We start from the raw sequence: 144,179 nt of genomic DNA, 5'->3' as shown, positions 1-144,179 counted from the left end.
TCCAGTACGGATGACAGCGCTAGGTCAGGTGTAACATGAAAACAAAGTACAGAACTCCCATGATTGCTTTTAGGTGACCTCAAGACGCCACAATGTACTAAAGAAACAGCCCATGGAAAATAAAATGCAATAGTTTAGACAAAAACGCAGTCATGTAGCTAAGAACCGGAGTATGTGCAAAACAAGAGAGGTTCGGTATTAAATACACTCTTATCACTGCTAAACAATTCCCAAGCAGGCCTCTGCAACAGGTTATGAAATAACTGCATAACATTATGATGTGAATGCAGAGCCCGCACACTGCCCAGATGAACAGAAGGGCCCTGCACACATTTGTTTTCAGAAGTTGCTGTCACGGAGAGCTACAACATAGATACTGAGCACGTGAACTGAGCTGAATTAAGATCGCTAGAAGAAACCAAGAGAACCCGTTTACTAAATAGATTAATTCAGTCTAAAAACAACGCTACATTGGCACAACTTAGCTGAATAGCTTAACAATTGTGACAAATGAGGCCTCTGTCTTTACAACAATGGAATAAGACACCTACAATGTATTTGCATGTCTTGTAAAAAAAAAGCTCTGCCAGACACGCTAATTACATGATGAAAGAGAGCGCACGACGGGAACGTTGTACCACACATAAATCAAGGACAATTTGCAATTAAAGAAGTTTTTACTTTTTAAGGAACGCTACAAATTGAAGATATTTTCCATTCTTATTGAACGATGCCACTCCAGTAAGCGAAAACATATCCGGGACTGCATAGAAGAGGGTTTCGCTGTGAATAAGCAGCACAAACTTTTACTATTTAGTACAAACAACTCAGGTCACAAACTGGCAGTGAAAGCATTAGGACCGGCAGTACTGGCAGCGCGCTAGCGCTATTAATAAAATGTAAAGTACACTTTGAAGAAAACGGATACCTCTTGGGGAGCAGCAATTGTATGGGCCGGACCTCGCCGCAATGACTACCTCCGACAATCAACTCTCTCCCGCTGCTTTGCACCACATCAGGGTTTGCATTTCTCTGCTGCTTTCTTGTCCACCTCCCTCTTCAGGGGCTCACTCATAAAACAAGGAAAGAAGCAGGTTGTAGTCACAATAAAGTCATGAGACAGAACCATCAGGTGTGACCCACACATGGGTCTCTCACTCAGTGGAGGGGGTCTGAGGATGGAGGGGGTGTTTCACCCACACAGGGGTCTCTCACTCAGTGGAGGGTGTCTGAGGATGGAGGGGGTATTTCACCCACACAGGGGTCTCTCACTCAGTGGATGGGGTCTGAGGATGGAGGGGGTATTTAACGCACACAGGGGTCTCTCACTCAGTGGATGGGGTCTGAGGACCGAGGGGATATTTCACCCACACAGGGACGGTGGCGAGGGCGAGGGCAAGGTCAGCGGAGCAAAGCTGGCGGTTCGGGGTATAGACGATGAGTCGTCTGCAGAGGTACGCTGGTCCGGTTTTGTGGAGTGCCTTGTATGTTTGGGTGAGGCGCTCGAAGGTGATCCTCTTGTTGACGGGGAGCCAATACAGGTCTCTCAGGTGGGATGTGATGTGGCTGTGGCGGGGGATGTCGAGGCTGAGGCTTGCAGAGGCATTCTGTAGGCGTTGTAGTTGTTTCTGGAGTTTGGCCGAGGTTCCTGCATAGAGGGCGTTGGCGTAGTCCTGCCTGCTGGTGACGAGGGCCTGGGTGACTGTCCTTCTGGTTCCGGTGGGGTTCCATCTGTAGATCTTGCGGAGCATGCGGAGGGTGTTGAAGCAGGAGGAGGATACAGCGTTGACTTGCTGGGTCATTGACAGCGATGAGTCCAGGATGGACCCCAGATTGCTTGCGTGGTCAGTGGGAGTCGATGAAGCTCCCAGTGTGACGGGCCATCAGGAGTCGTCCCAGGTAGACGGGGTGCAGCCGACTTGTCCGAGTTCCGTTTCAGACGGCTGTTCTTCATTCATTCGGTGACTGCCTTCATTCCTTCGTGGAGGTTGGTTTGGGCGGTGGTGGGGGGCTTGGTGAGGGAGATGATCAGCTGGGTGTCGTTGGCGTATGAGATGATGTTGAGGTCATGCGATCGGGCTGTGGGGGTGAGAGGTGCCATGTAGATGTTGAAGAATGTCGTGCTGAGGGATGATCCTTGGGGTACACCGCAGATGATCTTGATGGCTTTAGATCGGAACGGAGGGAGGCGAACACTCTGGGTTCTGCCAGTGAGGGAGGAGATGGTCCAGTCCAGGGCTTTGTCGCGGATCCCTGCGTTGTGGAGGCGTGTGCGTATGGTGTGGTGGCAGACGGTGTTGAAGTCGGTCAAAAGGTCCAGGAGGATGAGGGCCGCAGTTTCTCCATTGTCCAGCAGGTTCCTGATGTCATCGGTGGCGGCGATGAAGGCAGTTTCGATGCTGTGGTTGCTGCGGAATCCGGATTGGGATGGGTCCAGGATGTTGTTCTCCTTGAGGAAGAGGGTCAGTTCCCTGTTGACAATCTTCACAATGACTTTTGCTGGGAACGGGAGTAGGGAGATGGGCCGGAAGTATTTGAGGTCCTTAGGGTTCGCCTTGGATTTCTTGAGTAGGGCATTGATCTCTGCGTGCTTCCAGCTCTCCGGTAAGGTGGCGGTCTCGAAGGAGTTGTTGATGATCTGGCGGAGATGGGGTGCAATGGTGGAGCTTGCTTTGTTGAAGATGTGGTGCGGGCAGGGGTCTGATGGTAAGCCGAAGTGGATGGTGTTCATGATTTTGATGGTGTTGTCGTCGTTGACATGGGTACAGGAGAGCAGGGGGTTGGTGTGGCTGGGGGGCGGTGAGTTGGAGAAGTCGGTGGCTGTTGGGGGGGCCTGGTTGTTGAAGCTGTTGTGGATGTCTGCGATCTTACAGTGGAAGAAGGTGGCTAGGGAGTCGCATAGGTCTTGCGATGGCACGATGTTGTTGGAGTTGGAGCTGGGGTTGGAGAGTTCCTTCATGATGTTGAAGAGCTCTTTGCTGTTCTGTGCGTTGTTGTAAAGCGTTCCTTGAAAGAAGTCCTTTTGGCAGTTCGAATGAGTTGGTGGTGTCTGCGGATGGCACTCTTTTGGGCTGCATTGCTGTCCGGTGTCTGTTCGAGGTGCCACTTCATCTCGACCCTTCAACAGGTCTGCTTGGATGCCTGGAGGTCGGCAGTGAACCAGATGGCTTTTCTGTTGGTGCATCAGTTTGAAGGTTTCTTAATCGGGGCGAGAGTGTTGGCACAGTCGTCGATCCATTGCCTGAGGATGCGGGTAGCAGTATTGGTGTCGGTTTAAACAACAAAAAAGCATCAAGGGTACAAGGCAATATGGCCGCACCTATCTACAATTTGGTCTCTTGTGTACAATGAGAATGGGTGCCAAGAACCTGAAGCCACATACCCCTAGGCTTCCCAGGGCAGTCAACCCAAATTTCACAACAAAACACAATGGTTCAGCACTCCACAGTGAATAATAATGAGCCAATACATTTTGAAGAATCCGTACAGTAGAGCTTAAAAAATTATTTTATTCTTATTTCTTCATGCAAAGCGTAGCCAACGCGTTTCGTCCAGAGGACTTCTTCAGGGCTACAAAATTAAATATACAGAGATATACATATTACAAACCACTATTTACAGATAAAAAACAGATATTTTAATACTTCAATACACCATAACTTCAAAATACATGATTACTTAGTACAAGTTAAAAAAATGAGACTTTTGCTTTGTAAGCGGACTACAGTCACCTACTAGACGGATTTCCTTACATGTTCATATTCGTTTTACAAAACACATCAGAGCACAGTGATATTTCAGAATTTAACAGAAGGAGAGAAAGAGAGCCTATTTACATATTTCTGTGACTTTACATTTCCAATGGGAAGGCGCTGATCATACATATGTATGTTATGTTTACTTATCAAGTAGATACTATGTTGATCCTAGAATTTTCTACGTTATTCTGATTTCTGATTCTGAAAGGTAGTGAATAGATGTCAACTGTTGATTTTAACGACCAATAGGTGCATTCACGGATGTAATGGTTCAGAGACGCAAAAGTGTGCCGGGATGGCCACCTAGTGTATAGAGAGGAATGTTCTTCTTACTCATACTGATATTTTATGGACATTATGATTGTCCCAGTATCCAACACTAAGGTTTCTACATACCTTGACAATATGTTATTTGTACGTCCTTCGATTATTTGCTTCAATATGTTTAGCAACAACAGGTTCCTTGGATTGTTCAAGGTTTCTCAACCAGTCATTGTGGCGCTTGTAATCCCCCTTTGTAAAAGGATAAATAAATAAAGTCATGTATAGACGTTGTTTGCATTATACGTCCTACACATATTTATGTTAAAAGCATAGAGAAGGACTGAGCCACCAAACATGTGTTGTTACCCATCACGTAATGATAAGGATCAGGAAATACCAGATGTAGGGTGCACTGCTCCTCCGAGCATCCACGGACAGTCTCAAGGGCCCAAGAAACCTGCGATCAAACAAGGATCCCACCAGCGGCCACAGAGCATATTACGTGCTCCACAGCCGCCGGCGGACCCGCATCAAAACACGGACAACCAAGCTCCAGGAGATCCCCCGGGTGCACCAATTCGCACCGCCCAAAACTAGTATTTCACCGGTCATGTTTTCAATTCCAGAATGGCCAGGACTTACAAAACGATCATAAAATATAAGAAGCCCGTGCTCAAACAACCACTTATAAAAGGATACTACTAGAGTCCAAATCAGTGGGAACACTCAGTGTTAACAGGGTTGTGTTCCAAGACATATCGCTTTGCTGTTAAGCAAGCTCCGTTCGTGGTGACATCGGTTCTAATTTGTAACCCCGAGCCTGCACATAAATGCACGTTAAAGACAATTCTAGATAAAACATAGAGTACCAAAGGAAGCAATTATTTAAACAGGACCGTTGGATTCCAAAGCAATAGAGACCCCCAACAATGAAACAAAGTGCTCCCAAGATTGGTTCTATTTCATAATATATAATGGTCATGGCAAAGGTAAAGACTAGTCTACTATAAGTAGAGCCTGTTTTAAGTCAAAATACATCCCCACCCTTAAGGTCTTCACTTACTTAAAAATAGTGTCATCATCCTTCACACATCACCGCTTTCAGGAAAAGTCGGTACACACTCATCTCAGAATTGCGGGTTTAAATATCCCGCAATTTGCACTCAGCTGTGATTGATCAACTTCAAAGTGGTAACGAGACCACTCGATTAGAGTCGCCATCTTGAAGTCAACATATATAAATGTAGTATGATTAAGGCACACACAATAGATGTCTTTTAAAGAGGTTAAAGGGAACGGTTCATCAAGATTAAGTACTTTTCTAAGTTAGGAATCAAGGCATGTCCATTGTATACAAAGGGAAATGATCGTGTAACTAAGTCTGATTTATAGACGCCATTTTGGAACGGTCAATCATTCTCTGTATTAGGAAAAATAAGGAATAAGGAAAAATTCTTCAAAATGTATTGGCTCATTATTATTCACTGTGGAGTGCTGAGCCATTGTGTTTTGTTTATTGTTGGTGTCGGTGGTGTCAGTTGGTGGGTTTCGGGCAAGGGTGGCGATTAGCTGGTCTTTGGTGACTTTTGCTCCAACTGCATCGTGGGATCCGTTGTGTGTGGTGGTGCATGGTGGGTTTCTTGAAGGTGAAGTGGATGCAGCGGTGGTCGGTACAGTGGAGTTTGGTGGTGTGGTTGAAGGTGACATAGTTGCTGGCGGAGAAGATGCTGTTGAGCATGTGTCCGGCGGAGTGGGTGGGAGTCATGACTAGCTGGTTGAGTCCGAGGTTGTCGAGGTTGACGAGCAGGGTGGTAGAGCTGCTGTTGAGGTGGAAGTTCAGGTCTTCGAGGCAGATATAGTCCGTGGATGCAAGGGCGTGCGTGCTGACGAAGTCGGGGATGGAGTCGCTGCACTGTGGCCGGGGGATCTGTAGACGAGGGTTCCTCTGATGGTGGTATTGGGGTCAATGTGGATCTGGAAGTGATAGTGTTCGGCGGCGCTGAGAGTGTCGTCGGTGCTGGTCAAGATTCTGAGGGTGTTCCTGTGGATGATGGTGATTCCTCCTCCTTCTCTGTTGGTAAGGTCCCTGCGGGTGATCTTGTAGCCGTTTTGATGGCTATGGCGATGTCGGGTGAAGGGAAGGGGTTCATCCAGGTCTCCGTCAGGAAGGTATTGTCCGGAGAGAATGAGTCGGGTAGGTCCCAGAGTTCAATGGCGTGCTTACGGCAGAGCGGGTGTTGAGTAGTATGCATCTGAGGTGGTGGCGTATTGAAGGCTGGTGAAGCTGCAATTCCGGCAGGAGAAGGATCCTTGGGTGCGCTTTGGGGTGGCCAGGAACCAGGTGTATAATCGCCCGGTGTTGAGTGCGTGGAGGGTGCTGGCGTTGTAGTGGCGATCGGGGTGGCCAGGTGGTCTTGCACTGGGTGCGGTCCAGGCGCGGACGAGCGCAGGCAGGGTTGCATTTGGCGTGCTTTCGGTACAGCCGCCATTAGAAGGGGAGGTGGGAGGGAGGAGCAGGGGACACATCGGCGGGAAGGGGATAGGAAGGCAGGAATGCTGGAGAGCTACAGAGCGAAAAATCGGGACAGAAGCAAAGAATACAAAGAAAAGGACTGTGGTGAAGGGTATTTTTCTTTCTTTGTCTGAAACATATTTTCATTGTCAATTTTGAACACTATGGGTATTTACATATTTTTCTCTACTTTGGTGATGGTTTACTTCACTTTGGTCCTTGTCATTTTTTCTTCACATGACTTGTAAGCTGCTATTTCAAAATCGACTCGACTAGTGCATGCTGTTGTCATGATATAAGCTGACTATGTCTTTGTGTTTTAAATGTATTCTAATTCTGCCTCACTTATGATTATGCCCTTATTTTCCCTTTATTGTACTGTATATCTCCTCATCATATCCCTTTCCGCCCACAGATATGCTTTGTCAGCCAAGACGGTCTTTAGGACACTCACCCATCATTGGTTCTTTCCGAGCTTGAGAGACTGTGCCTATATCATTAATTGTGTTCCGCGCCCTGATGAAGGAAGCTTGAATTGGCACTTTTCCGAAACACGCGTCGGCGCCTTCTGTGGATGTTTATGTTTGAATGTGGTTGTGTGCAGCAGTATGGGAATGTTTTTGGTCTGATTGAATGAGTGAGTGAAGTGTATGCCAATCTTTTATTGTTGCTTGTGTCCGAAGGCTGATGCTATATTTTTTATGTATGTTTCTTTGAGAAAAATGTATACAAAAATATGAGAAACAAATATATTTTGCACTAACTATTTTTGAGAACTCAGACTAAATAAATTGTGTTTTTTTATGTGAATAAAAAGAAATATTTGATATTACACAGCTGTTCTGTGGGCGTTTCTTAGATTATTGGAGAATTCTCCCTTCTGTATCATTGGGAACTCCACTTTCATGTTGTTTGACTTTTTCTCGCCCTGGCGGGTTGTTCCCTTTTTTTTTTTTTTTGTAAATTTTTTTATTGTTGCAGCAAGTAAACATATGTAGCAGTGTACGTAGCAAGAGACGTGGCGTCAACATTCCGCCAAAATCAGGTTGAAGCGCAACATTTTCATATTTTTTGTAATATTGAACCAAAAACAACAGTCAGGTGTACAGATTGGGCTTACAGAAGCATGTTAATTGTACAGTATCTATTCTAGTTATGTCAGGCCAGCTGGCCAGATTTCACCATCCACAGGTAGTCTTACCACCGGCTATGTCTGACGGGCAATGGAGGACCTAAGCAGTCCGCTCCCGCCCCATCCCATCCCACCCGCAGTCCCATTGCTATTCTACCTCATCCTCCCCCTCTGAACTGTCCACTTCTTCTTCTTCCGGTAGTGGTTCACAAAGTTCCCCCCTGTAAGTGTTCCATGGCAACCATAGTTTGTTCCATTTACGAGGATTGGCCCGCTGTTGATAGACCGCCCGCTCCACCATCATGAGCAAATCCATATTCCTGCACCACTGTGCCAAAGTCGGTAACTCTGATGCCCCCCACTTTTGCGCTATATCCCGTTTCGCTAGCATCATCCCAATAACCACCCATTTCCGCCCATGTGGTGTAAGGTCGGTTGGGCCCCATACATTTAACAAACAAATTCTAGGGTTGGGAGTGTAGGAGAGCTGTAGCGTTTGGGCGACTGTGCGTGCCACTCGCTTCCAGTAGTCGATTATGTTCGGACAGGACCAAAGGGTATGGAACAGCGTGCCCTCCTCCCCACAATTTCGCAAACAATACGGGTGATCTGCCCTTTGGAATTTGTGTAGGGTGGTGCGGGTGTAGTACACTCGGTGCAATATCTTGAATTGTACCAAACGGAATCTTGCTGAGATTCCCGCTTCTTTAGGCGATGCCATTGCGGCATTCCAATCTGCCTCATCCAGGTCTCCAACATCCTCCTCCCAGTTCCCTTTCAATTTCTGTAGTGGGTCAGGCAGGTTATTCACTAATTTGCGATACGTTAAGGATGTAGCGCTGGTTTCCATGTAATCAGTGAGCAGCCTATCTTCCAAAGGGGCCGAAGCCGGGACCTGAGTACCCGGTGTCAGTGCTCCCAGTAAAGCATGTCTAATCTGTATGTATCGATATGTCTCCGTGGTGTTCAGCTCGTACTGTTCTCGCAGCGTGTCAAACGGAACCACCCCCTCATTAGTCCAGAGATCACCCACCGTGGAAATCCCTATTGTGTCCCAGTGGTCAAATCCTTTACTACGTCTCAGGTTACCAAGCGATCTAGTGTCCCATAGTGGTGTGAGCTGTGTAATCACCCCCCCCCCCATTTCAGACGGGATTGAGCTCTGTGCCACAACGTGACGGTGTGTTTAGTCGGGCCGATCAGTCTTGTCATAAGTCCTTTGTTGTAAAGCGGGGCCAGAAGTGTATTAGTGCCAAGCTGCCGTCTATCCGCAAAGTATGCCGGGTCGTCCTGCGGTGCATGCAGCCACTGGTTGATCACCTTAAGGTGTGCCGCCCAGTAGTAAAGTTCCAGGTTTGGGAGCGCAATTCCCCCATTGTACCAATCTCTAATCAGTTTTACCTGTGCTACCCTCGCCGGTCTGCCTCCCCACAACAGTCCCGACAATTGCCCTGCTATCTGTTTGAAAAAGGAAGGCGGTACTATCACCGGCGAGTTTTCTAAAACATAGAGGAACCGGGGCAGCGCCATCATTTTGAAAAGCGCCGCTCTGCCCAACAGTGTCAGCGGGAGCGCCATCCAGTGGCGCACGTCCGCTTTCAATCTGTCGAGCAGCGGTCTCAGATTCAAGTCTTGAAAGGTCACAGGATCTCGCGCGATCCGAATCCCTAAATATCGAAAGGAAACAGCCTCTAACACCAAGGGGCAATCCTCCTCCAGACGCGGCGGGGTCCCATGCAGCATGAAGAGCACCGATTTCATCCAGTTAATCTTGTAGCCTGAGGCCACACCCTGCCGCTCACACAGTGCCAATAATATTGGAATCCCCTCTGCCGGGTTCGTTAGGTAAATTAGCATATCATCGGCATATAAGGACACTCTGTCCTCCCAGCCATCCCCCCAGTCAATGCCCCGGAGTAGTGGCGTAGTCCTAATGATAGTTGCCAACGGCTCTAATACCAGGGCAAACAGTAGCGGCGAGAGCGGGCAGCCTTGTCTCGTGCCCCTTGCTAATGAGATGACTCTCGAGACGTGTCCGTTCGCAGTCACTCGTGCCATAGGGGATGTGTACAGTAGCTTGATCCACCCTATGAATTTCGGGCCGAAGCCCAGATGGTGCAGGACTGCAAAGAGGTACCTCCACTCTACCAAATCGAACGCCATAGTGGCGTCCAATGAGAGGATGGCTGCATCGATTGTCAACAGCGGAGCTCTCGCCATAACACCATGCAGGCATCTGAGATTCAGCGCCGTGCTCCTGTGCGGCATGAATCCCGATTGGTCTGGATGAATGAGATGACTAAGGTGAGGCAACAGTCTGTTGGCTAGTAATTTCGCTACAATTTTGCTCTCGGCATTGAGGAGGGAAATCGGCCGATAAGAGCCGCAGTCCTCAGGGGGCTTACCAGGTTTCGGGATTGCCACAATGGTGGCCATGCATTGATCAGGAGGCAGGCGCCCTTGCTCTAAGCTGTCCAGGTACATATTGAGTAGCGGTGTTGCGAGCGTTTCCGACATGATCTTGTACCATTCAATCGGGATTCCGTTGGGGCCCATGGCTTTCCCCGGATGCAGTGCTGCGATAGCCGATTGTACCTCCTCAGACGTTAAGTCTGATTCTAGGTCGTCAACCCCGTCCTGCGTCAGGGTGCGGGTGGGCACTCCCGCGAGTGCCCCTTCCGCCATTTCCCGGGAAACCTCTATGGCAGGGGTATACACCGCCTGGAAGTGATCAGCTAAGAGTTCGACTATCTGGGCAGGGCGGGTGTGCATCGCCCCAGCAGAGTCCCTCAGTTGTAAGATGGTCCTCTGTCCCTCACGTTTTTTCGCCAGCCAGGCCAGGAGTTTACTCGCCTTATCTCCTACATCGTATACCCTAGTTGCTGAGGCAGTCATGCTTTCGACCACTCTACGGCGTAGAAGATCAATATGACTCTGTTGACACAGCCGTAGTGTGTGGAGTGTATCTCCGGTCGGGTCAGCCATGTGAGCCTCATGCGCCCTGGCGAGTCTGTCCTCTAGGTCTAGTAGTTCTGCTGTCTGAGAGCGCTTATAACTCGTAATAGCGGAGATGGCTTGGCCTCGGAGGACCGTTTTATAAGCCTCCCAGAGGACCGATGGGGAAGAGACCGAGCCACTATTCTCCGTGAGGTAACACCTTGTCGCTGTTTTAAGAGTTTTGGTCACCTGTGGGACCCTAAGGTATCCCGGGAATATCGGGTATATGCGCCCTCAGGACCGTTCTGGGTTGGAGAGGGTCAACATCAACGGGGAATGGTCCGAGACTCCCCTGGGTTTAATCTGAACGTCATCGACAGTGAACCTCCTGTGTCCCGGTGCAAGGAAGTAGTCGATCCGCGACAGGCTGTCGTGGACCGCCGAGTGGTAGGTGTAGTGTTGGTCAGTCGGGTGCAGGCGCCTCCAAAGGTCTATCAGGCCTTGCGCTTCTAGGAAGTCATTGAGCCGGGAGGGCCCTGCAGCCCGTGGTCGAATCGGGAACCTATCTAGTGTATTGTGCACCACTGCATTGAAGTCCCCCCCTACAAGAAGGTCTCCTTCCGGGAGTTCCAATAGGAATTTTCCCACATCTGGGAGAGCTATCGTGTGTAGCGCCGGTGGAATATACACCGAAACTATATTCAGCTGTCTCCCCTCCCACTGCCCGAGTGCTGCTGCGAAGCGCCCCTGCGTGTCTAGCTTCGTGGATTGAAGTATAAATCTGGAGGACCGGTGCATCAGTATGCCTGTCCCACGGGACCCCCTCGTGAATTCTGAATGGACGATCATACTGTAGCCTTTCCTGTCTAAGGCGCGTGTGGCTGTGCCTGTGAGGTGCGTCTCCTGCAATAGGACCAGGGCCGGGTTGAACCTCTTAATACTGTGTAGCACCAGACCTCGCTTGACCTTGTCCCCCAGCCCCCTCACATTCCAGGACATTATTTGCAGAGGTGTCATTCTCCCTGATCCCAGGTCCCCCCTTTCCACTTCATTTCGTGAATTGCAAGCCATTGCTTCTGTGGTTGAGAAAATCTGTGTAGCATAGTAAGCGCGAGCCAATCTCTCGACATGAGCCCATCATACTAAGTGTGTGTGCCTCGTGTTGCCAATCTACACCTGTAACACAAACCAAAACAAACAAACATCCCCCCTTCCCAACTTCCCCCCTCCCTGCCCCCCTGCTAGACGGACCCCGAACTGCCCGCCCCCCCAACTTAGCAGAGTGCCTGATCCAAACCCCAAACATAGTACTTGCTCGTCGGGGTGAGGGACTCTCCGGAGTCGGCGGCCTCCCTTCATGTCCACGGAGGACCTCCGCCCGGCGTCCTGGACGGCCCGCCCGGCCAGCGTTACCTTTAATCTAGTCTAGTGAGCCTGGGAAGTCATTGGTCGTCGTTGTTCTCAGGTTCTTGGGCTTCACTCAGCGGGGAATGTGGATCCACGTCCCCTCCGGGCACGTGGGGACCTGATCGGGATCCATTTGTACGGTGTTTATTCGGTCGCGTGGAGCGGCGGGGTGGACCTGCTTGCCTCCATCCCTCTAGCCAGTCGTGTGCAGCCTCTGGAGTGTCGAAGAACCACGTTCTGTTGTCAGCCACTACTCTCAACTTGGCTGGAAAGAGCATGGCATAGGGAAGTTCTCTCGCCCTTAGTTCCTTTTTGACTTCAAAGAATGTTCTCCTCCTGCGTGCGACCTCCGCCGTGTAGTCCGGGAAAAACGCAATGGTGGAATTTTGAACCCTGACTGGGGGAGAAGTCCTCGCCGCTTGTAAGATGGCATCGCGGTCCCTGAAATTGAAGAGTCGTGCAACGATTGGCCGCGGCGCTACTCCTTGTTTCGGACGTCCCCCCGGGACCCGATGCGCCCTCTCCACTGAAAAGAAGGCGGATAGTCCCTTGGGTTTGAGTTCCTGTTCGATCAGTTGTTCGACATAGAGGTCCATCGCTCTCGTGTCCTCCGACTCCGGAACCCCAATAATTCGGATGTTGTTTCGCCTCGAGCGTCCCTCCTGCTCGTCCAGCTTTGCACGGAGGTCCTTGTTTTTGTTGGAGATCCGTTGAACACTAATCTGGAGCTCCGAGACGTCCTCCACCAAGGATTTGGTCACCACCTCCATCGAGGAAACTTTTTCCGACATCTTGTGGAAGTCGGCTCTAATCAGCGTTATTTCCGTCGAGATCGAACCCACTGTAGCCTGCACTTGCGTCAGGGCCCGCATAACGTCATCAAGGGTTGCTTTTTTCCCTCCCGCTGGGTCTGCCGACTTGCTTGCCTGCGTTTTAGCGTCTGGTGGGGAGGTGGATGCTTTGTCGAATGCGTACCTCTCAAGTCGTGTCTGCGCATTGCCACCCTTCGGTCCTTTGCCCGCCATGACAGATGTGCTTGCGCCGCCGTGAGTGTTATGCGCAGGGTTGCGAGGGAGCCAAAACTCTTCAAAAGGAGCTCCGGTAGCAGCAGTCCCGGAAAGCGGGTGGATCGGGGGATCGATTGTCTTCGCCCTCGTCTCTTGGTCCGCCGACTAGATCAGTGGGTGAGGTCGGTTCGCTGCGTGATTCGGCGATCCAGGTGGCCCTCTGCACCGAAGGAGAAGAAATATCCAGTGGTCAGGGCGGCGTGTGAGTTCCAAGTCCCCAGGGGCGCACGAGCCAATCCACTCGCCGCCTGTGCAAGTGAGGTGCAGACTTCGATGTCCCCAGGCCTTCGCCTGGTATGGCGCGGCCACACCCCGGGGGGCGCCTGCTGGTTTGAAGGGCACAGGGTACACTACGGCGCCCGCAGTGGGTCAGGATCTGCCCCCGCAGCGGCGGGGGCTCAGCTGCGTCACACCCCAGCAGATGAAGCAAGGACCCAGAGCACTGTGGATGGGGTGTGTGCGTCCAGGCTGAACTGAGCCGAGAAGCAGGTTGCGCGGTTTCTTCAGGATGTGGTCGCGCTACCAGCGCGTCAGTGGCTGCCCCTGCGTCTCACCCCCAGAAGCCTCCCGTGACAATCCCGCCGCCGCTCGGGCGTCGGTCTCCGCTGATCTCGGCGTAGCAGGCTTTAGAGCAGTGCAAGGCCGGGCCCCGGTCCCTCTGGTTGCCAGGAGTCAAGATGGCGGTCGCGGGCCCGGAGCAGGTCCCGTCGCCGCAATACGGAGGTCCGGAGCGCTCCCAGCACTCACCGGGCAGCAGACGGTGGCGGCCGGACACTCTCTTGCAGGCCCCAAGGGCGCCGGTGGCCTCGCCGAGTCCCGAGCTCCTCACGTCTCCGGTGCTCCGGCGTCCGCTCCCACTTCCGGCTCCTTCACGCCCAGTCCGGAGCACTTCCCGTCAGCTCCGTCACGCCAGGCAGGTCCCCGGCTGCAATCTCCCTCCAAGGCCAGTGCGGGTGGCGCGGATAACTTCACTTCCCGCAATCGGATTTAAATTCTGGTTGCTGTCGGGCGCGCCGCCCGGCTCCGGGCCGCAGTCCCAGCCCGCAGGGCGAAATGTAGTAGCGGATTCGTGATCGGATAAGTCTGGAGGCCGCTTCAACCGCGGAGCTCGCCCTCTAAGCTGCCACCATCTTAGGCTGCTAGCCACGCCCCGGGTTGTTCCCTTTTTCATTATGTTTAGGATTCAGGGTCCCTCTTCCGTTTTTTGCATCATTACAAAGAAAAGGAATACAACAGTGGGCACAAAATAAAACAGCAACAGAATACAAAAAAGTAATACAACAGTGGGTAACAGATACCGCAAAAAGTAATACAACAGCATACAAATAACAGGGAAAAAGGAACAGAGCGAACACACAGATACTTACGGCTCACCACTGGGCCAACCGGGATGAGGCACAGGAGGGAGCCTGAGGGCGGAGGAGGATCTTGAACTCGCAGCAGCAGCGAGATCAGGGACATGGGCACAGACAGGTAGAGCTGTGCGGCGTGGGGAGCGACCTGCCTGGATCAGGGTGAAGGGTCGCTCCTTTATCTCACTCTTGATTCATTGGTCTTTAATCCACCACCAGCCACTCTCGGCTCCTTTATCTCACCCTTGATTCTACCTCGTGGCTCTTTAATCCACCCCCAGACACTCTCGGCTCCTTTATCTCACACTTGATTCCACCTCATGGCTCTTTAATTCACCACCAGCCACTCCCGGCTCCTTTATCTCATCTTGATTCCACCTCATGACTCTTTAATCCACCACCAGCCACTCCCGGCTCCTTTATCTGACTCTTGATTCCACCTCATGGCTCTTTAATCCACCACCAGCCACTCTCGGCTCCTTTATCTCACTCTTGATTCCACCTCGTGGCTCTTTAATCCACCCCCAAACACTCACGGCTCCTTTAACTCACTTTTGATTCCACCTCATGGCTCTTTAATCCACCCCCAGACACTCCCAGCTCCTTTATATCATCTTGATTCCACCTCATGACTCTTTAATCCACCACCCGACACTCTTTAATCCACCCCCAGACACTCTTGGCTCCTTTATCTGACTCTTGATTCCACCTCATGGCTCTTTAATCCACCCCAGACACTCTCAGCTCCTTTATCTGACTCTTGATTCCACCTCAGGGCTCTTTAATCCACCGCAAGACACTCTCGGCTCCTTTATTCCACTCTTGATTCCACCTCGAGGCTCTTTATCCACCCCCAGACACTCTTTAATACACCCCCAGACAATCTCGGCTCCTTTATCGCACTTTTGATTCCACCTCTTGGCTCTTTAGTCCACCCCAGACACTCTCTGCATCTTTATCTCACTCCTGTACATCCCTGCATTCTCGCTTTGGCACTTTTTTCATCTTTCTCTTCCTCTTTCTTCCTGCTCGTGTGTTTTTCACTCCCTCGTTATGGGTCAAAGTCTGATGAGGGAAAATAAGTGCCGGCCTCCAAAACGAGAGTGCAGATGGGCCCCACCTGCGACCACCGGCTGAAATTAAGCTCTAATCAACATTATACCCCTTGGTTGATAAATGAAAGAATTTAGGGCAATCGGGCGGGGTGAGGGGAAGAAGAAAAACAGACAGGAAGGGGAAGAAAGAAAGGAAAGAAAACACAAAAAAGAGAATTCTAGAGGAAGAGCATACACGCGAGTCACTCCATGACCACATCTCCTCGACCCGTCACTGTGGTCTTCAGATACAGCGAATGTCTGCGTCTTAGCTGTTGCTTCTTGCTCAAACGCTATGGAGGTCTCATGATCCTACGGGGGTAATCTGGTCTGGCTCATGGTGGTCTCATGATCCTACGGGTGGGGGTTAATCTGGCCTGGCTCATGGTCCAACGGGAGGAGGGGTAATCTGGTCTGGCTCATGGCGGTCTCATGATCCTACGGGTGGTCTGGCTCTTTCTTCCAAACATCTTGTGTTGGTGTAAATGTGGCCAAAGAATGTGATCTCTTCTTTTTCTAGTTCATTCTTGACTGGATTCAGTCGATCCAACGCTGTCCTGCTGCAGGTCTCTCCCCCTCAGTCGGGAAGCCCAGAGACTCTGGGCCTCATTTATGAGGTTTTGGGTAGGGCCGCACCACAAGGAATCCCGCTGCACTGCTCCACGTCAGAACAAAAGGGCAGGAATGCGCCGTATCTATGTGATACCTCGCATTCCTGTCCTTTTCCCCAGTGCAGGCGCACATTGGGCTGCCATGCGCCAATACAGGCTCCCTTTCTCCGGGTGCAATGCAAGGGTGCCTGCGTTGCAGGGTTGATTGATTTTGTGCAGGAAGGGAGACCTTCCTGCACAAAGTCAATCACTAGAGGCAATTTTCTTTTTCTATGTGAGCTGCAGAATGCAGCACTAATAGAAAAAGGAAAGCACAGGGAGAAATAAAAATAAATCTCCTTGTTGTGCCTCCCTAATGCCACCCCTGTGGTGGCGTTAGACTCTGACATATTCCCAGGTTCACAATGTATTGTAAATCTGAGAATGCGTCAGGTTCCATGAGTGTTGTGTGGGAGCACACACAGTAACACCCACGGAACACACGTTTCATGCAGTGTTCTGCGTGAAAGGGAGCACATATTTATAAGGCCATGAAAAGCTTTACGTGGCCTTATAAATATGCAGTGGCACATTGTGCCACTGGAAGATCAAAAAAGTGAAGTTCTTCCGGCACAAAAGTGCCAGTCTCTGGGTTCTACTTGCACCAGCTTGGGACCTGGCTAGGTGCCAACCATCTGGTCAGCTCTCAGCCTTTAGTTGGCTTCATCTTGCAAACCACCAGCGGCATCTCCTTTTGGATTATGGTGAAGAACATGTTAGCCCTGTGGGTCCCCCTCAGGTTGACCGATTTGTAACTTGTGATAACGCCCATCGTCCACAATTGAGTGTCCTCCAGTTTACACTGGGAAATGTTGGGGGACACATTTCGGTTGAGGTAGAGTTTTCCACTTCACTACACCTTTCTTCCTATATCCTTAATTCCTCCAGTTGACAGGAACATTCACCATGACTGGTGCAAAGCAATTCTTACCACCCATGACTTGTCAAAAGGCTGTTGCATGTGGACCATCTGCACCTCTCTTTGTGCCACCCTCTACAGCTGCCTCTCAGAGTGGACCTTCTTTCTCAAGGTCCACTCTGAGAGGCAGATTGGAAAGTCTTTTGAGATCGAGAAGGGCAGGATACGCACCTCACTCTCCAGAGCCTCCACCTTCATGTCTGGAGATTGAGAGGGGCGGGACCGGCACCTTCCCCTGCAGAACCTCCACCTTCATGTCTGCAGATTGAAAGGGGCATCAGAGCTCCTTCCAGCTCCCAATGGAGGTGGTCAATGTAATTTTATCAGCTTGTTACCCCTCCACCTAGTCAGTCTATTCTGGAAGGTAAAACTCATACATCGTCTGATGTGTTAATCATAACCTGGACCCTTCAAAGGCTCTCCTTTCAGAAGGTTTCCATTGTGCTATGTCGCTGGTCCATTCATTGCTGCCCTGTCTAGCATGCCTCATGCAATCTCCAATCATAGTCAGATTTTTGAAGGGACTGGCACATATCTTTGCACCTATTCCATTTCTTATGCGTCAATGGACTTGTCTTCACATTTCTGAGCCCTTCCACAAATACCAGCTATGGTTACTGATCCTATACACCATTTTTTATTGCTATTATTTTGAGGATATACAACAAACAACAATGCTTCACTGCTGACTTATTATAAACTAAGACAGTCTACAAACCTTAGAACGAAATGGAGTGTCTAAAGTGCCTGTAAGTCACTCGAGGAGTCAAGTCATATGTCTTCACTTTGTCTCGATGCAGCCCTCACTTCTTTATTCACAAGAGCAGCTGTTCACATCTTGAGCACTTTATTTCACTATTATAGCTGACTTCATTTGCTAAATTCCGTGAATAGATTGAATCAAGTGTGATTGTTCTATCGTTGTTTTTCAAATGTATTTTCCAAATTGTCGAAGTCATGTCAGCATATGTTAAAACTGTACATTTCTGGTTAATGGACCGCTCATGCAGAGCGGCGGCATCCACACAGTCATCGAGTTGGTATTTTTCAGAAATCAGTCTACAGTGAAGCATTGCTACTTGTTATCTGCTGTTCCCCCAGGTTCCTGCTCTAGCAGTTTGGGCATACCTTTGTTCTCTTTATAGCATCACTTCGTTGCGGCACATCAGTGAGTTACAGGCTCTGAGCGTGCGGCCGCCCTTCATATGCTTCTTCCTGGAGGAATTATTCCTCAGAACTGTATCGTCTCTCCTTCCCAAGGTGGTGACCTCTTTCCATCTGAGGTGATCTGTCACCCTTCCCACTTTGTACCTCCAAAGGAGGCGAGATCAGATCAGATCGGAATACGCTTTATTTGATTTAAGAAGATGTTAAACCATAAAAGCACAATACATAATAATAAAACATGCATTTCATGTATATATACAAAATAAAAATTCAAACGATATTTTAAGAAGGAGTGGGACCATCCATTGTCAGCCGTTGTCTAACACCCCTTTCAAGTATAAAGACGTATGGTAACTGTTTTGAATTGAGCGCACAGCTGAGTGCAGGGCAGTATCACAATATATAACAGTGGTGCTCCAAATGATAGCTAATCGGTTACCACGACTAGATAAACAAGCTTATATTAAGCTAAACTCGAAAGACATAAATCATTGAGCACTCTATAGTCCAACTTAAGTGTTCTGTTTATTCTTTTCTTGACTTGTTATTATTCTTTTCTTGACTTGTTACAATTTAAATCTTCATTGAAACAGTCTTCATAGTAAATTCCAACTGATATGCAGCCAACACGTGTTTCGTCTGGTCTGATCTGACCCACGACTTCCTCAGGGCTGCAACCCAAACAAATTATAATATTATATTATGGCTTTTAATACGAGCGTGGTGTGCCATAATTAGACATATTAGGATCATTTAGAGTAGGAAATACCATAAAGGCGTGATTGTGCTTAAAGTAGAAACTATGTACACACTTACAACTCACCACCCCTTTCAAGTATGTAACAATGTGATCAGTCACAGATCTGTCATTCAAATATTGCAGCTTTAGAAGCGCGGGCGGCATTGTCTCAAGCCATAACTCATTAAAATTGGTAAAATCTATTTTTTCCTGGGCATAGAGCAAAACTTGCAAAAAAACATAACATGAATTGTCGACTGAGCAGAGATGTTATCACACGGGCATAAACATAGGGTGCGGGACCAGTCATTAGTTTTTGGGAAGGTAACCCTAGTGGGAAGGCTGCCAAGGCGTAGGCGCATCAATAACAATCTATCATAGGCTCCTGCAGTGTTTAATAAGTATGGTTGTATTCCTGGTTGAGTCAAGAGTAGTTGGTGTGTACTCACTGACGGTTTTACAATTTTGGTAGATAGATTAATGGACTCCAAATAGTCCAGACATAGTGATTTTAAACTATTTCTAGTAACATTGTTCAAGCTGTCAGGGTTAGAGAAATATTCAGGATTGCCTAGACTCTCTAAAAAATGTTTGACATAGGTCAACCAGGAAATTCGATCAGCCCCATCAAGGGACAGACAACCATTGATCAGGTCCCTGTTCCAGCCAGTAGAAGTGCCAGTCCAAACTTTATGCCACAACAAGATGGGCTGCAGTTTAATTAAGTCTAGGAGATAAGGCAACTACAGCTCAGCGTGGCATACGAATGCAGCTGTATTACTGGGTACAGCTAAAAGATATCTCAGGAACCTATTTTCAACTATTTGCAGGCACTGCGCATTGGCATGACCCCAGATGTCTGCTCCATACATGGCAACAGGTATGCATTTGGCTTTATAGATTGTTATTAAATCTGCAACTGGGCACCTCCCCAAGTTCCTGGCAAAATTAATTATGGCACCAGTGGCTTTACAAAATAATAACTTCCTGGATTCAATAGCTTTAGACCACAGACCCCTTTTTTCAAATACATTGCCCAAGTAGGAAAAATGAGCCGTGAATTTGAGTTTCCTGTCTTCAATAAAGAATTCACAGGCACTTGGTACTGGGCTTACAGCATTTCATTGTAAATGTTTTATTTATATTGACACGAAGGTCAAGATCTAGCATATAGGCAGAAAAGCTGGTAATTACATTTTGTAGGCCAATGGGGGTACGAGCCAATAGGACGGCATCATCTGCATATAATAAAGCTCTTATTGGTCGTCCGTTTATGCATGGCAAGTCCTGACAATCATTACCTAATTTTGCTCCCAGGTTATTAATATAAAGAGTGAACAGGAGGGGTGCCAACACGCACCCCTGCCTCACCCACTTCTTTACCGATAGGTTCTTACTGAGTTCACCACCCCTTCCATAGTGCACCCGGGCCCTAGCATCTAAATAAGACTGTTTTAAAAAGTTAAGAATGGGTTGATCAACCCCCATGGCGCCTAAAATGCTCCATAGCTTCTGATGGTTAACACAGTCAAAGGCTGAACTCAAATCAACAAAGCATAAAAATAAATTCCCCCTTTTAGCCTTTAAATACTTTCCAACCAGTAAGTTCAGGTTTAAGCATTGTTTGATGGTTCCCACACCTTGGCAGGAAGGCATACTGTAATTCAGAAACTATACAGTTTTCCTCTGCCCATAACTGGAGGCAGTTTAAAACAACACGCCCAGCCACCTCTGCAAAAGAATCTAGTAATGAGATTGGTCTATTGCACGGTTGCGTCGACTTGCAAGATACGCCGCTTTCAGATGTAGATGGGGAACGGTGGGTTGATGGGTCCTGTTTGAAGTTGCCAGATGGTATGACTTCAGCTGCATATGCAATTACGACACTTCAGACAGTAGTGGAGACAGCTCGCATACCACAGAAGTCGGCTCAAGCAGCTGAGCTAATAGCTTTGACACGAGAGTGTGAACTTAGCACTGATTTGTGTGTGAACATTTATATGGATAGCCGCTATGCTTTTGGAGTGGCACATGATTTTGGCCTACTAAGGAGAGAGGCTTTCTTACGTCCCATGGGATGCAGATAATGCACGGAGAATTAGTGCGTAATGTTTTGACTGCACTGACATATCCAAAAAAGATAGCGATTGTGTAGTGCACACAAGAAGGTAACTGATAAAAACAGGACAAGGTAATGTTTTTGCTGACCGCGTAGCTCGTGAGACTGCAATGCAACGAAGCGCTACTTCCATGTACGTAGTGAGGTCTCAAGATGAGCGATAGCATGATGCTAGAGAGGAAGTACTAGATGTACAGAGATCTGCCTCTGTAGCAGAACTTGAGCAATGGGCCAAAGAAGAAATATTGTACGATGAGGTTGTTGGCGCAACAAAGACATGGATAGATGGAAACTGCCTGGAGCCTATTTACAACCTATGGTTCAAATGGCACATGGGCTGGCACATGTTGGAGCTCTAGCAATAACAAATTTGCTAATGAGAGTTTGGGAGTATCCTGGGATTGCCAGCACAGCTAAGAGAGTAGTACAGTCTTGTTTGATCTGTTGGCAGTATAATCCTGGTAAAGGGACACAAACTCCTAGATGAGGATTTGCTACACCGCCTGCACCTTTTGAAGTTTTGCAGATGGATTACATCCAACTTGAACGCTGCAATAATCTGAAATATGTTCTAGTGATGGTATGTGCCTTCAGTAAATGGATAGAGGCATACCCTACAAAGTATAATACAGCTCTTACCACAGCGAAGGTGCTTTTAGTCAAATACAAAAGCATTGAAACCCTTTCATGACGCTTTTGCATTTGACTTGTGAGGGACATCTAGTAATAACTAGTGGAACTGCAGCTTGGTGTAAGAATAATTTTAATGCATTTGTATTTGACTCGTGAGGGACATCCAGTAACGACTAGTTGATCTGCAGCTATTTGTAGAAATATTTTGATATTGGATACTATAATATTCACTGCCCACTGCTAATCTCGCCCCATAATGCTTTGCAGGGCCTTTGGTTGGGATTGTTTTTTGCCAATAACTGTGCTTGAGGTGGTCCTAAGAGGATGGGACCACCACCGAATCGTTCAATAAGATGTGCTTTTTGTTTTTAAGGCATCTGCTTGGGTCTCTCCCTAGAGTAGGGAGGATCCCAAAATCATCACCTCTCTCACTGCTTGTTAATTTTTCATTCACTTTTGTGAAAGTGCTATGTTATGTTATGTTATATTAATTTATTATGCGCAACAGCTACTCCAGCCAAGGAGCGTCCTGGCGCAGAGACAAGGAGAAACATAACACAACAGGAAAAGATAAAACCTAAAAGGGACAGCTAGAACAAGAATGTTTTAATTGCTCTCCGGAAAGACAACAGGTCTTCTAGCAAACGGATTTCAACTGGGAGGGTGTTCCAAATTAGTGCAGCTTTCACGCTGAAAGAACGACCCCCCATCCGGCTGAGTCTAAATCTAGGGACCACAGCAAGGGCTTGGCCCTGGGATCGAAGACTGCAGGTGGGGACATAGAAAGAGATGCAGTTGGACAAAATTTCGGGGCCGATACCTCTTAAGATTTTAAAGGTCAAACAAAGGACCTTAAAAAGAATACGCTTCCTTACAGGGAGCCAATGCAGGGAGCGGAGGACATTCGCCACCGGGCAAAATCTGGGTAGGCCAACAATGGCTCTAGCCGCAGCATTTTGAACCCGCTGCAGGCGAGTTAACTCAGCCTGGTTGGCCCCAGCCAGGAGAGAGCTAGCGTAGTCCAGACGAGAGATGATAGTTGCCTGGACTACAAGCTGTCTAGTTGGGGCGTCGAAGAATTTAAGAGCAGGTCTTAATCCTCTTAACAGACCGAAACAACAGGCTGCAGTTTTTTTGGTATGCCCTACAAAAGTAAGGCCAGCGTCCAACCAGACCCCCAGATTTTTCACCTCCGACACCGGGGTCGGAGTGGGGCCCAGCTCAGAAGGCCACCACTGATCGCCCCATAGCTCCACTCCCTTCCCGACAACCATTACCTCCGTTTTCGTGGCGTTAAGCTGGAGACAGTTTCCTGTCAACCAGTTAGCCACTGCCTTCAGTCCAGACTGAAACCTGGGGGCATCTTGTTCTGCATCCCCGCTGAGAGTAACCGCCAGCTGTGTGTCATCGGCATAGGAGTCCAAAGTTAGGCCCCACTGCCTCGCGACATCAGCCAGCGGTCTCACGTAAAGATTGAACAACGTGGGACTCAGCGAGGACCCTTGCGGGACCCCCATGGTCAGAGGCTGGTAACTGGACGTGAAGGGAGGGATGGCAACACAGAAGGAGCGGTTGTCCAGGAAGGAGCGGAACCATTGCAGCGCCAAACCACTGATACCAAACTCCTCGAGCCGATGCAGAAGGATGCTGTGAGATACCGTGTCGAAGGCGGCGCTGAGATCTAACAATATCAGCGCCGCCGTCTGACCAGCATCCAGCCTTGCACGCAGATGTTCCACCATCACAAGAAGAGCGGTCTCCGTGCTGTGACCAGCACGGAAGCCATTCTGTGTGGGTTCGAGGGCATTGGTCCGAGCTAGATGTTCTGACAGGGCCAGATTGACATGTGCCTCTGTCAACTTTGCCGGCCAGGGTAACAGCGAGATGGGACGGAAGCTTTCAGGCTTAGACGGGTCCAAGGAAGGTTTTTTGATAATCGGGGACACCACCGCCTGCTTCCATTTAGTTGGAACTACCCCCGACTCCAAGGAGAGGTTGACAAGGGAACGCACAACAGGGCGTTCCATAAAGGCCTGATCTCGAAAGAGAGCAGGTCTCACTGGATCGGATGGAGACCCAGATTTAACTTGCAAAGCAAGTTTATCAAACCCATCCGAGGTGAGAGGGGGAAATGAAAGCAGGGTGATCTGACGAGGTGTCCCATTGGAACTCCCCGACGAAACCCCAATGCTAGGGAACGTCCGATAGATAGCTTGGACTTTTCCCAAGAAATAGGAGGCAAGGGATTCGCAGTGGGAGACAGAACTCCCGGCTGTAGAGGGAGTCCGCTTGGCCATAAGATCTTTAACCGCCTTGAAGATGGCCCTTGACGGGTTTGTGCTGTTCCGGAATTCTTCGGCATAGAAGGCCGCTCGAGCACAACATATGGCCCGATGATAGAGCTTGACGGACACGGCATAAGCAGCTTTTAAATCTGCCCCATATGTCTTCCGCCAGGCCCTCTCCGCCCGTCTACAGGCTCCCTTCAAGGCGCGTAGGGCGCCATCGTACCAGGGACTCGACTCTCGAGGATTGATCTTAGTCGATACAATAGGTATCAGAGCGTCCAGAGCCCTAGTAAGCCAGGAGCAAAAGAGGTCATACCCCTCTTCTACGTTGTTCGATGGGCCCGGGGGCTCCACTGACAGAAGACGATGGAAGTCTTCCAGCCTGAGCTTATTCCAAGGTCTCCTAGGTACCCGTCTAGCTGAAGAAGTGGGAGTGATCGCTGACACGGGACACTGGATAGTCACCAGAAAATGGTCAGACCATTCTACTGGAGTGATCGCAGTGATTTTAGCCTCAGTCAAATTGGTGAAAAAAGGGTCAAGAATATGACCCCCGATGTGTGTAGGCTGGGAAACCAATTGGGAGAGTTGGAAAGCCTCTAAGTCCAAAGAAATGCTGCGAGCTGTCAGACTGGAAAGTGTGTCGAAATGCAGATTTAAATCGCCCAGGATGGAAAAATTGGCGCAATCAGTAATCAAGGTGCCGACAATATCCGAAAAAGTATTTCTGAACAGCACGTCGCTGCCCGGCGGACGATACACCACCATCCCAGAAAGTGTAAACTCTGGGCTGACAGAAACTTTAAAAGAGGCGCTTTCACAGCCAGCGATCTTAAGGCTGTTCCACACACAGGGAAAGCTAGACCTAACTATAAGCGCTATTCCCCCACCTCTAGATGATCTATTCAAGGTGTACATAGAATAGGTGTATGCTCTTTAGATAAAGATACTTATTTCATCATAACTGGTGCTGTGCAAGATGCCATTTTCAATTATTGCACAGTGCAGACGAGTACACAGTGCCATCAGCTATGCAAAAGTTCAATACTACACAAAGTTCAAAGTATACTACGTGAAGCTACGCGCAGTGTTACTACACCAACTACGCCCAGGGTTAGTAGAGACAAGATTTGCAACAATTTGCACGCAGCCCAGAGAAACCAGCAAATTCTTAAAATGTTTGGGATAGACCTGGTGGGATCCGACGCACATCCCTGAGATACACCATTATGTCATCTGTGTAAAGTGAGACTATGTGCATCCCATCTCTATTTTCAATTTCTATATACTTTTATAGCGTACTACTACCCGGAGGCGTCTAGGCGCTGACATCACAAGCTCCACTTAACCACAGGGAATCAAGAGAAGCGAGATGATTTCTGTGTAGCTCTAGGCCTGGAACAGCCAGGTCTATCAGCTTTTCCTAAACAATAATAGGTCTGGCGAGTTTTTCTGTGAAAATGGAAGTTGGTTCCATAGTCTAATAGTGATGTAGAAAAAGCCTTTCCCTCCCCAATTGGAGAGTCGTGCCTTAGGAACTTCCACCAACTGATGGGAGGCAGACCGCAGCATTCTTGGAGGACAGTACCAACAGAAGTGGTCCATTACATTTTATTACAATTTTTAAGATGAACCAGATGGCTGATGTCAACGCATTAACGTGGTGGGAAAATGATAACGTGGTATCAACGATGACCCCCAGGTTCCTGGCCTTTGAGACTGGCATGGGGAGAGGGCCAAGTTCGCTGGGCCACCCGTCCGATGACCAATGGGCGACATTCTTGCCAAAGAGAAGAACCTCCGTTTTATTATAGTTCAATTTAAGGCAATTTTCCAACATCCATTTACTCACCTGTCTCATACAGGCCTGGAAGTTATGGATGGTACCACGGGGGTTTTCTAAGATGGACACAATCATTTGCGTGTCATCCCTGAGGGTTCCCCCATTCCTCCCCGTTTCTGAAGCTCCGCTGCCAATTGCTCCACCGCAATCACGAAGAGGAGCGGAGACAGTTGGCAACCCTGCTGGGTGCCCAGACATAAAAGGACTAGAGACATGTCTACCCGTCTTTACTTGCTCTGTTGGTTCCGTATATAGCAGTCGGGTCAGACTGAGGAAGTGGCCGTGATACCATATTCGGCTAGTATCACAACAATTTATCCCCACTCCAAGGAATCAAAAGCCTTCTCCAAGTCTAACACCAATCATCCCGAGTGCAGTCATTGCTGAAGTGAGTAGGTGGATACTCTGAAGAAGCGCCGGAGGTTCAGTGAAGTGTTACGGGATGGGACCAAGTCATTCTGGTCATGATGGACTAGCGTTGGCACCAGTGGGGCCAGTCTTTCAGACAGTATTTTAGTTAAGAATTTGTAGGCAGTGTTTAGTTAGGCCAGCGGGCGGTATGAACCAGGGTCCATAAGGTCTTTGTCATGCTTGGGTAGTGGGACAAGCACGCCTCACGAAGAGTCGCAGGGAGAAGTCCGGCTTTGAGGGCTTTGGCATATAGCTCACATATGTGCAGTGCGATCAAAGGTGCGTACGTTTTTTTAATATTCAGATCGGAGGCCATTATTGCCAGGAGTTTTGCTCGTGGCGAGTGATGGAATGACCTCTTATTTCGTCTAGCGAGATGGGCGCTTCTAAATCTGCAAGTTGCATACTTTCCAGTACGGGAGGCCTTGTTTGAGAGAGGAGGGCGTCAAGTCGCCCACTCTCAGAAGCTGCTTATGATGCGTACAAGGTTAAAAAACAATCCCCTTTTCTTCATTTCTCACCAACAGATTTCACATTCCACCATGCAATGTTACAGGCAATTATTTTCAGATAGTTACATCAGGTCTGTATCCCCAGCCTTTAACGTTTCATCCCTGTAGTGTCAGAACTAACAACTTTCAATTTAAGAAACCATGTACATGCTACATATTCCTTATCCAGTTCATTTCCTGATGCACTACTATGCATTTTGGCCAAATAGGGCTTGATCTGTGTTTGTTCATTAATGAACGCAAACAAATATTATCAAACTTTACATCAGGTTTCCTTTAATTTATCTTTTTTTAGGACCACTCCGGTCAGTCCACACACTTTTTTCCATCCAACAAACAGTTCTTGCAACATAATCAATGCTTAATGACTAATAAGACACAAGATATTTGAATTGTTTGCATAATATAATAAATCACTTGCCATAGTGCATTTGTAGACACACACAATACTTTTTTAATACTGAATTATTAGAAATGTCTTTCCTTAGTGTACCATATTTCAACGTACAACTTAGTGGCAAGACCTTGCATGCTCAATCTTATGACATTAAGAGTTCAGTTAGTAATTTTTGCTTCCAATATATACGCCAATTGTGTAAACTATCAGCTAATAGAAGCCAAGTGAGTCCACACTTTTATGCATATGTACACGCTTTGAATGTAACATATACATGTAGTCCAAAAATGTGTAACAACCAGGAGAGTTTGGCTTTCTTGAAATAAACTAACACAAAGTAACCATTCTTTGCTGTCCACCAGGTATACAACTTCTTTTTGCTGCTCTTTCAATACCAGAAGAAACCACAGGAGTATAACTGTTGTGGGTGTCAAATAAATCACATGAAACTTCTGTTGAGTTGGTTGAAGTTTATTCGAAGAGCAACGAGCCACCGCACCATACATTGGCACAGGGAAACTCCAACTGGCAATTTACAGAACTTGAACAACATAAACTCCATGACAACAAGAGAGTTCCAGAGAAGGAACACAGTAAGCACAAGCAAATACAACATTATCTCTTTTTTTCCAAAGAAAAGTAAGCAATTACCACATTATAAAAGAACAGGAAGAACCAAAAAAAAAACAAGAAAAGAAAGAGAAGACAAGTAAAATAAACAAAATGAGAGACCAAAAGTCTAAAGAAGTTTCCACGGAAGACGGGTCACACGTGAAGACATCCTTACAGAACCACCACTCATGGGACACACTTCAGGGACACAAGTCGGTGCCGGTGGTAAAGACTTATCCACCAGATCAGAAAACTCAGGTTGAGAGTCACGATTGGAACATGCTCCACTGTCACCTACTTCCACCTTGATGACTTTGCAAAGATTCCACCAATGACCACCTTCCACCATGATTGCATTTCCACACACTTTCTCAACACAAACAGGTTCACCAAATGAGTCACAACCTTTCTTGACTGTCCTATAATTCTTCACACGCACCATATAACCAGGAAAAATATTAACAGTTTTAGTGGATTTCTTGTCATCATATCTATAGGCCATTTTGTCTTGGGCAGTTTTAACACGCATCTGCAACTCTTCCTGATTTACAAAAAGAGAAGGAACTTTTTGAGCAACTGTTCTCAAACGCCAGGCAGTATAAAGTGTTGATGTGGGTAATCTTCCTCTGAGGGAAACAAAAGGAGCAACCTTTGTTACAGAATGCGGGGTCGTGCGATAAAACCAAATCATGGATCTCACAGCATTCTCCACATCAAAATTGTTTCCTTTGGCCCACTTTATACACTCCACTAACACACGATTCATTCTCTCAACTTGACCATTCGTTTGAGGATGCCCCACTGAACTCCTCAAGTGCTTCACACCAGATTCCGACAAAAAGACACGCATTTCAGCATTAACAAATTGGACACCATTGTCAGAAACTAGCGTCTCAGGAAAACCTTCCCTCATAAAAATTTCTCTTAGAAAAAGAATAGCACAATTAGCAGTGGGATTGGCACAAAATTTAACCTCAGGCCATTTGCTATGAAAGTCCATTAGCACAAAAGCAAATCTTAAATGTGAAGGGAGAAATTTAAAAGGACCAACAAGATCAATACCAATTTTCAGCCAAAGTTTAGAAGGAAAAGGTATAGGCTGCAAAGGAGGAACAACAACTTTCAAGCCTTTCTCAGCAGAAGCACATACACAACACGCCTTGACTCTTTCGTGCACATCCCCATCCATTGAAGGCCACCAGTAGTGCAACCTCAATCGTCTCTTCGTCATTGTGACCCCAAGGTGACCATCATGAGCCCTATCTATCAAATTTGCTCGTAGATTCAGAGGAGGTATGCATCTGTCATCCCTCATGACAACCCCATCTTCTATTGAAAGCTCTTCAGAAACCTTCCAAAAAGGTTGAATATGGGAAGGTAGATTTCTTTCTTTAGGCCAACCAGCAACAATATAATCTTTGACTTTCAGCAAAGTTATGTCAGAATTCATAGCATCCATCCATTCATTTTCAGAACAACTAACATTTCCTACAGCATCTAAAGTAGCAATAAAACAATACTCTCTATCCTCATCCAAATCTGTACCTTCATTTTCTTGTAAAGGAAGTCTAGAGAGCATATCAGCTGTACAATTGTCCTTGCCGGGTATATGTTTTGCAACAAACTGATATTGCAACAAGTTGGTCGTAAGATGAGCTATGCGTGGTGTGGCATACTTAACACGATCACCAGACAAAATGTAAACCAAAGGCTTATGGTCAGTCTGAATTACAAACTTCCTTCCCCAAATAGAAGTCCGAAACTTTTCTCAGGCCCAATAACAAGCAAGCAGCTCTTTTTCGATCACTGAATAATTAATTTCAGGATCCCTTAAGACCCTTGAAGCATAACTAATAGTGACCTCTTTTCGGTCAATTACCTGAGTAAGCACTGCTCCCAGACCATAATTACTTGCGTCAACTGTAATGATACAACTAACACTGGGGTCATAAGCCTTCAAAATCTTAGCATTCACTAATTCAGATTTAACCAAATCAAAAGTTGACTGACAGAGCTCATCCCAAACAAAAGTAACACTGGATCTGAGCATATTAGACAGAGACTTCATTTTACAGGCATAATTCGGGATAAAACGTGAATAAAATTCACATAAACCCAAAAATGAACGTAACTCATCTTTATTCTTTGGTACAGGACAATCAACAACAGCTTTAACCAAACCGGGTCTAGGGGAAACACCCAAACCAGAGACCAAATGACCCAGAAACTCAACTTCTTTTTTCCAAAACTCACATTTGCTCTTTTTAACAACAATCCCTTTGTCATCAAACTTCCTGAGAACAGACCTGAGAGTATAATCATGTTGATCTAAAAAATTTTCAAAAATCAAAACATCGTCTTGAAAAATTACTACTCCCTTGACATCTTTGAGAACACTCTGCATGATTCTTTGAAAAACTGAGGCCGCAGAAGCAAGCCCGAACGGCATTCTACAAAATTGAAATGTCCCAAAGGGAGAATTAAAAGCAGTGTAATGTCTTGATTCATCCTCCAACACAATTTGGTGGCACGCGGAGGCTAAATCAATTTTTGAAAACCACTGCGCATCTCTCAGCTCTTCCAGCAAATCACCAATCTTTGGAAGTGGATGGGCATCCACCCAGATCTCCTTATTAAGACTCCTGAGATCACAACAAAGACGAATCTCTCCATTCCTTTTACGTGCCACCACCAAAGGACTAAGCCATAAACTAGACTCTATTGGCTCTATAATACCATTTTTCTCCAGTCTCTCAAGTTCAGTTTTAAGGTCAGCTCTCAAACTAAAAGGTACAGACCTTACTTTATGTTTCACTGGTACTGCATCACATTTAACTTTGATCCTATCTGTAAATCTTGCAATTTCACCAAGTGAATCAGAAAAAACTCTGGGAAACTCTTTCTCCAGACACGATGAAACAGGCATATCCAGCACGACAAGTACTTGTTCTTTAGCACCCGGTCTCAATAACATACCAAACAGACCCTGATGGTACCAACCCAAGATGTTCAAACCACGTACAGCCACGTAAATCTTCCCCTGTATCCTCCTATCCTTGAACTGCAAAACGTCTTCAATGTAGCCCTCCAAAACTATCTTGCGACCCTCATAGGAGACAGGTGCCCTGTCTGGAGGAAACAACTCTCTATCTGCCCAAGATTGCTTGAATAAATCCAAAGAGATCATGGTTATCCTCGCTCCAGAGTCTACAAGAAGCTTTAAACAAACATCACCTACCATAATATCCACATAGGGATCTACACATTCTGAAGGATCCCCAGTCACAATACCATCTTCAGTAACAGTGACAATCATGTCCTTAAATTCTTTCACCATTTCACATTCCGAGACTTGCTCATCCTCCATCACACAACTGACTTTCTCAGATTTACTCAAACTGGCTTGGCAAACTTTAGCCAAATGACCAAATTTCCCACACTTATAACACTTCGCATTTTTACCAGGACAAAAACTATTTTCTTTGGAATGTGGAGGATAACCACATCTATAACACATATTTTTCTTAAAAGAACTCTTTTCATTGAACCTCTCTTTCTTAATAAAACTGGACTTAGATGCTTGCGAAACAACTGCATTTACACTTTCTTTTTGGACATCAGTTTTGCTCAATTCTTTAATAGAAGTTTGTGCCAGCTCAAGACTTTTTGCTACCTTTATTATTTCTTCTAAAGTTGGATTTCCCATGTTAAGTAGTTTCTGTTGAATATGTTTGTCGGCACAGTGTGCGATGAACTGATCCCTCACCAATTGATCTCTGAAGTCACCAAACTGACATTCAGCACAAAGTTTAAGTAAGGCACTTAAATAGGAATCAACATCCTCACTCTGTAGTTGCGCTCTCTTAAAAAAACTTGTGTCTTAATACGACTAAACTTGGTTGCACATCAAATTTGATAACAAGCTTCTTTATCAATTCTTGATATTCATCAATGATCTCACCCTCAGCCAGAACCAAATCAGGCAAATGCTTGTACACCTCCCTCCCCTCAAATCCCAAACTGTTCAAGAGTAAGAATTTCTTTCCCTCAGACCTGTATCTTGAAGCACCAATGGCGCCAATATAGGTGTCGAAAGCATCAAACCACTGCCTCCATTGAATTTGTGGAGTACCAGGACTCTCTAAGAAGGGAGGAGGTTGATTGACAGATTGCATATTGAGCAAAATACGACAAAAAATCAAATAAAGAAGAAACACACAACCTTTTTGTCAAACCACAATTGATCTAAACATATGCCAAGTTAGCAATAAAATTAGAAACTATAAAGGTTATCATATAGAGCTATATGAGCAAGAATTGTCACGGAAATCGAGTTGTAGTACAAATAAAAATACTATCTTACTACAACTCAACGAACGCTGGATGTGAGTAAACACAGCTTAGCAGTTCTGAGAGACAATACCAGTCACGATGTCTATCTTCCTTCGGGAAATATGAGACAGTTAATTACACAGGCTGGTAAAAAAAAACGAATAGTTCATGACGCTCTGAAAATGTACTCAAGCACTCTGAAGAATGACGAGTAACACTCTGTGAATTCCCGGACTCCTTCTTATGACGCGCTATGCTTTCGCCAACTCCTGTTGTACGTTCGACAACGTCATCAGTCGGGAAAGGCGCTGAAGCAGAGATGATCTCTACGCTGAAGAATGACGAGTGACGCTCTGTGAATTCCCGGACTCCTTCTTATGACGCGCTGTGCCTTCGCTGATGAAGAACAAATGATGCTCCGTGCATTCCCGGACTCCCTTTTATGACGCGCTATGCTTTCGCCAACTCCTGTTGTACGTTCGACAACGTCATCAGTCGGGAAAGGCGCTGAAGCAGAGACGATCTCGCTGCTCTTTACAACGGTCACTGTGCCTCAAATCCAAACATGACGCGTGAATTGCAAGCTTCAACCAAATAGGTGAGATCTGCGATATTGAAATTTTCAACGATGAACTTTTTAATGGTAAATGTGAAAAGCAGCAAAATCGGATGTCCGCGGTCCCTCTTTTTTTTTAATATTTGAAATGACCCACCCTTGAACCTCCTCACCTTTTAAGATAGAGCCGGAAAAACTGCCGCTGGGGAAACTAAATTCCCTTTCAAACTTACTGCCGCTGGAGAAGGCGGTAGGGTCATAGGGTTAATCAGCAGTCCTGAAAATTCAACTTCTTCAGTAGATTGTAGCAGTCATGAAATTCAGCATAGAAATCACACAGCAGTGGCTCGTTTTATATTGACCCCAAGTCCTCGTCGCCAAAATTATGTTGTGGGTGTCAAATAAATCACTTGAAACTTCTGTTGAGTTGGTTGAAGTTTATTCGAAGAGCAACGAGCCACCGCACCATACATTGGCACAGGGAAACTCCAACTGGCAATTTACAGAACTTGAACAACAGAAACTCCATGACAACAAGAGAGTTCCAGAGAAGGAACACAGTAAGCACAAGCAAATACAACAATAACCCATAAACCTCTTGAGATCTGGGTGAATATACTATAAATGACAACAATATCTCAAAAGGTAACAATAGGGGAGTCAGTTATATTAGTATGTAAAATACATTACGCGGAAGGAGACAGCGGGAGACTCACGTAAAGTTTTGCAAAAGTGCACATGGCATAATATATATGGAAAAAGGTTTAGATATGGTACAGTTGTAACGGCACTGTAAGCATGAAATGCATAGGCAGCCCAACTTGGACTTGGTGCACAATTACACTCGTGACACATAGACGTGGCGACGCAAGTGACAAGGTGAGAACAGAGGAACTGCGCGTGGTGACAAGTGAATAATATATACAAGTGACTGTGAGGTTCAGCACGGATTGATTCACAAAGGTTGCGTGGGGATAGATGGAAGCGATTTAGTTAGAACCACACGAAGTTGAGGCACCTCCAATTGCGCTGTGGGGTCGATGACGTTTAGATCCTAGGAACTCAGGTTCATCATCAGGATGGGGCTGCTGTCTTAGGAAGTGCTGTACACGGGGGGGGGAAGTAAGACGTGTCAGGGTGTGGATTGGAAAACTGGAAGGAGCGCGTAGTGAAACTAATCTAGGCGCAGGGGGGCCTGCTTGTGGGTCAGGCTAACAGTGGTACCTGTTATAGCGTACCAAGGTGAAAGGAGCGCGTAGTGAAATTAATCTAGGCACAGGGGGGCCTGCTTGTGGGTCAGGCTAACAGTGGTACCTGTTGTAGCGCACCAAGGTGGCGCGAGATAGGAACGATGGGCGGGAGTCAGTGGGGGTGCAGGAGAGGCATGACTGGCAACTGGGAGGGTGGGCTCTGGACCTAAGGAGGACTATCTAGAGCAGAACAATCTGCTGAGGAGGAAATGGCCATATGAGCGCAGGGAGGGTCTCGAGAGACTGCAGGGGCTGGCATGCGAGGGCGGGGAAAGCAGTGATTATCCCAGGGCGGGTGAAAACTCAGGTCGGTATGTTGAGCCAGGGGAAGCCGAAAGCAGTGTTGACGGAGAGCAAGTACCTGCATGCTTGACTTCCAAGGTGGGATGTGGCCGATGTGCTCACAGGCTGTACGGCATTGAGTGGGTGGTCCAATGCCAATTGCATCTGAAAGGGAAAGGGCAACTGTTGAGGGGGAGCACTCTTACCTGGGCAAAGGCTAGCGGAAAAGTAGTACTGTCGGGCCGTTAGGGGAGCGGGTGGGGCACCACAGGAGCAAACGCGGCTATCCCGGTGGCCGGTGGGTGGAATTCTTCGTTCGTCAAGGGCAAACGTGCAATCCTTAAGGCTGGAAAGGAAGAGGACCGGCGGCATCAGGATCAGCGGGGGAATTATAATGAGGGGTGGGCAGGCTGGGCGCATGTGAGGTGACTTACCGGGGAGAAGAGCGGAGTAAATCCAGGCGGTGGGGAGCGGCACGTGTGTCAGCCGTAAACCGCCACAGTCGTGTCCGGTTACGCTGTACGTTCAAGGGGAGCCGTACAAGTATAGCGAAAGCGGTCATGTGACCGTGGAATCAGGGTGTGTCTGTTAGGTGGGTCTAGGTCTGTGTGGAAGGCGGGGCTAAGTGGTGGGTGGGTGTGTTGAGCATGGCCCGTCTAAGAGCAGAGGCTGACAGGGAGGGCTGTGGGGGCGTGACAGGGGGTGGAAATGAGGAAATGGAATGTGCGTCAGTCAAGAAATATGTGAAAAGCGAGGGGCCATGATTCTTCGAGGTGCAGAATGAATTTACATGATATTATGGTGCACACTCGAATCAACAATGGAGCAGACAACTTTATTGAGTGAACAACATGACTGGTGTCTGCATGGTGGTTATTAAGTGACTGTAATAAAGTGATACAAAGGTGTTACATGAGGGCATTGAAAATCAAGTAACTGCATAGAACAACCTCAAAATTATACAGTCAAAATACATTGGTATGGAACGGCTGGTCGGACAACATTCAAGTTTGGTCCACAGACTTGACAGAACAAGAAAGGAATAGGTGAATGGAAATTGTAGCATTCAAAGAGAGACCACGTTTGTCAATTTTCAGGGGGGTCGTACTGAAGTGGTGTTACAATAGGATGGTACTGTTCCATTCATCAATGGTGTTAAGGCCCTGGTTCACAGAGTTGCAAATAGTGATCCATTTGCATTCACTCTTGTTCAAGAGGGCTCTGAGGTTGACACCTCTGAGTGGTAGTGTGGGTTGATCAATCACCTGCCAGGTGTTGTCAGTTACATAGTGTACCTTCTCAATGTAGTGGGACACAAGTGGGGCAATCAAAACTTTGCAATGTATCCTGCTCTTGTGCTGGATTATTTTCTGTTTGATCATTTGTGTGGTTTGGCCAATGTATATGAGGTCACAGGGACAGCGGATGGCATAGATGACATTTTGTGATCTGCAATTGGTGAACGTGTTGAGTTTGTAGGTGGTATTATTGGTTTTGAACTCTTTAGTGTTACATGTAAGGTCACATACAATGCAAGACTGGCATTTGTAATGTCCCACGATTGGTGGTAGTCCCCAGGCTGCAGAGAGGGTGTTCTGTCGAGTGGGTTAAGTAGGCCATGTGATTGCATCTACTAGGTGGGTGAATAGATTGTCCCCTCGACTGTACGAAAAGAGAGGAGTTTCTCCCGAGTTCGCAGAAGGGACCAGTTGCGTTTGATGATCTTGCTCACTTGGTTGCAGGAGGGGCTACATTTGGAAACAAAAGGTATGCGACTCATGGCTTTCTTGGGTTGGGGGGTAAGGAGGTTCTCACGGTGACAATACCAAGCCCGTTTGCAGGCCCTGGAGATGAGGCGTTTGGGGTATCCCCTGTCAAGTAACTTTTGGATGAGGGAAATAGTGAGTCAGATGGTGGTGGAGTAAAGAAAATAGAGGGCAAAAAAATAAGTTGAAAACACGTGTCGGCTGTCTTTCTGTTTCTAAACCTGACTTGAAATAAAAGAAAAGAATACCAAGACGTATACTTATTTTCTCAGTATATATGACACAGAAGAACTGAATTTGGGGATTTAACTACCCCTGCAATTCTTATACAGAAGAGCACAAAACCAATCACACATTGCATTCATTTATTTAGGGTGGTATCTGGGTGAAACCACCATTTTGGTTTGTGCTACATCTATTTGGGTCATGACCTTTGTGTGTGAGCCCTGGTAACACCCATCAATTCTACACTCTAAATTCCCAAAGCAGTAGTTAGTTTCTTTAAAACAAACACACAAAAAACAATTACCTTACAAAAAAAGGAAACATACAAAAATACCTTCCCAGAACATTTAAACTGAATTACGAAAGTAGAAAAAAGCACCCAGTTGCTAACAAATCAATATTTTATCCATTTATTTACATAACATGACATTGTTTAAAGGCATATATTGGTAAGAATGACATCAATTCCACAAAAAACAGGTAAGTATTCGTATAAAAGAATGAAAAATGTCAGACATATATGTAGAAACAATTATATTGTGAAACACCAGTCCATAGAACTTCTAAAGGAATGGCAAAGCAGTTTTTGTAATTGCAGATTTCCCCATATGTTAGAGGTATGGCAAGGGAAGGGTACTGATGGGCCAAACAGGACAATACATAGATGTGGCAAAATCCTTTATGCCCCCAACTGTTTGCGTCTTGGGTGGCATCTCCTCTCGCAGATGTTATTGATGGATTTCAACTCTTCTTGTTTATGGGTCTCCTCAGGACATGGACAGCGACTGTTGGGTGGTATTTTCAAAAGAATTAAAGTGTGAGCACACCCAGGATCTTTCAGTTCAAGGAGTGGTAGAAATACCCTGTCTGTACGAAGATGAAAGTTTGAATTAAGTTTCAATGACGAATTCATACGTTGGTTGCAAACTCTTGCCACAATCGTGTTGGAACATACCTGTTTGTTGGAATAATTGGTGTAGATTCAGGTGCTTTGTTACAGCCGGGAGCAGACATGGGCCAATGCTGCCAGATATCAACATTTATAATCCTCCACCGGGCGGCGATAGCAAGGTCAGAATGTTTCTGGATCGCTGCTGTAGTGTAGTTCTTGATTACCAAAAATGGCATGTGCGCACATTGGTGTAAAGAGGCATGTTGTGTCATTACATCAGTGAAGGATCATGGGGATGTAGTCTACGTTCATTAGAAAGGATAATGCACGCAGAAGGAACGTAGGAGTTTACTTCAGTTAGGGGAAGTGCTAAGATAGAGCTTGAGCAGAGTAATCATTTATGAAAAAGGGGCCATGTGAATTCTAGATCCTATATTTGGCCGTGACTTGTATGAGAATGAATTAGCGGCGGCACACTGAATGAAAAAGAGTCATGAGAAGTGTGACCCCTTGGTAATGATTCCAAATGTAGGATGGCCAAATGGATTCAGAAGGAGCTTTTGCTCTACATGTAGGGGAGAGAATGTAGCCATACGGCTAGAGCGGTCGGCCCGGGTTCGAGTTTTGGCAACAACGCTTAACATCTTGTCATTCTGGGCATATCACTTAATCTCCCTGTGCCTAACAAACATGAATGTGTTCATCTGTAACGAAACTGGTGCCCATGTACGGCGCTCTGATACCCGAATTCTCGGGTCTAGTTTGTGCTATATAAAACTCTAAAAAAAGAATGTAGGGGTCACTGTGTGTATTACTACAATGCACTACAGTTCCTCCCCTGGCAATACTGGGTAGGCAACATAAGCAAAGGTCAGCCCTTCCTACTTAGTGCAAGATGAATGTCACTTTCACCCAATGGCCCTGTTGCGCACAAACCAGCAGGTGAAAAGATTACGACTGTGGTGCAGGAGAAGCTCTGTTTATGTAAACACAGTCTTTTCTCCGACTCTGAACTTGGTGAAAGAACCGCAACTTTGGCGAGTTGAGAGCACTGCCAAAATACGACAATGCTCACACTCCACTAAATGCAAAATGACATCACTTGCATCTTTGTGTGCATGTTATAGGGTGATAGGACTGAAATCCTAAGAATTATATCTATATTTATGAGTTTCTCCTTCATGGCCATGTCTGGTTTTCTGGTAAAAGGCTGTGAGTTGGAACTGATGTTTGATGGAATTGTAATCTCTTTTCGTTATACACTTCCGCCTGGATCATGATCCCAGTGTGTGTCGAATACTGCAACGCTCCGCAGCGTACGCTTTGCTGAAAAAAATACTTCTGATAGTACGGATTTCTTACCAAATTGAGCTGACTAGAGCCTTGATACTAAATAACTGCATTTGTCTCCAATGGCATACAGAATAACATTTTAAATCCTCTGCACCATCTTTAAAGTAAAGGATAGACACGGACCTAAATGTCACCACTCACAGAACCTGAACTATATTCCAAAGAACAACCAGAGATCTAGTGATATAAAGGGGAGAGGAGTTGCCCTAACGTCTAGGGCGGTCGACCTCAAATCTGAGGTACTGGGTTCAAGTCTCAGCAATGACGCTGAACATCATGTGATTCTGGGCAAATCACTTAATCTCCCCGTCCCTAAAAAAATTAATGTGTCCTACTGTAACGCAACTGGTGCTATGTAAAGCGCTCTGATACCCAATTCCGGGTCAAGTTCGTGCTATATAAAACTCAGTAAAAAATAAAAAAATAAAACAAATAAAAAAATCTGCTAGTTCATGCCAGGAATAACTAAAAAAACATACAGTAAAAAAACTGTTCTCATGATAGCCCTGTTCTGGAATTTTGTGTTGAAAGCAGAAGAGTAGAGCTAATCTTACAATACATGAGAAAGTGAAAACAAGCTTATTCAATAAAGCCTTCCCAAACACCCAGGAATCTTCTGAGATTACCTCCGCACAGGTCCACGAAGGAACGGGGACCCTTTGTACACATGTTTGACACCTGCAGAAGACTGGATTTTAACTTTTCCTGGCATGAACTAATCTTCTGAAGTTTGGATTCTACTTTGTCTAATGCAAGTTTATTGTAGGGATGACTGCCTTTTTTTGCCCTGCCTCTGAAAGATGGCCAGGGCAGGGGGAGCACTCTGTTACTACATACCTGAATGGCCCATGTCAAGTGTTAAATCTGCAGGGAGATTTTGGCTTATTAAGAAATAAGACTTTGCATGCTAAGATGTGGGGCCTACGTTTACAATGGAATAAAAGCAAAACTATAAGTCTCAGAGAGGAGGGTGTTGTTGGATAAAAGAATACCAAAGTGGCTGAAGGTGTAACACATGACATGGGGCAACTTGGCAGCCATGGAACTAACCGTCAGCTCACCTCTGAAAGAGGGAAGAAGTGGGCCAGAGTCGATCACATGCCAGCATTACAACCGACAGGCCTGAGATATAACTTTGCACATGTCAGGATCACCTGTCAGAGGCATGTAGGGCTGGGTATGAATAAGTCACCTTTGAACTTAGGTGTCGGATTCAGACACACATTAAACCAGTGTCAGAAAGAAAAGCAGTAGGGGGCATATTCGGTCACATGTTAAGATTAGCTCTGAGGAACAGGATTATCTCTGTCTTGAACCTGAAACAACAATATTTAACAAAGTCAGTAACATCCCGAGTTCCCTCATGAATGTCATTGACTCTGCCACAGTAGTGCTGCATCACATCATGCTAATTTTGGGAAACCGCCATTACAATGTGGCTGTTATCATGCATAGCCTTTACCACGCTTGCGTTACAACATGTGTACCGTTACCATGCATAGTATTTACCACACATTTTTTTACAACACATACGCTTTTACTCCGAATGCTTTTACAATGCATTATGTTGTAAAGGTATGAATGGTAAAGGTATATGCATGAGACTGCTAGTATGGGCATAAGTGTGGTTACTGTGGTGAAGGCATTTGTCTGCCAATAAATGTAGTCAGATGAAACAAAGAGACCCTTTCGCTTCCTCTTTATGATATGCATCGTGCCTCAGCCTTACAGAGCTGCCTTGTAGTGAGGTAAGGAGAATTGGGCATGAGGTGGGGGTACGGCTTTAGGGCTTTTGGCTAGAGGTTTTTTCTTTTAAGGACTGGGCGCGAGCGCGGGTCGCGTTGGGGTCTGGTTTTAGGGCTCAGGGCAGGGGCCAGGAATTGTGTGGGGGAGTCGTGCCAGGGTCTGGTTTTAGGGCTAAGGGCAGGGGCTGGGAGGTTTGTAAATGGGCGGGGGTTCTCGCCGGGGTCCAGTTTTAGTGCTCAGGGTGGGGGTCACGGAAAACCTTTACCACGCACATGCCTTTAACATTTATGCTTTTACAATGAAATTCGTTGTATAGGCATGCTCTGAAAAGGTTATGCGTGGTATTGGCTTTCACATTGTAATGTACGCATTGTAACGGCAAGCGTTGCAATTAAATGTGTTGTTCAGTCATATATCAGCTAATATACTAAGCAATGGCATGGCATGGGGTGAAAAAAGTAATGAGTTTGACTGTTATTCCGAACACCTGCCTGTGGGAGCCTATTTGCAAACATTGCTCGCATCACCTTCTCTGTGTTTTTTCTATTAACTATGTTACCAAACTGTGATTCTAGTTTCACTTTGTTAGATTTTCAGGCTAAGGCATTTCTCTACAAATGTTATGCGGCCCACTATGTAGGCAGTCTGTCTAATATATCCTGCATGCTTTTCTTAATTAATCCTGTTGCAACTACAATTATACATGTTTTCTTATACAGTCAGGTCCAGTTTATGTTAAAAGCTTTTCTGGAATTCAGAGGACAAACACATATTTTTCTGTGCGCTCTTTCTTCATGTTTAGTAAGATTAATTTTTTGACGGAATCTTTTCTTGCATTTAGAACACTGCTTTTCCCCGCTATGTCTTCTCTCAAGGTGAATGAGACCAGATTTCTGAATGAAACTTTCTGGCATTCAGGGCACTGATACAGCTTTTGTCCAGTTTGTATTCTTTCATGCTGATTGAGATTGGCTATGTGATTGAAGCTTTTCTGGCATTTCAAGCACTGACAAAGTTTTCTCCAGTGTGCGTTTTCTCATGTCGAATGAAACTGGATTTGAGATTGAAACATTTCTGGCACTCCGAGTACTGATAAGTCTTTTCTCCAGTGTGTGTTTTCCCATGTTGCGTGAGACTGAATTTATGGCTGAAACTTTTCTGGCACTCCGAGCACTAACATGGCTTTTGTCCAGTGTGTTTTCTTATGTCGAATGTGACTGACTTTGAGACTGAAGCTTGTTTGGCACTCCGAGCGAATATATGACGCTACTTCGCAATGACCATTACTTCGCAAGTTTATTCTGCAAAATCATTTACATTGCGAATGCATTGAAATGTACTTAAAATGCGTTTTCACTTTATTTAATTAATACTCATACCATGTAAACTCCTTTACTGCACGTATTAAGTGCAAAAAATCTCTAATACTAACCTATCCCCTGGGACAGGATGACAGTGAATTATGGTTTTTTGGTGGGGGAGTATAGCAAATGTAATTAAAAACCATTTTAAATTTAAAAATGAGTCAAGTAATCCTTAATGTATTTTAATGTTTTTAAAATGCTTTTAATAAATTAAATATGTCTTTTGGGTGGGTGATTCCTTCCACTTTTTAACACATTCACATTTACAAATAGGAACACTACATTACACAAATCCTCAAACACTATACTACCCTACGCTACTCAAACACCTCTACACTACCCTAAACCCTAAATCACTACCCCTAAACGCCCTTCCCCCTTCCGCACAGTCCTGTCCCTACACTCTTTCACTACACTGCAAGACCCCCCGACACTAGCCTAAACCCTAAAACTCTACCCTACACTACTCAAAGACCTCTACACTACCCCAAAGCCTAAATCACTACCCCCTAAACGTCCTTCCCCCTTCCCTCAGTCCTGTCCCTACACTCTTACACTACACAGTATGACCCAGACGCTACCCTAAACCCTAAAATTCTACCTACACTAGTCAAACACCTCTACACTACCGTAAACCCTAAATCACTACCCCTTACACATTCCTCCCCTGACTCCCTGTCCTGTCCTTTCTCTTAAACACTACCCTTCATGACCCCGACACTACTTTAAACCCAAAAACAAAAAAAACACTACACAAACAAAACACTACAACCTAAAAGACTACCCCTTGCACAGCCCTAAAAAATACACAACCCCCTTACCTCTCTCTCCTCGTGGTCTCTCTCTTCCCCTTCATCCGTGGTTCCTCTCTTATCCTGCTAAAAGCGTCATCATAATTGCATATTCTTGTTTGGAAACGGAAGCACCTCCTTTTCCAAACAACGATGTATATAGTTTGCAAAAGTAAAGTACTTTGTGAAGTAACGGTAAATGCGTACTAATGGTAATGCGTACTAGTGCCCACTAAGTAAAGGTAGATTACCCTCCGAGCACTAATGAGGCTTTTCTCCAGAGTGTGTTCTCTCATATTGATTGAGATTGGATTTGAGATTATGCTTTCTGGCATCCGGGCATTGATAAGGCTTTACTCCTGTGTGTGTTCTCTCGTGTTTAGTGAGACTGAATTTATGACTGAAAGATTTCTGGAACTCAGAGCACTCATAAGGGTTGTTTCCACTGTGTGTTCTTTCATTTCGAGTAAGTTTGGCTTTCCTGGCACGCAGAGCACTGATATGGCTTTTCTCCAGTGTGCATTCTCTCATGCTGATTGAGACAGGATCGGAGACTGAAAGTTTTCTGGCATTCCGAGCACTGATACGGTTTTTCTCCAGTGTGTATTTTTTCATGTTGAATGAGATGGACTTTTAGACTGAAATGTGTCTGGCACACCAAGCAGTGATAAGGCCTTTCTCCAGTGTGTGTTCTCTCATGCCGATTGAGATTGGATTTGTGACTGAAAGTTTTCTGGCACTCCGAGCATTGATAAGGCTTTTCTCCAGTGTGTGTTCTTTCATGTTTAGTGAGACTAAATATTTGACTGAAACTTTTCTGGCACTCCAAGCACTGATAAGGCTTTTGTTCAGTGTGTAGTTTTTCATGTTGAACGAGATGGACTTTTTGACTGAAATGTTTCTGGCACAGCAAGCATTGATAAGGCTTTTCTCCAGTGTGTGTTCTCTCATGCTGATTGAGACTGAATTTATGACTGAAACTTTTCTGGCACTCAGAGCACTGATAAGGGGTTTCTCCAGTGTGTGTTCTTTCATGTCGAATAAGATTGACTTTCCGACTGAAGCTTTTCTGGCACTCAGAGCACTTATATGGCTTTTCTCCAGTGTGTGTTCTTTCATGTCGAATGAGACTGACTTTGTGACTGAAGCTTTTCTGGCACTCAGAGCACTTATAAGGTTTTTGCCCAGTGTGTGTTCTCTCATGTGCAGTGAGAATGAATTTTTGACGGAAATGTTTCTGGCACTCCGAGCACTGATAAGGCTTTTGTCCAGTGTGTGTTCTTTCATGTTGAATGAGACTGGATTTGAGAGTGAAAGTTTTCTGACATTCCGAGCATTGATAAGGCTTTTCTCCAGTGTGTGTTCTCTCATGTTTAATGAGACTGGATTTTTGACTGAAACTTTTCTGGCACTCAGAGCACTGATAAGGCTTTTGTCCAGTGTGTATTCTTTCATGTTGAATGAGATTGACTTTGAGATTGAAGCTTTTCTGGCACACCAAGCACTGATAAGGCTTTTCTCCAGTGTGTGTTCTCTCATGTTGAGTGAGATTATTTTTTTGACTGAAACTTTTCTGGCACTCAGAGCACTGATAAGGCTTTTCTCCAGTGTGTGTTCTTTCATGTTGAATGAGATTGACTTTGAGATTGAAGCTTTTCTGGCACTCAGAGCACTGATAAGGCTTTTCTCCAGTGTGTATTCTTTCATGTTGAGTGAGATTATTTTTTTGACTGAAGCTTTTCTGGCACTCCGAGCACTGATAAGGCTTTTGCCCAGTGTGGATTCGCTCATGGCGAGTGAGACTAACTCTCTGGATAAAGTTTTTCTGGCATTCTGAGCACTGATAAGGTTTTTGTCCAGTGTGAGTTTGCATATGGGAAGTAAGACTGACTTTCTGACTGAAGCTTTTCTGGCATTCACAGCACTGATTAGGATTTTCCCCAGTGTTGATTCTCTCATGTTGAATGAGACTGGATTGATGACTAAAATTGTTCTCATATTTAATACACATACAAGATTTCGTTCTGGAATTGTCTTCACATTGGTTTTTATCTTGTGAATTTGCCATATTAAGTAAGAAATTGAGCCAGTGCCAGGACAGGTTTAGATAAAGTTCACAATTAACCTCTCACATAGACTGTACGCCCTGTTCTTAACACTTCTCTCCAGAGCTCATATGTTGTCATCTCAATAGGCAGCTTAGCTTAGTCATCCTACAAACCTTCCTTGAGCATTCCTATTGCACCTTGAATGACGTCTCTCACAGGTTACAGTCTCCTTATGGCCAGGTGGATTCTTATCTGCAGTTCTTTATTTTGTGAGTCAAGCGTTTTCTACATTCATTTTGGAGCTTTATTAAGCAGTGATACTTTACCACCCTGTAGAATTAAATGAAAGTAGTTAATAAAATTAAATTGGCAAAAAGAAATATTATAAGCTGATTCAATGCATTGAGCTGTCATTTTTTGAATGGAAGCAGAGAATGTTTGAGCTGTTTTGCAGGTAGTTTGTGGTGACACAGTGTGCAACAGACCACAAGGGCCAAGGGAGTGGACACAAGGCAGCCAGTAATGTACAGATTCTGGTGTTGTTTAAGCAACGTTAGATCATGCATTGGCCATTCCTGGGGACAGTGGCTTTGGGATGCAAAGGATACTTCTTTCATTCATCTCTATGGAAAAAGAAACATTTAGAGAAGAGGGAGATGGAAGCCGGGCCAGGGATGAGGAGCTACATCTGTGTGTGTGTGGCCTTTGCAGAGACGTCATTGATTAGCAATGTGCAGCAAGATATACGGTGTGAGTAGAAAGACAGGGAGTTCAGGAGACGAGGAGAGTGAAGGGGTGAGAGGGAAAGAGATGTGGTGATGAAAGAAGATTCCTTTTATCAAGCGAGAGCTAAGCTGTGTGCAGGAGGGAAGGGGAAATGCAAGTAGCAGAGGTACAGCAATCAGTGAGAGTGGAGGATAGAAGAAAGGGGTCAGATGCCTACAACGGTGCAGTGTTTGTAGGTAGTCAGGGGAAGGAACAGAGGGAAAGTGGGTAGGTGAGATGAGAGTAGTGAGGGAGAGAGGTGAGGAATTCATGCAGAAGAGGAAATTGGTGGCTTCAGGATCACACATGAAGGGGTAGAAACGAGAGCAGGCAGTGAAAGGGGTGACGGAAGGTATGGGAGCAGATTAGGAGATAGGTAAGGTAAACGTAGCAGGGCCCTGGAAGAGGCAGAAGGGAAAGAAGGAAGGAGGACTGTGTCAAGAGGAAGGAAAGAGTGGGAGCAGAATGCAGAGAACGGTGGACTGAGGAGAAGATGGGAGGAGAGTGAAGAGAGGCTCAGAAGGAGAGAGGAATGGACAAAAGTGAAAACTGAAAATGGAGTTGTACTTTTGAAGTAGTAAAAAAGAGAAAAGTGCTAGAAGAGGATGAAGAGTGGAGGCCCTGGGCAGAGGGGCTTGAGAGATGTAGAAGAGAGGAAAGAAAGAAAGAAAGAAAGAAAGAAAGAAAGAAAGAAAGAAAGAAAGAAAGAAAGAAAGAAAGAAAGAAAGAAAGAGAGAAAGAGAGAAAGAGAGAAAGAGAGAAAGAAAAAAAGAAAAGTAAACCGGATGTAGGGGAGAAGGTGGCTGCAACAGGTCAGAAGGGATAAAGGGGAGAGCTAGAGAGAGGTAAGGTTTAAAGGAGAACAAAGAGGGAGAAAGGGTATAATAAAGGTAAAGGGGGTGTCAGATAATATGGAAGAAAGAACGGGAGCTGTACATGATTAAGAGTGAGGAGAACAAGCATTGGCATAGCCAATAGGTCTCGCCTTTGGGACCTTGTAATTATTTTGCCATGTAGCACGCATATAGAATTAATATATGAATACTATATATAAATTAAAAATTATGGAGCAGAGTTTGGAACTCGAGCATGGAAACATAAATAAACATGTGTCCTAAGAAACCCACTGCTCCATTTGTGGTTGGAGGGGGGGACTTTTAACATGAAGTATCACACTTCAAATCCCTCCTCCATGTGTCACATACACCCGAGCAGCATAGAATGTAGCCTTTTAAAATTGCCACTACTTAATTGATGTGCGCCACCAATGCTAAATCCGGCCCTGGACAAGTGCAACACTTTCAGCCAGTCTGGGCTTTTTACCATGCAGCAGAATGCATTCTGGGACGTGTGGTTTAATTTGTCATCTATGTAGGTGCTCAAAAAAACATGTGGACAAAGCGCTGTTGTCTAAAAGGATGGAGGTCTCACATATGACAGACCTCCAGTTGGCAACTACGTAAGAGACTTCAAAGAAGAATGAGTTGCGCTGAGGTATCCAGATCATTCAACGGTGGACTCTCTTCACCCTACTTGTAGGCGGAACGGCACATTCCTGGCGCCCAAGTCATCCGGTTCGCAGTTGAGTGAAGCTGTGTTAAAATAGCTCCCCATAGCGTACAAATGCATGGAGAACATAAAAATCATCTGCCCCTCTCTTCCAACACCAACTGCATGCTGCGAGGTGGCCATGTGAGCGCGTGAACCCATAAGTGGCAGAATGGGGGATGGGCAGCATTCGGTAAAAGAAGAATCAGATTCCAACACGATCCCTGCCCCATGCCCCGGAGCAAAATAAAGAAAATCTGGTGCAGTAAGCAGGAATGTAGGGCTTCCTGTGCAACTCAACAGACTAAGGGAATCTGAGCAGGGAGCGGTGGGGTGAAGTGTGCTCATGTGCACCGATACAACATGTTTGTGTGAATTTGACGTATCCACTTAGGTGAACCTACGTCCCTACGTCCAAATGCAAAATGTGAACTCCGCTGCACGCTCACAAATAAAATGTACTGAGACGCGCATGCATATGGAGCAGCTGCACAGATTCGGGCCCCTCAAAAATACACAAGTGCACTTGATGCACACCCAGAACACACTAATCGAGTCAAAAACTGACACACACACACAAAGCACGCGGACGGGGTCTGACAGGCAGATATGTCACAGTGCGTCCCCAGTGGCACCTAATGATACACATGTGGAGCAAACACACTGTCGCTAATTAGAGCAGTAAGCATTTTCCGAGGAGCTTCTAACAGCCCTTAATGATGGAGCGGTGGCAGCACTCGTTGGACTCGATCGAGGAATATACAATATGTTCTACAGGTGGCATCCAAGCCAATCGATATAGTTACGTTATGCGAATTAAGAACCGATGGTGGTGCTTGTTAATACTGGGGTCTTCATTTTATGTGCATAAAGCTAAAACGGAGTTGTGAGTCAAACTGGCAGTATCAAGTTAACGAAACAGTTGTCCAGCATAATAGCTTTGTCTATGAAACTAGGCTGTATACATCCTCTTGATCAAAGCATTGCTACGCACCCACTCCTTCATTCTTCAAAAATATTTACTCCCCGTACATGAAATCTCATGAGATCTAAAACAATCAGTTTTGAAATTATCTGCCAAATGGGAGTCTCGTGAGGCTCTGAAGCCTACTTATTGTGTTCAGCATGAAGAAACTTAGTACCTTTCACACGGTCACTTTGTGCTTCTAGGCACTTAAAACACTACGATTGTTATTTAGGTTGCTTTAAGTGTCCTACAGCACACCAGAGAGGTGCCCTAAGGGCCTGCATCAAAGTGTGCTATAATGCATTTGCCAGTTAACAAAGACAGCGTTCCATCTAGTTATCCGCTATCATAACCTATTCCTAGGCCCACTTGTGCCAGTAGCAGTTCCTTTGAAATGCTGCTTCTTTGTCGTCGCCACAGATAATGCATAAAGGGCCTTCTCACCAGGAAATGAAGGTTTAGGCTCAAACAGTGGTCACTTGGGCAGCATACGGTCTATGAATTGGAGTGGAATGGGTCTTTTACATGTCTAGAGCCAGCAAGCATGAAGCATAAAAATCTTACGTGCATTTGGATAGTCAGCAGTGCTATTAGGACAGGTGAGAAGCGCGGCCTTCATGTATCATTGAAAGTGATGTTTCACAAAACGCATCACGTTTATATTAATGGCAAGAATTCAGTCTCAAAAACATCAGCAGAGAAATCGAGTGATACCAGATTTCTTATACCTGCATGTATTGTCCCCAGCACACGTCCCGACAGATACAGAAATATATTAATATTGAGGATCTTCATTTCTGTGAACGTTTGATCCAGTTCAGAGACTGCTTCAGCGCACAATGTTTTTCCTGTCAAACTGGAGGCGATTCGCAAACACTATTCACTTTTTCATTAGTGTGGGAACTGTAGAGGAACTCGATGCTCTAAAAGCGCACCGACTTCAAGGCAGGAAGGAAAGGCCAAGCGCTCAGATACATTATACAGTGTACTATGCCTTGATTAACTCAGAATAAACATCCATCTGGTGGTAAGACAAAGTTATGCTGAATGACTGCAGGAAGTGGGAAAAGGAAGGGCCACGCGGCTCACTGAGAACATCAAAGTGGCCGCAAAAGTGATTACAAAGGCTGAAGTCGGACAAATGGTGCGCGCGCCCGGCGCACAGGCACTGTACCTCATCCGCCTTTAGCCTTTGGGAGCACTTTTGAAAGCCCCTTATCTCGCCAAAGCATCGCTAACGCGATGGCTTAGACGAGACCTAAAAAGTGGGCTCAAAAGGGTGGAATGAAAGAAGGAGAGAAAGGATAAAAGGGTGACAGGAGAATACAAACACAGGCAGGAAGGAAGGTAAGGCAGCAGTCGGAGGCTAAGGGGCAGGAGTAAGGTCTTGTGGGGTGTTGTAATTTATAGTTTAGCAACCATTATATGCTATCACCTTTCCATTTATTCCTGTTCCTTTCTGCTTCACTCTGCTTCCCCGCTCTTGCTATGTCTTGGTACTTACCAAGTTTCCACTGACGGTTGGAATGTCAGTTGAGATTCAGGTGGGAGACACTGACTGAACAGCTGTTATTGTGAATACAGTACTCTTAATTTAAATACGGCTTTCTAGTACTTTATAAAATGGGGTTTAATCTGGGTGTCAATCTTGTCCAGTTTTTACCTGAAGCTCAACCCCACTTGCCTCCTGTGATCGTCAGCCTCGACGTGGAGCTTCTCGGGGCTATAATTAGTTATAACAGCATCAAGAGTCACCAATATGTCAATGATACTCAACTCTACTTGAAAGGCTCCTCTGCTCCAGCCACCCTACACCTCAAACACTGCCTGCAACTTATCTAGTCAGGCAGAGGAGGGTCTTGAGGAGAGACCAGAGGGAGGGTAGGAATATGACAAAGCCATTGTATCAAGAGACATGAATCTGAACTGATGTAAACCCCAACTTTCACTGAATGCCAGGTCACTTAGATGCACCCTAACCATCAATGTCACCCTCAAGGAACACACTGCTAAGAAAGCAAAAAAAGCCTGGTACCATCTCCCTCTACTAAAGAAAGATAAACCACTCTCCCTGAACACAATTTCAGGACAGCTGTTCAAACTGTCCGGATGGTGGTTGTGCACGCTGCAGTGCGCTCCTTGATGGCCTCCCAAACGCCATGCTAGTCCCGCATGAGGGTATCCTACTCATATCAGCAGGTCCTACCAAGGGTCTAAAGAAATATAACCTCATCACCTTCAACTTGATTGAAATCAATTTGCTCCCCTTAAACATCCAGTTGCATCGTTTAGGGTCATCACAACCAGAACACCTGAATGAATGAATGAATGAATGAATGGGAATTTATAGAGCACATGGCTACCCGGGAGCCTCCCAGCGCTAGGCTAACCTACTGGTCCAGAAGACAGAGCAAATGAATGCTTTAAGGGAATAGGAAGGTTTTTATCGGTTTCCTAAAGGAGTGGTGACTGCATTCGGTCCGGAGGTAGAGAGGCAGAGCGTTCCAGAGTCTGCCTGCATTCAGGGAAAAGCGTCTGCCACCACTTCTAGCACGTTTTATTCTAGGGGTTACGATGACATGAAGGGCACCCGAGCGCAGCTGTCTCGTAGCTTTGTAAGGCTGAACCATAGCTGAGATCAGAGGCGGGTCTAGCCCCTGAAGTGATTTATGAACAATACACGGGGATTTGAAACTGATTCGCTCTTTCACTGGCAGAGAGTGCAAGAGACGGAGAGCGGGTTTTGCGGAGGACAGTTTTGGCATTCCCGTCAATAGTCTGGCTGCGTAGTTCTGGATAACCTGCAGTCTGTGGATTACCGAGGTGGGGGATCCTAGGTAGAGCGCATTACCATAGTCCAGTCTGGAGAGCAGAATGGACTGGACCATGGTTTTCTTGGCTTGGGGAGGAAGCAGGGGGAGCACTTTCCTAGCCATTCTGATTAAGCCAAAGCAGGTTGCCACTATCTTGCTGGCTTGCATTTGGAATGTCAATTTATAATCCAGCCAGATGCCCAGGCACTTTATTTCAGGCTTGGGGGATTGGACTGAACCCATGCATGCTGGCCAGATGGTTCTAAGGGCAGAATTATCAAAGTTACCCAGGGTCATGATCTCGGTCTTACCTCCATTAAGTTTCAGATGGAAGGACCCCATCCAGTTTACCACTTCCGTGACACAGGCTTTCAACGTCGTGGAGTGAGGTGCGGATTGGATTAGGGCTACAACCAGTTGGGTGTCATCGGCGTAGGTAACCATATGGATCCCAAAAGGAGCTACAATAGATGCCATGGGGACCATAAACACGTTGAAAAGTGCCTGGCTCAGCGACGAACCCTGAGGGACGCCGCACTGGAGGAGCCAAGGTTTGGAACTCATGCCATCTTATAAGACCGGGGACGTACAGCTTTCCATGAAGGAGCGCAGCCAGCTCAGGGCGGTGCCAGATACTTCTAACTAGCCGGGGCGGTGAATCAAGACCTGGTGATTCACCTTGTCGAAGGCTGCGCTCAGATCTAATAGAATGATCGCTGCTGCTCCTCCGGCATCTAGCAGTTTCCTACTTTCCTCAACGACCGCCAGCAGAGCAGTTTCTGTGCTCTGTCTAGGCCGTTTGTAAGGGGTGGAGCAGGTTGGAGGTTTCTAGGAACTCAGAGAGGCTTCGGTATTTGCAAGCACGGTACTGGGAACTCAGTGATCAAGTCTGCCTTATGGCTGATAGACATCTTCTCCCCTATGAGCTGTGGCTTATTACGCGCACGCCAGATAAAAAGCTAATATCAGATTTATATAGGATGCTGCAGGCCAGACATGCTCACACTTATAGTTCCGGACGGGCGCACTGGGAAAGGGAACTGGGCAGGACACTCAGTCACAAAGCGTGGGAAGGGATATACTATAGGGCCCGTCACTCAGCCTATCACATGGGACTCACTGAAACCTTCACCAAGGTAGTGACCTATTGTTATTATACCCCAGAGCGCCTTCACTCAATAGACCACATTTGAGAAGCGACATGGCAGATGTGCCGTTCATTCTACCACAAGTGCATACAGCCTAGGGCACTTGTAATAGGACGGATGGGATATCTGCCACGACCATGGTAGATGTCCTGTTCATTCTACCACAAGTGCATACAGCCTATGGAACTTATAATACGACGGATGGGATATCTGTCACGACCATGGCAGATGTCCCGCTCATTTTACCACAAGTGCATACAGTCTACGGAACTTGTAATACGACGGATTGGATATCTATTATGACCATGGCAGAAGTCCCGTTCATTCCACCACAAGTTCATACAACCTACGGAACTTGTAATATGACGGATGGGATATCTGTCACGACCATGGCAGATGTCCCGTTCATTATACCACAAGTGCATACAGCCTATGGAACTTGTAATACGACGGATGGGATATGGCTTCTGCTGCCATCCTTGCTCTAACCTGAACGTGACTCTGAAACTTGGGAACCAGGTGCGACTCTCTGCAGCAGCTCAACATCCTGTGACTCTGGGCAAATACCTTATTTATTTATTTTGAAAGTTTCATAGAGCGCGAACAAGATCCTTGCGGATATCAGAGCGCTTTACAATTAGTGACGTTAATTATACAAAAGATAAATGCAGGTAAATCACGTATACATAACATCTCGTGCAACGTAAAGCAATAGGGTAGAAAACAGGAAAGACCCGTTGATTCAGGACAATGGCAAATATAATGACTAGGTTGTCTAGTTGGTCCCTGGTCATAATAAGGAATACTGGTGAAGGTACGAATGTTGTCAGAATTTCCTTGGTCTATTTCCAGGTGAATTTTGCCATGATCTTAATTTTACTGTGCCTAAAAAAATGAATGTGACCTTGTGTAATGTAAGTAGTGGTCCTGTACATAACTTTGGGTTGAGCATGTAATATGTAATAACTGCAGAAAAAGGTAAAAGCAAATCATTAACACTAAAAAGGAAAAACAAATAAATACCCACTTAGTGGCTGATCTTTACACAGTGAACCCAGAAATCCTGGATAAACAGCAGCTTCCCAGCGAAAACTGTGTGCTCTTAGGCACATATGTTATTTGACCGAAACTCCTTCTACTTCATAATTATGGATTAAAGTGTCTTCAAAGACGGAGTTCAGGATACCGGCTGGATAACAACCTGCCTTTGATTTCATGGGCCCCAATGTCGCCTGATATCGGCCTGGTCCATACACAGGGCTGACCTGGGAAGGGTCTGGCCTCTTAGTTCACTAATGTACACATGGCAGCGTTTTAAGAGGCAGGAGGGAGATTCTATAAAAAAAAAAAAGAATAATAATATGGATTAGGATGATGTATTGTCCCCCATTAACTTCTATTGAACAGATGCAATTTTAAGGCGGGAGAGAGTCAGAGAGAGGTTTATTTTGGCTCGAGGAGTCGAGCCAGGAACCGGGTTCGAGCCAGAGCCGAGCCAGGCAAAGAGCTCTGCTTTCCCTGCTGTCTCTCACGCTTCTCGCGGTCCGCCCCCCTCCAGGCCCCCCCCGCATGGAACCCCCTCCTCCTCACCCGCGTCTGCGGCGATCGTCGCCCGGCGGCCCGGCCTCCAGCCGCTCTCTCGGGGCTCAGACCGACCCCGGGGCTCCGGCTGCACCTGACTCTAGACACAGGGAAGAGGCCTGGAGGTGGAGGTCAGAGAGGGGCGCGAAGCGCATGCGCGGAGCGCAGACAGCGACTGCCAGGAGGAGCACGGTCATTGGAGCATTCGGCAGAAGAGGAACTCCGCGGGCACGGTCGGGGTGAGGTGCGCATGCGCGGAGCGCAGACACTGACCACCAGGAAGAGCCCCGCCATTGGAGCATCCCCGGAAAGGGAACTTCGCAGGCAGAGGTCGTGGTGACGTGGCATTTGCGTAACTTCCGCTCTGCCTCGACTCCCAGCTCTCTTGCTGCTACGGAAATAAGAAATGTCCTCGCTACAGAGAAGGAAACTTGTACTTCTGTTATGAACGCGGAGGCGAGGATTATGCACAACGTTATTCACTTTTTATTAACGGCAGTTTCAAAGTTAAAAACAGAAGTTTAAATGACACTGCCACAATACAACTCCCATGAGTCCGTGGGGCGTGTCCATGACAACCATCAGCCAATAGCAGCGCAGTCCGTCAATGCAGCCATCTCTCCTGCTGCTGCAGGCCTTGATTCTGCTTCACTCCACCCTAGAACCAGAGCCAAGGAATACACAAACCCTTTATTCATCCAGTGAAACAATCACAAATTTGCTAGCATTCGCGACAAGAATTTGCAATTCTATTAAGGACACGGAGGCGAGGATTATGGATTAAGGGTGGCTAACCCACCGAAACCCAAATACACTGGGTTGTGGGACGTGTCTTTGGTTTTAGAACTTTTTAACAAATGGCCGATTAACTCACTTTTATCCAGAAAGCAGTTGTCAGCTAAGTTGGCCATGTTACTCTGCCTATCGGCGTGCAGGAGGTCATCGGACGTGCGAGCGCTGGAGCTTACAGGTAGAGTATTTACTCCAGAAGGAGTTTCTTTTTCCATTTCAGGACGCACAAAGACATTATCTCGTCATATTTCTTATAATGCTTTTCAGGAGGAGCCATGGCATCTAAGTCATTTATGTTGGGGTCCAGCATACAAGATATCATGCGTAGTGCAGATTGGTCTTCAGAATCGACCTTCAAGACGTACTATTATAAGCCGGTGGGGGATATTACCTCTGTTGTTTTTAATAAGCGTTAAACAAGCATAATCTGAAGCCTCCGGTCCTGAAATAGAATCACAAATTTGCTAGCATTCGCGACAAGAATTTGCAATTCTATTAAGGACACGGAGGCGAGGATTATCCCACCCGGCATGTTATGTATAAATGCTTGCCCACCCAATGGTTATGGTGGTTACGGTCTCATATCCTTTATTGCAGGGTCAGATAAGAAGAGTGACTGAAAGTCGACGACTGCAAGGATAATACGCCCGAAAAAGTTATTTTCTTCCACGTTGGAGGAGTTACCAAGTTATCCAAGTGTTGTTGGAGCTGTTCGCCTTAAAGAAAGAGGAAGATGGCGGCAGGCAGAGGCCTCTTATGGACTGAGGGGGCGTGCCTTTGGGCTAGTCATGATGGGATGTGTAGTTGTTTAACGTTTTTACTATGAAAAGCAAGCATTTTCATTGGCTGCTGTGAGCTTCAATAAAGATGGATAACCAGACTCATAATCATGCATGAAAAAGACAAAGAGCTATCTAACCAAGCAACTATTTATCAGAGCAAGTGATAACTGCAATCAATACCATCTGAGTGCACATCAATGCATAACAGAATCCATACAAGAGCACAGAGGAACCCCTAATCAAAACCAGATACTTCCTGGTACTCAGAGTTGGTAATATCCCACCAATATTAGCCAGGAAAGAAAACATATACACCTACTGTAATCCAGGCCAGTGGGAGGGTAACATATCCCCAATATGATCCGGGTGGGATCATGTCAAAAAGAATACTTACCACCAGTTATGCTGCCTCATAAATATGTTTAAAGTGAAACCTTTTCAAAGGTGTATTCTGAGGTTTAATATTCCGCATTCATATTGTCCTCCAATCCAGGGGCGTAGGAGACACTAAAATTCTGGGGGGGACAGACACCGCCTTGTGGACTTCCCATTGACCCTATACAAAACACCGCCCGTTCAACAAATACAATCGCATACTTTCAAAGTGAAATATTAAGAAAAGCAGGTATGTTGTCACAGTTTGCATGTAGGCTTCTTTGTTATTTCATATAGTAATCAGGCCAAATGTTAAAAAAACATGTATATGAATCTGGTCTCCAGCAATTTTCAGGCAACAATAAAAATGTGAAGATAACTTTGGTGATCAATGTCCTTTATTGAGAGAGATCGGAGGTTTGTCTAGTGGAAGTTTTGACTCTTAGTAAGGTAGCCACAATGTGTTAATATGCCTGCTGCAAAGAACGTGTACCACGTAGATCACAAAATGTATATCATGTAAATAGGTCAGTGAGTTACTGCTTTTGTCTGAGAGATTCTTTTGGTATTTGCAGTTTATAAGTTAAAATCCTAACATAAAACAGTGAGCTATTAACCATCATCAAAGAACTGCATGAAAACTTCAAGGTATAGATTAGAACGTTATGATTTTCCCCCAGTCTTTCCTTATCCTAATGTTGGAAAATTGGTTCATTAGTATAGAAATCAATTCTGATTATTAAAGGGAACCCCACAGCCATGGTGTTATGTTTTAAATTCTGAGTTTGTGCTTCTTTAGTGTTGCAAAGCCATCCTCTGCCCTGGGCACTCCTGACCCTGACTGACCCTGGCCTCTGCCTGAACAGGCACAGGGCCAGTGCTATTCTGAAAGAGACACCTAAAGATACTGTGAAAACACCTACATACACTAGGGTGCACTATGGGTTAGGGTACTCCTATGATTGGCATGGCCTCTCCTATAAGGCCCTAGTACAAGGGCAGGGGATTCAAACTACCTTTAAGTCCCTAGAATATAATAGGGCATGGCAGATTTGAGGCCAGCAGCCCTTTCTGCATTTGCATGTGTGCACTGCTGAAGCCTGAGGTCAGTTTAAAAGTAGCCCTTTGTTGTAGGACTGCTTTTAAAATGCAAATTGTGCCCAAACTCGACTTTTGGGTTTGGGGAACTTGCAAATTGATTAACTACAATGCTGGGGCAAAATTAAGTTAAGTGGAAAAATGTTTTCACTTAACTATGGCTATATCATATTTGCCACATAATACATCATCTGCTGCTTAATCTAACGATTTGACCCAAAACAATTTTGTTGCTCAAACGGATCAAAAATTAATAAGATAAATGTGACTTATGTTGCTGTGAAGTGTAAGGCCCTTTGCAAAGGTTGACTGGTCACTTTTTCCACTGCTGCATTTGTATGTTACACAGGTACTAATGAGGCAAAAGCTTTGCAGAGGCTGTTAGTATGTATAAATATGTGAAAATAATAAATTATCATAAAATGCACTGCATTACGCTGCAGCCTTTTTATTGTTACATAATTTAGTCAACACTGCAACATCTTTTTGGCCTCCATTGCTGCATAACTCCAGTGGTTCGAAAGCAGGCTGCACATGTTAAAAGTGCTTGGGCATGAAGCAGAGACCATGAAGTTTGCAAACTTAGGGGCTGATTATGATGGCAAGCAGACTTCAGTCTGTCCGCCATTGAATCGAGGAATGGGACCGCTGGCCTTCAAGGTGGCGGCCCCACGATAGGCATTACAATGCGACCACCACTATGGCATTCGCAGTGCCTATCTTTTACATTGCAGCAGGTGCTGCTGGCTGTATCATCCGCCGCAATGTAAACAAGCATATACAATGCAAAGGTCTAGCCTTTGCAAAAGTTAGAGCTATTGGCATTGTAAATGACAATTTTTTTTATTAATGTGCTGGTTTTGAAAACAGATAAATAAATGGCATTGTCATTTACAATGCCAATAGCTTAATCTTTCGCAAATGCGAGACCTATTGCATTTGCACCCACACGCACAGAGCGACACACACAGAGCCACACGCACAGAGCCACACGCACAGAGCCTCACCCACAGAGCCACACACACACACACACATAGATGTGGTGGATGTGGGGGTGGTGGATCTGGTGGATGTGGTGGTGGATGTGGTGGTGGTGGATGTGGTGGTGGTGGATGTGGTTGTGGTGGTGGATGTGGTTGTGGTGGTGGATGTGGTGGTGGTAAATGTGGTGGTGGTAGATGTGGTGGTGGTGGTGGATGTGGTGGTGAATGTGGTGGTGGATGTGGAGGTGGATGTGAATGTTGTGGTGGTGGATGTTGTGGTGGTGGATGTCGTGGAAGTGGTGGATGTGGTGGTGGATGTGGTGGTGGTGGGTGTGGTGGTGGTGGTGGTGGTGGATGTGGTGGATTTGGTGGTGGATGTGGTGGTGGATGTTATGGTGGTGGATGTTGTGGTGGTGGATGTTGTGGTGGTGGATGTCGTGGAAGTGGTGGATGTGGTGGTGGTGGATGTGGTGGTGGTGGGTGTGGTGGATGTGGTGGTGGTGGATGTGGTGGTGGATGTGGTGGTGTTGGTGGATGTGGTGGTGTTGGTGGATGTGGTGGGGTAGTTTGTGAGCTACAGCATATAATGTTACGAATCCAGAACATCTGAAACATACAGAAAAAATGCAAAGTAAAGGCTTTGGTGAGCGCGGGCAAGTGACCTCCATTGTTTTAGTCGTGGATGGTGCATTTTTTTCAATATGCCAGTATAAGGGTGCCACTGAGACACGGCATCGTGTATTCAACGGCTTTACCAAGTAATGCAAACCACTGTTGTAGAGTCCGAGCGCTTCCATATTTACATAGGATCGTATGAGCCTAACGGGTAAAAAAAGGACACGCTGCCTTCAACGCCCCTTAAAAGAAATAAAGCTAGTACAAGCACAAATAACGACTTAGGTCATTTAGGACTGCTTTGATGTTTACATGTTTCTCCGACCTAACAAATCGAAACTATGCTTTATTATACTGACAGCACTTAGGCCAACAAACTCGACATGCGACGGCTCTCACTCTATGCTAAAATTCATCAAGTGTCTGTCCTATGCTTTTTCTGGTTACATGGAAATGCATTTATAAAGAGAGCACGTCACTTCCGTTCATATGTGTGATAGCGTGATACAGTCTAGTGGATAGGGTAGAGTTAAGGGGAGGAACAGGAACGGGAGGAGCCGGGGGACAGGAACTGACACACTTAGAGTAGGGACAGGGACCATAGAGGAAGCTTAATAAAGAGCTCTTATATATATACATGTGTAGCGTCATTATTGTAGTAGGATACTACAGCTGGCGACGAGGGTGGGATCGGGCACATCGTGCAATCAGTGATGATCCCGTGACGCTGCATGACCCTGTCCCCGGTGGCGCGAGTGAGAACTTTGCCCTCGCGACCACCGCGACGAAAGGAAGCACCGCGGCAAAGACTGAGCCACCAGGAACACTGCCTGCGTGTCCTGAAGCCTCGTGGCTGTGGAGGCTGCGTGGAGCGTGGCGCGCTGCAAGTGAGTGCCGTGAAGAATGCAGCTAGCGCGATCGCGCGCCAAAAGAAATTCAAAGCTCACCCCCGAAGCGTGAGTCTTAGAAGGGACAGAGGACGCGACGTTGGGAGCTCACCCCGGTCGTACCTGTGCCGTTCGCTGCTGCAGTGGAGGCAGCGACAGCCTCTGCATCCAAAAGGAAGCCCCTGCACCCGGTGAGTGTGGCGAGGGGCCGAGAGACTGAAACACTGGGGAGATAGCCAAGTCTCGTGAGAGCCAAGACTTCACATCTTTAGGTCAGGCAGCCACCGACATCTCCTATGTGAGGACTGTGAGCGGCCATTTTAAGGTCAGGCGGCAAGGAGAGAAACAAGCACATGCAACTGTAAGAGAGAAAGCAAGGAAACAAGCACTGGCGAATGGAAAGGGACAAACATTGATAAACATAAACAAACAAGCACTGGCAAAGGCAAATGCACGAACGTTGACAAGCGTGAAGGAACAAGCCCTGGCAAAGATACAAGAACACGCATTGGCAAATGTAAGAGGTGAAATAAGAAACACAAGCACAAGCTAATGCAAGAGGCTAAACGAGCAAACACAAGAGCCAACACAAGCAAGCACGCATAAATGCCAGAAGTGCAATATGTAAACAGGCGCAAACAAGGACAACAGTAAGCACGACAAGCATTGGTAAAGGCAAGAAATACAGATGAAGCAAGCACGAGCAAGCACAAGTAACCAACAAAGACGACCTTGAGCACCATCGAGCACTGATACAAGCACCAAGAAGTGTGATGAATCGAAGTGACTTTAGCAACAATCACACGCCAAGGCAACGATAAACATAACAAGCACAAGCCAGTACAAAGCTCGAATGCGACAAACTGAAGCAAATGCAGATCCAGAAGCAGGAGTAAACAAACACCAAAGAAGCCTCTCTCATCAACTAAGTGACTGGACAACCTGCACTAGTCTGGAACAAAACGCAAAAACAAGATGTCAACGTTGTCACGTATCATTGCGGAAGCGCCGACCACCACCTTCAGTTAGCACGCAACACAGAAGAAAGCGGGAGTTTGCGGCGCCACGAGTCACGCACAGTGCAGCTGAATGGTGGCCATTTTGAACTCAGGAAATCCAAGCTCAACTCACTGAAGCATACCGAGAAAGAAAACAGGAAACAAAGTGAACAGTCCTGTGACATTGTCATACTAGCACACTCCACTACCATGTCGGTAAGAAAAGAAACACACAAGTCCAATCCCTGCATTGAAGTACCACCCCCAGTGACACAGACTGACGTTCAGAGTTTGGGTCCCAAATGGAAACGGTGGCTGGAATCACTGGACGATTTTCTGGACGCAATCGGTGAACGAAGAGATGGAAAATGTCTGACACTACTCCTCCAGCTGGTGGGTCATGAGGGCCGACGTTTAATCAGAACATTCTCTGACAAGGACACAGACACCTATAAAAGACTCCAAGAGAAACTACGTGCCAATTTCAGCGCACAGGCAGACGTGGATCATGTTCGCATTGCCTTCAGCACAACACGGCAGGAACCAGGAGTAACATTACCAAACTTCATCATTCGGTTGCAGAGCCTGGTACAATGCTGCCATTTCAACACATTTACAAATGAGGAAGCAGTTCGACTCCAGATAATCGAAGGCTGTTCAAGTTCTAACACGAAGCGCAAGATCCTTCGAGGGCAGTGGTCACTAAAGGAAATCATCAAGAAGGCCGAAGTTGGAGTGCGGGTCAAAGCAGGAGAATTATCAAAAGAATTAGCCCCAGCAATAAACAAAACAAGAAACAGGGAGAGTGAAGGCGAACCAGAGATAAGACAGCGGGAGAGACAAAGTGACATGAAATATTCTGAGTCAACAATACGAAAGACCGGGAGGACCCAGGATTACGACAGCCGCAGTGATACAACCTCAAGGAGTTCTTTAACCTCAAGGGGTTCTTCAACTTCAAGGAGTTGGGCAACACCAAGGGGTCGTTCAAGGTATAGCGCAAACGTTTCTAAAGCAGATGAAGTGCCCAGTAGGACAGATCGCATTGATGAACCAGATGACAACTTGTCCAACAAAGGGGCAAGAAAGACAAAATATGGAAGACCGGACCAGACACGTCAACACTGGAAATCAGTACACGAACACGCCAGAACACCTCGCCACTCGCCACAGTCTGGAGATGAGTCGGAGAAAGCATCAAGCAGTGAGACACATCGCACCTGTAACCCAGGTGTCAGGACACCAAACAAGCGTGAGGAAGAAGCAAACCACACAAGACAGAATGAGTCACTCAGACACCGGAAAAGGGAAGACAGACACGCACACGACACCCGAGACAACGAGGCAAGTGAGAGGAGGTCATCATCACCATACGAGAGAGGCAGAGACAAAACACCCGGGGATCAACCGCAAGAAATAAACATGTGGTTATCAAACAACCTCTCAATCGAAATGACAATGAAGGCATGTCGGAAAAGGTACCCGGAGAACCATCCCAAAGATAACTCTGACTCGAGGAGCAGTTCGTCATGGCCTACCTGTTTTGGAAATCTACCATTCAAGACACCCTCAAAAGAATGTTCTCAAAGAGCATCAACAAAAGACTCCTCCGATTCAGAAAGCATGTCTGTCCGATCTCTGGGGTCGACCGAGTCATGGTCCCAATGATGGCCAAGGCATCAATCGCTCGAACACACCACAGAACCACTGGACACTCTTCCCATCCAGAGCGACGCAACTCATACCGATGTCTCTGGATACTCAATCACCCCGCAAGATAACATGTCATGTCAGTCACAGGTATATCAAGACATCAACGATATACCGTCACCTCTAAAGGGGTCAGCGAGACTGACTAAGAGGGCCTACAGAAGAAAAACAGACATAAAGGACATTACCAACTGGATGGAAAAAGGCTATCCAGTCACTCTGCAAGGAAGACCAGGTGAGGCGACAGCGACAGATCGTCATCGGATGAGGGAGAAACAGGTCCATACCCAGATAGCTGAAGGGCTCACCAGCCTCGGGGCAAGACAACCAGAGGCAGCAGATGAGTCCCCTAACAGCATTGGGAAGATCCTTTCAGATAGCGCCCCACCGGCTGGCATGCATGACGCTGAACAGGAGGACAGTGTTGCCCCCGACCGGACGAGACAAAAGGAAGTAGCCTTATATGCAAGTGCTCGGAAGAGAACCAGAACAACATCCACTCACAGAGGAGATCGAGCGTCAATTGAACAAGAGCCACCAAAGAAGACGGAGTGCTGCTATCGAGCGGAGCCCTTCACGGTCGCCTCCCGAGAGGCAATCATGGCCACCTCAGAAACTGAAGACGAGTGGATAACTCACATGCTCATAGGAAACCACCATGGCCCTAGGAACAATAAGATCACACGAGACATTCCGCAACTTCAAAGATGCACTCCTGTGTTCAAGGATGATCTTTGTCAAAGCAACGGAAAGCCACACCAAGGAAAGGAAGACGTGTCTCCAGAGCCTAAACAGGCGGCTTGCAGACCCGTGTGGTTGATTGAAGAACTATAAACATGTTGGACGCTAAGTATTCTTTTTTTTGTTAACAAAGGGGGAGATGTGATAGCGTGATACAGTCTAGTGGTTAGGGTGGAGTTAAGGGGAAGAACAGGAACGGGAGGAGCCGGGGCACAGGAACTGACACACTTAGAGTAGGGACAGGGACCATAGAGGAAGCTTAATAAAGAGCTCTTATATATATATATGTGTAGCGTCATTATTGTAGTAGGATACTACAATATGGTGCATCCATGGTACTTGGTGCACGTCCTGTTTTGTTAGTGTCAGCCATGTGCTGACCAATTGAGTGCTTCACAAAGAGACAAAGAGGGGATGGGCTGTTCCAAGACTGAACCTTATATTAAAAATACGAAACGCATTGTGAGGTATTGTACAGCGTTTTTCAATCTGTTTATGAAAGGCATTTTACATTTCAAAAGATATTTCTGCGTCAAAAATAAGGCTCAAAACAGTAAGGAACGTCAAGAGTAACGCAATGACTGCCTTCAGCACCGACGGATAGTGTGAGTGGGCGGCCCGACCATATAAACACCTGCCCGCTGTAGGAAGGTGGCTACCTGACTATGGTTACCCCAGATTTTTTGCCTGTGTTTAGCTGGTTTTTTGACTTAGTTGACCTGGTTCCCTGCTAATCAGGGCCCCAGGCCATCTGCTCTCTCTGTAAAATGGATTCCATGTACCCTAGGTACATACCACAATTGGAAATGGACTCCTTGTCAGCCCCTGTATAATGCACTATAGGTGCTCAGGGCATAGGAGCCACCAAGGCCTACCAGGGGCTGCAGCATATATTTTGCCACCCCTGGCTGGTTCTTAAATTGACACAACTGGCTGATCACTCAGCTGGGGTAAGGTGGTGTACACACCCCTTGCTTAGATATAGTATACCTATGTCTAAACCTATATCTGGACACATGTAAACCTGTGAGCCACTCCTATAGTCAGGCCTCACCAATCCTGGAGGCTGGGTGCATGGTTTTATGTGAGATGGAGCTCTAGCATGAGCTGAGCCTGTCTGCAGCCGTCGGGAACAAATCCCTAAGCTGTTTCAGGATAATGCCATACCATATACTATTAAGTGCCTTATAATCCTCGCGGTTATTTAGCAACTTTGGTTTGGCTTTATCAAAACATGTCGTGTAAGGTGTCATACGCTTTGGAATACCATCCCCTCGCCAGTTCTGGCGACGGGGATGGCATTCCACCCCTCTAGAGGGGTAAGACATGTTACTTCACTTAAATGCGGTTAATTTCTCCAAAGACCTTAAGATCCACAAAATGGATGCCTCTGCCACAGACAAATGTCTGGACCCCTGCAGTTGACCGAAACTCGACCAAATGGGTCCTGGACAAAGGGTTTCCTGTCACAGGAGGGTGTCACCGCCCTCCAGACAGGAGATAGTGTATTGTAGCAGGGAGGTTTGAAAGAAACCAGACACTGCCTGGGGCGCACAAGGCTGCCCCTTGCATAATCCGGCCAAACCGGTTCTGGGGCACTCCAGCCCTCGTGCCAGGGTGGCCTGGATCAAAGGAAGGGGGTGTATCCACCCACTTCCTGGGTCCCACCCATAGGAGGGGACCTAGCAGGTAATCACGCCCCCCAGATTGGAATAAGAGTGGGAGCAGTGCCAATGCACATCAGATTTCCTGGAAGAAACATTTGAAATGATATTCTGGACCCTTCGCCCTCCATTTCAACGTGGAAGCCCGAAGAATCTCACTTGTGGTCAAGGAGTGACCACCCTGCAGCAGCAGGCACCATCCAGCCCTCGACGTCTACTTAGTTGCAGTTCCCGCCGGAACTCGAGCGACTGAGATCGACGAGATCAAGCCTGCCCAGCTTCTAACAGCCCGATCCACAGTCCCTGCAAAGCTGAGACCCGTGGAGGCGACCGGAAGCGTGGGGCACGCCATCTTGAATTGACCACGAGATGCTGACCGTGCAGCCCACGAGTGATCCTCGAAGCTGTGCACCGGGGTTTGAGAAGCCCCCACCCTGAGATACTCCTGAGCCGAAGTTCAGCCCTCCACACTCGACGAGTGCTGCGTGGGGCCCTTTGGCACGATTTGGCTCAACGCGTTGGCCCGGTCACTTGCCAGCTGGCTTGTGGTCCCTGTGCCGACGAACTACCTAAGAAGACTCGTGAATCTGGTTGCTCCAGATCCACACCAGCTCCCCTGAAAAGGAGCCCCGACTCTGACCTTCCTGGTCCGAGTGAGAAGCAATCTTCCGATCCTGCGTGGATTGCTCTTACCAAGGCTTGTTTGCTCCAAACTTGAAGCTGACTGCACCGACGGTGAGAGCCTGCCTGGGACAGATCGTGACCTGCTCCTGGACGTCGCAGATGCCCCAGAGCCCACGTGACAGCGGAGAGAAGCTCCTCGACGACCACCTGATTGCGCCCGACATTGCCTGGTTCCGTCCTGGTTCCACCCTGGTCACTGCTGAGTGACCCAGACTCTGTCCCCTCTGCTTTCAGGTATTCTACAACTTGAGTCCACCCTTGGACTCCACCGGACACTTCATCTTTAACCAGCCTGCAGCCCTTTCAGCTCCAAGCACCAAGAGCCTGCGTGTCAAAACCCGACGCCACTTCGACCCTGTGCACCCACTTCCTGTGGGTGAGGTAACTTTGCTCCGCCGGTGTTCCCACACTGGTTATGTTAAGTTATGTTAAGGCCATATTTTTTGAGCGCACGGCTGCCCAAGGGGGCGTCCCGGCGCTTTTGCAAAGAGGCCTAAGATCTACAGACACATAGAGGAGCAGCACAGTTGTCAAAAGAATTACGCAGAAAAGAGGAGAGTCTTCAACTCTTTCCTAAACGCCAGGAGGTTCGTAGCTTTGCGTAGAGGGAGAGGGAGCTCATTCCAACATCGGGCTGCCACAAATTGAAAGGCTCGTTCTCCCATCCGAACACGCTTAGCCGGAGGCACCTCCAATTTAGCCAGACATTTGGTGCACACCTCTAGGGTCTGTGTGTTAAGTTTTGTTCCTCTAGGTTCTGCGGAAGTGTCCTTAAACTTTAACTCTATGACTTTTACGCACCATTGGTTAACATTGGTGCATGCGTGCGCTTTCCGCACATCTCCCGAATCCCGAGGGCCATTCCCGACTTCAGCATTGCTTGTCCTGACTGCTCCCAGCGATTCCCTAGGCCCTAGGCCTAACCACTGTTCGAGTGGCCTCTCTTATACCACTTGTTTAGTATATGGTTTGAGTGGCCACCCGCCCTCATCCATAATTGTGCAACTTGTATGTTTAAACAGTGCTTTTGATTTAACGCTTGTGCCCCTTTATTCATAAAGAATACTGGGGATTGTTTTTAGTAATAAACACATATATTTTTATAATATATACTTGTGTGGTGTCCTTTCATTTGGTATTACAGGATTGTATGTGGTAAAACAGCTCGCTTAACACGACCTCTTAAGTTAAGCCTTTAGGCTGCTTAGTCCATGCTACCCCTAGGATAGCTTGTCTAATAAGGTTGACTTACAACCAGACACCATAAGGGATTGTTTGGTCAGGTAGTAGGTGGTTCCAGAATTGGAAACATCCCCTACCAGGCCAACTTCTCACATTGGTGAGCAGCGGTGCGGATTTGAGCTTGCTGTTGTTTTACCATTGCAATCTTTATATCAAATTGAAAGATCACATCAAGTACCTCTAGGTACATATAAATCAAAAGCTTAGCATATTAAGTTCTACTGAACTTAGTAGTTGTAGATAAAAGGGATTAGCACACCCTGACTACAACTCACTAGCAAGGTACAGTAGGAAAACACTTAGTGTAGGTAAGTGCACCACTTACACCTCACTAGTAACCATGTCTGACACAGGAAAAGCCTCAGGGTCTAATCCTGTGACAGTTGACCCTACCCAGGCAACTTTTGGATATGACAAACTAACCCGAAGAGACTTGATTGCCTTGTGCAAAGCAAGAGGGTTAAAAAGGGGCAGAAGCCCCACCTGCCAAATCCTGGTAGAAATCCTAGAACAGGATGACTTAGAGAAGGCAAAGGCAGCTTCCCTAGACACAGGAAATGGAGGGAACCCCCCTGAAACTGATCCCCCTCAGGAGGAGGAGGATGATGATGACTTAGATGAGGACTCAGATGTTGAGGACTTAGAAGTTCAGGATCAGGGTAGCCAGGTTCCAGTTGCCAGGCTTAGCCAGGCCAACTTGGACCTACTGGGGAATGGAGAGGGCCAGCACCTCCCCAGAACCCACCATGGGATTCTCCCAGGCAACAGAAGAGTGAGATCTCCCTCAGGGGACTCTCATATTTCTAGTGCCTCCAGAGAATCAGAGAGAGGCATGACTGCTTCTCAGAAAGCTGAGCATAGGGCTAGGATGAGGGCTGTCAGACTCCAGATAGAGAGAGAGGAGGTAGCCCTGAGTCAAGCTAAACTTACCTTAGCTCAAGCTAAACTTGCCTTGGCAAGAGAGCAAAAATTGTGTGGCTTAGATGCCACTGGTGGCAGCAATATTCCTAAAGAGAAACCCAGGTCCTATGATAGTAGAAACCTGACAACGATTGTGCCCCCCTACAAGGAAGGGGATGACATCCACAAGTGGATAACTGCTCTTGAGAGAGCCTGCATGGTACAGCAGGTTCCTGAGGAACAGTGGGCAGCAATCTTATGGTACTCCTTTTCAGAGAAAGGGAGAGATAAGCTCCTCACTGTTAGACATGAGGATGCAAACAATTACAAAGTCCTGAAGAGTGTTCTGATAGATGGGTTTGGCTTAACCACTGAACAGTACAGGTTGAAGTTCAGAGATACCCAGAAGACACAGACTCAGGACTGGACTGATTTTGTAGATTGTGCTACTAAGGCTCTGGAGGGTTGGCTACATGGCAGCAAAGTACATGACTTTACAGGATTGTATAATTTGATTATGAGGGAGCAGATCCTAAGTAATTGTCAGAACCAGCTCTTACACCAGCACCTGGTGGACTCTGATCTGACCTCTCCCCAAGAATTGGGAAAGAAGGCAGACAAATGGGTCAGAACCAGGATTAGGCCTAAGAATCAGGACAGTAACCAGAAGAAGGAGTCTACCAAGCCTCAAGATAAGGGTGGGGATAAAAATAAAGAAAAGACTTCCTCAGGGCCCCAAAACTCCAAGAATGGGGGTGGGTCCCAAGACACTTCTTCAACTGAGAAAAAGCCTTATTGTTATGCCTGTAAACAGGTTGGGCATTACAAAACAGACGACTGTTGTCCCAAGAATAACAATAAAGAAAATATACCTCCAAAGCCAGCTTCAACACCTCCTGTTACTGTCAGCAGTAATCCCCCAGGAAGTGGAAGCACACCCAGGAATCTGGGTGGGTTTACTGTTGGAGCTCAGGTGGACCCTGGCCTATCCAGGTCCCCATCACCCAATGATCTTGTTTATGAGACTGGCATGGGGTTTGCCAACTTCTCTGCTTGCCCAAATACTTTGAGCAAGTATAGACAAGAACCCATCATCAATGGTTTGAAAGTTGAAGCTTTTAGAGACACAGGGGCTAGCATCACCATGGTGGCTGATGGCATAGTCCCCTCTAAGCAACTTTTACCTGGTGCCACATACCAGGTTACAAACATTGATGGAATCCAAACAAATCATCCCATGGCAGTAGTAAGTCTCAGCTGGGGAGGTGTCATTGGCCCAAAGAGAGTGGCAGTGTCACCAAACTTGCCTGTAGACTGCCTACTTGGTAATGATTTGGAGATCTCAGCCTGGGCTGAGGTTGAACAGGAAACCCATTCTAGAATGGTGAATTCCAATGGAAAGGTTAGTGGGGCTGTAATGGCTACAGCCCCAATGCAAGATGTCCTTCCTGAAAAGGTTGGTAGGGCTGAGAAACTCTCTGCCCCATCTTTAGCAAAAGCTCTTCCTGAACAGAATAGCAAAGCTGTTATGATAACAGCAGAAACCCAAACTGAGTCTCCGCCTGAAAAGGTTGGTGGGGCTGTGATGGCCACAGCCCAAACTCAAACTGATATGTGTGTTGTGAAGCCTGAAATGATGGATAACTCCACACAAACTGAGAGCATGGAGGAGGAAGAGAAATCTCCCCCTCACCAGACTTTAGGACAGGATCAGCCTCCTCAGGGAACTGATCTTACCCCTGATGAAGGAACTGCCCCAGAGGTTGTTAGGCCTGGCCTGACAGAGCCTCTGATGGCGGTGGACCCTTCTCAGGTGGGACCCAGTCTGGAGCAGGTAACCTGCCCCTCTCTACCTTGCCTTAGCCAGCCCAGGGCTGCAGAGGACAAGAAGGACAGTGAGACCCAGAGGGCCCCCTGTCACATAAAGCACCCCCATCAAAAGATTAGGTGCACCAAAACTAGTAGCCCTAGAAAGGTGAAAACTTTAAAAACTCCTGAGGGAGCCCCCTTAAAAACAGTTAGGGACCTCCCACAGATGGATTCTGTTGGGCACAGCCAAACCTGGGACCCAAGGGGCCCAAACCTGAACTGTCCCTCCAGCAAGCCAAACAGAGGGACCCAGCCTCCCGCTTTAGGTAGCCAGAGGTTGACCCTGAGAGCACAGTGCAACTCAGTTAAAGAAAGAAAGGCACACATGGTGGAAGATAATTGGAGGAAGCCAAGCCCTAACTTAGTAGAGCCTCACTTCAATACTCCATATCCAAACCAGCCTTTAACTTTGCATAAACACACCCAAGGTAGTGATTCCCTATGGTGGAGACCCTCTAATACCCAAAGGGTGAGGGACTGCTTAGTGGACCATGAGACAGGGGGTACCCATGCTAGTGCAGGTACTTCCTTATATGGCCACTCAGGCAATATAGGCTTACCTGGCCAAGGATAGCCTTATCTCCTTTCGTTTGGGGGGGGTTATGTAGGAAGGTGGCTACCTGACTATGGTTACCCCAGATTTTTTGCCTGTGTTTAGCTGGTTTTTTGACTTAGTTGACCTGGTTCCCTGCTAATCAGGGCCCCAGGCCATCTGCTCTCTCTGTAAAATGGATTCCATGTACCCTAGGTACATACCACAATTGGAAATGGACTCCTTGTCAGCCCCTGTATAATGCACTATAGGTGCTCAGGGCATAGGAGCCACCAAGGCCTACCAGGGGCTGCAGCATATATTTTGCCACCCCTGGCTGGTTCTTAAATTGACACAACTGGCTGATCACTCAGCTGGGGTAAGGTGGTGTACACACCCCTTGCTTAGATATAGTATACCTATGTCTAAACCTATATCTGGACACATGTAAACCTGTGAGCCACTCCTATAGTCAGGCCTCACCAATCCTGGAGGCTGGGTGCATGGTTTTATGTGAGATGGAGCTCTAGCATGAGCTGAGCCTGTCTGCAGCCGTCGGGAACAAATCCCTAAGCTGTTTCAGGATAATGCCATACCATATACTATTAAGTGCCTTATAATCCTCGCGGTTATTTAGCAACTTTGGTTTGGCTTTATCAAAACATGTCGTGTAAGGTGTCATACGCTTTGGAATACCATCCCCTCGCCAGTTCTGGCGACGGGGATGGCATTCCACCCCTCTAGAGGGGTAAGACATGTTACTTCACTTAAATGCGGTTAATTTCTCCAAAGACCTTAAGATCCACAAAATGGATGCCTCTGCCACAGACAAATGTCTGGACCCCTGCAGTTGACCGAAACTTGACCAAATGGGTCCTGGACAAAGGGTTTCCTGTCACAGGAGGGTGTCACCGCCCTCCAGACAGGAGATAGTGTATTGTAGCAGGGAGGTTTGAAAGAAACCAGACACTGCCTGGGGCGCACAAGGCTGCCCCTTGCATAATCCGGCCAAACCGGTTCTGGGGCACTCCAGCCCTCGTGCCAGGGCGGCCTGGATCAAAGGAAGGGGGTGTATCCACCCACTTCCTGGGTCCCACCCATAGGAGGGGACCTAGCAGGTAATCACGCCCCCCAGATTGGAATAAGAGTGGGAGCAGTGCCAATGCACATCAGATTTCCTGGAAGAAACATTTGAAACGATATTCTGGACCCTTCGCCCTCCATTTCAACGTGGAAGCCCGAAGAATCTCCCTTGTGGTCAAGGAGTGACCACCCTGCAGCAGCAGGCACCATCCAGCCCTCGACGTCTACTTAGTTGCAGTTCCCGCCAGAACTCGAGCGACTGAGATCGACGAGATCAAGCCTGCCCAGCTTCTAACAGCCCGATCCACAGTCCCTGCAAAGCTGAGACCCGTGGAGGCGACCGGAAGCGTGGGGCACGCCATCTTGAATTGACCACGAGACGCTGACCGTGCAGCCTACGAGTGATCCTCGAAGCTGTGCACCGGGGTTTGAGAAGCCCCCACCCTGAGCTACTCCTGAGCCGAAGTTCAGCCCTCCACACTCGACGAGTGCTGCGTGGGGCCCTTTGGCACGATTTGGCTCAACGCGTTGGCCCGGTCACTTGCCAGCTGGCTTGTGGTCCCTGTGCCGACGAACTACCTAAGAAGACTCGTGAATCTGGTTGCTCCAGATCCACACCAGCTCCCCTGAAAAGGAGCCCCGACTCTGACCTTCCTGGTCCGAGTGAGAAGCAATCTTCCGATCCTGCGTGGATTGCTCTTACCAAGGCTTGTTTGCTCCAAACTTGAAGCCGACTGCACCGACGGTGAGAGCCTGCGTGGGACAGATCGTGACCTGCTCCTGGACGTCGCAGATGCCCCAGAGCCCACGTGACAGCGGAGAGAAGCTCCTCGACGACCACCTGATTGCGCCCGACATTGCCTGGTTCCGTCCTGGTTCCACCCTGGTCACTGCTGAGTGACCCAGACTCTGTCCCCTCTGCTTTCAGGTATTCTACAACTTGAGTCCACCCTTGGACTCCACCGGACACTTCATCTTTAACCAGCCTGCAGCCCTTTCAGCTCCAAGCACCAAGAGCCTGCGTGTCAAAACCCGACGCCACTTCGACCCTGTGCACCCACTTCCTGTGGGTGAGGTAACTTTGCTCCGCCGGTGTTCCCACACTGGTGCACACCTCTAGGGTCTGTGTGTCTAGTTTTGTTCCTCTAGGTTCTGCGGAAGTGTCCTTAAACTTTAACTCTATGACTTTTACGCACCATTGGTTAACATTGGTGCATGCGTGCGCTTTCCGCACATCTCCCGAATCCCGAGGGCCATTCCCGACTTCAGCATTGCTTGTCCTGACTGCTCCCAGCGATTCCCTAGGCCCTAGGCCTAACCACTGTTCGAGTGGCCTCTCTTATACCACTTGTTTAGTATATGGTTTGAGTGGCCACCCGCCCTCATCCATAATTGTGCAACTTGTATGTTTAAACAGTGCTTTTGATTTAACGCTTGTGCCCCTTTATTCATAAAGAATACTGGGGATTGTTTTTAGTAATAAACACATATATTTTTATAATATATACTTGTGTGGTGTCCTTTCATTTGGTATTACAGGATTGTATGTGGTAAAACAGCTCGCTTAACACAACCTCTTAAGTTAAGCCTTTAGGCTGCTTAGTCCATGCTACCCCTAGGATAGCTTGTCTAATAAGGTTGACTTACAACCAGACACCATAAGGGATTGTTTGGTCAGGTAGTAGGTGGTTCCAGAATTGGAAACATCCCCTACCAGGCCAACTTCTCACACCCGCCAACACCGAGGGCAAACTGTGGGGCTAGCTCTGGGGTGGAGGTGGCCTTCCCCAAACGTTAGGTCTCCTTATCCCTATGCATCAAGGCGACCTCGTTCCATGTTATACACACAGGGGCTTGCGTCGCCGGTACCTCACTTTTTCCCATATTAAAAGTGACGCATCGGCGGCACAAGGGGCTTGTAAATAAGTCCCAAAATGTGCATTTAAAAACACAACGTGTAAAGACAGACCTATTGGCTTTGACATTCTACTTACATTGGGCCACTGAATCCCAAGCTAAACAGTTGGTCCATGTGCGGTCTGGACACGCAGGGCCCACAGAATCGCCTGGTCTGTTTATTTATTTATTTATTTATTTAATTTGTATAGCGCTACAGCTACCCACCAAGGGGTTTCCCGGCGCTAGTAATTCAGAAATGCGTATTTTGCCAGTCAATATCAGATGTTAAAAAGCCACGTTTTTAATGCTTTCCTAAACTTCACATGGCTGACTTCCGAACGTAAGGAATGAGGCATCTTGTTCCAGAGGGATGGGCCTAAGAAGGCAAAGGATCTTCCCCCCATCCGTGATAATTTGATTTTGGGAATAATGAAATTATTAGCGGTTGCTGATCTAAGAACTCTCGAAGGTAAGTAAGGATGCACAAGGTTCCGCAGATATTTAGGAGCAGTTCCAGTTGTAAATTTTGTGCATAAAGCATAGGGATTTAAACCTAATCCTATTTTCAATTTTCAACCAATGAAGGTCACGGATGTATTTAGTAGTGGGGCAGGACATAGGGATTTTGAAAAGAAGTCTCGCCGCTGCGTTTTGTACTAATTGCAGCCTTCTGATTGTAGCTTTCTTTGCCCCTAGGTACAGCACATTACTATAATCTAGCCTTGAAGTAATCAAGGCATTGATGACAGTTTTTTTGGTGCCATCAGGGAGCATCCAGCAGATCTTCTTTAGCCATTTTAAGACTGCAAAACATGTAGCAGAAGTCTTAACGGCTTGCTGGTGCATATCTAAAGATTCGTCAATGATGACTCCCAAGTTACGTGCCTGTGAAACAGGTATAGGAGGAGGGCCCATTTCAGATGGCCAATGTTGTGGTCCCCAGGCCTCTCTATTTTTTCCAAGAATAATTAGCTCCGTTTTCTCGCCGTTAAGCTTAAGAAAATTATCCTGCATCCATCCAGCGATCTTACCTAACCCTAATTTTAGCATGGAAGGATGGTTACTTTCGGCTGAAGAAAGAGAGAAAGGGAGCTGGTTCTGGTTTCTGGTTTCCTGTGTGAATTGAGAGGCCTGATTGCCTCCTCCCCTCTTCAATCTGTCCCTCCATCTGTCTTCCCCGGTGCGGATTATAATGGCAAGTGACAGGGCTTCCTGAAAGCAAAGATGGTGTGCCCGGAAAGAAATCCATGGGAAGTTGCTCTAAGAAAGATAGAAATGTTGTCCGTGTGTCTTGCCCTACTGGTTTCACAAGGTACATACCTCGGGCTAGCGTGGGTCTGAGGTCTGCCTCGCACAGTCTGCTGCCTTCCTTCCGCCGAAGAGCTCGTGCTCCTCTCTTCCTCCTTTCCTCCCGCCCTCCACGCCTCGGCGCCATCAGTTTTCTCCCTCGATCATTTCCGGTCTCAGGGGGTGGAGCCAGAGCACGAAGGGCCCCTTCTGCCCCCGGGAACTGACTGAGTAATAGAAGACAGTAATAATAGGGGTGCAGGGGACTTGATGCCCGGTTCCACTGCACCTGCTGCGCCATGTGTAGCTATGCCCCTGTCTGGTCCTTTATGTCTGAAGAACATAAAGCAGAAGAAGGGGCGAACCCAGGAAGAGCAGCAAATCCTGACAGATATGGCGAGGAAGAGTACAAAAGTAGATCGAAGATGGAGGGCAGGGAAAGAGAGGACATGACAGCCAGAGAAATGACGAAAAGGAACAGAATTGAAAAGAGAGGCAGGGGAGAGTAGTGTTTCTTGGAATGGAGTAGCTTCACAATGTGTTGATGTTCGGTCGAAACTCCTCTGCATGCCTTAGACGTCCTTTGCAACCCTGCCTGTCCGTTTTTCCGTCCGGTCCTATGTCATGGTTGCCAGTTCTAATTGGACTGAAGATAAAAAACGAGGGAACAGACAAACAACAAGGAGGGGGCGGAAAGCAGAGGCAACAGACACCCACCACTAGAAAAGGGGCGGGGCTTAAAAAACTAGAGAAAAACGCCCCCGAATCTGCTCAAGCCGGGGCTAGAACCGAGTGACGCCCCTCTCCTCCAATGGCTGGCCAGCATTTACGAGGCCAGCCAATGGAGAAGAGGGGCGGGTTCAAGCCCCCATACTAGACATCATTAAATCTTCGGCTCCGCCCACCACTGGTTACAGCGGTGCGTACGAGGCCTCGACCTAAAAAGGACATGTTACATATATCACTGCACTACGTGGCAGTCACAATGAGGTGCCTGCCACATGGTGCAATGTTATGTAGGGGGGCATCTTAGATACCCCCCGGGTGCCATGTCTGGGGGCTGCTACGGGCCCCCAATGTCGCTTTCACCAACTTTTCCATGGGGGGTGAACCGCCATGGATAGGCTGGCGGGTAAAGGGTATCGTAATCCCTACTGTGGTGGCTGGTAGGCCCCACCAGCATTGTAGGAACCACGAGCCCCTCCGCTGTACTGGCGGGCTCAAGGCGCCAGTTGGGTGTGTGGCAGTGGTCTTTCCGACCACCAGGGAACCACCCGCCATTGTAATATGGCTGGCGGTAATGCAGTCACCGATGGCGGTGAAACCGCCACTGACGGGGTGACGTGGCAGTCCCACCTCCATTATAATCACCACCTAAGTTTGGTGTGCATGCAAATCCTTCATTGCTGATCCCTGGTGAGTTGCACCACTACTGCTGACAAAGGCCAATGGAGGTACCAATGGGTGCAGTGGACTGGTCTCAAGGATCTTGTGACCTCAGTGACAGTCACTGTCGATGGTGTGTCTAGGGTGTGCTTCTTTGTATGCCTGCTCGAAAGACTGGATGTGATCTGCAGTATGGATTGTGATGGACAGGCCTTCAAGGTTAACGCACACTTGCCGCCATTAGGGTCCACGTGCGGGTGCTAAGACACCAGGGCTTCTAAGGTCTATCGGGCCTTCTAAGATGTAGCATCAGAATGAGCTCTGTCAGGAGTGTGGTCTGGTGGGCTGGCTATGAAGGCTGAAAATGGTGCTCAAGTTCCTAATTCAGCAGCTCTGGCCAGAGTGCCATATCCTCTCCCACACTGAACAACATACTGCCCCACTGAGAGAAACTTGCACTGCCTTCAGCTACAACTCAATTGTGCTGCGACTAAATTCAAATTATGCACTAGAGAACAGTAAAATGCTGCCTGGAAAAAACGAATAACACCCTGGAAAAAGCAAACAATCATAAGGAATACATGAATAAGCTAAGCATTTGAAATGCATTCAGGAACAACATGGTTACCTTAACAGTTTTAAACTCGTTATTCAGAAATCAGTAAGTGATTTTGCCTGTAAAATTCAGGACATGGCTACAGGACCAGGCAGGAAGGCACTCGTTTCAATGTCCATTGCTTATATCCTTTCAAAATGTAAGCAATTTGGTTTAAAGAAGGCCACATCCCCGAACACAGAGCCGCAGTACACATTTTATAAGCTAAAATAATTAAAACAGTTGAAAAAGATCATATTAAATGTTTCTACTTCACTCATCAACCAGGTATGCAGTCCCTTTAGGAATGGAGCACTTCCCCACCCTGGGAAAACAATGGTGTTCAAAGAAAGAAGAAAAAAAGAAAGCAGCGCTTTCCCAGGCAAACCCTGTAAAGTGGTGCAAATGTGTAAATGTATGTATGTAAATGTATTGCGACTTATATAGTGCACGTATCACCCGAAAGTATTAAGGCGCTTGCTTAGGGAACCCGTCCTGGTATTCCCCTGTGAGATACCCCGGCAGGGTATCCACAAGGTGAAAGCCAGGCATCCCACCGCGAGGGGCCGTAGTGGAGATTAAGCAAGCTATTGCCCAGAGTCGCAGAGTGTGATCCCGTGAGTTGAGTAGGCACCGGAGCGAGAATTGTCGAGTCCGTGGAATTTTTGGGCCCGAGACCCGCCGAGGCGGGGAATTGAACCCTGGTCCACGGCCGATCTCAGCTTCCGGGTCTGCCGCCTCTAACCACTGAGCCACGCTTCTCCACACAAATGTGTGTGGGTGTAAATAACAATCTGACCTGTCTGCTGACCACTCTGTATCGCTTTATTTAGGTATTTAATAATTTTTTCTCTCCGCCCGAGGTTTTTCTTTTGAATTATAGAACGGTCAGCAAATAAAACATTTCCAGACAAAGTGTTCTTCCTATTTTGGATCCATTTCACAAGGAAACAAATAAAGACTAGCAGAGGCAAGAGAGAGTTGAAAGTAAGAGCTGTCTCTTGAAATCAGAACTTAACGGAGACACAGACAGAAAGAGATAGAGGAAAAAGAAAGAGAGAGGGGGAGGAGGGCCACTGCCAGAGGCAGATCAGGAGAAGTTGACACTGTGCTTGCCTTCTCTGGGCATGAAGGAAAAGAGACAGAGTTGTTTTCCTTCTCTGCCCTTCCCAGCCTTCCTGTAGCATAACAAAGGGCAGAGGGCGGGTGGCCTCTTTGACTGCAGGCAGGTCAAGTGCAGGGCCATAAGGTAGCGCTTTCGCGCACTAATGGCCCTGTGAATAACAGAAGGGAGAGGGGACATTCTTTTGTCCCCTCGTCCCCTCCATGCTTGTCCCCCGTGTCCCCCCACTTTAAAATCTGGGGGGATATATCCCCACGTCCCCCACACTTCCTACGCCCATGCTCCAATCTACCGCCCGCTTGAACGCCTTTGGAGGTCATTGCTACCCTAGTCGAGTGAGCTCCAAAACGATGAATGTCTTTTCCGGCCTTTGCCATAATTCAACGTATCTATCGGGCAATGGAGGGGAAAGAGAACAATCAGTAGTTGTTTCTCCCCCAGAGGTCTCACCTCTGCCATCATTTAGGCCTTTATACATCTTACCACACAGATTTTAGGAGCAGCTTCAAAAGAAGGGTAAGTTACCAATCTGGTATTAGTCTTAGTCCTCCTAGAAATTGAGAGTGTCACCCCCTCTGGGGTAAAGACACATGCCATGATGTCAAGGGCTCTACTATCAGATAGTCTTTTGCATGAAATGAAACAGAGTAACATGACCAGTTTCACTGAAATCTCCTTCCTAGACAGATACTGGTTGTCCTTCCAAAAGATGCAGCACCAGGTTCACATCCTACAAGCCCGAATATCTAGGCTCTAGCAAATGAGACAGTCTGATACCCTTTAGTACTTTACACACCCATGGATGCTCCCCCACCACAGTGTTGTAAATGGGCATGTGCCCTGCTGAAATCGCTGAGTGAAAAGAATTTACTGTGAAATAGGCTGGGCCCAAGTCCACTAGTTCAGCAAGAAACTTCGAGATATCTGTAATTTGCACCCCCACAGGATCTAGGTGTCTCTCCACACACCAACTAACCCATCTTCTCAAAGCCAATCTGTACCACTTGGTGATCCCCGGGGCCCATGCCTGTCGGATGAATCTTTCAGCCTCATCTGAAAGTTTGCCACCTTACCAGCGTCGCCTGAAATCTTCCACACCATGAGCTGCAAGTGGCCTTGTAATACCATAGGATATAGAAGGCCATTGGGGTCCTGAAGGACCCCGGGAAATGACTGAACTTGCACTGGGTTCATCCATGAAAGTCCCAGAAGGCAGGAGAACCAAACTTGAGATTTCCAGACAGGGGTCACCAAAATCAAAGACGTCCTCTGATGTCGAACTTGAACCGCCACTCTGGGGATCGGAAGAAATGGCGGAAATGCATAAGCCTGCCACGTCGTCCAATCAAGCATGGAAGCATCCACCACCAAGGCTCCCGGATCTGGCCTCCAGCTGATATGCCAAGGGAGCTGTGCATTTAGTCTGGAAGCAAACAGATCTATGGAGCAGAGACCCTACTGCTCCATCAATGCCCGGAAGATCGCAGGATCCAACTGCAAATTGATGTATCTGTGAAATACCTGTGATGTACTGGACCGCTGTCGTGTTGTCCATCCTCAAAAGCACACAGCAGGAGACTCTGTCCCTTATCAATGAATGGTTCGCAAAGGATCCCACCAAGAATTCCAGGCAGTTGATGTGCATGCTCAGTTTATCCTCCACCCATCGTCCCCCCATGTACACAGCTCCAAATCTGGTTTCTCAGCCCTGATGGCTGCCATCTGACCCTATCACCAGGTCCGGGAGGGATCTTAAGAACGCACTCCCATTCCAAGTTACCATGTGGTCCATCCACCACTGCAGTTCCATCATGGCCTCATCCGTCAGAGAAATCAGTTCTGAGTTTGTGAGACAATTCTGAAGATGCACCGCCTTCAACCTCTGTAATGCTCAGTAGTGGAGCGGGCCCGGGAAGATGGTTTGGACTGAAGAAGTCAATAAGCCATCAATCCTGGCCAGTTGTCTGAGGGAGAGTCTGTCCCTTCACAAGACCTTGTTCAACTCCTTCTTGATCTTCAATATCTTCTCTTCCAGAAGGCTGAGAGTGGCTGAAGTGGAATCTATGAGAAATCCAGGAATAGCATGCTCTGTGACGGGGTCAGCTCTTATTTTTGGGCATTGATCACGAACCCCAACTCCTGCAGGAATGCAATGGTCATGTTCAGGTCAGTCACTAGATGGGTGTGTGATTGGTCCATCAGAGGGATATTGTGTAGATAGATGATCAGGGTACTAGTGCGTCTGAGCCTGGGTAGATCCTCAATAGTGATGGTTGTCAGTTTCTGAAGGTTATCCGTGAGGTGGCACAGATAGGTCGAGATCTCATCGAGGTGAGCATTCAAATCAGTGTGGTGACAGTTGGTTAAGGTTTGGGGTGAGAGTTCCGGTTGGGAGAAGAGTTCTCGTTGATCCGATGCAGTGTTATTATGGTCAGAGGGAGTGAGTGAGACATGGAGGTCTTGAGGGAGGCTAATCTGAGGGTGAGAAGGGAGTCAAGATGGGGGGAGGATAGAGGAATTCAAAATATGTGGGTAACCTGCACACCACTATCTATCATTTGTACTCAAATGTTTTAACTAAATGGTGAAGACCTGCTCCATGACTAACCCCTGTCAGGACTCTATAATAACTGAATTCACAGACACAACTGTGTCTAGTGCAGGAATGCACTGTTCAAATTTGCTTTACTGCACTGCGTTTTCTCAATATATCTAGAAACGTATACCAAAATTTTCAAAATTCCAACCAAACAAATTGACTCAACAATACTTGTACATTCTTGTACACATTTAAAATATCAGAACAACGACTTAATCATGTTGCCAAATTCATTATTTTTTATAGGTTCATAAATCTTTTTTAGACCTATTTAGCAATTCAATATCATTGCAAGTACATTTCAAGTGTTCAAAACAAACATCCATTCAAGACGAAAATACTGTTAGCTTCATCTGTATTTTCGTGAATTCCCAATGCATTTCGATGCCACTGCATCTTCGTCAGGGGAATGAACTGTATAAACAAATAACAATAGCCATATGTCCAAAATGCAAACAGTATCATTTTTTCAAAAAAACATTTCACAAAGGTTATCTTTTAGGCATTTTTCTCGAAGATAGAATACAACTCTATTTTATCCAAACACACTGCCCTCCCAAGCAAAAATATGTGAATCATCTGTGGTGTTCCCTATACATGCCATTAGATTCAAGCAAGTGCAATCAACGTGTATGTTATCTGAGTGCAAAAACATAATAAAGAGAAAAGAAAATTCATATACAACGTACCCTCTCAACAAGCCCTGATGTTTGTATCCTTATCTACAGATGAAATGTCTGACCTGCAAGCCAAAATGAAGCTTGTGTAAGCGAATAATAGTAATCAGCAATCTACCAAATCTAAATTTTCTTAAATCATTCTTTTACTCACTGCTTTCTGGACGATCAACTCACGCCTTCAAATTGCACTATTCTTGCATTCTGAAAAAACGTTAAACCCACGTTACTAGCGTAAATATATGTACCTATGCTAACCACAAATGTTATTGTGCGTGAGCTCGGTGTAACAAAAATTACCTTGCCGGTCTCTTTCACCCGCCTCAATGTCCTCGATCCTTCTCAAAGCTGAAAGCGCCGCGGTGCAACACGCCATGCCGGGCTACATTTAAGCTCGTCATCACTAATGGACTTTAGTCCCCGCCCCCTCCTTGTCACTCACGCGTATGAAAAGTCTGAGCGATTACGCAAATAACAACAATGTGTCAGGAACCGCGTTGCGGGTTCAAAAAATATTAGTCAGTGAACTGATAAAATACCATCATTTGCACACAATTAAATTGGAGCCTACGGTGTTCGTGTTTACTTAATATGCGCTAAGACCCGCCCATCCCTAATCATAAAAAGAGGACCCGTCTATCTCACTTTGCCCACCGGCCATTCACTATAAGTACCTATGTCCATCTCATATACCTCAACGTGCCTTCCTACTGTGCCTGACATGTAGCACTTATTTATGAACAGTATTATTTCAAAGAAATGTTACAAAAACAAAGACAAAAAAATATAACTTAAAAGAGAAATCAGCAAATGAAATTATCATGCATTCAGTGTACACTGCGTTGTTTACACTTGTTTGGAACCCAATCCTGTATTCACAACTTTCTTGTTTCCACAGTAATTCATGTAATCATTTATAGGTAACACGCAAATTCAATTTTATCATTGAGCCCACCCGGTTTCATGGTATTTAAATATCTCATCCAGAATGTCTCTCTCTGGGCTATTCTTATGTTGGGGTCCACATGGGGTTCGACCAACACCTGCTCTAGTACAGTAAATTTTAATTGTGGAATGGTATGTTGTCTTTCTTTCCAATGTTGAGCCAAACTTGACTTTTCCTGCCCTAGTCTTATGTTAGATTTATGTTCCGTGATCCTTATCTTAATTTTTCTTGATGTGCGTCCTACGTAAACTAAACCACAAGGGCACTTGATGGCGTATATCACAGAACTAGTGTTGCAATCTGAAGTATGTCTAAGTTTTATCTGTTTTCCTGTGTGTGGGTGTGCAAAAGTCTCTCCAGTCTGTACATTTCCACAATGACCGCAGTTGTAACATTTACGCATTCCTTTAGCCCTCTCTTGCAGAACTTTCACGTTTTTTTGTTTCAATAATTCTTTCAGGTTTTTTGATCTTGATAGTGCGAATATCGGTTTGTCAACAAAAACAGTCCTGAAGTCTTCTTCTTGTTCAATCAACTCCCACCTTTTCAATATGCTTTTCTTAATCTTCGATACGAGCGTAGATTGCTTCAGCACACATACTTCTCGTCTTGATGGGGTCTTTTGGACCTTCTGTAGTAAAGCTTGTCTCGTTTTTAATGTAGCTTTGTGTTTTGCTTCTCTCAGTACCTGTTCTGGGTACCCTCTCTTACTGTATTGTTGAGCCATTTCTTCTATGTCCTCCATCGCTTTTGACTCATCACTACTGATTCTCCTGATTCTGGTGAACTGTGAAAATGGCAGATGGTTTTTCAAACTGGTTGAGTGAAAGCTGGAATAATGTAGTGCATTGTTCCTATATGTTGGCTTTTTGAAAAGTGTGGTTCTAATTCTATCTCCTTCCTTGGTTAAGGTGATATCCAAAAAGTTCACAGTGTATTGATCAATATTGTTAGTGAATTTGATCATAGGATGACATCCATTCAGGACCTCAATGACTCCTTCCAGTTGTGCCTTTGTTCCTTGCCAAATTATCAAGATGTCATCTATGTAGCGAGCATACAATCTTAGATGTTCCATCCAATGCGATTTTTCCAAAATATGTGTCTGTTCAAATTTGGCCATGAAAATATTTGCGTATGCGGGCGCCCCCGTAAATCCCATTGACGTTCCCGTCTTCTGAAGATAGAACCTGGACTGCCACGAAAAGTATCCATGATACAAACAAAATTGTAGAATTTCCAATAGAAAAATGTTTAGTGATTCCTCATATTCACTTCTTAACAGCATCCATTCCACGGCTTCTATTCCCTCTCCGTGGGGGATTGATGTGTAAAGTGCTGTTACGTCAATGGTGGCTAACCATGTTTCACAATCATTTGGTAAAGTCACACTGCTGAGTTTGTTGAGGCAATCAGTGGTGTCCTGTATATACGATACCCAACTTTGTACCAAAGGTTGCAAATAATGATCTAAAAATCTACCTATTGGTTCGTGAAGTGAACCGCAGCCTGCCACAATGGGGCGGAAAGGAGGGTCACGTGCGTTCTTGTGCAGTTTGGGTAGCATGTAGATGTGGGGTCTCTTTGGATATTCTGTGATCAGATACCTATAGGTCTTATCATTGATCCATCCCAGGTCCTTTGCCTTTTGCAAAATGTCATGTAATGTAGTTTGAAAAATCATGGTTGGGTCTGTATCCAGAGCAATATAAGTGTCAGTGTCCTCCACATGGGATGAAACCTTTAGATTATAATAGACGGTATCCATCACCACTAAGGCTCCTCCCTTATCTGCTGCTTGAAATGTTAGTTCGTGGTTGTCCCTTAAGGTCTTTAAGGTTGTCAATTCTGAGTGTGTTAAGTTCATATATTTGGGTACACTCTTATGTATCTCCGTCAGGTCTTTTTTCACCAATAGCTCAAATAGGTGCAAAGTCTTGTGTGATGTCGGAGGAACAAATGTGCTTTTTGGTTTGAAAACCTTCCTAGTGGCATCAGTGTCGGGTACTTGAGGTAAGTTGTGAAAGAACCACCTTAGGCGAAGTTTCCTTGTGAATTTGTACAATGCTATTTCCGTCTCCAGTGGGTTGGTGTTGTACGTCGGTACAAAAGACATCCCTTTATTAAGGACCTTCAATTGGTTGTCTGTGAGTTCCGTACTTGAGATATTCACAACCAGATCTTCTATCGGTTTTTTCCTCTCGTTTTTGTCTTTTTTTGCTGTTGATCCTTGTCCCCTTCTGACTCGTTTCCTCTGCTTGCTTCTTGAGGAGGGTGGTTGCTCCTCCGGCCTGTCTCTAAAAAAGACTCCTTGCTTGACCCACTGGTGGATGCTCCATTACCAGTGTGAGGCGTGGTTCCTGTTGCTGGTGCTGGTGGTCTACTGGGCATTGTATCCTGTTCAGTTACCACACTTTCTTCAGAAGAGGCCTGAGTTTTCTTAAATGGATGTCTTTGGGCATACACCTCCGCCCACGTGTACACTTCATCCAACTTATAATCAATCGTATCTCTACGAAACTTCCTCAACTTCCTCTCGTGTACTTCTTTCTCATGCGCATCTATTATGTCATTGATTTCTTTAAGTGACGAATCCAATTCTTCCTTTGACATCCGTGTTTCTAGGTTGGTCTTCAAATCCTGGATCTCTGTCGTCAATTCCTTAAGAATCTCCGATAACTCTTCTATGATTAAGAGTATCAAATCGAGTGAGCACTTATTTAGAATTGAGTACCACTTGACCATGAACGGTTTATTAAATTTGAAGAGCATGGGTTTCAAAGCGATCCTTAACCCTCGTGGGATCCGTTTCACCCGGTGGTACTGAATGAGCGTGGAGGCATGAAGTCTCTGGTTAACCTCTTTTCTCAGTGTGTATTGTAGTTGCTTGAGAGTTTTGCTAGTTGTGCCTGGTGCAGCTTGGAAAGCCGTTGTTTCCTTAATCAAAGAGTAAATGTTTGTAGCTTCTGCCTCCGTGTAACCTTTTACCTCTGCTTGATTAGCTGTTAAATGTGATATTTCTTCGAAATTCATTTTTATGTACTTAGGGTGCTGGTTACTGAATGGGGTAACTTAATAAATTCAAAATATGTGGGTAACCTGCACACCACTATCTATCATTTGTACTCAAATGTTTTAACTAAATGGTGCAGACCTGCTCCCTGACTAACCCCTGTCAGGACTCTATAATAACTGAATTCACAGACACAACTGTGTCTAGTGCAGGAATGCACTGTTCAAATTTGCTTTAGTGCACTGCGTTTTCTCAATATATCTAAAAACGTATACCAAAATTTTCAAAATTCCAACCAAACAAATTGACTCAACAATACTTGTACATTCTTGTACACATTTAAAATATCAGAACAACGACTTAATCATGTTGCCAAATTCATTATTTTTTATAGGTTCATAAAGCTTGTTGAGAGGGTATGTTGTATATGAATTTTCTTTTCTCTTTATTATGTTTTTGCACTCAGATAACATACACGTTGATTGCACTTGCTTGAATCTAATGGCATGTATAGGGAACACCACAGATGATTCACATATTTTTGCTTGGGAGGGCAGTGTGTTTGGATAAAATAGAGTTGTATTCTATCTTCGAGAAAAATGCCTAAAAGATAACCTTTGTGAAATGTTTTTTTGAAAAAATGATACTGTTTGCATTTTGGACATATGGCTATTGTTATTTGTTTATACAGTTCATTCCCCTGACGAAGATGCAGTGGCATCGAAATGCATTGGGAATTCACGAAAATACAGATGAAGCTAACAGTATTTTCGTCTTGAATGGATGTTTGTTTTGAACACTTGAAATGTACTTGCAATGATATTGAATTGCTAAATAGGTCTAAAAAAGATTTATGAACCTATAAAAAATAATGAATTTGGCAACATGATTAAGTCGTTGTTCTGATATTTTAAATGTGTACAAGAATGTACAAGTATTGTTGAGTCAATTTGTTTGGTTGGAATTTTGAAAATTTTGGTATACGTTTCTATATATATTGAGAAAACGCAGTGCACTAAAGGGGAGGATAGAGGGGCATGAGGGATGAGAGGATACATGAGGTGTGTGGTATAGGATCCAAGGATGGTGGATTCTTGGACTTGGTATGTACTGATGGCCAGCTTGGATGAGACCTACAGGTTAGTAACATGGGATGGAGATGGTGCAGATGAGCGGGAGAAGTTACACCGGTGTTGGATCTGTGGTGTAACAGAACGTGGGCCGGGGAGGTGTGAGTGTAGGGCCTGTTGTGGGTGAAGGCTTTGGTGATGCTAGGTCAGGGGACTGGTTGGGGAGAGATTGTAAAAGGTCTGGGAGGGTTAGGTGGTGTTGGAGACACGCAGGACGTAAATTGAGGCGTGAGAGTAAGATCAAGGCGATTAAGGTGAAATGAGGGGGGATGAGAGCTTATTCACAGCATTCTTTTTTTAAAATATGTTTATTGACATTTTCTTAGTTGCATTACAAAAGCATTTTTCAGCAGCAAAACATAGTGGTATATTCAGTGCGACGTCAGTGGCATACAGGAACGACAGCGGTGGACAATCAAATAACTGTATCATATATTTGTACAATATTGTGTGACCCTTCTTGTCTCGCATCCCGCACACCCACCATAAGAAATCATTGTGAATCAGTGAGTATGAGTATGAGTAGTTTATTGTGTCAATTAATACAAATTGTTACAACATTTTCAAATAAAATATCACTTACTTCGTTCCAGTTAATACATACCTAGTGAGTTTTGATATATTGTATCTGCTAAAACTAAACAAGATGCTTTTTACGAACGGGGCTTAAAAACAGATAAAATCAATAAGGTACTGGTATAAAGCCAATAAATCAATTTCCATACATCCTGCCCCTTGTGTGCAAACTTTTCAAGTCTTGCAGGGGAGGGATGGAGTCACCAACTTATAAAATGCTTTCGTAATTATCTTCGGAATGTTCAAGCCATATTTTAAGTAAAAGTTTCGATGTTATGGTAAAATACATAAGTCCGACAGTGGCATAATTAAACTGAATACAAAATATACGTAGATGATTTAATTTCAATAAAGTAAAAGATGTACAATCCTAAATGAAGCAAGAGTTCTTCGCGCCAAGTTATTTCATTTCAAAGGTGCGATGCGCCGGCTTTACCTAAGAGTTCTTTAGCTTTATATGCAAACCTTGCCAATTCCATTGGAGTCTTCATATTAAAAAGAAGTTTCATAGCTTCAGTACAGGTCCGACATCCTGTTTTAGGAACAAGGGTTTCAATAGAGTGCATTGTGCGTATAACAAACAAGGACATGCAAGTTGATATTGCCATTAAGGCTTTCGAGCTGCTGTTGATGTCTTTGATCGGCAAGACCATAAGTCTCACCATAAAAATGTTTTTTAAAATCGTCTTGTTTAAAGCCGTGTCGAGGTATGGCTGCCGTAGGTGGTCTTCATAGGAACTTGCAAGTATCACAATATTACTACTGGATGAATTCAGTTCCTTCAAGTCCTCTTCCTTTGATAATAATCATACTTGTTTTTTCAGTATGGGCTTTAGGATGCCAGGCTGCTGAATAAAATCCTGCAGTTTGGTCATGCCGAGGTTCAATTTACTAAAGGCAGTAGGCAGGCCTTCACGCCAGGGGTTGATTCCTTTCATAAAAATTATCTTTAGAATAGACTTCATTGTGTGCGGGGGGCTCCGCAAACCCCTCGATGGAACTGCACCATTGAGGCCCAATGCCCATATCTCTGTTTATTCAGTCCAAATTCCAATCGCACCAGAGCATTGCGAGCGTGGGCAGGAATCTGAAAGATTTGTTTAAATGCGCAACAATTAGCATGTTCCATAGTGTTAATGAAAGCTGCTGGGAATGCTATCTGACCATATGTGATTGCCGGGAGGAATTTGGCATTTATAACCTTTCTAATTGCTTTGGTCGACGGGCTGCTTAGCTTGGAGTACAGTTTGCACAGAGCGAACGTTACTGCTTTGGCATTTGTTTCAACTGAAGCAATGTGTGCTTTTGGTTTCCCATTGCTCATCAGCCACACCCCCAGGTAGTTGTATTTGGTCGCTGTTACTATTTTTAAATTACCCAGTCTCCACTGTTGTCTGAGTTTGTTGGTATATTTCCCAAATATCACTACCTTTGTTTTTCCTGCGTTCACTCGTAATTCGTTGTCGTAAATGTTTAGTGCAGCTAGTAATCTTTGCATGCCTATTTGTGTGTGGTTCAGTAACACCATATCGTCTGCGTACTGCATTGAACATAATCTATTTAGGCCGATTTTGGGGGTTAAAAGGTTAGCGTTAGATATAGTGTCAATCGAACCCTTGATGATGAGGGGCCTTTGCGTGCCCAGTGATGGCGGGTTAGGGGTTGCAAAGTATAGTAAAGTTACATGATTTATCCATTTGTCACTGGCGACCACATTGCGCCGATCATGGCTGTGCCCTGAGAACCTGTTAATATACGACCAGAATTTCGCCTGTTTGCTTGGAGTCAGCAAAGTGAAGACGTGCAGCCATTCGATGTCTTGTTGTTTCCTTTTATGATCCCAGACATTTTTTCTGTGTGTTTTCCTTGCTAGAAGTAGGTTTTGATGTGTTTCGTTGTTTCCCTCTCGCTTGTGGTTGTGTAAGGCAGTTTTAAGTAGCCTCTTACTTTGCTCCGCTTTTTTGCACCGAGTTTGGAGTTGACAACAAGACCTTTCTCTGAATGTTGGGAGGTGCCTTCTTTGTTTACCTATTAAGAGAATATATCCCTTGGTTGAGAGTTTAATCCAGTTCTCAGGGAATTGTCACTTGTGAATTCTTCAGCTGTTTTTGGCCAATCGTTTTTCCACCTACTTAGGGCGGATGTGTCTATTTTGTTCCACTTTAGTCTCCTCGGTAAAACATGGATTTCTTCCCCATTTGTATTGCCTGCAAGACCAGTGGGCTGGAGCCTGCTGGGTTGTAGAGTGATAGCTATAGCCAGAGGGAGATGATCACTACTCTGGATGACAGGCTTTTGAAATTCCGCCAAAACAACAGTTGTTGGACAGAATGCAGAACAATGTCATACATTCACCCCAGTGCAGAGATCTGGGCCTAAATCAGTCGTTTTTTTGCACTCCACACCACCCCAGTTCAGACATGGCCATATGCAAATCAGCCTTGACCCTGTGCCTCATGGGAACAGTCCAGCCCGAACTGCCAAGCCATGTCTTTCCTGGACCGGAATCAAGCATTCTAGGACCGGTTTCTGGCTGTCAGCCATCAGCAGCCAGGATAGCTTGACTCCAGTGTCCATGTCTGAACTGGGGTGGGGGAGTGAGTTAAAGAATGGTGATGGATTAAACCCAGATCAGTTGACTGGGGATAAATGTTTGATTTGCTCAAATGCTCCGTCCATCATCCCCTTTTGTATCGCTTTGTTTGCCCTAAGTTGGCAGGGTATGCTCAGACGTGAGTCCCTTGCTCACTTTGCCACTGGATTCAAGCTAGCCTGACTGATGACGGCTGAAATGCCAGAAACCGGTCCAAGGATGCTTGTTTCTGGTCCAGGGAAGACATGGCTTTTGCAGTTTGGGCTGGACTGTTCCCATGAGGCACAGGGTCAGACTGATTTGCATATGGCCATGTCTGAACTGGGGTGGCGGAGTGAGCTAAAGAATGGTGATGGATTAAACCCAGATCAGTTCACTGGGTGTGATTTGCTCAAACGCTCCGTCCATCATCCCCTTTTGTATCATTTTGAGATTCCGCCACCTGTCCATACAAAAGATTGCACACAAAAATATAATCGATCGTTAATTTCATCATCCTCCGAGGAGCATTGTGAATCAGTAAGTGAGAGTCCATAATGTGTGAGCCATTGTTTCCATATTTTCCAAAACTTTTTTGGGGCAACCCTGTGCTTTATAAGTCATCTTTTCCCCCAACATATCCATATCCATGCATTTTTTCCATTCAATCAGAGATGGGTTCACCACTGCCCCATGCCTTAGCCAGGTCGCGTTTCGCCACCACTAATCCAAATTGAAGTAGGGTTAACTTTGGTTTGGGGAGGTCAATTTCAGTGGATATTCCCAACAGAACAAACTGGGGACTAAGCGGAATAGTCTCTCCCAGGACAGTTCCTAGCTCTTCCAACAGGGTAGTCCAATACAGTTGAATCTTAGAACAATCCCACACTGTGTGGAAGAATGTACCTGTGGATGCCCCACAGCGCAAGCAGTCAGGTGTTTCTGCCCTCCCTATATGGTGCAGTTGCTCTCTGTCATAGTATGCTCTGTGCAGATACTTAAACTGAATCAGTCGGAGCCTGAACCCAATGGCCACCTCTCGAGGATGCATCAATGCCATTTCCCAGTCTAAGTCCTCCATCTCCCCCAACTCTGACTCCCATTTCGCCTGTAGCGTCTGCAAAATTTCTGGCTTGTTACTTATTATCAATTCAATTCAATTCAATTCAAATTTCCTTTATTCGGCTGTATGTAATACAGTCATAAAAGTGCAAATAAAAAACATGTACAATCAAAACATTGTTAAGAGAACAATTCAGAACAGTGTTAAAAAAAGTTAAAATTAACCTTCCATACTTTTTCTAAATTTCAGGGCCGTTTTTAAAAAATTACATAAAAACATGGTACTTTCACAGTGTAGCATTTGAAGATAAAATAATGCAGGCCTTATTTGTACAAAATTCAGTTGTTTAAAAAGGGGTTTTAAAAACTGTTTTCTTGGTATAGTGTAGTAGGAGCATATAAATAAAAAGAGGGCCAGGTCTTGCAGAGACTTACTGTCGCAGTCGCAGCCGCAAGCCGGCAACACTTGTCCTCTATGGGCCCCACTAGGCACGGCTAGCAACAGATGGTACAGGTCAAAACGAAATCCGGACATCAGAAAACGATCATATCTAGAAATGGGCCAAGATAGGTAGTGTTCAATTTGCACGCATGATTTTATTAAGAAATGTTTCCTCACACTGCATTTTTTAAGCTCGGACTCTTCCCTAGCTACCTGCCGTTTCAACATGAAAATGTCTTTCACATGAGTTACTTCTTGTTTGGTTACTTGCTGAGGCGCTAGGAAGAGTTCAAGCCGACCCAGTTCATGAAGACTGTTTCTGATGTATTTTAACCAGGGTATCTTGTATTTCCCTTCCCAAGTAAGTGCTTCAAGAAGGATATTTTGGGTAAATGGTATAGCATCATTTGTCCAACAATTTAACCAACACAGCAGGGGGTTAACAGCTATTTTATCTCCTAGGTAGGACATACCAAGTTCTTCGTGCGTGGAGAAGTTAGCTGTACCTTTGGGTAGACTTAGTACTTGTTTTAGGAAATTGTTTTCAGTTGTAACGAGCTCACTCGCAGGAACAAATTCCCAAAGTTCACTTCCGTAGCAGGCCACAGCGGTGCTTTTAGCTTGATATAATTTTACCAGAGCAGCCACTGGCGTGTTTCCCATTTTACGTCCAAAGTCTATTATTGCAGCATTTGTCCTTGCTGTTTCTCCCTTTTTTTCCTTACCGCAGGTCCCCAAGTAAGTTTATGGTCAAACAATACGCCAAGATAAGAAAAGGTCTTTGTTATCGGTATTTTTTCCCCATTAACAAAAAAAGGATGAGACTTTTTTGTACCGGAACCAATCTTCATGGCAAATGATTTTGTATTGTTGATACTTAGACCCCGTGATTTCATAAAAGAAAAAAAAGAATCAAGTAATATTTGAAGGCCCAGTGCGGTTCTGGAGACAAGGACGGCGTCGTCTGCATAAAGCAGGACAGGCACGCCCTTTCTCGCTATGTATGGATAATCAGTTTTTGTGTTTAAAAGATGCTCCTCAAGGCCGTTAATGTATAAGTTAAAAAGAAACGGTGCTAAAATACAGCCCTGCCTAACGCCCCGATTTATCTTGAAATCTCTAGTAACGTTCAAGTCTTTTGTATAGCGGACATTTGCTCGAGTATCACTATGGAGGTCAGCCAAAAAGTTGATCAAATTCTTCTCGACTCCCATTTTAAGCAAAACGTCCCAAAGCATTCCTCTGTCGACACAATCAAAGGCCGATGATAAGTCCATAAAGGCCATATACATATTTCCTTTTCTGGCCATTGTATATTTACCGCAAATTAAATATAAGTTCAGGCATTGAGTTATTGTTGAGTGCCCTGGTCTGAACCCATATTAAACAGGGGACATTACATTATTGAGTTTAGCCCACGTGGTCAGCCTGTTTAAAATTATTCCTCCCACTACCTTTGCAACTGAATTTATCAGGGATATGGGCCTATAACAAGCTGCATTGTTTCTATCACCCTTCTTATAGACGGGAACTATGGTAGAGGCCCCCCAAGACTTTGGGCTCCCAGTTGCAACTCCTGCGTTTACAACCGCAGTAAGGATTGGGCCCCATAATGGGATATTTGATGTATATAAGTCTGGAGGAAGGCCGTCTGGGCCCGGGGCCTTATTACTGGTTAAACCACAAATCCCCTTTTCAACTTCTTCAACTGTGAACTGCAAAGGAGCTTTTTCTGTGATTTTAATTTCATTTAACACCTGTGGTTTATCGCTCTTAAAAATTGAACTGAAATGGGAGACCCACTCGTCCTCGGGTATAGTGGTTCCAAGACTGGAGGCATTTGGTTCATCAAACATAGGCTTATTTATTATGCTCCAAAACTTAGAGCTGTTGCCCAGGGTTGATGGGTCTAGCAAAGACTCCCAGACCTGTGCTTTTATGTCCTTTTTTCGAGTAGCCATAGTTGATTTATATACAGATCGCAACGTTTTTATATTTGCGGAATCCCTTGGTTTTTTCCTAAGGGCCATTTTCAAGTTCCGGCTAGCTACCGAACAAGCGTGGTCAAACCATCTTGGCTGGCAAGCTGTTGGGCCCTTTACTGGTACAGATAGCAATTGGCCGATTTTTTGCACCACATCAACAAAAGCAGATAAGATGATTTCAGGTGGAGTGGACTCAGAGACACACAGATTGAGTTCCTGGTTGCAACTCCTATTAACAGATTTGTACAGTGTGTCACTATTTATCATGGACCATTTCAAGCGACGATTTCCATTGATCAACTTTAGAGCACCCATATCTTCGTGATTTTTCCGTGAATCAAAGAGTCCCACTCCTAGTTCAATCGAAATTGGATTATGGTCACTAAAGATGCTTTCATGTATGTTGAAGTTTGGGGCTAAATTTGCCAGATCAACTGAGAGGAGAATATGATCAATGAAGGAGCCATGCTCGGAACCTTTAAAAGTTGGTGCTTTGAAGATAAAGGAATCATCTTTCAGGGACATGGCGACACTCAAGTTCAGGTCATCGATTAGATTATTTACATGAGTTCCTCGTGGACAGTGAGCAAAATGAAGACCTGCCCTGTTTTCACACCCCAAGGAGCCCATAGTTGTCACGACAGGATTTCCACAAATGTGCGCATTAAAGTCACCAGTGATTATTATGTTCCGTGGTAATTTTACCATTTCACCTTGCAGATAGTTGTGGAGTTTAACGATGTTACACTCTCCTGGTGGTGATACTGAGTTATAGAAATTGACCAAGGTTAGTGCCTTTCTGCCCTTCCTTAGCTCCATAACCTGTATATTCCTGTTTTCCAGTTGTTTGGTTTTTGCCTGACAGATAAGGGAGAGGCTGATGAATATTGCCAGGCCCCCCTTTGGTCTGCCACTGGGTGATGGAATTGCTGGCACAAAGAAACTCTGGAATCCCTCAATGAAGACGTTGTTATCTACATGCCATGTTTCTTGAAAGCATAGTATAGCAAAGTTCTTTATGAATTCCACCCATGTGTGATCCTTTACTTTTGCAGCCAGTCCTGCTATATTCCATGACAGGATTTTTGTGGTGTTAGCTACGTCAGGGTCAGACAATGACTCTTGGGTCATAGTGATTGGCAGATGCAGGTCTTGATTTGGTCGACTTGTAACAGCTGCTAATTGGTTTCCAATGCTAAGTGACAAGGTAGGAGCTATCAAAGGAGGGGGGCTGCATAATTCATAAGTAGAAAGAGTAGATGCAGCTTGTAGAGAACATTTATTTATTATCGTTCTATATGTCCAGGTAACAGACTTCTCCACTAGCTCCCCTATCAGGAGTCGCCTCTCCAAAGGTGCATACTCAGGAATGTCATTGGTGTCTATGTGTTGCACTCACCAAGCATGGGCCAGCTGCAGGTATTTGGAGTGTTGAGTCGTGTTCATGTCGTATTCAGCCTGAAGGTGTGTGAAAGTAACCAGCTCTTTACAGTGTAATATGTCCTCAAGTTGTGAAATGCCTAGCAAGTCCCACTGTTGGAAACCACGTAATTTTGTGATTTCCTGAAGTCGGTTCCCCACCCAGAGTCGGGTTTCCCTAGTGACACGCCATCCCATTTAATTGGTCTCTCAGTCTGTTTCCATGCTGTCACCACAATTTGTGTTGCTCTCAAGAGCTGTGCAACGCCACTCCACCCATATATAATGTGTGTGTGGGCGTTTGGTAAACTGTGTGCCTTCAAGTACATATGTGGGGTGATCTCTCTCTACGTGCTGCCATTCGTTCACAACAATTAGGTGACCTGCCCAATACTATGCCCGAAGATCAGGCAGGGAAATACCGCTGTTGTATTGATTACGCTGTAGCGTCACTAGTGTTATCCTCGGAGGTCTCTCGTCCCAGAGAAAAGTCCATAGTAGGACATCAATTTTAGTGAACATCTCCACCGGAATGAGCTGATAGGTGTTGTGCAGTACATAAAGAAATTTTGAGAGCACTATCATTTTGTATAGTGCTGCCCTGCCTTGCAACGTCAGTAGCAAAGTCTTCCACCTCTCCACTTCCACTCGGAAATCCCTGAGCACTCTGTATAGATTGTGATCCAGCGCCATTGTGTTTAGATCCCTAAATATGTTATGCCCTCCCATGCCAACTGGAGTTGGCTTGGGCCTACAGTATAGCCGCCACTCTTGTCTGCTGGATATAAGTATAATTTCCCCCAGTTAATTTTGTACCCGCATGTGCATCATATGTCTCACAGCTGTACATGATTCTAGGGAGTGTTGTTTCCGGGTTTGTGACATACATTAATATGTCCTCCGCATAAAGGGATATACGTTAGTCGGTCTCATCATTCTCTCCATTACTGAATCCCATTATGCCCGGGTGTAGTCGCATCACACAGGCAAGTGGTTCCAGCAACAGGACAAAAAGCAAGGGGGATAATGGGCAGCCCTGTCAATTGCCTCTACCTACTGGGAATTCCAGCGACAATACCCCATTAACTCTAACCCTGGCCACTGGTCTCTCATAAAGTACATCGAGGGAGAGGATAAGGTGTGGATCGTCTCTTTTACTAATCACTTTCAACCAGTTATGCAGTCTCCTCAAGTTGAGTCTTGTTGATCTTTTGGACATGAAGCCAGACTGGTCTCTATGAATGAGGCCAGTGACTACTGCAGTCAGCCTGAAGTCCACCTGTTTGCTTGGAGTCAGCAAAGTGAAGACGTGCAGCTATTCGATGTATTCTTGTTTCCTTTTATGATCCAAGACATTTTTTCTGTGTGTTTCATTTTTTCCCTCTCGCTTGTGGTTGCGCAAGGCAGTTCCAAGTAGCCTATTACTTTGCTCCGCTATTTTGCACCGAGGTTGGAGTTGACACAAGACCTTTCTCTGAATGTTGGGGGGTGCCTTCTTTGTTTACCTATTAAGAGATTATATACTTTGGTCGACAGTTTAATCCAGTTCTCAGGGAATTGTCACTTGTGAATTCTTCAGCTGTTCTCGGCCAATCGTTTTTCCACCTGCTTAGGGCGGACGTGTCTATTTTGTTCCACTTTAGTCTCCTCTGTAAAACATGGATTTCCTCCCCATTTGTATTGCCCGCAAGACCAGTGGGCTGGAGCCTGCTGGGTTGTAGAGAGATAGCTGTAGCCAGAAGGAGATGATCGCTATTCTGGATGAAAGGCTTTTGAGATTCCGCCACCTGTCCATACAAAAGATTGCACACAAAAATATGATTGATCGTTAATTTCATCATTCTCCGAGGATCATTGTGAATCAGTGAGCGAGAGTGCATAATGTGTGAGCCATGTTTTCCATATTTTCTAATACTTTTTGGGGCAACCCCGTGCTTTATAAGTCGTCTATTCCCCCAACATATACTTATCCATGCTTTTTTTCCATTCAATCAGAGATGGTTTCGCGACTACCCCCAATGCCTTAGCCAGGTCGCGTTTCGCCACCACTAATCCAAATTGAAGTAGGGTTAAATTTGGTTTGGGAGGTCAATTTCAGAGGATATTCCCAACAGAACAAACTGGGGACTAAGCGGAATAGTCTCTCCCAGGACAGTTTCTAGCTCTTCCAACAGGGTAGTCCAATACAGTTGAATCTTAGAACAATCCCACACTGTGTGGAAGAATGTACCTGTGGATGCCCCACAGCGCAAGCAGTCAGGTGTTTCTGCCCTCCCTATATGGTGCAGTCGCTCTCTGTCATAGTATGCTGTGTGCAGATACTTAAACTGAATCAGTCGGAGCCTGAACCTAATGGCCACCTCTCGAGGATGCATCAATGCCATTTCCCAGTCTAAGTCCTCCATCTCCCCCAACTCTGACTCCCATTTCGCCTGTAGCTTCTGCAAAATTTCTGGCTTGTTATTTATTATCAATTCAATTCAATTCAATTCAAAATTCCTTTATTCGGCTGTATGTAATACAGTCATAAAAGTGCAAATAAAAAACATGTACAATCAAAACATTGTTAAGAGAACAATTCAGAACAGTGTTTAAAAAAGTTAAAATTAACCTTCCATACTTTTTCTAAATTTCAGGGCCGTTTTTAAAAAATTACATAAAAACATGGTACTTTCACAGTGTAGCATTTGAAGATAAAATAATGCAGGCCTTATTTGTACAAAATTCAGTTGTTTAAAAAGGGGTTTTAAAAACTGTTTTCTTGGTATAGTGTAGTAGGAGCATATAAATAAAAAGTGGGCCAGGTCTTGCGGAGACTTACTGTCGCAGTCGCAGCCGCAAGCCGGCAACACTTGTCCTCTATGGGCCCCACTAGGCACGGCTAGCAACAGATGGTACAGGTCAAAACGAAATCTGGACATCAGAAAACGATCATATCTAGAAATGGGCCAAGATAGGTAGGGTTCAATTTGCACGCATGACTTTATTAAGAAATGTTTCCTCACACTGCATTTTTTAAGCTCGGACTCTTCCCTAGCTACCTGCCGTTTCAACATGAAAATGTCTTTCACATGAGTTACTTCTTGTTTGGTTACTTGCTGAGGCGCTAGGAAGAGTTCAAGCCGACCCAGTTCATGAAGACTGTTTCTGATGTATTTTAACCAGGGTATCTTGTATTTCCCTTCCCAAGTAAGTGCTTCAAGAAGGATATTTTGGGTAAATGGTATAGCATCATTTGTCCAACAATTTAACCAACACAGCAGGGGGTTAACAGCTATTTTATCTCCTAGGTAGGACATACCAAGTTCTTCGTGCGTGGAGAAGTTAGCTGTACCTTTGGGTAGACTTAGTACTTGTTTTAGGAAATTGTTTTCAGTTGTAACGAGCTCACTCGCAGGAACAAATTCCCAAAGTTCACTTTCGTAGCAGGCCACAGCGGTGCTTTTAGCTTGATATAATTTTACCAGAGCAGCCACTGGCGTGTTTCCCATTTTACGTCCAAAGTCTATTATTGCAGCATTTGTCCTTGCTGTTTCTCCCTTTTTTTCCTTACCGCAGGTCCCCAAGTAAGTTTATGGTCAAACAATACGCCAAGATAAGAAAAGGTCTTTGTTATCGGTATTTTTTCCCCATTAACAAAAAAAGGATGAGACTTTTTTGTACCGGAACCAATCTTCATGGCAAATGATTTTGTATTGTTGATACTTAGACCCCGTGATTTCATAAAAGAAAAAAAAGAATCAAGTAATATTTGAAGGCCCAGTGCGGTTCTGGAGACAAGGACGGCGTCGTCTGCATAAAGCAGGACAGGCACGCCCTTTCTCGCTATGTATGGATAATCAGTTTTTGTGTTTAAAAGATGCTCCTCAAGGCCGTTAATGTAGAAGTTAAAAAGAAACGGTGCTAAAATACAGCCCTGCCTAACGCCCCGATTTATCTTGAAATCTCTAGTACCTTTCAAGTCTTTTGTATAGCGGACATTTGCTCGAGTATCACTATGGAGGTCAGCCAAAAAGTTGATCAAATTCTTCTCGACTCCCATTTTAAGCAAAACGTCCCAAAGCATTCCTCTGTCGACACAATCAAAGGCCGATGATAAGTCCATAAAGGCCATATACATATTTCCTTTTCTGGCCATTGTATATTTACCGCAAATTAAATATAAGTTCAGGCATTGAGTTATTGTTGAGTGCCCTGGTCTGAACCCATATTGAACAGGGGACATTACATTATTGAGTTTAGCCCACGTGGTCAGCCTGTTTAAAATTATTCCTCCCACTACCTTTGCAACTGAATTTATCAGGGATATGGGCCTATAACAAGCTGCATTGTTTCTATCACCCTTCTTATAGACGGGAACTATGGTAGAGGCCCCCCAAGACTTTGGGCTCCCAGTTGCAACTCCTGCGTTTACAACCGCAGTAAGGATTGGGCCCCATAATGGGATATTTGATTTATATAAGTCTGGAGGAAGGCCGTCTGGGCCCGGGGCCTTATTACTGGTTAAACCACGAATCCCCTTTTCAACTTCTTCAACTGTGAACTGCAAAGGAGCTTTTTCTGTGATTTTAATTTCATTTAACACCTGTGGTTAATCGCTCTTAAAAATTTAACTGAAATGGGAGACCCACTCGTCCTCGGGTATAGTGGTTCCAAGACTGGAGGCATTTGGTTCATCAAACATAGGCTTATTTATTATGCTCCAAAACTTAGAGCTGTTGCCCAGGGTTGATGGGTCTAGCAAAGACTCCCAGACCTGTGCTTTTATGTCCTTTTTTCGAGTAGCCATAGTAGATTTATATACAGATCGCAGCGTTTTTATATTTGCGGAATCCCTTGGTTTTTTCCTAAGGGCCATTTTCAAGTTCCGGCTAGCTACCGAACAAGCGTGGTCAAACCATCTTGGCTGGCAAGCTGTTGGGCCCTTTACTGGTACAGATAGCAATTGGCCGATTTTTTGCACCACATCAGCAAAAGCAGATAAGATGATTTCAGGTGGAGTGGACTCAGAGACACACAGATTGAGTTCCTGGTTGCAACTCGTATTAACAGATTTGTAGAGTGTGTCACTATTTATCATGGACCATTTCAAGCGACGATTTCCATTGATCAACTTTAGAGCACCCATATCTTCGTGATTTTTCCGTGAATCAAAGAGTCCCACTCCTAGTTCAATCGAAATTGGATTATGGTCACTAAAGATGCTTTCATGTATGTTGAAGTTTGGGGCTAAATTTGCCAAATCAACTGAGAGGAGAATATGATCAATGAAGGAGCCATGCTCGGAACCTTTAAAAGTTGGTGCTTTGAAGATAAAGGAATCATCTTTCAGGGACATGGCGACACTCAAGTTCAGGTCATCGATTAGATTATTTACATGAGTTCCTCGTGGACAGTGAGCAAAATGAAGACCTGCCCTGTTTTCACACCCCAAGGAGCCCATAGTTGTCACGACAGGATTTCCACAAATGTGCGCATTAAAGTCACCAGTGATTATTATGTTCCATGGTAATTTTACCATTTCACCTTGCAGATAGTTGTGGAGTTTAACGATGTTACACTCTCCTGGTGGTGATACTGAGTTATAGAAATTGACCAAGGTTAGTGCCTTTCTGCCCTTCCTTAGCTCCATAACCTGTATATTCCTGTTTTCCAGTTGTTTGGTTTTTGCCTGACAGATAAGGGAGAGGCTGATGAATATTGCCAGGCCCCCCTTTGGTCTGCCACTGGGTGATGGAATTGCTGGCACAAAGGAACTCTGGAATCCCTCAATGAAGACGTTGTTATCTACATGCCATGTTTCTTGAAAGCATAGTATAGCAAAGTTCTTTATGAATTCCACCCATGTGTGATCCTTTACTTTTGCAGCCAGTCCTGCTATATTCCATGACAGGATTTTTGTGGTGTTAGCTACGTCAGGGTCAGACAATGACTCTTGGGTCATAGTGATTGGCAGATGCAGGTCTTGATTTGGTTGACTTGTAACAGCTGCTAATTGGTTTCCAATGCTAAGTGACAAGGTAGGAGCTATTAAAGGAGGGGGGCTGCATAATTCATAAGTAGAAAGAGTAGATGCCGCTTGTAGAGAACATTTATTTATTATCGTTCTATATGTCCAGGTAACAGACTTCTCCACTAGCTCCCCTATCAGGAGTCGCCTCTCCAAAGGTGCATACTCAGGAATGTCATTGGTGTCTATGTGTTGCACTCACCAAGCATGGGCCAGCTGCAAGGTATTTGGAGTGTTGAGTCGTGTTCATGTCGTATTCAGCCTGAAGGTGTGTGAAAGTAACCAGCTCTTTACAGTGTAATATGTCCTCAAGTTGTGAAATGCCTAGCAAGTCCCACTGTTGGAAACCACGTAATTTTGTGATTTCCTGAAGTCGGTTCCCCACCCAGAGTGGGGTTTCCCTAGTGACACGCCATCCCATTTAATTGGTCTCTCAGTCTGTTTCCATGCTGTCACCACAATTTGTGTTGCTCTCAAGAGCTGTGCAACGCCACTCCACCCATATATAATGTGTGTGTGGGTGTTTGGTAAACTGCGTGCCTTCAAGTACATATGTGGGGTGATCTCTCTCTACGTGCTGCCATTCGTTCACAACAATTAGGTGACCTGCCCAATACTATGCCCGAAGATCAGGCAGGGAAATACTGCTGTTGTATTGATTACGCTGTAGCGTCACTAGTGTTATCCTCGGAGGTCTCTCGTCCCAGAGAAAAGTCCATAGTAGGACATCAATTTTAGTGAACATCTCCACCGGAATGAGCTGATAGGTGTTGTGCAGTACATAAAGAAATTTTGAGAGCACTATCATTTTGTATAGTGCTGCCCTGCCTTGCAACGTCAGTAGCAAAGTCTTCCACCTCTCCACTTCCACTCGGAAATCCCTGAGCACTCTGTATAGATTGTGATCCAGCGCCATTGTGTTTAGATCCCTAAATATGTTATGCCCTCCCGTGCCAACTGGAGTTGGCTTGGGCCTACAGTATAGCCGCCACTCTTGTCTGCTGGATATAAGTATAATTTCCCCCAGTTAATTTTGTACCCGCATGTGCATCATATGTCTCACAGCTGTACATGATTCTAGGGAGTGTTGTTTCCGGGTTTGTGACATACATTAATATGTCCTCCGCATAAAGGGATATACGTTAGTCGGTCTCATCATTCTCTCCATTACTGAATCCCATTATGCCCGGGTGTAGTCGCATCACACAGGCAAGTGGTTCCAGCAACAGGACAAAAAGCAAGGGGGATAATGGGCAGCCCTGTCAATTGCCTCTACCTACTGGGAATTCCAGCGACAATACCCCATTAACTCTAACCCTGGCCACTGGTCTCTCATAAAGTACATCGAGGGAGAGGATAAGGTGTGGATCGTCTCTTTTGCTAATCACTTTCAACCAGTTATGCAGTCTCCTCAAGTTGAGTCTTGTTGATCTTTTGGACATGAAGCCAGACTGGTCTCTATGAATGAGGCCAGTGACTACTGCAGTCAGCCTGAAGTCCACCTGTTTGCTTGGAGTCAGCAAAGTGAAGACGTGCAGCTATTCGATGTATTCTTGTTTCCTTTTATGATCCAAGACATTTTTTCTGTGTGTTTCGTTTTTTCCCTCTCGCTTGTGGTTGCGCAAGGCAGTTCCAAGTAGCCTATTACTTTGCTCCGCTATTTTGCACCGAGGTTGGAGTTGACACAAGACCTTTCTCTGAATGTTGGGGGGTGCCTTCTTTGTTTACCTATTAAGAGATTATATACTTTGGTCGACAGTTTAATCCAGTTCTCAGGGAATTGTCACTTGTGAATTCTTCAGCTGTTCTCGGCCAATCGTTTTTCCACCTGCTTAGGGCGGACGTGTCTATTTTGTTCCACTTTAGTCTCCTCTGTAAAACATGGATTTCCTCCCCATTTGTATTGCCCGCAAGACCAGTGGGCTGGAGCCTGCTGGGTTGTAGAGTGATAGCTGTAGCCAGAAGGAGATGATCGCTATTCTGGATGAAAGGCTTTTGAGATTCCGCCACCTGTCCATACAAAAGATTGCACACAAAAATATGATCGATCGTTAATTTCATCATTCTCCGAGGATCATTGTGAATCAGTGAGCGAGAGTGCATAATGTGTGAGCCATGGTTTCCATATTTTCTAATACTTTTTGGGGCAACCCCGTGCTTTATAAGTCGTCTATTCCCCCAACATATACTTATCCATGCTTTTTTTCCATTCAATCAGAGATGGTTTCGCGACTACCCCCAATGCCTTAGCCAGGTCGCGTTTCGCCACCACTAATCCAAATTGGAGTAGGGTTAACTTTGGTTTGGGAGGTCAATTTCAGAGGATATTCCCAACAGAACAAACTGGGGAATACGCGGAATAGTCTCTCCCAGGACAGTTCCTAGCTCTTCCAACAGGGTAGCCCAATACAGTTGAATCTTAGAACAATCCCACACTGTGTGGAAGAATGTACCTGTGGATGCCCCACAGCGCAAGCAGTCAGGTGTTTCTACCCTCCCTATATGGTGCAGTCGCTCTTTGTCATACTATGCTCTGTGCAGATACTTAAACTGAATCAGTCGGAGCCTGAACCTAATGGCCACCTCTCGAGGATGCATCAATGCCATTTCCCAGTCTAAGTCCTCCATCTCCCCCAACTCTGACTCCCATTTCGCCTGTAGCTTCTGCAACATGTCTGGCTTGTTATTTATTATCATTCTATATGTCCAGGTAACAGACTTCTCCACTAGCTCCCCTATCAGGAGTCGCCTCTCCAAAGGTGCATACTCGGGAATGTCATTGGTGTCTATGTGTTGCGCTCGCCATGCATGGGCCAGCTGCTGGTAATTGGAGTTTTGGGTCGTGTTCATGATGTATTCAGCCTGAAGGTGTGTGAAAGTAACCAGCCCCTACCGGTGTAATATGTCCTATAGTTGTGAAATGCCTAGCAAGTCCCACTGTCGGAAACCACGCAATTTTGTGATTTCCTGAAGTCGGTTCCCCACCCAGAGTGGGCATTTCCTAGTGACAAGCCATCCCATTTTATTTGTCTCTCAGCCTGTTTCCATGCTGCCACCAAAATCTGTGTCGCTGTCAAGAGCTGTGCAGTGCCACTCCACCCATATATATAATGTGTGTGTGGGCGTTTGGTAAACTGTGTGCATTCAAGTACATATGTGGGGTGATCTCTCTCTACGTGCTGCCATTCATTCACGACAATTAGGTGACCTGCCCAATACTATGCCCGAAGATCAGGCAGGGAAATACCGCTGTTGTATTGATTACGCTGTAGCGTTACTAGTGTTATCCTCGGAGGTCTCTCGTCCCAGAGAAAAGTCCGTAGTAGGTCATCAATTTTAGGGAACATCTCCACCGGAATGAGCTGATAGGTGTAGTGCAGTACATAAAGAAATTTTGAGAGCACTATCATTTTGTATAGTGCTGCCCTGCCTTGCAACGTCAGTAGAAAAGTCTTCCACCTCTCCACTTCCACTCGGAAACCCCTGAGCACTCTGTATAGACTGTGATCCAGTGCCATTGTCGTGTTCGTTGTAACGTAGATCCCTAAATATTTTATGCCCTCCCGCGCCAACTGGAGTTGGCTTGGGCCTACAGTATAGCCGCCACTCTTGTCTGCTGGATATAAGTATAATTTCCCCCAGTTAATTTTTTACCCGCATGTGCACCATATGTCGCACAGCTGTCCATGATTCTAGGGAGTGTTGTTTACGGGTTTGTGACATACATTAATATCTCATCCGCATAAAGGGATATACGTTAGTCGGTCTCATCATTCTCTCCATTATTGAATCCCATTATGCCCGGGTGTAGTTGAATCACACCGGCAAGTGGTTCCAGCAACAGGACAAAAAGCAAGGGGGATAACGGGCAGCCCTGTCGATTGCCTCTACCTACTGGGAATTCCCGCGACACTACCCCATTAACTCTAACCCTGGCCACGGGTCTCTCATACAGACCAACCCTGAACTCTTCCAAAACAGACATAAGAAAAGGTCAGTGGACAGTTTCAAATGCCTTTTCGGCATAGAGGGAGAGGATAAGGTGTGGATCGTCTCTTTTGCTAACCACTTCCAACCAGTTATGCAGTCTCCTCAAGTTGAGTCTTGTTGATCTTTTGGGCATGAAGCCAAACTGGTCTCTATAAATTAGGCCAGTGACTACTGCGGTCAGCCTGTTTGCTAATACTCTGGCTAGTATCTTGGTCTCCATGTTTATGAGGGAGAAAGGGCGATATGAGCTACACGCCTGTGGTGGTCTGTCCTTTTTGGGGATGACTGCGATCGTAGCGCCCGCAAGTCTCTGGGGAGGCATCCTGTCTCATGCGCCTCTATGTATAGTTGGATGAGGTGCGGGCTAAAAAGCGTTGCATGTTGCTTAAAAAATTCAGGAGGCAGCCCATTAGGTCCTGGGTCCTTTCCAGTTTTCAGTTGGCCAATAGCTGTCCTAATTTCTTCTTTTGTAATCTTATCGTATAATGCCTTGGACACACTGTCCGCTAATTTGGGGAGCTGTATCTCCCAAAGATATACTTGTATTTGTGACAGCTCGGCTAGTTCGGGCTGCTTGTAAAAGGCCTCATAGTAGTCTGCAAAGGTGTTGGCTATCGCGACTGGGGTCAAATGAGTTCGACCATCCTCCGTTTGTATTAGCGAAACCCATCTACTGTCAAGCTCCTTCTTGCTAAGCCATGCCAACAGCCTACCTGTCTTGTCACATACGTCATACAGACGCCTGTGCATGGCTTGTATTGTATGTTGTACGTCTTTTTTGGCCAGCGAAAAGTATTCCTGCCGAAGGAGTTGTAGACTGCGTAGCATGGAGGGATCATTGCCCGAGCTCGCCTGTGATTCGAGCTGCAGTAATTGGGCTTCCAACCCCGTGATCACCTCTTCCTCTTTCAGTGTTTTGTGAGCTATAATGTTTTGTGCCCTATCCCGTAATACAGGTTTGTATGCCTCCCATAGTGTAATGGCCAAATCCACCGACCCCACATTCTCGTTAAAATACACTCCGTGTCTACCCTGAGCTCCTGAACAACCTGAGGGTCATTGAGTTCCCATGGATTCAATTTCCATTCCCCGTTCTGTCGTTGTGTACGTGTACCCACTGCGAGCCACAAGGGTGAGAGATCTGAGAGGCCCCTTGCCAAATATTCTATCTTGTGTACCTCCCCCAGTTCCCCACTGGTGCAAATATGTCATCTATCCTCGAAAAGGCTTTGTGCGCCCCTGAATAATAGGAATAGGCTCTGGTCTGAGGATGCTGCCTGCGCCATATGTCTGTGAGCGTTAATGTATCTGCAAACTGTTTGAGCAGCGTCTCTTTGGAGTTCCCCATTGGGACAGTCATACGGTCACTCGTGGGGTCTATTACGTCATTAAAATCACCCCCTATAATGTGCGTGCCTGAACCCGCCTCTAATAAAATTGCTGCAAGCTTATCCATTGTTTGCCATTGGAGCTTGGGCGGTGCGTATACACTAACAAACGTGATGTGTCCTCTATTCCACACACCTTTGATCGCTACATTTGTACCGTTGGGATCTGCCCAAGTGCAATCTATGTGGAAGGGTGGGTTTTTCCTGATGAGTATTGCCACACCCATCGCCTTGGAAAAGCCAGCGTGAGCCATCGTTTTATATGCACCTCGGCCTAGGAACCCACATTGAATGCCTTTTAAGTGTGTCTTTTGTGGGAGAATGACATCAGGTTTCAATCTTTTAAAATAGGCCACCACTAATCCTCTCTTAACCTTACTCCCCATCCTGTTCACATTCCAGGAGAGGATCGAATACATTCCTGTGTTAGATGTAGCCATCGTGGTGGTGCACTATATCCAACTCATCATGCTATATTATGTGCACATCCCTCACGTCAGCACATAGGTAGAGTTCAGCTCACTGACAGGATATGCACATGATAGGTAGACTGTGATCCTTCAAATGCCTTCATCTGGCCTGCATGAAGTCAGTCCATGGCAAGACGGGGATAATAGGGAAGGGGGGCTATTAGGATGTGAATGTGATAATTCTGTGTGCTCTGAAACAGCAGGACTAGCCAGTTGAATTTACAAAGCCAGTAGATCTGGGATTGGCTACCATCCTAGTGGCTTTGCCAATGCTTTTTTGTCGAGTTGGCAGACTCAGCTGAGAGGCCAACAACTGAATGGGTGCGTGCGAAGAATCAGTTAGCCTGTACTTCTGCCACTACACCAATTCAAAGTTTACATTTTTTTTGGGATGCAGCGCATTGTCATATACAATGCCAAAAACTCAAACTTTAATGCTGCGAAACCTATTGCATTGTAAATGCTTGTTTCTTCTTATAATCATGGTACATACGTTTTTGGACTAATCATGCATTTATTATGTACAGCCCGAGAAAGCCCTCGGCCAATTAGGCGCAACACGTGTCGGCTGTTTGCTTTTCTTCCTTTCCTCTGTCTATGACCGTGCACCAGATAAAAATATATATTTTTGACGACACCACGAATTTCCTTCGCAAAAAACCCTGGCAAACATGTTGAACCAGTTAATGGGTGCAGCTCCTTGAGGAGAAAGTGCCAAACACATATTGGGTCCTGCCTTTGATGTGGCCGCTCTTCGAACAGGAACCACCCATTTGCTTGCAACCGCCAAAGATACAGGCAAGTCACAGACACTTTTCCTATGGAAAACATAGTCCTAACTATAACTACCCACTGGTGTCCACCAGTAGGTAATGTGTATATATATATATATATATATATATATATATATATATATATATACACACACAACGCTCTCCCCCACCATCCGGTTGTAATGCCTTGCTGACGCTCGCATTCCTGACTTTCATTCAATATCCACCATGTCTGACGCGTTTCAAGGCTGTTCCGCCCCTTACTCATGGACTCAGCGCAGAGGGATATGAAAACTCACAGCTGCTTACTTTCTGACCCTTTCTTGAAGGAAAGAACGCCCACAGTGGGCGTGGCACATTTCAAGACAACCAGCAGCATGCTGGTGATTGCGGTCCAGAAGAGGTGTGCAGTGATCGCAATAAGTAGGCTCAGTCCCCCTGTTTGTTGCAGCTTCAATCAATCAATCAATCAATCACAGCATTTATAAAGCGCACTACTCACCCGGTGGGTCTCAAGGCGCTAGGGGAGGGGTGGTCCGCTACTGCTCGAACAGCCAGGTCTTGAGCTGTTTCCTGAAGGCGAGGTGGTCCTGGGTCAGGCGGAGGTGGTTCGGGAGGAAGTTCCAGGTCTTGGCGGCCAGGTAGGAGAAGGACCTTCCTCCTGTGGTGGCTCTTCGGATGCGGGGGACGGCGGCGAGGGCATGGCCGGTCGATCGAAGTTGGCGTGTGGGAGCGTGGAAGTTGAGGCGGCTGTTGAGGTATCCTGGACCTTGGTTGTGCAGGGCTTTGTGTGCATGGGTGAGGAGACGGAAGGTGATTCTCTTGTTGACCGGTAGCCAGTGCAGATCTTTCAGGTGTCCGGAGATGTGGCTGCGCCGGGGGATGTCCAGGATGAGTCCAGGATGAGTCGTGCTGAGGCGTTCTGGATCCGCTGGAGTCTCTTCTGGAGTTTGGCAGTGGTTCCGGCGTAGAGGGAGTTGCCGTAGTCCAGGCGGCTGGTGACGAGGGCCTGGGTGACCGTATTCCTGGTCTCGGTGGGGATCCACCGGAAGATCTTACGAAGCATGCGCAGGATGTTGAAGCATGACGAGGAGACGGCGTTGACTTGTCTGGTCATGGAGAGGGAGGAGTCCAAGATGAAGCCCAGGTTGCGTGCGTGGTCTGTTGGTTTGGGTGCGCTGCCTAGGGCGGGGGGCCACCAGGAGTCGTCCCAGGCGGAGGGTGAGGATCCCAGGATGAGAACTTCCGTCTTGTCTGAGTTCAGTTTCAGGCGGCTGGTCGTCATCCACTCGGCTACGTCTTTCATCCCTTCGTGAAGGTTGGCTCTGGCGGTGGCGGGGTCGTTGGTGAGGGAGAGGATCAGCTGGGTGTCGTCGGCGTAAGAGATGATGTTGAGGTTGTGTTGGCGTGCGATGGCTGTGAGGGGGCTCATGTAGACGTTGAAGAGGGTTTCAATTATCCTTAAGTAGGAAAGAAAGTCAGGTTTGCGTGCTGTTGTTCACCTTGGCAGAGCGTGCTTCAACGAAAGGAAAGCATTTCCCTTCAGAAGCCTTTCCAGTCCTTCAATAAAGGGTCGGAAAGTAAGCAGCAGTGAGTTTTCATTTCCCTCTGTGCTGAGTCCATGAGTAAAGGGCGGAACAGCCTTGAAACTCGTCGGACATGGTGGATATTGAATGAAAGTCAGGAATGCATTACAACATGGTGGGGGAGAGCGCTGTGTGCCCTTTCAGAGCCCAATTGTTGGAAAAAAAAATATATATATACACATATATAGATAGAGATGTATGTACATATATATTTATGTGTATATACATGTATATATGTACAGGGCTTGGATGGCACTATGTTAATCCTGTGCTAAAAATTTGAGGTGAACAGATTCAGAGTGTAGCCTTGCGGGATAGGGTCTACAGGTCCAAAATATGCTCAGGGAGGGGGCCCTCCCATTAAAAAAAAATGTCCCTTGGGGATGAGGTCTCCAGGGCCTAAAAAGGCTCAGGGTGGGGGGCCACACCCCTTCTGACTCAAAATATATAAGGCCTGGTGGAAGAGGTCTACAGGGCTATAATATGCTCGGGGAGGGGGCAGTGTGGCCCCTCTCCCCTTTTATTACACACACATATATATATATATTACCTACTGGCGATAGCCAGTAGGTATATATAGTTAGGATTGTTTTCCATAGGGAAATCGCAACATTCTATTGGGAATAACTTTGGCGCCGGTGGACGAATTTTCGCGAATTTCTCAAAGAAGATGGCCCGGCCCGCTCCGCTCCTTCCCTGAAAGTTTGGGGGGGATTCGTTAAGCGAGGGCCGAGATAAAAGGGGGGTCCCAAAACGTGTTTTCCCCATGTAAATTTCCATAGGGCGGTTGGACTCACTTTTAGCCCGAACGGCTGAATGGTTTTCCACCAAACTTGGCAAAATTGTAGGGACTGGTAGCCCGATGTGCCTTTGCTATGTCTCAAGATATGTGCTCCAGAGGATTTTGAGTAATTTAGGTTCAAAAAAATATATATCTATAGCAGCTTACCCGTGAGCTTACCCGTACGCTTACGGTACGCTTACCGTACGCGTACCTCTAGTGCGCGAGCTGCATTCTGATTGGCTGCCAATGTCTGTCAACACTCCAAAACAGAAACTGTTGGCAGCCATCTTGTGCCTCGGTAGACTGAGGCATAGGAAAGCAGAAAAACAAACGTGTAGAACACAAAAAGGGGGCAGGGTAGAAACACCCTGACCCCTTAGGGCTGCTCAGGTGGTCCCACTAGGATATTAATATATTTAAACGTTATCCGCTAATAGAATTAGCATTAAAAAAACCTTTGAAATTCACTGAAAAAACCATAGGTTTCAGGCCTTATATAGTTAGGATTTAGCATTTAAAAAACCTTTGAAATTGACTGAAAAACCATAGGTTTCAGGCCTTATATAGTTAAGAATTAGCATTTAAAAAACCTTGCGAATTCACTGAAAAAACCATAGGTTTCAGGTTTCAGGCCCTATATAGTTAGGAATTAGCATTTAAAAAACCTTTGAAATTCACTGAAAAAACCATAGGTTTCAGGCCTTATATAGTTAGGAATTAGCATTTAAAAAACCTTTGAAATTCACTGAAAAAACCATAGGTTTCAGGCCTTATATAGTTAGGAATTGGCATTTAAAAAACCTTGCAAATTCACTGAAAAAAAACATAGGTTTCAGGCCTTATATAGTTAGGAATTAGCATTTAAAAAACCTTTGAAATTCACTGAAAAAACCATAGGTTTCAGGAGTTATATAGTTAGGAATTAGCTTTTACAAAACCTTTGAAATTCACTCAAAAAACTATAAGTTTTAGTGGTGTTATAGTTAGCTGGACATTTTACTCATACAAAACCATTGAAATTGCTCCTATATAGTTAGTTGTACTAACTATATTTCGCGCACCCGCAATCCACTGCTGATGATGTCACATATTAGATCATTCATGACATGGTCAGTGACATCACTGATGACATCTCAAATGACATCACTGATGACATCACTGATGACATCATCCACGTGACAATCACATACACCTTTTCATACACTATTACAATTTTTCATCACTCTTTGTAAAATACAGAGTATCATATTTAAATCCATTGTCACAGCAATACAAGTATCTAAAAATCCACTCAGTGATTCATAGATGTATACACACATCTAATCACTAACCTATGGATTCACTCATACATGCTGTCAATGAACAATAGAACACTATCAAAAATACTTATACATCTATATCGACATTAAACAACAGCACGCATCCTATTCACATATGAAGTCATCCTACTCACTTATGCAAACAATGGATCATACTTACATATTTACTTAGCAAAACACTTATACAAACACCACTTCTTCTATTCATTTAGATAGCAAGTCATACTTAGTGAATTATAAAATCATTATTACAAGTATACAGTTATCCATACAGTCACTCACACAATCATTTTGTCTTATGTATACTTATTTATATACAACAACTGACACATACACTGCCTTTTATTTTTCTAGTTTGTTGGACCTGTACCTTTGAGAAATATATTTGCTCATCACCACACCCATAAAGAGATTCCCTCACCCAAACTGTTAGAACATGTAGTTTTAACTACATATATCTACTGAATCAACTATTCACACATCTTTGGACAGTCACACACCCCCCACCGAACCACACACACTTTCACACTCCCATACAAATACTCAGTTAACTAATCAATAACTAATATAGACTTTCACATAGCTAGTAACCAACTGTAGAATCAGTTTACACAACAACTGACAAAGTTGTGGTAAATAAATAAATTACCGGTACTATTTTTCTATGCATTAAATGATTATAAGAATAGCTCAATAAATGAGAGGCAGAGTCCGTGGTATCTGAGTCATACGGGCTTTAATTAAGTGGCTCGAGCCAATGGACATCGTGTTCCATCACCTACTAAGGTTCAGGAAGGGACATTCAACATTTCATTAACATCATACAATATATATAGTAGAACTGTACAGTTGCATTGAATACAGTAGGCGTAACAAGTGAAAAAGAAAGATAAGAACATATGGGCGTAAAAGAAGGCGTGCACAGGGCGTGCACGGAGGTGTGTGATGTAGACGTCACAGAAGTGTCATAGGTGGGTGGACACATGGAGGGGGTTTCATGGGCAGCTGGAACCTTTAACCTACTGGTGCGCGCAAAAACGAGTCATGACGTGTAACTGGGGAGGGCTGGGGGGCGCTGACTTCTAGCACTAGTAGAGGAGACTGAAGTCTGGGATGTCAGAACGACCTGTACCTATAGCGTATCTGATATCTTGTGTTTGGAGTACATGTTGCTTGATTCTAAAAGTCATCAGGGCAAAAGCTACTTGTCACTAAAGGCTAGTGCATGCATATATTTCTTTATGTATTGCGTGGGCTATGGATACTTCTATGGATACTAATTCAGTAAATCACTTGCATGGAGACAGAAAGACTAGACTGTAGATGGATATGTTTATCCTGTTCGTTAGCTAGGAATGTGAATCCGGGGAGCTGAACAGATAACTGTAGGCATAATATATTCTTGGCAGGCAGGCTAGGCCGAGCCAGGCACCGCATTGTCTTGGCAGGAAGTAAGGGAAGGGTCAGGGATGCGGGCGGGGCTGCATCTCTCGGAGTGTTTCAGGAGGCTTGAGGCCTGGATCTTGTGTCCGGGCCCTGTGGGGCCTTAGAAACGGGTGCATCTCTATGATTTAACGTGCACCATGTAAAGACGTTGGCAACATAGGCCTAAAAGCCTAATTCACGTTGCTTTCACGGAGGACTAGATAACTGACATACTAACGTTGGACGCAACTGCAAATGCGTCTTTATTATCGGCCATGGAGGGAACATGCATAGAAATCATGCATATATATATTACATGTTGGGGAACACGTAGGGACACATAGCAGGGCAAAATTCAATTTTCCTCAAAGTGATACAGATATTCACACAGTTTAGTCATTATCTACTATATTTAGTGAGACATTATAAATTGGTCAAGTAAACAGTCAATTACACTGCTACTAAATCCTCCATCCAAATATTTATTTATATATATCCACTCATTCTTCAATGCAAATTGCTATATATATATAATGCATATTTAAATAACGAAGCAAACCACATTCACTGGATGATGTCATCAGTGATGTCATTTGAGATGTCATCAGTGATGTCACTGACCATGTCATGAATGATCTAATATGTGACATCATCAGCAGTGGATTGCGAGTGCGCGAAATATAGTTAGTACAACTAACTATATAGGAGCAATTTCAATGGTTTTGTATGATTAAAATGTCCAGCTAACTAGAACACCACTAAAACTTATAGTTTTTGGAGTGAATTTCAAAGGTTTTGTAAAAGCTAATTCCTAACTATATAACTCCTGAAACCTATGGTTTTTTCAGTGAATATATATATATATATATATATATATATATATATAGACATACACATACATACACACACACACAGCCCTGGGGGATGAGGTCCCCAGGGGCGAACAAGGCTCAGGGAGACAGGCCATGCAGACCTACTCCCCTTTCAAATACAAGGGGTCCTGGGGGATGGGGTCCCCAAGGCCTACTGAGGCACAAACAGGGGTCCCCCTCCCCTTAAAGAAACACAGCCCTGGGTGTTGGGGTCTCCAGGGCCTTAATTGATTGATTGATTTGAAAAGCACAAAAATGCCCAGGGGCATCTAGGCGCTAAGTTGATGTAGAAAACCAGAACTGCGGATGATGTAAGGCTCTAACTTGGAGGTAAAAAGCCAGGTTTTTACAGCTTTCCTGAATGATAGTAGCGAGGGGCTATTTTTTATTGTAATAGGAAGAAGGTTCTAGGTCTTGGCAGTCTGCAACAGGAAGCTCCCCCCCCCCCCAACTGACCTGCTTGAATTTAGGGACCTGAATCAATGTTGCCTGACCAGATCTCATGCTCCTGGCCGGCTCATACCGTTTCAGATGAGATTTAAAAAGTGTGGTCCTAATAGGCTAGGCAAACTGAGTTAAACCTTATCCTTTTCTCCATTGGTAGCCAGTGGAGGGCTCTTAGTCTGTGGGCAACCGGCTCAGATCTGGGGATGTCCAGCACCAACCTAGCTGCTTCGTTCTGTAGACGCTAGAGTTTTGTCACATGTTTGTATCCCAGCATACAATGCATTGCTGTAATCCAACCTGGACAAGGCCAGTGCCGTTACTAGTGTTTTGCATGATTCGTGGGGAATGAAAGGTAGTAGTCTTCTTAAGGCTCAGGGAGAGGCCCCATGGCCCCGCTCCCCTTCTGTTCTACATTTTTGCCACAGGCTTGGTCTCGACAGGGCCTAGATTAGTTCGGGGAGGGGGCCCCATGGCCCCTTTCTCCTTTAAAAAAAAATGCCCTGGGTGATGGAGTCTTATGAGGCTCGGGGAGATTGGCCACTAGGGGGGGGCGGGGTTGGCTTTACATATGGTAATAAAATATTACTGTAAGTTATTTTAAAAACAACTAGAAATTCACTGGAAAGATCAAAGGTTATCTGAAATCTGGCACAGACAATCTTAATGTATGCCTTTCTGCAAGTACATCATTTTAAAACATATTACTAGTTGTACGACACTCTGGGGAAAATACCTAAATGGGGTGGAACCAGAAACGAGCACTGTCCCCGATGCCATTCATACAGCGCACATTTGATACACTGGTTGCAACCTGCCCAGCCCTAGGTGGCCTAATTGGGGACATTACTGAGTTCCTGGAGGGACGACTGGGACTAAGTATAGTACAGAGCCCGTAACTTATATTACTGGGAATTAGTAATGAATCAATCCCTAGCCAAGAACAGGCATCTGTGTTTATTGTAATGACGGATTTTCGGCTAAGCTTGGTTACGGCATGGCAAGATCTCTCTGCACCTTTGGTCCAACAATGGCTCGGTCGTATAATGGCTATTTATCATACGCAAGTGGCAGTATATGCAAAAAAAAGCGAGGGGGCTAGGAGGAAAGGGTCAAAGGTGTGGGCACCTCTGACAGGTGGGTGGCTACACTTGAAGAGGGATAGTAGAGCATCTTTCCATTCTCTATAAGATGTGGGAATGGGAATCAGTTGGGTACATTTTTCCGCAGGTGTCTTCTACGTGGGAAAGATAGGAATATATGTATAAATGTTTGATCAGTGTATAAGACGTGACATGAATTAATCTTAAGAACGGACTGTCTACTTGGAGAGGTACGTTAAAACGTAAGCTATAAAATGTGCAATAAAGATGTTTAAAAGAAAAAAAGGAAAACATCAAGTCATTCTCAAAGCTGTTGCAAAGGTAACCCATGAACCTGAGAAGAGGGGCTGTGAACTGTGCTTGGTAGAACCAAAAACCTACTTGAGGAATTATCAGCCTCAGCTTTTTGAGATTGGAAGTAAACCAGTTTTGCTCTTAGTATAAGTGGTTTACAACCACTGCAATGGATATGACAAGTGCTTCTGGCAAAGGGTATATTTTTAAGGTTTTTCACTCAGTGTGGGCTCTCTCATGTCGAAAGGCATCCATTCTACAACTCAAGTGTTTCTGACAGTCAGAACAGTTACAGGGATTTGGCACAGGACGCGTTCTTTCATTTTAATTGAAATTAATTTTATGAATAAAGCTTTTCTGGCATTCAGAACACTAATAAACACTTTTCCTTTATAACATGGATCTTCCAACTGAATCTTTACATACCTTCATAACACTCATACATTTATTTTAGCTAGTATTGGCTTTTACATGTGGAGTGAGAATTATTGTATAACTAAAGCTTCTCTGGAATTCAAAGAACTGAAGAGGTTCTTCCCCCATTGTGTGTTCTCTCATGAACAGTAAGGTGACGTTTCACACCGAAGCTTTTCTGGCATTCAAGGCACTGATAAGGTTTTTCCCCAGTGTGAGTTCTCTGATGTATAATAAGACTGGTTTTATAACTGAAAGTTTTTAGGCATTCAGAGCACTGATAAGGTTTTTGCCCAGTATGAGTTTGTTCATGGTGAGTGAGACTAGCTCTTTCCCTAAAGTTTTTGTGACATTCAGAGCACTGATATGGTTTCTCCCCAGTGTGAGTTCTCTCATGTAAAGTTAGACTGAGTTTATAACTGAAGCTTTCCCGGCATTCAGAGCAGTGATATGGTTTTTCTCCAGTGTGGGTTCTCTCATGTTGAGTGAGAAGGTATTTACGACTAAAGTTTTTTGGGCATTCAGAGCACTGATGGGATTTCTGCCCAGTATGGGTTAACTCATGCCGGGTGAGAACTTTTTTTCGACTGAAGGTTTTCTGGCATTCAGAGCACTTATGAGATTTTTGCCCAGTATGTGTTCTCTCATGTTGAGTGAGATCTGTTTTACATTGGTAACTATTTGGGCATTCAGAGCACTGATAGGGTTTCTGTCCAGTGTGAGATCTCTCATGGCGACTGAGATTGGTTTTTTGAGTGAACCTTTTGTGACATTCAGGGCACTGATAAGGTTTCTCTCCAGTGTGCGTTCTCTCATGTTCAGTAAGTCTGAATTTACACGGGAAACTTTTGTGGCATTCAGAGCACTTATGAGGTTTTTCCCCAGTGTGAGTTCTCACATGTCGAGTCAGATGGTGTTTGCGAGTGAAGCGTTTCTGGCATTCAGAGCACTGATGACGTTTTTCCCCAGTGTGAATTTTCTAATGCTGACTGAGACTGGATCGACAACTAAAGCTCTTCTCACATTCAGAGTATGTATGAGACTTCTTTTCGGTGCTAATATCTCCAAGTTCGGTTTTATCTTGTATACATTCCATTATCAGGTAAGATTTCTTTCTGAAGTTAATATCTCCAAGTTGAGATTTTTCTAGCAGACACACCAGAAGACAAGACTAAATCTTATTCAGCATGTGTTTAGCATCACCCACTCAAATGTGGTGCACTTGTTCAACTTAACACTTGGACACTTATTTAGCCAAAGATCACTTCTCTGTGGAGTTCACAGTTTATAACCTCTGTAGGCAACCTAATTCACCCTACAACCTTAATATCAGCAGCCCCTGGTACTTATGGGGAAGCCTCTCATGGGATTATTGCATCTTTATTACATCTATGTGGATTCTCTCACCCTTTTCTGATACATATTTGTTTATGAGTTAATGAAGCACTGATTAGTTCTTTGGTTGGTGTTCAGTATTTCAAAACTAGGTACATATTCACATAATGTATTGGCATGAATATTCAGAATACTTTTATGTATCGGTAGCAGCACATTGTTTCTTGTCACCCTTCTTACATATGTCTCCTATGTCTGTATATAAGACTACAATGAGGATGTTAAGGATTTTGCAGGTCTTGCCCGGTAAAAAGTACCTGAGGTCACATCTAATGGGCAAGGATGATAGTGGACATGTGGACCCGGACTACAAGCAATAGGTCATTGGTCACACAGGTGCTTTTATTTTCCCTCATTCTCCTTCCTTTGGTCCCACATCGCTAGTTCGTAACTAGCAGATATCTTAGTCCTAACCTGACCACCTGGTCTTTTAAGCAGCTTCATTAACACTGTATAATTGATGAACAGATATTTGTTTTTGATTTAAAGACTATTCACTGGATATGGTGCTCAAGTGTTCCATTTTGCTGAGGTCTGTTAAAAACTCTTCAAGTCCCCCTAGTTCTGTCTGTATGATCTTCTCTTGGATCGGATAGAGCTTTAGACTGATGCTTGTCCTCTCTGGTTGAGACAGATGGTCTTCCTGCCCTGGGTTAACATCTCCAGGGTATTCTTCATATACCATTAGAGCAGCAGGAAATCTATTTATAGAAACTGCTTTCACATTCTTTATTTTACTCTAATCCAAGTTCCTCACCACATCTTTTTCATAGATACTTTCCTCTTGTTGGAGCTCTGAAGCAACTTTATTTCTTTACCATCAGTCCTTTAATAGTTTTCAATTATACTGATCACCATTTTGTCTTCTACGCCCAGTCTTCAATAACCTGTGGATTTAAAACCAGAGATTGTTAAATAATGCAAACTTGAACAAAGGAATAACATTAATTAGCTAATCCAGAGTCTGAGTTCATTTTGGGCGAGGGATGAGAGGGCTCTAGGCATTCTCGAGATAGAAAGCTTGGGAACACTGGAACACTAGATTGAGGAGGTCTAAAGATGGAAATTCTGATTAACAGTTTTGTGCACATCAGTAATAATCAGTTAGCTATTCAAGTGTCTGATCAAAACTTCCTCCCACTCACTGTGCGGTATACCTCTTCGCACAACTCACCAAACCAGACAAGCAATATCTCAAAGAACAAGCACTCACACTCTCAAAAGAGTCTCCCCTTCCCAGCACCACAAACAATAGAAAAGATAAGACAAGAATTTTGGAATATCATTGCCAACCTTAAGCTGGCAGTTGACTTACTACGGCTCAGGAAACTAGGAGACCGCATAGAACTCCAACCCCCTACAAACACGTAGTAACAAGCACACCTAGATGGATCTCTATGCCTTTGCCAAAAAACTATACGCCTTAACAGGACAACAAACCAAATGTTAAAGGTGGACATTGATGACCTTTGCCAATCTTACATACCATACCCTCACCACACAGAAACAACTTATAAAATATACACAATAGCTATAAATACGTCTTTGGAGCAATGAATCATCATAGCTTCTACTATAAACCTCTCAAAAGTAAGACAGATCACATTCAACCCAGGTAATCAAGACAGAAAAAGAGAGCCTAAAAAGACACTGAAAAGCTTACCGCACAACAGCAATCAGCAGCTAAATATGCCAAAGACATAGCCGACCCCATCCTGTCACATAATCTAGACCAGGGGTGTGGAATTTAATAAAATATCTACATTTCCAAGGGGCAGGATGCTCCAGAAATCTACTTGTCCCTTTAGTGCCATGTAGTGTGGCGACAAATTATGGCCGCAAACTCCTTATATAGGAGCTCTGATATAGCCTCTCTGATTATGCCAGGGGCTCATACCATAGTAGTGTTTGAATATTTGCGGTCCGCTTATGTTGCCACGTTTCCGCAGATCTACATACTGGGGCTGAAGGTAGTAGTAAGCCATAGTTCTAGGGTTAGAATGACATTTTGAGCCCGTGCAAACCTACTAACTTACATACTTTAAGGGTTTTCAACAACTCTTCTCTGATCTTTTCCCATACTGAGAAATGTTGGAAATTTACTCATACTGAGAAATGTTGGAAATTTACTCCTTACTATGACAGCCGTAAACCTTCTTCCAGAGTTGGGAAAAAGAGTGGTTGGAGGGAAAGTTAACTTGCAAACACTCAGATGTTCACATGAGCAAGGATGCACATGCATATTTGCTCATGCCAAAATGCAGTTCATAAATATTTTTTAGGAGTACTATTTTTTGTCCTACATCTGTAAATTCTTGAGAATTCACGAAAGCGGTATAGCTGCACTTAATGCAAGGACATATACCCTGGGTGCACTTTTTAGACTTTCTTTATTAATTGGTTCTCTAATTTAGTCTGGCGTTGACCATGACGTATTGCGTTTATTAAAATGTTGTCTCTCTCTCTGTATCGGCTGGCTTTACTGTGAGTGACAGCATTCTGCTTTCACAAGGAGCATATGGACACACAGTAGTTTTGCTCAATGCCAGTAACTACTGTGCAGAATATGCTATTTGAGACCAAAAACACATGTTGCTTTTGCCAATGTTTGTTTAATGGTAAGGGCCTGGCAATTCTCTCACCAATAAGGTTTTACAAAAACCATGCCAAAACAATTCGCACATTGATAAAACTAAAAAGCTGACCACCAATTTCAGACCTACTGGCTTTGCCGATGCTCGTTTATTTTTGTTTCCCATAATCTTACGGAAACTGGTTACACTGATTTTCCATAATGAATAGTATTGGGAAATACTAGTGTGCATCAAGACGTTACGGAATGATGCTGCAGCTGCAAAGAAATGGTATGTGAAATGTTATAGTGGTTTAGCGATTTTTTTAAAGCAATTTTTTTTTGCTTTCATTCATTTATGAACATTTTATTTTGAAAACAGAATCATCAATCTTGCTTTCAATTTTCTGCAAATATTTGCATCAAATAAGAGCATTCTGGGAACATTATACATAGCCTCATATTGCCAAACTTTGAAAACGTGTGTAGATGTTTCTGTAGTGGAACCACGGTCAGTAGTGCAGTCGGAGCTTACAACATTTACTCTCAACCTAATAATAAATGCTTTCAATTAATAAACCATAAATACAAGCTTGAACAGCATTAATATATGGACAAAAATATTACCTTAACTGCAGACCGTACCCTTCCCTGATCTATAATGTGGTACTGCAAACTGGCAGCCAACAGGTTTGTGCTGCAGGGAGTTGGGCCTACTTGTCCCAAGGACAAAACACAAATGAAAACGTGTTGCCCTTGGCCTCAAACAATATGCCCTGGGCGTCGGCCTATAGGAATTCCACATCCCTGCTAGACACAACAATCCTACCAGTGACCCGATTAAATAACGCTTCCACACCACTATTAGATAACTTAGTTCCACCTAACTACAACATCATTAGACTAGACCACACAGTAAAACCAAGTTGGGGGCGTGCGGGTTGCATGCATTCACAGATCAGCCTTACAAATCAAACGATTCCAAATGGAGAAGATATCCTCCTGTGAGTTGAAGTCCTCCGGGGTTAGGGGGATTTATTCCCTGACCAAATTACACATTATCTACCACCCTCCTGGAGACAACCAGGCCCTCATGAGCAATTAACAATCACAGTACAGACCTTAAGTCACCCGAAAACAATCTTTCTAGGTGACTTCAACCTAAATTGAGGACTCACATGTGACTGCACTAAATCTTTTTTCAAAGACCATAATCTGGTGCAATCAGGGGAGAGAAGTTGGCCTACTGCTAGGGCGGTCGACCTTGAATCTGGGGAACTGGGTTCGAGTCTTGGCCATGCAGCTGAACATACTGTGATTCTAGGCAAATCACTTAATCTCCCGGTCCCTAATAAAAATTAAAAATAAAAAAATGGGTCCTCATGTAATGCAACTGGTGCTATGTAAAGCGCTCTGATACCCGATCTGGGTAAAGTTCGCGACATATAAAACTCTGTAAAAAAACAAACAAACATGCACAGGTCGAACACATGGCAAAGGAACATCACTAACCTTTATCTCCACAGCAGAAGCACTATGCATAACGGCATGCGATTGGTCAGATCATCCCAGCATCTCATTCCACATCTCAGCTCCTGAAGCAAAGGCAACGAGATAAGAGGTTAGACCTAGACGGTGGGCCAGGGATACTAGAAATAAGAATAGAGATGATCTGTATGATCTATGCCAAAGAAAACTTCAACCCCAGGGAAGCATTTCCGATGTTCAAAAACTCATGGAACACTACAACAGAACTATGAATGACAAAATGGAGACGGTAGCCCCCACCTCCCCAACAACAAAAAAGGACCAAAAACAAATTAACACAACCGTGGTAGAACGGTCACCAAAATGAAGAAAGAAGCAGACTCCGATTTGCAGAGAGACGATGGAGGCTAGCACCGTCACCATACCTAAAACAGCTCAGAACTCTGAGGAATTCATATAAAATGTATATTTATTTATGTTTATACTTTTGTATTACGCGAACATGACCCTAGTGCAGGGGTCTTCAAACTGTGGTGCGCGACCCCCGGGGGGGGGGGGCGTGGAGCGACACAAAGGGGGCCGCGCCTTCACAGTCATACTTCTGCCCAGGCCCAAGGGCTTTAGCTCCCCTCCTCCCTCGTCGTGTGTCTCAGCCCAGCTGCTGTAGAGCAACTCGAGTTGCTGGGGGCTCGGCTGGGCGGTGTCTGGAGTCATCTCCGGCACACCCAAGTTTTTCACATGTCTTTAAAGACCATTTGCATATTTAACATGACTTTGCAAACTGGTTACAGCTGTCTCTGACACACTGAGCCTCAGACGTGATCTCCCAGTTCCTCTGTCTCTGACACTCTGTACATCAGACTTTATCTCCCAGCCCCTCACTCTTCCCCAGTCTCTGACGCATGGCAACATATGAAAGATTATGGTACAGTAAATTCTGTCAAAAGAATATTTGCAAGATGTGCATGATTTTGGGGATTCAGTTTGTAAGCAAAACACACAGTAAGACTAAGAACGTGTCAACAAATATTTAACCCCTTGACCGTGGTGAAAATGTTGCCGCGGTGCGGGTGATTTATGGCGTGGGCGTGGTTCGGAGAGCCCCCGGCCGTCCTCCGCACACGCCCACCGTGACGTTGGACGGCCGGCGGCCATCCGAAGCACGCAAGTGGTTAAACAGATAAAAAAAATTCCTGTGCCGATCTACGCCCGATCCGTGTTGATGCCTACAGGAAAAACTGACATTAACTAAATGCTGCGCATGAGGAAATCCATGATAAAAAGAACCTTATTTCAAGTTACATATTTATTATTTTCAAAGAAGGTGCTCGAGCAAAAATAAATCATATACCCGGATCACATATTGTGCCTTTTGTAAATATTTTGTCGCATCATGCATTCTTGATATGTCACCGATTTAAATCCTAGAAAGTGTTACCACTGTCTTTTTTCTTTACATTGTAGTACTTGTTAATATCTGGATACCATTTTTGTGTCATGTTGGCCTTGTAGCCCTCCAAAGGCTATTTAAAGTTTGTAGATTTATACAGCGAGGCTTATTACACGCGAGGGTGGCCAGTCGCTGTCTAAGGGCACCGGTACATTAAGTGGTTTGCCCACAATCACAGGATGTTGCGCCAACGCCGAAAATCCCCAGCTCCCGAGTCGGCAGCTCTCTCCGCTGCACCACAACCTCTTCCTGCTGTGAAATACCGTGGTATTTGGATACAAAGAGACGCCATGCAGTGCCCTTCCTGGTCGCCAGCTTCAATCCTGGCGGCCCCACTTGATTGAAATTTAAGATTGCAGTGATACTTGTAAACAAGGGGGATTGAAAGAAGCACTACAAATTATTCACCGTGCCTTATAGCAAACAATTTCTTTTTGTCATGATTTACCCCTTGCTAATATAGACACGTGCTCTAAGCATCAATCGCCTAAATCAATGGAGCTATCCTGCCACAGTCTTGACCCTAGGCCAGGTGCCTTCACCTACCAGGCTATCTTACTGCAATCTGATTGTATACATCACATAAGCGCCAAGTACTATTTTTTAATTTTATTTTTTAAATCTTTTTATTTAAATGAAAACAAATACACACTTAAACAACGACCGGAGTGCATAGGGTAACCGCAGTTGCAATATATCGACACAGACTTCTATACATTACAATATGATTTAAGGAGAATGAAACAGGCCTAAGAGTCCTCCGAGTCCACACTGACTGGGTCTAATTCCGGAGGTTCACAAATGTTGCCTCGGTAAGCATTCCAAGCTCCCCATATCCTGACCCATTTGTGGGGCCGCCCTTCGGAGACATACACAGACTTCTCACGAAACATACACCAGTCAACATCTTCCATCCATTTTCCAACCCTGGGCGCCCGTGTTGCACCCCAGAGCTGTGCGATGTTACGTTTGGCGACTGCACAAGCGAGAGCCACCCAAACCTTACCATGGCTCGGCAGGTCCGTGGGCTCCCACACATTCAACAGACATCTCCTCGCCTCCGAGTCTACCCTCAGCTCCCACACTTCACTCATTTTGGAATGTATTCACTTCCAGAAAGCACGGACCCTCTCACACTCCCACAAAATATGCATGAACGACCCCGGCAACCCACACCCCCGCAGGCAATCAGCTGACCCAGCCAATCCCATACTCTGCAGTCCCAGGCCCGTGATGTAAGATCGATGCAAAATTCTAAGTTGAACCAAACGGAGCCTCATGGGGACTGCCACTTCCTTGGGGGATGCTACCGCCTCCCTCCAGTCCTCATAGTCCAGAACAAGGCCGTCAGCGACCCATTGGTCGCGTAGGCGCACGAAGGGGTCCTCTGAGTGATTGATCAATTTGCAATATGTAAGAGAGATCGCCTTGGTGGGCAGAAGGCAATCAAGAATGCGATCCTCCAGAGGGGATGCCACCGGTAGCACCTCGTCGCCAGAAATAGCTGCATTCAAGGCGTGGCGGATCTGGAGGTAATGGAACCGCTCGGTGTCATTCAATCGATACTTGGCCTGCAACTCCTCGAATGTCAGAACCCTATCTTTGCCCCACATGTCACGAATCTGCGATATTCCGATCAAGCCCCAGCGATCGAAGCCTTTCGATTTCCAAAGCATCCCTAACCTCTCAGAACTCCACAATGGCGTAGACAATGTCAAACGCCCAGCCCATCTAAGAGCACTATTGGCCTCATGCCACACTCTCGTGGAGCACAAAGTGGGCCCCTTCAATGAAAACCGGCCACGCTTCGCGTACAAGACACAGGTGTACTCTCCCCCCGGCACCTGACCACGGTCCATCACATAGCCCGGGTCAGCCGGGGATCCATAAATTACGTGGTTGATAGGAGCCAACTGAGACGCCCAGTAATATCTCCGGATGTTTGGCAAACCGATCCCACAGCGCCAAGTACTATTATTAATTATCCTAACACCTTTCTCTGTTTGCAAACATCTGATATGCACCATACGCACATTTCTTGCAGCTCTCAAGTGTGGTGGGCTTTGCTCCTGCTCAGCACCAATAGAAATTTAAAGTGGCATTACACATGTCCATAGCGGACTCACATTCGTGTCAAACTTTATCACTGAAAGGAAGATTTCTGTCGGCACAATGTGCTCAAGAACCCTTAAGGAATTCCAGATTGGCACTGGCATCACTGTGGACATTCTACTTGTTTAATTTCATGCCACTTGTGCATATTTTCCACGAGTATTCGTTTCCGTAGTTACTTTTCGAGCAACATCTGTCTTAATTCCGCACTGAGTTGCCACTCACCTCCTTGTGTCTGGGTGCATTCACTCTTTGGGTGGCTGTTCGTAACGGGCACATTTGAGATCTCTGTAGTTTAGGCTGAAGGTCGTGCAAGGGCCTTTTCAGTGGGCAATTTAACAATTCATGTGATTTGTTTGGTCCAATACAGAGATACTTAGGTTTATATCAAGTAATGAAATCTATTTACAAAGCGCGATGTTACCCCCAGTGAAAAGATGTCCAGGCGTAAAGCTAATTAAAATTCGGCGGCCTCATCACAGCTGTTCAAATTAACAATGTTTTAAGGAACTCTCTAAAAGAAAGATAATCTATTATCAGTCTCACGGTCAAGGTCTGCCTGTTCCTTACATTTGTATTTTACAATTAGAACTGTTGTGTGAGAATGCATTTAATGAAAAGGAATATAAAGTAGGGCTGCCAAAAGAAAAATGCCTGCCTGTTTTGTTTAAAGAGCCTGCAAAGACCTCCTCGACACTAAATAGACTTTTAAATACAAAAGTATGTATGTATTCGTTATGTGACTTTTCTGTCTTTTTTCTCTTTGTCAGTCATGGATCATTGAGGCAGCCCTAGAACACACTTAAAAGTGCTTTCTATTTATATTTGCTGTTCGAAGTATGCACAGATAAGTGCTGAAAATACAGCTTTAGGTGACTGCTTATTTTTGTTCCGACTGGGCCATCAAAATAATCTGCTGGTAACCCTAACCATAGGACTGTAAGTTTGTTGTAGGATCAGCACATTATTTATTTCCTCCACCCTCGATCCCCGATTAATGCCGCAATAGTTTAACTTAGATCTTAAACCCTACGCCGCCGTCAATAACATGCTGAGCTATTTCAAGTGTCTGGAAATGCACCCTGCATTCAGACAACTCGCTCCTCATTCTCTCCCTTCACTTTCACGCTCACCCTGCACTCACACTGATCACCATGCACTCACACCAATCACCCTGCACTCACAGTAATCACCCTGAGGAAAATTGAATTTTGCCTTGTCATGTGTGCCTACGTGTTCCACATCCTATGTAATATGTGCATGATCGATATGCATATATACCCCTATGATCGATTAAAGACGCAATTCTAGTTGTGTCCAACTTTAGTATGCCAGTTTCCAGTCCCCGTGAAAGCAACGAGTATTAGGCCTATGTTGCCAACGTTTTACATTATGCACGTTTATTCATTGAATTGTCCCCGTTTCCAGGCCTCAAAAAGGGCTCGGACACCAGATTCAAGCTCCAGTCTCCTGAAACCATTCCGAGGAGCGATGCAGCCCCCACCTGCATCCCTGACCCTTCGCTTACTTCCTGCCGCGCAGCTCAGTGCCCGGCCTGGCTCTGCCTGCCAAGAATATGTTATGCCTCTAGTTATCAGTTCAGCTCTCCGTCTTCACATTCCTAAGCTAACGAACCGCATAAACATCTTCAATTATAGTCTAGTCTTTCTGTCTCCATGCAAGTGAATTACTGTATTAATATTCATAGAAGATTCATAGCACACGCAATACATGTAGAATATATGCCTACACCAGCCTTAGTGTCCAGTAGCCTTTGCTCTGATAACTTTTAGATTCTGTCAACATGTACTCTAAACACAAGATACCAGATATGCTATAGGTACATGTCGTCCTGACATCGCAGACTTTAGTCTCCTCTTCTAGCACAGAAGTCAGAGCCCCCAGCTCTCCCAGTTACACGTCATGGCCCGTTTGCGCGCACCACTAGGTTAAAGGTTCCAGCTGCCCAGGTAGCCCCCTCCATGTATCCACCCATTTTATGACACTTCTGTGACGTTCTCATCACATGTCTTCATGCACGCCCTGTGCACGCCTTCTTTTCACGCCCATGTGTTCTTATCTTACGCTTGTCACTTGTTACGCCTACTGTATGCAATGTAATTCTAATGTTTTACTATATATACCTTGTACTGTTAATGAGACGTTGCAGCTGCCACTCGTGCCATTCTATTTCAGGCTGTTCAGATCCTGTCCCTTCCCTTGTGCCTGATTAAAGCCTGTTAGACTCAGATTCCCCGGATCCTGCCTCTTATTTATTGAGCTATCTGTTTTATTAATGTATTCAAAAATAGTACCGGTAATTAATTATTTATTTACCACAACCCTGCACTCACAGCGATTACAATGCACTCACACTGATCACCATGCACTCACACCACTCACCCTGCACTCACAGTAGTCACAATGCACTCACACTGATCACCATGTACTCACACCACTCACCCTGCACTCACAGTAATCACAATGCACTCACACCAATCACAATGCACTCACACCAATCACCATGCACTCACAGCGATCACCATGCACTCACAGCGATCACCATGCACTCACAGCGATCACCATGCACTCACAGCGATCACCATGCACTCACAGCGATCACCATGCACTCACACCATTCACCCGCTCACCCTGCACTCACAGTAATCACCATGCACTCACACTGATCACCATGCACTCACACTGATCACCATGCACTCACACTGATCACCATGCACTCACACCATTCACCTGGTCACCCTGCACTCCCAGTGATTACTCTGCACTCACAATGCACTTGCGCTGTTCACCCTATACCTCACTCTGCAGTCACACAGGCACACTACTCATCCTGCACTCATGTGACACTTCACTCCCCTTTCACCCACACAGTGTGCAGAGGGTTAATGTGCCTGCTACAAAGAACGTGTACCATGCAGATCACAGAACTGAGTGCGAGTAAACTATGAGTAGAGCTATAAAAAAATGAAATGTTTGTCAGAAAGGTGCTATAGAGAGATGAGGTGCATTGTTCTTTAGTGGCAGTGAAGCAATTCATGGAGAAGGAGGAAACTGGGGCGGGGCACCAAAAAAGACTGTTGCACCGTGTGAGACCAGTGTTAGGACCAGCCCTGGCTGGGAGTGTTAGTCCCCTCCAAATTTCTGGTCTAGTGACTTCCCTGCTTCTGGCTATTATTATTATTTACATTTGTAGTGCGCTACTGTTACCAAAAGATGTCCTGGAGCTAATAACCATCTGCTGCCTGTAGGCAAATGAGAAACACACAGAAGGAGAACCAGCCAAATGGGGTAACCCACAGAGCATAGAGAAAGGTTTTTATATCTTGCTAAAGGACAATAGATTCTTGGTGGAGCAAAGCAAAGGAGGGTGCAAGTTCCATAACTGCGCAGCCTGCACCAAAACAGAGAGTCAGACAACTCATGCCTTCTTGAATATGGAACAATAAGCAGAGTGGCACAGGCCGAGAGGAGCATACGGGTCCGACCCGTATGCTTGGTGAGGAGAGATGAGAGAGGACAGCAAGGGAGTGAGAGAATTCGATTGAAGAGGTCAGGGATGAGGAGAAATGTGAATTGCCAAATAGAAGTGTGGACACGCAAGAATTGAGTGTGAGCCAAAGGTGAGGGCTTCTGTTACAACAAAGGGGAGATGTGAAAGTTGAATGGGGGGACTGGAGAGGTCTAAGATACAAATAAACAAATATTTTAATGGAGAGACGAGGTGAATGAGAAGTGCTGAGGGGCACGGGAGGTGATAGGAAGCGAGAGACTGTTAGAGATGAGGACAGTGAAAAGACAGAATGGCAAGAGGTGATTAAAGGTGAAGTGAGAGGTTGAATGGGGAGAGTTCAGAAGTTGTAAAAAGGGGTGAAAGAAAATGGCCTGCATAGTGAGAGAGGATCCAGGGTTAGGAGAGGAGAGAGGGATGGAAGGGAGGGGTCGAGAGGAAAGCTACATGGGTAAACTGCTTAACTCTGCACAAAACCGCCGGGTTTTTAAGGGACCCCTGCTTCTCCTGGCCAGGGCCAGGTGAGCTTCTAATGTGGCAGCACGTATTCCTGCAGAGTGGAAAGCCCTTCTCCAAGGTTGACTTGAAATCTTTACGATGTTAATTGCTGTATTTTGGTTATAAACTGGTACTGATGGGGTGAAATCTTTCCTCAGTGTTACTGTGTGTAAAGAATTTCAACATAATGAAGCAATGCTATCCCAAAATACGTGGCATAACATCACTTACATTTTCTTCCCACACAATTTAGTCAAGCCTGTCGCATAATTTGGTCCTCACTGCCTCATAATTCTAGTAGCCCTGCCTACAGGTTTAAAATTTTTTGTCAGGAGGGGGTCCTTAATCCTCAAAATGTTGATAGGGGGGTCTCGGCATCCAAAAGTTTGAAGACCTCTGCCGTAGTGAGTATCAGAAAGCTTTACATGACGAGAGGTAGGGTATCTGTTGGACTGGTAAAACAGACATGAGTGAATGACAAACACAGCAATGAAGATAAATAGAGTAAAAAGCCCGATCTCAATAATAGTTAGCAATAAGATGGTCAAGCATCATAAAGAGTAGTTAGTATGGTTACATTTTAGTAAGCATGAATATATTGTCTTAGGGTAAAAACCTAGTCAGCAGAAAAGATTATGCTTCTTTTTTGAAGGAGGTGGTAGAAGAGATTAGACAAACGTCCGGCGGTAGAGAATTCCATATCTTAGGTGCGAAAAAGGAAAACACGCTGGCGCCAATTTTCTTTTTATGGTTTCATTTGGGTTTCAGAAGCAGGGTGTGCGCGCTTCACAATAGTCTGCAGTCCCCTCATGGTTTAGCTTTTGGGCCTGATATCGGGAGGTATTGATGTGTGACACTTTAGGAGTCATGCATGCAATTATTTGTTGAGATCTTGCTTCGTACAGTCGCCAGTTCAGGGATTTTAGGGCTGGGGAGATGTGTGTATTTCTTTGTGTTCCGGAGACAAGTCTAGCTGCCGTGTTGAGGGAGACTCTTGGAGAGTCCAATTTGTATCGAGGTAAGCCACATAGAGTGGCACTACCATAATCCAGTCTGGGCAAAACAAGAGCTTAGACCGCTTAGACCGTATGATGTGAGGAGAGCAAGTGAGGGCTGCAAGAGGTTTCAACCAAAGATCGATCTAGGGGAATTTTATTCGGCGGTAAGATGAGAAAGAATTCCGTTTTGGCAATAGTGAGTTGGTTTTCTGTGAGCCAGAGATGTGTATTTTGCAAGGTGGAATTGAGGAATGTAATGTCCTCTGGGAAGATGATTTTGAGATTCAGCTAAGTGTCATCAGTGTAGATATTATAGGTGATGGTAGCAGATTTTAAGTAGTTTGCCAGTAGTTCCAGGAAAAGATTGAAGAGAATGGGTGAGAGAGCAGATCCCTGGGGAAAGCCAAGAGTGATCGCATGGGGCTTAGACAGAGATAAATTCATTCTGACTACCTGAGATCTGTTTTAGAGGCATGGGGAAAACCAATACAATACGACCCCTAATAAGCCCATCCTTTGTTCCAATAGTCTATCGTGATTAACTGTGTCAAAGGCGGCTATAAAGTCGAGCAGTATCATGAGGGATGTTTCATTTAGATCCAGTGTTAATATGTCTTCCACAAAATGAGTAAGTGCAGATTCAGTGCCGTGACCTTTACGGAAAACTGAATGGTGTTTGTCAAGGAGTTAAAAGTTGTCTACATGGTTGCAGAGTTGAATCTAGACACATTTTTCTAAGAGCTTTGCAAGAGTAGGGATGTTGGAGATTGGCTGAAAGTTATTAGGATCAGAGCAGTCTGCGTTGTTTTTTTAAAGTGGGGGTGTCCTGCTTTTAGGCAATCAGGTATAATGCCTTGATGTAGCGAGGCATTTACGATCTTAGACCATAGGGGAGAATGAAGGCTGTGATCTCTTATGAACATAGATGGAGGTAGAGGGTCAGTGAAGTGACTAGATGGGTTATATGATGAAAGGATTTTGTAAATGTCACTTTCGTTGATTGAGGAGAAGGTGTGGCAAGGGGCCTTGTTTTTGGAAGGGTACCTGGATGGATCACTACCTTCAGTATACTAGGTGGTGAGTGAAAAACTGAGTGATGAAGCCGGTAGTAGTTCATTCACTAGTTGTAGCTCATTCTCTATCTTTGTGGTTTTTTCCATGAAAAAGGCAGCCAGTTCTTCACAGTTTGGGAGGGTGCTGGTTCTGGTGTGACTGTTGCTTGACTATTTCTGGCTTGGTCAAGCTGTGCTCTAAAGAAATTAGCTTTCACTTGCCTTACTCTTCTGTTGTATGTGTTCCTCGTTGATCTTAAGCGTTTTAGAAGTTCTAAGGATGGAGAGGATCTCCAGGCTCTTTCTGCAAATCTTAGATTACGTCTTTCCGTGTTCAAGTTGTAGGTGAAATACAAAAACTGAATAGTCAAAGAAATCCTCAGCACACCATCATAGGTGTATCAACAATTTGTTAAGTGCACGATGTAAGCACAAATTATACACAAGTTATTTCAAATTTTTTTTTTTTATTCTTTTGGTCTTGCTTCAGACAGCCAACACTTATTTCATTGCTTACAAAGGAAAATCGTCCCGCGACTTTCTCAAAGCTATGTCCTTTTTGGTAAAGACCTTTCTTTTGTGGTGATGTATCCAACCCACAAAGGGATTCAGTATCTTGAGCGATGTCAATAAGGCAGTCCATGCATCTGAGGGATCCTATTTTGTCCCCAAATCTTGAGCTTGGAAGTCAGATGGTCTCGTCCCAAACGTCGCTCTCAGTGTAACTCGAGGACGATTTCCCTAAACAGCAGGGGCTGCAGTTTGTGCAGTTGCATATTCTTGCCCCTGCTGGAGTCAAGGAACAGTTGTGGTTGGACCCCTGTGGCCCCCTGGACTGTGGGCGGAGAGGTGGGGCCTTGATTGCTGCCTAGCAAGGCCAAGGAGGAAATCTCCTGGGGTGCTAGAGACCGAACTTCTCTTTGAGGGTGCTATGCGGCACATGGGATGCTGCACAATATCACAGGCAATTTACAACACATTTGACACAAAGGGTTTGCTGCTGAGCTACACATGGCCTGGTCCTACTGCTGCAGGCCATTTAGGTCAGTCGGGGGGTAGGGGGTTGTCAGACAGAGCTGCCTCCTCTTCTTGTTTCTTTCTCCTCCCCCACCACACTCCAGAGAGGATAATATAGTGACTACAGTGCCCAGATTGACGAAGACGCAGAAGCCTTTGGTGGCTGATGAACTGAGGTGGTTGACGCAACCCGGTTCTAGCGCACGGGGGCACCTGGTGTGCACACGATGGACAAGGACAATATGGGCTGCTTTGCTAGGGCCAACACAATCACACAGTATACTACCCCTTGACACCCCCGCAAAGAATAACAAGACAAACCGGCACTGGTAATGAGGGGGAAGATGGCGCAACTTGCAAACCATCATGGCGGCTATCCAGGAAGCTCCTGGAAAGTCAAATTGAGACTGTGTCTATTGATGTGAACATATTGAGAGCCGATTTACCTAAAGTAGCAGGTAAAGTATCCACGGCGGAGGAGATATAGTGGACTTAAAAGGAGAGGTGGCAGCATTCAAGCAGCACGTGGCCCAGACGTCCAGTCACAAGGGCCCTTGAGTGCCAGGCCAAAGTTGCGGAGAGGCGCGCAAGGCACAGGAACATAAGAGTCCTAGTGTTCCCTGAACAAATTGAGGAGGACAGGAAAAATCAATTCCTGGAGCGATGGATACACACCCAGTTGCGTCCGTGGGGCTTATCCGAACTCTTTGCAGCGGACAGGGAACACAGAGCCTTGGTGCCTTCACCCCCCCCCGCACTGAAGGGTCTTCTGCCCCCCTCCCTCCCTGAGAGACACATCGACCGCCCAGGGTCACAGGAGGCTGCGGCGCCGAGATTCAAACTCCAGCGCGGCCGCACCGAGCCTGCCCCTCCCGCCCCCCGGCCTGCAGTGGGGGGAGACACTCCTGTCTGCCGAGGATCACCGCCTGACACGCTGAGCTCCGGTCAGCGCCCCCCCCCCTTTGGTCTCTGCGGCCCCCACTGACTGCATCCCAGAAGCCACCCCCCCTCACGGGCGTTGCCCCCACCCCCCCCCCGCATCCCCCCTCCCTCGCCATCGCCGCCCCCGGTGCTATCCCTGCACGGCCCCCCTCTGCCCCGCCCCCATGAGTGCCCCCCCCAGGACACGCGCCCCCAGATCGCACTGACCCCATGTCAGGCGCGGGCTCTGCGGATCTGCGCCGCTCTCATTCTCTGAGTCCTTTCACTGTACATTGAACCCCCCCCGCGCCCTGCTGTCCGCCCCTCACTTCTTCTTCTGATTCCTGCAGTCTGTCCGGATTGCAGCCCCTTCCCTTCACGTTTTGTGTTTTGTTTCACCTGCGTTGACACATGACCTTTTCCCTTTATTACAACATGAGCATTCTCACAAAACCTAAATAAACTCTGTTGCTGCTGCGTGTCCAGCCACAACCCCCTCAGGCCGCAGCAGCTCCTCGCCGCCCCTTCTGGGCACTTTCTGCAGCTTTCCCTCGCCCACAGTGCAGGGCGCGACGGCAACAGGGCAGCTCGGCTCAGGAGCAGTAACCTATTTTAAAGAGATGCCGCCTTCCTGGTGGCATGTGTGTCCTGTCAGTCATGGAGTTAGATGTGAGTGCGGCTCCTGTGGTGGCCGTGGCCTCTTTCCTGGATGGTTGGCTCTTTTCGCCTGCTTGGGCGTGGCGCAACCACTGACTATGGTCACCACTTATTGCAGGGTTTGTCAAGAGGGTGAAATTTACACATTGATTATTTAATGCGATTTTATAGGGCGCAAAGTACTTTACCCGAAGGTGTCAGTGCGCTTTTCAAAAATGACTAGGTATGTTACATAGACTTCAGAGTACACAGGTTACATCTAAGCGACAAGCTCAAAAGCTCTAATAAAATTATGAATGATAGTCAGCACAATATTTTAACACATATACCCGTGGTTGGTTACATATTTACAACTTGCAAATAATTCAAGCATAAGATACTAGAATGCCATGTGTATGTATCCTCTCTGGAAGAGCATTGAGGGGAGTTTTAACCGTTACTAAGTTTAACTAGTAGAGTTGTTTATATCAGCCAGTTCTTGAATACCCTCCACCTGCTGAGCAAGAATATACCCAGGGTGGATTACATTTTTGACCCATAGGCAAAGCTACAAAATTTGGCCAGCAGCAACATTCGTGCTGCCGTGGGGTTCTAATCCTGATACTTTTATAAACTCTAGGCAGATTGTAGCACAGTTGGTATTCGCCTTACTGTGCATAACAGTTCTGTACTTGTAATGCCTCACAAAGACCAGGATATCTAGTTTTCTGGGCTAACAAAAGGGCAGACGTTTCTCTAGCCTACCTCAAGGTTTATTTACACGCCATCCTGGCATATTTCAGCCTTGGTGAGGACAGTGCATATGGGGGCATGGGTAATGTTTTGCATTGGTAGGCTGGCAAGCTCAAAATGAAATAGATGCACCCATTATCAGCAGACCTAGCTTGGGTAAACAGTACTCCCGTTTGGCACGCGTATGAACTCGTTCATGTGGATTGAGGCTTGTCTGAGGTTGGACCAAGGGTTTGCCCTTCAGTGAGGTATGGGATTCGTTTTAAGTCATGCAGCTTGCAACCCCCGCAAGGGCCCCATCTTGCTGTAGGTGCAAGGTTATGGGTGGTTTTATATATATGGATGCTATGACAGGAGAGTGAACCATGGGGCACGAATTGCAAAACATTCAGCATCATGTTTTAACCCAATGACCAAGACAGAGAAACTGTTCAGGTCTGAATCATTAGGCCACAGGGTGGCACGACAGAATAATTCTAAACCTGAGATATCTGGTTTTTCCCGCCCTCCACCCCTCGCTATTCTCGGAGGGGATTTCCAAGAAAACCATGTGGTCAATACAGGACGAAGTGCCTGAATGGTGTGGCACGCTATGCCAGGAAAAGTTTACAGCTTAAAAGTTTTAACCCTATGCCATGATAGGCTAATCGTCCAGGCCAGAATCATGGGGCCACCGGGTAACTCGACTAGGTATGTTTTAGCGTACAGAGGGCACATGAGGTTTGGTGCAGGGTAATTCCTCCCACTCCACCACGTACCAGCCAGAGGGGGGGTGACTGGTCTTAGAGGAATATACTTTATTAATCTATACTGATTGGCATTAGCACTTTCGCTTTCCTGAGGCGGAAAGCCGGGAAAGTTAGGCAGCACATCTCAACTCTGGTTTTAAAAATTTGTTTTAATCTGTTCTTACCTTGGTCTCTGCTCTCTTGCTCATTTTGCACTCGGCTACCTTCATTGCAATGTGTATCACCCCGCGCAGCCGATTAGGCGCTGTCGCAGGTTGATCCGGGGGTGAGCTGCCATCTTGCAGGGAGGCGCAGGGTTGGCGGTCTAGTTCTTTCGACCCTCCCGCCCTCTCAGGTATTTAAATCGCGCTGTTCCTGCCGCGCGCTGATTGGCATTAGCACTTTCACTTTCCTGAGGCGGAAAGCCGGGAAAGTTAGGCAGCACATCTCAACTTTGGTTTTAAAAATTTGTTTTAATCTGTTTTTACCTTGTTCTTTGCTCACTTGCTCATTTTGCACTCGGCTACCTTCATTGCACTGTGTATCACCCCGCGCAGCCGATTAGGCGCTGTCGCGGGTTGATCCGGGGGTGAGCCGCCATCTTGCAGGGAGGCGCAGGGTTGGCGGTCTAGTTCTTTCGACCCTCCCACCCTCTTCCTGTTTAAATGTCTGGCACCTCCCATCCGCGCAGCGAGTCGGGCCGATGGCGCGCCCGTCTGCGCCCATACGGGCCCAGGGGCCACGACCCCTGACCAATTTACGTCACCTAGGCTCATCTATGGAGCTGATCAATTGCATGCTTTGAGACCCATACCTATCCATGCAGCTGTTACCTTTGACATGCTTGATCAGTTCCCACAATTTTGCCCCCATTGCACTTTCTCTTTGGATGTCCCACAGTTATGTAACTGTTTTGTTCAGCGGACCATTACTCCTTTTTACCCTAGTTATACCTTTCTCAGCTTGAATTGTCGCTCCCTGCATAAGCATAAACGTGAGATTTTTGATCTTCTCACTGATGAATCCCCTGATGCGTTATTCATCACTGAAACATGGCTCCACGAGAGCTCCGGTCCAGACATCGCGGAAGCTTTACCCGTTGGCTACACCATTGCTAAAAGTGACGACCCAAGAAAACCGGGGGTGGCATTGCAATTATATTTAAGAACGCATATCTATGCCAACTCGATCCGGTCACCATATGCAATTGTGAGGCAGCGTATTTCAAGCTTGCTCTTCATCCTAAGGTCACCCTCACTGGTCTTTTAGTGTATCGTCCTGTGGTTCTAGAAATCCACATACTCCTACTCAGGGGTCTTACCAATAGGTAGTCCATTCAAAAAGCAGCAAAGGAATTGACAGAGAATCTGAAATATGAAAAGACATCTTTATTACATACAACAGTGAGGCTACGTCGCCCAGCCACGCCTAAAAGCGACTGAATGAGATAGCCTGCCTTCATGGACTCCGCACAGTCCTTTTATACAGATTTTTATGCCTTAGGCACATATTTGAAATACATTACCAGAACGTGCACACAGATGCAAAACCCACTTTCAAGATAAGTCCAGGCCATAAACAATGTCCACATAATGAATACATTCTTTAGCTGACAAGGCCGGATAACCCCAAAACAGTAAGATCACAGCCCATGGCGTAAATAGCTCGTGGAGGCAGGAACAGGGACAGATGGAAGTGAGATAGGCAGGGTGCGTGCGCGATGAAAAGGTTTATGGCATGTTGGGCCTAGATGCTATCTTGCTCGGCCACTGGGAGAGTAACTGACCAAACAGGCTCGGCCTGGGGCAATGGTTTCACCTGGTCCAGGTCAGGAAAAAGTCAAACAAGGTGTACGTGGCTTTTTGGGATCGAATTTAGCTGTGTGTTATAGCCTATGTAAAGGGCAACACACAACATGGCTGCTGTACACAAAATGGATGCCAAGGGTTCAAAACGAAAATGACAATTTCGAGGTGAAATTGTTACTGGAACATAACGAAAATGCTTGTACATAGTGTACTAGCCATTCTCGGTCTTTTGATATAAAAATCGTCATGCTACGACAAAGTTTATTACATGAGTCCAGAATTTAAAGTACCACAGATGCACCTTTTGCCCTTATATAGGCAATAACCTATACTCACGCTAGTCTGGGTCCAGATCTATATTTTATAAAAATCCTCAAGATGTTACTGAAGCGTAATCCTATTACCTAGCGACTCTCTCGGGACAGGTCTCCCTACACACGCAGTAGCACAAAGGCCATATATGGCAGGACAAAAATAGGGAGTGCCTCTATCTGTAGTATGTGGTACAAGACCACACACCCAACAATAAGTGAGATCCAACTACTAACTGGTGTTGATGAAAACGATACAAAAGGAATTATCAGTAAACTCTGATCTCCTAACTATCCGTGTTCGGGTAACATCTGGAAAGATGCAAAGAAGTAGAAGTAGGAAAAGACATAGGTTTGGGAGGTGGGTGCAGATGTGAATTGGGCAGCAAAAACAATCCCACCCATAAAAGACAATGCCTGCTTAAAACACACTAGAAAACACGTCATTAGGAACATAAGAACAAAGTAGTGACCGCTATTACAAATGAATCATAATTTTCCACAACCCTAAGCAAACGTACATCCTAAAATTATCTAGTACATTTTAGGTCTTCTTATGCATTTCTGTAATTCATTATATGTTCAAGTGAAACAGTGGTGACTCTCATTAATGCTCTGAGGTGAAAAGGGAATACTCTTTCACAGAAAATGGACGTTATTCTGCTTCTACTCAAGGGAATAGTACTTTAAAATAATGCTAATTTAAAAAATGCTAAATAATGCAAAAATTAGTTTCCAAACTCCAATTCTATACAAGCTCACAGAAAATACCCAGAGTCCGTCAAAGCCTCTGCTGGTAGGCTTCTATTGTCCATCAAATCCGCTTCCAGTGTCTTCTTCGCGTTGGGCCTCTCCATTCAGGCTCTTCGTGACTCAGTATCCGTTGGAGTGCCCTCCTGGCAAACACTCATAGCTCAATTACAAAGTCTCAATGTCTCAAGGCAGTGCACCAGTGTCTCTTCTTCGTGGCAGATACTACAGATGATGCGCCCTTCATTGATCAAGGGCACAAAGCATTTCATGCAGATCCAAGCACTACTGAGAAACGACCCAGCAAGATTAGCAGCACTTTCAGACTCCAACACTCATTATTTAGTGTCAGAGGACGCTCAAGCTGCTCTCTCACGGGCACCAGAATGTAGTGCCTTTTTCCAAATGTGGATCCTTGGGTGCACTGCCTTTCCATTGGAGCAAAGGGAAAAGAGGTGTGGTGGGGGGCCAAAAACTCAGGCCAAGGGGATCAGGGGACCGCGCGCTGTCAGAGGTTCAAGCACATGACAGTTGAACAAACTGAACAAACTGGATGACAGCCCTGTCATCAACAACAGGGATCCTTCGCATCTTTGAAACCAGCTCCTCTTTTCATTTTCTGTTTACAACGCCTTCTGATGAAACAAATGGCTTGCTTGGGAGGTACCATTGGGGGGGTACGCTGATGATCGCTGTCACACTGATGATTGCTGTCACACTACTTGGTTGCAGGCATTGTAGAGCCAAGAAGTCTGTCTTTCATCTGTCACTGATGGAGAGTGTGCTTAGTCTCGATCACAGGTCTGCAGGGTATCACTCTTCCTTTGACTCTGGAAGATTCCCGCAGAACCTAGTGATATAGGAAATGTGACAACTGTTAGTTTCCTTCAAATCAAGCACAAAAACAGTTCATGGGTTTTGACAAGGGGACTGAAAGCAAGTGGCCTGCAATCTGCAAAGGAGTGGCCACACGCCATGGGACAATGTTGGTCTAGAATGCACTGTCATTTTCAAAAAGCAATTTCAAACATAAAGGCAGTAGGCAAACGGTGTCTCTGGGTTTTTCAATTGGGTTTCCGTGTCAGAGCATATCCTTCATCATCTAAGGGTAAATAACTACATGAAAATTCTATCTAAATGGATGTTTTTACATATCGTGGCATTGTCTAATGGTGCGAATACATATTTTCCTCAATGATTAAGTGCTCCTAAATTCCTTATCTAGAACATCTCAAATAGAGAAATGACATAATACAGAATATCAAGGACATCACAGAAAAATCCCTTTAGAAATGTGCATTAAGTGCACTATGCAATACAAAGGCTAATGATCAAATGTGCAGACAACAAGACCAGAACTGGAGAGTCCCGCTATTTGCATGATTAGAACATATCTGATCCCACCACAAATTAAAGCAGCAGGAATAAAAGAGAACTGATGAATAAAAATAGACATTGAAGATTCGTCATGTTAAAAAGGTAAACTTAAGATATCTCCTATTGAGATGGAAAACGTGTCTTACTATAACATTGGGTCGGTTAACCAGCCTGTCACTACCCCGACAATCAGTCTGAAAAAACATTTTACATAACATGGGGGATCCCTGATACATCACTTTAGTCTAAAAGTGTGCGCATAAACAATACACCCATAGTAATAAATGGGCTGACTGGTGAAAGGAATATGAAAAAGGGAAATGGAAATAGGACACAACTAAAATCCCCAATAACTAAGCATGATGCGACATCGGTCAGGGGAGAAACAACAAAAGAAAAATCTATAGGAAGAACAAAAATTCTTGGGTGATAGTCAAGTTTGTGACCTAATACCAAAAAGCATGGACACAAAAGTCACAAATAGTGCAGAAATTTGGACTCTACCACGCCCTTACACCATATACGGTAATGTCAGTTAATGGTCCAGTTCCTTCTGCAGGGAAAAAATGAAAAGTTTAGGTCACCTTTAACAAGAGCCACAAATCCATAATTTCATCCTTAGGTCCAATCAAGGATACATAAATTTAGAATTACCTGGTCCATAAGGGAGAGGGCAATATTATGACTCATGTATATCTCTTTTATTTTACTGCAATACTATTATGGCCAAATTTTGACATACACTGGTCAGGTGTTGTCTATTCGTGTCAACAGCATGCAAACATCATGTCTGTGAAATTTAGTGTCAATACAAATTTTACCCAATTATTGTAAAAGTGACACATATCGTCATACATGCCTCCTTGCAATAAAGGCAAACTTGTAATAATTTCTTAAGTAGCAACATAAAACACAGCCAACATATACCAAGCCATCAAATATACATGCAGTATAGCAAGCACAAAAAGGCATGGACAAATCACAATAACATAAGCAGTGACGCATGTATTCATGCAGCCCAAAACCCATCAATGCAGGCCTGCTTAATTTGTCAGGTTTAGAATCAAAAATCAAAATTGCACACTTTCATTTAATCTCAAAATTTACACTTTCACTTACTCCCACCCTTTTGACAGATCATCACCAGCACTGGAGATTGAACTGTCAAATAAAACTTACAGTGTCGACCAGCAGGAACGATTCATAAGGGGAAAATGCTAAATCATGAAAAAAAAAAAAACACGAACATTTCCTTGCAAAGAAGTCATAATAAAAACCCATCTCTTTTCAACATACTGCTGACTTGCCATAACATACAAAATACCAACTGTAATTAACCATCTTCCAAAAACATACTAATTCCAACTTCTCAAAAAGCAGAACTCATTCACAGACACTCTACATCCCCTGCGCCAAAATGCCCTGAGGTCCGAAAGGCCCTCAGCAGAACATCTGGTTTCACTTACTCCTAACCCCCACCTCACTGACCTTCAGGTCAAACTCTGCCTGACATACTTCGTGCGTTCCTTGACCATCCTCCTATTCGTCCCTGGAGCTGACAAATGCAAAAACTGTCCCACTCTTTTTAACCCTCCAATAATCAACCCTATTGAAAAACACATGTTATAAATGACTTCTTTAAAACGTTAAAAGTCACTTATTCTTAGAATTTTTAAAACATTCACTGTGAAGAATTTGCTGAGCACAACAACACAGCATACCAGCTTAAAACAACTGCTTGTTACCACCCTATGCAATTATACTCATTTCATCAATCCTAAACATGAATGCCCAAGTAGGCCCTGCCAAAGCTAGAACCTTCAATCCTGATACAAAACAAAACCCGTGCATCATTCACATTGGCTCACTGAGGCAGCATAGCACCCCAAATGAGAATAACTGGCAAACTTATATGATACCTAAATGTATGTATTTACTAAAGCTTAAGACACTGTAAAAGTTACTCTAATGGCAAGAATGCCTCTTTAAATAGTCTAATTTATCATTTTCGACTTTGGAATTTAGGGAACTTAAAAGTTAATATCCTATGATTGCTTTACATATTAATCATCCTCAGAATGTCCTTTACACATGACAGAGGTTGAACATTGGGCATCTCTCATGTAAATCCTAGAAAAAAATGTTTACGCCTGCGCCAAGCGAAAACCAACATGCAAATTACCTAATTATTCAGTAACACATAACTTAAATCAAATTTTAATGCTAGGGAGTCATAGCATGAGTACTAAGCTTTATAAATATCAAAAAACGATATTAAAAAGCACTTATTTTTTTTCAGATAATTTTTTAATAATTAATAATTTTCCTTTCAAAGAAACCAATTATCTTTTTATGAGAATTCCACATATAAAAGTGAGTTGCGTCCCTTGCCTATCATTTTAGATGAATCCATTTATGCGCCGAAGCGCAAAAGCTTAACTTTAAACATGACATTTTCCTGCGTCACATTTCTGCGCCACTTTTTAAAAGGCCATCAGTATTTAGCATAAGAACCAAAAAATATACTTTTTAAAAATTGCTTAAAGAGAATAAAACCACATTTGGATGTTTTCTAGTGATACACAGAACCTTATTTTGTAACCCTCTAAAACACTAATCTAAAATTAAAAAGATCCAACTGTGCTAAAAACGTTCCAATGCAATGTACGGCCCTCGAAAAACAACATCTGCTGCCTTAAGGCAGGAAAGGCTGAAAACCTGAAAGAAATGCTGAAACCTGAGCACGCTTTTAGTTTTACTGAAAACGGTTTAAAAATGCACGTGCAAAAAGATGCATTTAAATCTGGCAAGGAAAAATGTACTTTAGCTGAAATGTTTGCCTTTCAAAAACCGCTACAAATTCGTTTTGCTACCGAAGGCACAATTATTTTTGAGGCCCTTCATATTCCTAGTAAATGTGAATTAACTTATCTAATTTAAGCCTTTAATATTTTGCACATATGCGTTTTGCTTAATGTATAAATTAAATAGCAACATATAGCGATTTTAGCATGTCGCATGGTAAACTGCTTCATGTTCATGTAATTTTCGACCTCATATAAATGAATCCAACATTTCACTCAACAAACTGAAAAACATAAAAAAACTCTTAATACACACATGAGCTCATTTCAAACAGAAACAGAAAGTGTTGAAACATTCAAGACACACAATACAGCGCGCTCTAACCATTTCTTGTAAATAGCGTTGTCGCAATTTACAACAAAACCCACAAACAAAATAGACATTTAAACACACATTTTAAACACACATTTAAACACATATTTAAACTCACAATTCAACACTCAGGACGAAAACAGGACAGTCCAGACTGTACGTAGCTGTAACCATATTTACAAGGAACACTTCTCAATAGTGTTCAAAAAGACTGCATAAACAGCGCAACAGACCACTGTATGTGCAAGAAACCAAAAATACACTCAATACACTAGCTTTAGGTGGCAGAACACCAAAAATCGTTTTGCATGTAAAATTGCCCAGAGCAAAGGATCCTTGTTTTGCATTATGTCATATTTTAATTCCCTGGGGATACAAAATCACCAAGGAAGAAATATGTTTGTATATCTAAACCTATTTAGATATTCCCTAATGGAAACCGGCAAATTCAAACGTATACCAAAGTTGGCCAACACAAATCTCCAAAAATGCTAAGATCAGGCATCCTGTATCCCACTAATCTAGCTTCTAAACTTCAAGGGGTTATCTCTATCGATACATTTGTAAATTTACAAAACCCTTGGTTATTGAAAATTGCAATGTTCAAATAATCTTAAACGCAATAATGGGCGCGACCCACAGATACTTCCAAAGTACCAAAGAACTAAGTAATGGGAGCGACCCACAAAACCAAAGAATGGGCGCGACCCACAAATACTTCAACTGGAGCAGATGGAGAAAAGTCTCTTCATATCCGCCTACACAAATTGCAATTCGCATATCCAAACCTATACAAATCTATCAAAGCTATAGCAAACAAATAGTTGTCCAAATTCTAACTGCCAATTCCCAACTGCACTAACAGTCTCTTTTCTTAAAAAAAACACTTACGCCAAAAAGAAAGGGTTTCTCTAACAAGAGTGGCATCTTTTGGAGATTCTGAGTCAGAAAAAATCAAAAACATACTGAGCCGCAAAGACAGAGAATCCCCCAGAACCTCTGTGCACAGAGTACCTTTTTTGTAGATTTCTGTCTTGCCTTCCCCAGCAGTTTTCCATCCTTCTGACACAGTTATTCCTCAGATAGCCACTGGACGATCGAGCCGCGAGTTGGGCGCCATTTGTGGTTCTAGAAATCCACATACTCCTACTCAGGGGTCTTACCAATAGGTAGTCCATTCAAAAAGCAGCAAAGGAATTGACAGAGAATCTGAAATATGAAAAGACATCTTTATTACTTACAACAGTGAGGCTACGTCGCCCAGCCACGCCTAAAAGCGACTGAATGAGATAGCCTGCCTTCATGGACTTCGCACAGTCCTTTTATACAGATTTTTATGCCTTAGGCACATATTTGAAATACATTCCCAGAACGTGCACACAGATGCAAAACCCACTTTCAAGATAAGTCCAGGCCATAAACAATGTCCACATAATGAATACATTCTTTAGCTGACAAGGCCGGATAACCCCAAAACAGTAAGATCACAGCCCATGGCGTAAATAGCTCGTGGAGGCAGGAACAGGGACAGATGGAAGTGAGATAGGCAGGGTGCGTGCGCGATGAAAAGGTTTATGGCATGTTGGGCCTAGATGCTATCTTGCTCGGCCACTGGGAGAGTAACTGACCAAACAGGCTCGGCCTGGGGCAATGGTTTCACCTGGTCCAGGTCAGGAAAAAGTCAAACAAGGTGTACGTGGCTTTTTGGGATCAAATTGAGCTGTGTGTTATAGCCTATGTAAAGGGCAATACACAACATGGCTGCAGTACACAAAATGGATGCCAAGGGTTCAAAACGAAAATGACAATTTCGAGGTGAAATTGTTACTGGAACATAACGAAAATGCTTGTACATAGTGTACTAGCCATTCTCGGTCTTTTGATATAAAAATCGTCATGCTACGACAAAGTTTATTACATGAGTCCAGAATTTAAAGTACCACAGTCCTCCTGGCCCAGCTAATGCCTGGCTGGTACAATTCTCAGATTATATAGCTTCGGTTTTAACATCCTCCAGCAACTTCTTGGTTGTTGGGGATCTGAATGTCCACTTGGAGGACCCTAAAAATAGCGTAGGCAGCAATCTTATTGCTGACCTCGCATCCGTGAATCTTATTCTACATAATAAGGGCCCCACCCATAGTGGTGGTCATTTTCTTGACCCCATTTTGAGGTCTCGCCTGTCATTGCACATGCGCATTGAGCAGAGCGAGACTATAGGGGCTTAAACAGAGTTTAACTAGACTGGCGATTTGATGCAGTGCATGTGCGCTTTTAGCTCAATGCGCAAGCGCAATGAGCTAAAATGCGCATGCACAGCATCAAATCGCCAGTCTTCGCCATCTGTTCCCCAGCTTGGTGCCGCCAGCACCTCCCCTCTCTCTCCCCGCACACAGCCTTGCTCGCATTTCTCCTCCCCCTCCCCAGCTGGCTTGGTCCGCCAGCACCTCCCCTCTCTCTCCCCGCACACAGCCTTGCTCGCATTTCTCCTCCCCCTCCCCAGCCGCCAGCACCTCCCCTCTCTCTCCCTGCAGAAAAAAATAATGGCACTTCCTCAACAACTGAACTTTCATTCCTACTCTCCCATCCATCCTGGCAGATGCAGTCCCACAGATTATCTTTTTCTCCCTTACTTCATCTGATTTGTTCACTCTTACACATCTTTTCTCCCTTCTACTCCTTAACCATGTACTCCGCTGCATTCCTTTCTCTGTTTAAAATGTTCGTGTGCAATTTAACATTTTCTTTTCTGCCTCTATCCATTGTTCCATTACTTGTCCCATTTCCTCCATTTCATATCCCGGATCTGTGAACTAACCTCACTTCACACCATTCCTCCATATTGATTGTATTCTTAGTCTACCTCCATCCACTCCCATGTATCTCATCCTCATGCGTACTTCGGTCTCCCGTGCATCTCACTACCTCCTCACCCTCCATCCTAATAACGTGCACTCGCATGTCCTCTCTCTCCCTCCCCCAACCCCCAATCCTGGGCCCACTTCAAGTCCCTGGCCGCAATGGTTTGTCTCGTGTAATGCTTCCGGTCAGTGTTCTTGCGAACCCTGATTTTAAATCTTCCTCCTCCCTGATGAAAACCAGCTCAGTAAGGCAGGTGGCTGCTTGGATGGTTGAAAAATGTACTCTGTGAGGGCAGAACGCGGACATAGACAAGCGGGATCCCCGTAGGACACTAAATGCCCATTCTAGGGCTGGGAACATCGAGCCCTCTAGGGGAGTGCCCTTCTTTGAAGTGAATCCCATCTCCATTGGAAAGTCAACCCCTTACATGCAAAAGTCCCACCCCTATGCATTTGTTCAAGGACCCTTTACCGTTTTGAAAAGAGGTTTGCCCATCCCAATTTAGAGAGCCCCCACCCTTTTGATGATTGCCCTGTCCTCAGAGACGTTTGCTTTGTTAAAATTCTTAAGAGAGAGGCCTTCCTCGTTTAGGTTAGTTCTGACTATTTGGCATGAGTTGTGTCTACTTCGATGTAGCCTGGCGCTTTACAAGCTTAATAATCCCATACAGTCTTAGGAGGAGCTACGCTCGCAACCAAGATGGCCGCATAAGCTCCCGGCTCCGCCGACCTCCACCGGCCACTCGCCAATCCTGACAAATATCCTGAATTTGCACCGGGCTCCCACGTGGCTGAAGCTTTCCTGAGTCTGGAGATGCAATCCCGAGATTTCCATCTTTTCGGATAAAGAAGATATGCCGTGTGTCATTCTCGGCCTAACCCAGCGATGAAGCCGGGGCCTCAATTTTGAATCCATCCGGGTTGGAAGTGAACAACATCGGCCGCGAGACTTGGGCCGTGTCCGGTCC

General features: G+C 45.4%; 1 protein-coding gene across 1 annotated transcript; it reads right to left on the bottom strand.

Annotated features, from left to right (window-relative positions):
* Positions 1-42,038: 42,038 nt before the first annotated feature.
* On the bottom strand, positions 42,039-119,381 carry LOC144805836 (uncharacterized). The gene is given in 4 exon segments (XM_078672316.1): positions 42,039-42,851; positions 42,853-44,294; positions 113,888-116,060; positions 119,258-119,381. Coding segments are annotated over 3 exon segments (2,649 nt in total). The 5' UTR covers positions 114,875-116,060; positions 119,258-119,381; the 3' UTR covers positions 42,039-42,631.
* Positions 119,382-144,179: the final 24,798 nt, after the last annotated feature.

Source organism: Lissotriton helveticus (genome assembly GCF_964261635.1).
Source record: "Lissotriton helveticus chromosome 1_1 unlocalized genomic scaffold, aLisHel1.1 SUPER_1_unloc_29, whole genome shotgun sequence".
NCBI classification, from domain to species: Eukaryota; Metazoa; Chordata; class Amphibia; order Caudata; family Salamandridae; genus Lissotriton; species Lissotriton helveticus.
The sequence above is the reverse complement of the archived record's forward strand: the minus strand, read 5'-3'. Positions and strand labels throughout refer to the sequence as shown.